This window comes from Copidosoma floridanum, unplaced genomic scaffold (assembly GCF_036245765.1).
Source record: "Copidosoma floridanum isolate Cflo_tuat_1 unplaced genomic scaffold, Cflo_Japanese_pri ptg000029l, whole genome shotgun sequence".
Taxonomy (NCBI): Eukaryota; Metazoa; Arthropoda; class Insecta; order Hymenoptera; family Encyrtidae; genus Copidosoma; species Copidosoma floridanum.
The window spans coordinates 7,356,613-7,497,378 of NW_028321906.1; the positions used below are offsets into that span (position 1 = coordinate 7,356,613).

Below are 140,766 nucleotides of genomic sequence, written 5' to 3' on the forward strand. Positions count from 1 at the left end.
TGCAAACAACGTTAACTTTTTATTTTATATTTATGAAATTAGTTGCGGCTGGTTTATAAATAATTAAATGGCTCTAGTATAAGCATAGTTAGTAATAATCATTTGGATCAGCGCCATCTAGCGGTAGTAATTTTTTTGGCCAAAAATTGCTTCTGAAATTCTGATGGAGAGCTTTAGGCAGCTTAGCCCTAGAGCCGTTTAATCACTTATAAACCAGCCGCAACTATTGAAATAGATACAAAATAAATAATTAACGATGTTTGTGCTGTTTGCGGCAAGTTTACAATTTATCTATTACCCGAAAGTGTAAATATAAGGGAGGTCAATATTGGTGTAAAACATACACTGCAAACTTGCCGCAAGTAGCACAAAGATCGTTAATTATTTATTTTGTATCTATTTCAAAAGTTGCGGCTGGTTTATAAGTGATTAAACGGCTCCAGCGCTAAGCTGCCTAAAGCTCTCCATCAGAATTTCAGAAGCAATTTTTGGCCAAAAAAATTACTACCGCTAGATGGCGCTGATCCAAATGATTATTACTAACTATGCTTATACTAGAGCCATTTAATTATTTATAAACCAGCCGCAACTAATTTCATAAATATAAAATAAAAAGTTAACGTTGTTTGCACTGTTTGCGTCAAGTTTACAATTCATCTATTACCCAAAAGTATAAATATATATGAGGTTGATATTCGTATAAAACATACATTGCAAACTTGCCGCAAGTAGCACAATTATCTTTAACTATTTATTTTGTATCTACGAAATTAGTTGCGGCTGGTTTATAATTGATTAAATGGCTCTACTATAAGTAGTTATAATCATTAGGATCAGCGCCATCTAGCGGTCGTGATTTTTTTGGCCAAAAATTGCTTCTGAAATTCTGAAGGAGAGCTTTAGGCAGCTTAGCCCTAGAGCCATTTAGTCACTTATAAACCAGCCGCAACTCTTGAAATAGATACAAAATAAATAATTAACGATGTTTGTGCTACTTGCGGCAAGTTTGCAGTGTATGTTTTATACGAACATTGACCTCCTATATATTTATACTTTCGAGTAATAGATAAATTGTAAACTTGCCGCAAACAGCACAGAAAATGTTGAATTTTCATTTTGTATCTGTCAAATAAGTTGCGGCTGGTTTATAATTGACAACATGGCTCTAGGGCCTAAAATATCTAAAGCTTTCCTTCAGAATTTTAGGGCCACTTTTTAGTTTAGAAATCTGAAACGCTAAAACCAGCCGCAACTAGTTGTGTAGATAGAAAATAAAAAGTTGACATTGGCTGTGCTGTTTACGGCAAGTTTACAAATAATCTTTTGCCTGAAAATCGACCTCCTATAAGAATATTAATACTTTTGTATGAATAATAATTTATCAATTGCATTGTAAAATTACGTGTGAAATGAAGAGTTAAAAGTAAAGTTTGAAATTATGTCATTGTTTACTGTCATTGAACATTTCGCATGTGTGCAATAAATTGATACAGGATTATACAGATACCTATTATTTTGCTGGGTGAGAAAGACGGATATTTGGTTTTGTTAGCATATTCCAGCGGTAATAATGCATATTTGGAATCTATGTTATATATTTATACAGCTTAAAATATTTAAATATTAATCATGTGTGCCTATATTTACCAACTTATTTGTATAAATTGAACTTTATACAAAAACTCATGATACAATCATTGATTGTCTCAATCATTATTCTAAACGTTAGTGAAAAAGGCGGTTAAGGACGTATACTTAGCCTGCGGACTATGGGTGTATTCCGCAAATGCTGCCAGCAGTTAAGTTACGTAGGTCGTGGTAACGCCGCATGGTCGGGCAGCGCTAGCGTCAACCTGTACTAACTGTCGGTGGGTTCCGCATGTCAACAAACTTTGATATTTTTTACTGTTTTCGCTCCCATGCCATCTGATATTTCGGAGTTTGTTGACATGCGGAACCCACCGACAGTTAGTACAGGTTGACGCTAGCGCTACCCGACCATGCGGCGTTACCACGACCTACGTAACTTAACCGCTGGCAGCATTTGCGGAATACACCCTATATACATAGTGAAAGTTGACAGCTCCTGCATTGAATTGATGGGACGATGTGCAACAACTGCTCCGCTTTTTGCTGCTACAACGCCTGAAGCACTGCCAGCACAATTGTATAGTACTTTTAAAAGCTATGCCTCGTGTCCAATCCCTAATCAATTTTAATTAAATAGCTCCACGTAAACGTATATCCAGTGATAAGAGTAGCTGTACAGTGTTGGCAGGCGATGTCGTGGAGGTACAACATAGGTACTATTTCTTGAGTGACGAACAGTTCAAGGTACATATTATTTAAATAAATTGTATTTATCATAATTATTTAAAACAAAAACTGTGCATACACACATTACTTTCTGTATTACGTGCTGCTGCAGCACCAGCCGCAAGTGAAAGTTTTCACGTGTTGGCTTTCTCTTTCCGATTTTCTCTTCATTGTCTTTTTTCTTTTTAAATCTTTGGTAGTTTCTCCTTTATTCAATCAATAAATTATTGGAAGAAAACCAATAGGTAACGTGATCAATTTAAATTTCTCCTCGTGTGTATGAGTTCACACCTCTCCCTCGTACTCTCCCGACACCCCCGTATTTCTGTGTACATTTTTTTTTCATACTCTGTTCACTAAGTAGTTACAATCGAGAGATTTTATTGATACTTGACTGCTCACATGACTTCTCTTCGCTCTAATTATTTTTGTTTTTTTTTTTTATCTCGTGTTATAAGTACCTAATTTAAACCCTTGACATTCGCTTCTTTTACGTAACCTATTGAACACCTTTTTTTTCAATAATGACAAGTATAACCATGTATAACCATTGTACTTATAAGTAATTATTAATGCGCTTGTTTTTTTTTTTTTTCTTTCTTTCTTTTGCGGGGGTGACAATTATGTTCCAAAATGTTTTGAGAACAACAAAAGTCAAAAACATAATTTTTTTCCGCCTTGTAATCTGATTTTCAAACGAAATTATTTTTTGTATGTATTAGTCACTTTAATCTTTTTTTTCCTTGTCTCGTGACAGATATAAGTGGTGTCGTAGTAAGTACATTTTTTTTTTTTTTATCACCAACAATATATGAATTTTGTTAAAAATTCTTTTTCATTATTATATTAAATTATCACTCAAGCTTGAATTTTTTTCAGTTCAAAATACCTACTCAATATCTAATGAAGTATTGATTGTTTTAAGTATTAAAAATAGCTAGTTTGTGTTAATTTATTGGATTATCGATTATCTTTTGTGGTTTGAAGGAGGCAGTTAAGCTTTCAAGAACAATTTTCTTGTACCTTTCTAAAAATAGAATGCTTTATTTCAGTTTATATTTAGTACACAAAAGCAATTTTTTTTTTCTCAGTGAAGTCGCACTTGCCTGAGACTTGGGTAGGGATATTCTTTGAGTCTAGGAGTATACGTTATAGTGTAATGCTTATTTCTATCTTAGTAAGCTATTTTTGAAAGTGTTGGACAAATACTTTATATCACTCTTGGCTATTTTGGTTATTCTTATTCCAAACTGATTGCACTCAATTTGGCTTTCTTTTGTTAGATGAGAAACGTACGTGCTAAGCTTAGTGTGTATTTTATTAGGTTTAATTAGTTTTGCATCTATATTATTTATTTTTTTCTTACTGGTACCAGTGTACTTTACTTGTTGAAACTTCTACTCTGATTTGGTTTGAAAATAGTTCTACACAGTTGACAGATTTTACAGATGTTGTATGAATATCATTGTAGTTTTCTTTCTTCAATGGTGAGGAAACGTGTTAAGCGAAAGGCAACTGCTGCAAGTGGTGCCAATGCTAGCGGAGCAACAAATAATACTGAGAAAAGCTCTACTCAAGTACACAACAAGAACTTGAGCAGTGTCAGAGCAGTGGCCTCTGACAAAGAAATGTCTCACAATGATCTTGACTTGTATTTAAAGGAATATATTCAACCCATCTCAAACGAACCTGCAAGTGATAAACATACAACGGTATTATTTCCCTATGCACTCAATTGTTATTCTTCACGCTTTGAATTTTTCTGTGTGATGTATTATGCTGTTCTTTTTCATTGTTTTCTTTGTCAACTCAAGAACGTGATATAATTAGTATTATTGTATTATTTTGTGTTATATCCACCTGTTTTATTTTGTTAATCTTTAAGTTGTTTGTAGTTGCACTTAATTGTATTTTTTATTCACATTGAATGTATTACTCTACACACTATCAAAAATAAGGTTCTTACTCTCAAATGACATAATATCTACTTACTCGAGATAATAAAAATATCTAAGTTCATGTTCACAGATAAGATTTAACATATGGTGATAAAAAGCAGTTCACTTCACTATGTTACATGGTTTATTTGTGACATTAATTAATGCATTGCATAATTTTGAACTGTACTTTATAATATTACTTTAAATAGAATTTTGATAGATTTTTTTTATTGAATTAATTATAACAATTTAAATGTTTAAAAAATATAACTGTATTTCCTTCGTGAGATTGACTTGAGAGTGCAATGAATTTCAACCAATGCCCTGCTTGGAAACCATTAGTCACTTATCAGTATCAGTATGTGTAGAGCAGCGTAGATACATAATATGATAATGGATTATAATTAGAAAAGACCCTTGATCTTAAGTGACCTGTTTTGTGTTTATGTTGCCTTACCAACTGTTTGAGTACAAAATACAAGTTCTGTTGATTTTTTGATCATTTAGTTGTGTTAATAGCATACTATATTGTAGTAAATATAAAAATTGTAGTGTCGAAAAACAATGATGAAACCAAATGGTTTCTCTGAAATTAAGATAAATCATTTTGTTATTGACATGGATTTTCTTGAGTCTGAAGTAAAGTTATAAAAAGATTCATGTTATAAAGAATGAAATATTTAAACAATTATTATTAGAACTGATCTCTAAATTACTTAGCAATGATTTAGTGGTTGTTAGCATTAATTACTGTTTTAAATCACCTTAGATGTTAATATTTACTGTTGTTTTGCAAGTTTGATTACTTAGTAATTTTTAAAACAATTTAATAAGTGTAATGATTAAAATTTCTTTTAATTTTTAGATAAACAAACAAGGAAACGCAATGATTGGGAGTACAAATGCTTTGCGCAGAGCCAAAGATGTGCCATCATCATCAACCAATGGTGCCAGACCAACCGCTATTGATCAGAGTGATCATGTCAAAAAGAACTGCAATGAAATTAATCCCGATCACTTGACGCTATGGCAGCATCCTATTACAACTCTCAATTATTTTATAAGAGAACTGCTCATTGACTGCCTTAGCTTTGCAAGAAAAACTTTGAGATACAGGAAGACCGTTTTTTGTACTGTCACTTTTATTACATTATTCTTTTTTTTGGGTAGGATTTCTGGACCACAGCAACTGGTAAATACTTTGTATTTTTATGTTTCTCATATTTCTTTTAACGTAATTTTCAAGCTCTACCAACTAAAATGTATATTGATTTTCAGGCGTTTAAAGCTTGGGAAGACCAAATCAGATGGTGGTTATATTGGGTAGGCTTAGGAGTGCTATCAAGTGTCGGTCTTGGTACAGGATTACACACATTTGTCTTGTATCTTGGACCCCACATAGCAGCGGTAACGATGGCTGCCTACGAGTGCGGTGCACTTAATTTCCCAGAACCACCATATCCCGACCAGATAATATGCCCTACGACTGTAGATACGAATTGGACTGTAGGTATATTAAATATAATGAAAAAAGTGCGCATTGAGGCAATGCTATGGGGAGCTGGTACTGCCCTTGGAGAGTTGCCACCGTATTTCATGGCCAGAGCCGCGCGTACTAGTGGACAAACCTCCAAAGATCAAGATTTTGATCAAGAGGAACTGAAGGAGTTGGAGGAGCTGGAAGAGCTTGAACGAGACAAGAAAAATATACCACTTACTACACGTGCCAAATTGGCGATGAAGCATTTCGTTCAAAAGGCTGGTTTCTTAGGAATTTTGGCTTGTGCATCGGTATGTTGCAAAATCGAATTAAAAAACAAATGTTACATCATTTTAACTATAAGGTTCTTTTTCTTATAAAAATTAAATTTGCAGATTCCTAATCCTCTGTTTGACCTTGCTGGCTTGACATGTGGTCATTATCTTATTCCATTTTGGACATTCTTTGGTGCCACATTGATTGGAAAGGCCATCATTAAAATGCATATACAGCAGCTAGCTGTGATAATTGCATTTAATGAAGAATTACTAGATAAAGCAATCAGTTTCTTGGTTTATGTGCCTGTGATTGGTGTTAAGTTCCAAGAACCTCTTAAAAAATATCTAGTTGAGCAAAAACGTAAACTGCACGATAAATCATCAGTTGTAAGTATTTTTATTCATTATACGTGCATTTTTTATGTATCAACAATTTAAAATCACTGTGATTTTACAGGAGGGTTCAACGACTATTTCCTGGCTATTTGATAAATTCGTTATGCTCATGGTTTGTTACTTTTTAGTAACGATTATTCATGCGCTTGCCCGTAATCATCATAGAAGGCGTACAAAGTCATCGACTGATTGACCGTTGTTCAAAATAGATTAATTATTCTTTTGACACTGAAACAAAAAACAAGAGGCATGAGTTACCATTCACTAAAATAACACTTGAAAAGAGTAGTTGTACGGAGTATTCTAATTCTTGCCTCAATGTAATATAAATATATTTAAATCAGGTCCTCCACACAAGCATTTATCAAAAATTCATAAACAATTGTTACACGATCCGCACTTTTGTTTGTTTGTTTTAATGTATTTCTGTGAGTGCTTCTTGTGTTTATAGATAATCACGTGCAGTAAAGTTTGTTATAGCAAAACATTAAGTTGTATCCCACGTTTTAGTCATGAGACTATTCGTTTTTAATTTTAGCGACATCTTATTTGTGAGTGAGTTACGCAAGCGCAAGCGTTTCTTTATCAACTACTTGGAATTGTCTATTCATTTCAAAATGCGACTTTTTTCGTCGTTTGTGCGAGTTTTTATCAGCCGTGTAATGAGTCTTAGCAAGTTTTGCTCAGATAAAGTCACGTGTTGCGCGGTAGTTAGTTGATTACATTCCAGAATATATATACATAAAAAAAAAAAAAAAAACGCGCGTTAATGTATGTATAAGATTTTTGTTTTGTTTGTGTTGGCTTGGGTAGTAAAAGTCGAAATGAATTGCCATCTTTAAATTTGGTTTTTGTGCAATTTCGTATGTTATTTTTATCATCACACCCTTTTAGGGTTGAATTTGCTGTGAGTGTTTGATAGTTAATTCAATATGGTTAACGATTGTGCGAGTTTGCCAAGTTTGATATTACGATAAAAACATCTGTTCCTTTAGAAAAATTTCTACATATTTGCAAGGATATTTTGTATAAACATTTGTGTAAAATATACCTTTTGTAATGAAATAATTGGTTCTTGATGTATATATTACAACATAAACAAATAATACAAATTTGAAAGATTTCCATGAAAAAGTGTAAAGTGAATAACACATGAAACAATAACTACATTTAAGGAAACCTGCAAAGATGAAGTTTCTATTGGTTCTATCTAAAGTTCTAGTCTTGTTTTATACTAAAATAAACTTAACAGGGTTTGAAATTCATGCTGTAGATAAGAAATAGTTTTCAAATGTAATAATTTTCTTTCAAAAGTAAAATATAATAGTGCAATGAACAGATTGGTCTGTGAGGAAAATAATTTTTTTATTTGATACGAATTGTGAATAATCTGTGTATTTGTACAAAATGATAATTATTGATGAGTTAGACTGATAACTAAAATGTTTTAGTAATGTATTAAATAAATACTATACGTTTATTCCAACTAAAAAACAATGCCGGTATAGCTATAACTTGTCACTAAAATTTAATCACACCTAATTATAACAGTGTAGTACAAGTAGTGTTTATATGATAATTTTTAAAACCAAGCCAATAAAAAATTATTGCGCTCAACAGCACAGCCTTAAAATGATTGTTACATCTGCTAATATTTTACTCTCAACAATCTCCACTTTTAATAATCATACATGTGCTTTACCATCTTTTTCCTTGGATTGTTGCTTAATCCTGTAATCTGATAATGCAGCCTTAATCGCATCTTCTGCAAGCACTTGAAGAAATAATTATTTTATTAACTTTTTTTTTCTGTACCTATTTTAATACTGCAATATTCAAACTTACTAGAACAGTGTAGCTTAACAGGTGGAAGACACAATTCTTTGGCAATATCAGTGTTTTTTAGTTGCAGCGCTTCATCAACCTTAAAAAATATTTATCAAAGTGAAATTTATTTAACGAACAAATTCAAAAATTAGATAGTTCAGTTCTCATTGTTTTATAAAGTAAATTAATTTTAATAGCTTAATCACAACTATTCACCGTTTTGCCTTTGACCCACTCGGTTGCAAGTGAGCTAGATGCAATAGCTGAACCGCATCCAAAAGTTTTGAACTTAGCATCTATGATTTTGCCATTGTCATCAACTTTAATCTGCAATTTCATGACATCACCACATGCAGGTGCTCCAACCAGACCTGTACCAACACTTTGGTCATTTTTGTCAAGACTGCCGACGTTTCTTGGGTTATCATAATGATCCAAAACCTAAAAATAACGTTTGGTTAACTGATATTAGTTAAATGCTTGGCAATATTAGCGTGTAAGCAAATCACACCTTACTATTGAGATGTGTGTAATAAATATATATGAGCAGAAAAAAATGATCAACAACTATTGTAGTTTCGCAAGACAAAAAATAAAATCTACAACTACTAAGGTATATGTATTTTAAATAAAATTGCTATTGCAAAACAATAAAACATCTGTACATATGAATTACGCATTTCATATTAATCACACGTTATTGCACAATGATCTGCAATTTTATTACAGATTATTATTAAATTGATTCTTATTGAATGTGAGAGATTCTTCGCAAGGGTTAAAAAAGTAATAATTTACACTGATTTTTAATTTGAAAAACCGAGTCAAACATGGTTAACTTCGTTCGTTTACTTATTAAATGCTAAGCAATCGGACTAAAGCTTGGTCAGAACACTCACTTTCGGATGATAGAAAAGACACGGCGTGCTCGAGAACACATTTTTCGACACGTCCAGGAGCTTGGGCGGTAGAACTTTCCACAAGGACATTGCAGCTGACTATACTGGATAACAAATCACAATAAATTTACCACAAACAATAACTTGAAATAAAAAACCACGGAGTACCAGATGCTACAAATATCTGTCATAACATTACTTACTTGGGGAACTGACAAGAAATTAATAACGCACGAGACGGGATTCACGGGATACGAATTGTCGTGTTACCAAATTCGATTAAGATGTTCGGCCGAACCGAACACTAAACTCACTACTCACTACTCACTCGCACACTATATTTTTACTTTTGAAGGTCGATTTTCGGGTATAAGATGAATTGTACACTTGCCGCAAATAGTACAAACATTGTTAACTTTTTATTTTATGTTTATAAGATTAGTTGCGGCTGGTTTATAACTAATTATATGGCTCTACTACAAGTTGTAATAATTTTTTGGATCAGCGCCATCTAGCGGTCTTTATTTTTTGGCCAAAAGTGGCTCCTAAAATTCTCAATCAGAGCATTCAGGATTAGAGCCATTCAGTCAGTTATAAACCAGCCGCAACTCATGATGAAGCTATAAAATGAAAAAATAACAATACATGTGTTTTTGGCGGCAAGTTAACAATCCGTCTTATGCTTGAAAATTTATCTTCAAAAGTACAAACACATAGGAGGTCGATTTTTTGGTAGAAAATAGATTGTTAACTTGCCGCCAAAAACACATGTACCGTTATTTTTTTATTTTATAGCTTCCTCATGAGTTGCGGCTGGTTTATAACTGACTAAATGGCTCTACGCGCTAAAGCTCTGGTTCAAAAGTTTAGGGCCACTTTTTAGTTCAGAAATTCGCAACGCTAGATGGCGCTGATCCAAATAATTATTACTTCTTATATTAGAGCCATTATATCAATTATAAACCAACCGCAACTAATAGTATAAATATAAAATAAAAAATTGACGTCGTGTGTGCTATTTGCGGCAAGTGTACTATTTATCTTGTACCCGAGAATTGGAATACAGCTATACTATTATGTACTGTCTACTGTGCGGACTGCGGACGTTTTTTTGCTTCGAGGCCGGGGGCGTGAATCGTGAATGGCAATGGCGTGATCGGACTTGGTGGCTTCGCTGATCGTTCGTCAAGATTTAACTGATTCAAGAGCGGCTCTTGGCTCTTGTCAGTCTTTTTTTTAGTTGAAAATAAGATGTTGTATTGGCTCCACAAATAAATGTACCTACAATCACAATCTTGTCAATCTTATTGTCGTGTGTTTTCAATCAACGCCATCTAGCGTGCAATTTTTCTCGTCCGCTCGTCGCTCCGAAATCCTACGCCGTACGGACATTTTTTTTGTTTTGGGCAAAGAAGAAAACTACAACTCATATTTCGTTATTTAAAATCATATGGAGCAATCTGAGTTGAGCTTTTCTTCGTCCACCGACAAACTTTGGCTATACTCCCGGACGAAAAAAAAGTCCGTAGGAGTTACATTTTTTGTATTTGTAAACAAACTTCGAAATACCTAGCGGTGATTAAGTCATACATCACCGAAATTTCAAAGTTTGTTTATAAATCAACTACCAACCAAGTAAGTACATGTTTATGTTGATCGAAGTACACCTTTTGGCTTACCAAATGAACTGAGGTGTGTAGTATTTTAGTTGAATCAATCAAAGATGACAAGTGTGTAAGTAGTAAATATGGCTTTTCAAATGCAATTGGAATCCTTGTTGGGCAATAATACCAAGTACTTGTCAGAGTTGAAACAATCTGTTGCCAGGCCTTTAATACAACGTAAGTAGGATAAGTATTTGTTTCCAAATCAAGAAAAATTTTTTGCTAAATGTTTATTCGATAGTTGCGGTGAAGTCGATTGATCAAGAATATATTGAAGAAGGAGCTCTAGAACTTGTGAGCAAGAATTTCAATGTAGCCCAATCAATGGTTGATGAATGGTATTCAGCTATTTTCAACATTATGAAATTGCATTTGCGTTCTCCTAGTGTAAACATTAAGCCACCTGAATTCAAGCAATGCTTACAGGAGTTTAAGTAATTAGTTTTTGAAAAGACTACTTTTTTCTAAAATAATATAAATTTGACGCTTGTTTGTATAAATAATTTTTAGATTCACGCCAGAATGTATTCAAGATATACTTGCAGTTCTTACAGGACCGAAGAGACCTAACTTGCTATTAAACTTTGCAAAAAGAGTCGAATTTTTTCCTCATTTGGTAGCGTGTAAATGGAGAATAGATGTTGTTATTTCTTCAAGGTAAAATTTTATATAAAATAACAAATGAAGGATCGTTGCTTCACAGGAATAACTGAATATAAATATGTCTAGCACCATGTCAAAGGTTGTACAGCCATACATTCTGATGGAGTGGATTTTGAGCAATGGACAAAGTTATGTTTTTGAATTATCTGTTCAACGATTTCATCAGTTAAAATACGCTATTGAAAAAATACTTCTTCATTTAGATAAGCTTGAAACTTATGCTGTAATTAAAAATGCTAATTCCTAGTCGTTTCTGTTAATCATTAATCTTTTGATAATGATTACTATTTGTACATGTCTACTTTCAAAGTAAAAATTTCTTATATTTTTAAACATTAGTCCCTTAATTTCCTGTGAACTATAAATTTTATATTTACTTTTTTAAAATCTTAGCTGAATCAAAATTTTTAAACGTAATGACAAAAAAAATCTGAGTAGCAAAAGTCTCATGGTACATTACACTATTGATAATTGGTATTGTAAGAATTCAAGTATTTTTTCATGTAATTTTATTTTGTTCAAACGTTTACATCGGTCTATACAATTTATGCTTAATAACGTTAAATATATCAAAACTTATTGTAAAATTATGTATATACAATTATGTTTCAATACTGTCTATTACTTTCTGAGTCTCAGAAGTCTTTCTATCAATATTTTTCACGTGTTATCTTTTTAATATATTTGTTTCCTTTTGACTTCTGTGAATTCTCATATGTAATGCTTTATTTTTTCGACAAGGCTTAGCACTTGTGCTTGGATCTGATTAAAGTAACGTTGTGTTGTTACTTATAATCAACTATTTTTTTTTTTTTTTTTTTAACAGCACGAATGAAAACACCCAAATCACACATTCCCTATTAAGCAAACGCGATCACACTGAAAACTGACCAATAAAAAAAAGTCCCTCTGATGGACTCTCTCGGCGTAAATTGAGCTAGAAAATTTGTTCGTAACTTCATAAGTAGCTCATCTTTTTTTTTTAAGAATGATAAATCGTGATACGGCCTTTGCAAAAATATGAATTGATTCATAAGTAGTAGTTCAAATAACGTCTATATGACGCCCAATTCAATTACATTGTATATTCGGCGTTGGGTACCATAAATTATATACTATAATTAGTAAAAATAAAAAAAATTGAAATTATACAAAATTACGGTCCCCGCGAATAGGACTGATATTAAAGTATACATAGGTAAGTAGGTATATATAAGTATAAAACACCGAACGGAACTTACGGAACCACCGCAACGCAGCCGCAGCCACGTCACATTGGTGTGCCGTGTTGCCGACGATACAGTCGGTTGCAGCAGCAGCCACCGAGTCCTTTTCCCTTAGTATCGTCCTCTGTTTTTTTTTCTTCATTCGCCTCTCTTCGTGCAAGGGTACATTTTGTTGTTATTGTGTTGTGTACTTACTTCCTGCCTTGCTCTCGTGTGTGCTCTATAAGTATACAAGTTCTTTTTCGCGTCGCGTTTTTTTGATATAATACACAAACACACACGTGGCGGCTCTGGTCATCTCTCTCTTACACTCCCTTGTCGAGGACAACGCATTCGCGGGGTTCGCAGGGTGCAAAAGCAAAGTGGAGGATTTGAGTTAGTTGACGAGAAAAAAAACTCTGGAGCCAATATGAACATCTTCCGACTGTTCGGCGATCTGTCGCACTTGCTCGCCATCATCATTCTGCTGCTCAAAATATGGAAAACGAGGAGCTGTGCCGGTAGGTTTCGTTGCTCGCCTGAGTTTCTTGTCCACCTATCCCCCTTTTCGGAGTCGTGTGCTGAAACTTTATCCTCCTTGGTTAATACCGATAAGTAAACGTCTGTTTTGGATGAATAGTATAGTTGCCAGCTTTTACATTTGCATGCTGGGAAAGATTCTGTGCTGAGCTTTTTTTTGTTGTCGTAGATCTGTGTTGTGATTGTCAACCATGGTCATTTTATATCATGCTATAATGATTTTAATGAAAATTTACTTGCATTTGAGTTAATAATGTACTCGTCGATATGCTCTATTTCAGGCATAAGTGGAAAATCTCAAATCCTGTTTACCATCGTTTACACAACACGATATCTAGATCTGGTGACCACTTATGTTTCTGCATACAACACTATTATGAAGCTAGTTTTCATAGCAGCTGCATATACCACTCTGTTCTTTATGTATATGAAATTCAAGGCCACATATGACCAAAATCATGATACCTTCAGGTATGAGTTTTTTTAATACATACTTTATGATATGAGCTTTTGTTTAATGTATGATTTAATTTTATGCATCATTTATTAAAAGTTTCAAACTCGTTTGTCAATGTTATCATTGTGCAAATACTAGATACCTTAAATAAAAAAGTCACGACTGATAAGACAAATTTTAATAATTGCAGTGTAGTTGCAACAATTTTTATTATAAAAAAAAAAAAAAATCAACTGTTCATAAAATTGATAAACAAATTTCATTGAAATAATGGTAGATCTGAATGTTCACAAATAATAAAAGTTAAAAAATGTACTTTTTTACAGGATTGAGTTTTTGATTATACCAGCCATAGTCTTGTCTCTGCTGATAAATCATGACTTTACAGTCTTGGAGGTTTTATGGACCTTTAGTATCTACTTGGAATCGGTCGCTATTCTACCTCAACTGTTTATGGTGTCAAAGACAGGTGAAGCTGAAAGTATAACCAGTCATTATTTATTTGCTTTAGGATCTTATAGAGGTCTGTACCTGTTGAACTGGGTGTACCGTTACTACGCGGAAAACCATTATGATTTCATTGCTATCATAGCTGGCCTCGTACAGACAGTTCTGTATTGTGATTTCTTTTATTTATACATCACCAAAGTACTAAAGGGCAAAAAGCTGTCGTTGCCAGCTTAAGACTCACGAGTATTATAGAAAATAACATCCAACAACTTCAAATTTTTGTCAAAATGAAGCTATTGCAGGTAATCGCTGTACGATTACTGCGTGAAATATTTTTTAAGAAAAAGATTCGAGCGAGTTTAAACACTGTGCGCACAAAATGTAATTTTGCCAAATCTGAAGCGCTCTAAGACCTCCGCTCATTAAAATCTTCTCGATATTCCTACTTTTATATGGCGAATATTGTAGATTTACTTATCGATACCTTAATTTTAATTATTATTCAGACAATTTTTTGTATGACTGTGCAATTTAGTTTACAATCGAAACTTTGAGAAAATTGAATTCTTTTTCAATTACGTTTTTAGATTATTGTTTACCACATAAGTATAACAAGTCATACTTTTTTAATGTAACTGATAGTTTCACATAGTTTTACTGTAAATGTTCGATTTTACCATTTTGTCAGTAACCCAAAAAAATTGAGGTATCAGTTGAATAATAATAAGAAAACTCCAGTAACATCATACTTAATAAGTAATCGCTCCTTGTGTATAATTTACAGTGTTTATTTTGTGTGAATGTATGTTGATGTAAAACACTTTGAAGTTTCAAAACTTGTGTATACTTAGAGATCGAATTGAAATATTGTCTGTTACTTTATGATTTTTATCAATCAAAATACAATTATAATAAAATAGATTCATGATTGCAGAAGTCACATTTATTCATTTTTGCCATTTAATTAGCTCATTCACAAAGGTGTGTAATAGTATTTTGCATGAGTATTAAATTTTTATTTATAGTACAAAATGCTACACAAATAAACGAGCTAAGAAACCTACTCGGTAACTTTACATGCCACACACAAATCGTACATACGTTTTGCCATGCTAGTTATGTGAACTATTTCCCCACACAATGTTCTTTGACACACTAGTTTGACAAGGCCACTCTTCAAACTCTCACTATCGACAGTTATTATGTATGCTACTTTAAAATGTTCAGGGTTTTTAATGTCATTTACATTCACTGATTCGACACCCTTTTCCCGCAGCAATTCAATAACATACGACGTTAAATAGTTTAAATCTTGTCGCGTTGATTCGTCATCTTCAGGTGCAATGATAGCCTTGCAGTAAGCCTTGTAAGCAACTAATTTTGGATGTATTTGAATTTCTTTTGAGCCTTTGATTTCTATGTATCCATCACACAAGAAAGCTAAACATCCCCAATCCAAGGACACAACCTGTTCAACAATTTTTAGACGTTCACCATTTTCTACCTATAAAAATAAAACAAAAAAATACGAGTCAGTAGAATTTCACAACATTACATAACTTTAGTATGTAGTTTAATATTTGAAACTCTTTCAACTGACATCCATTAACTTTTATCCTAATACTCAAAAATAAAATGTCAGATTAGAAGTCTGTTTTGACAGAATTCTCAAAAATACTGAAAAAAATGTAATAAAGATCCAAATAAAAAAATAAACTGTAGTACTTACACCCGGTAACAATTTTTTGGCACTATTTTTAAAATTAATAGTTTCAACAACAATATTTCCAAATGGAAATTGAGCTTGAATTTCGGCATACTCTTTTCCATTTTCTTTTTTCGTCTCGCTCATATAATAAATCGATGGATTTTCTGACATTTGACGCCACCATGATTTGCGTTCTCTTTGTTTAGTGTAAAATAAATCCTTCACACTTAAAATGTCACCCTTACTCTCATACACAGTAGTGATTTTAGCAATCCTGTGTTTACTTGGTTTTGATTTGAGTGGAAAAAAAGATGTATTCCAAGTGTTCGTGACCTCGTCTAACTCAGCAATGCCAAATGGTACTTGATCAGCTCCGATGTCAGTTAAGTCCTTCATGCAGGACCAAAGAGAAGTGGAAGGCATGTGGAAGACATTATACTTGGACATGGTAACGCATTCTTCGAACCACAATTTTTCTAAATTTCTGCGTACGAGCATCCCCTGGATTCCATAGATAAAGCCAAATTCTTTCAAAGTAAGAAAGGTAGGCCCCAGAAATTTCAGAATCTGCTCCATTAGGAATTTTTGGGAATATTGCCAGGCGGTGCAACAAAGTATTCGTCCTCCAGGACCTTGGCGTTCTTCAGTATCTCTTCACGACAATTACCTTCGGTCACCCTGTCTTCTCTAAGTTCCAGTTTTTCATTCTCAAGTACACTATACATTGGCCTGACCGACGGATCCAATCGCACTTCTCTTAGTTTTTGTGCAAAACGTATGGCAGCTTCCAATCTCTGTATACCCCCTTCATTATCGAAATCTACCAAAGAAATTCTTTCCAACTTGGCAATGGTTTTCTTGTCAATTTTAATGTCATCGGTATTTTTTTTAACGTCAAGCTCTTCCTTGGTTATAGGTCTTTTGGAATGGGCGAGAGAAGTTACGCCTCTCGCGTTTTTAAACAATATTTTAAGTAAACCAACACTTGTGCGACATCCAGACAAAATACCCATTTATAATGCTTATGTGCAAGAGATCTCCCGTGCTCAAAGTTTGATTTTTCAGTACCTTAAATTTTCAGAGTATCAATTCGGAGATCCTGGAGCACAAAACGTCACCCACGTGTGGCTTATTACAGGTGCTGTCCGCCACAACATGTCAATAAAAAACACATCCGAAACGAAATTGCTGTGTTTAAGTAAGTAAGTATAGAGTAGCAATTCAGCTCAGCCGAGAGCCACCTAAGCCACCTTATTAAGGTATTTTCACTTGTGACGACATTCCAAGATGGCGCGATCACTGGGTTTTTTTTCAAATTTGCACCAAATGTGCAAAACCAGCTGTGAAATTCACGAGGACGTCCCAACTAATGATAATGCGTTTAAAAACTTCAGGTTTTAATAAGCTATCGAATGAACACTAAATTTTTTACATCTTCACTTGGTAAGCAATGCAAAAAAATGAATGAAATTATCGCGGGCATAAAGTTGATTAGAAAAACATTTTATTTTTTGTGCTTACCATTTTGAAATACTTATAGTCAATAGCGATTCTTTTTGTCTTTTCTTAGATAAAGAAATGATTTCATTTCGTTCCTCTGCACTGATACTTTTGTATTTTTTATTGTCCCGAGAAATTACAGATGGAATACATGCAGATCTATAACTGTATAGTATTGTATATAAGGTGTGTGTATATGTGTGTACTATTGCAGTAACACACACGCACGCACACGTGTATATTAGTATAAATTATTGTTTACCTTTTGTCGATTGTATTATAGTAGAGGCACTACTACTGCAGACACTGCAGTCCTGCAGTAGAGGTCAATAAAATCGAACGCTTTGCGTAGGCGTTATCGTGTCGTGTACTACATATTTTTTGAAGAAACTAGCAACTTTTTCCACGTCATACTTTGTATTTAAGTATCATAAAGTTTGACTTTTAATTACAATTATAAATAATTTGAAACTAAAATTGTCATTATTTTCAAAGGATTAAATAACTAAAAATGCTAATAAATCACCAGCTAAGGATATTTTTCACCGAGAAATTTGCATGTGTTTTATTGTGAAATAAAAAATTAAGAGTAAATAATAAATAGAGACAGCACAAAATAAATATGTTTATTTTCGAGTTGATGTTCGTTAATATTACCTATGCGCGCTGCAATATTTAGTACACTAATAGTACAATATACCTACCACCTACGAACTTGCTTACATGAACATTTGGGCATTCGGTGTTTCGAAATCTGTGACGCTTATCGCTCGGGGTAATTAAATGTCAATAAACGTATACTTAACGATCGAAAAATCATGTTTCCCGGCTCCCTTGAGCCTGAAAGCTCGTATACCCACGAATTAACTGCAATCGTGTTAAATAAATTTCAAGCTGTAAATTGTGTCTATAAATTGTTAACCTAAATAATAATAGGTAAAGTTTTTTTAAAATTAAGGTGTGAGTGTAGAACGTTACTAAAAAATCATTACCGCATAAAAGATATTCGAGATCGCATCAACGTCACCGTTGTGTCAATCGTTTGGAAAAATAGTATGACCTGGAACAATTATTTACTTAACAAGTAGTTCATGCTGAGACAAGAGAGCTGTTATCGTCGACAAATAGTAGTTGTTATCTCTGACAGAAGGTGAAGAACAATCAAGCTTGACCATGGCCTTGAAGAGAGGTCGCAACAAAAATTTAAAGATCCAGGTGTCTGAAGAAGCACCTGCACCAGTGTATGTTCTTTTATCTCACTGTTATTGGAAATCTTTTGTTTTAAGTGGGTTTATTTATTGTATATTGACATGCATAAGTATACTGAGTAATTGAAAGTTTCTGGATGTAATGTGTTTTGCAGAATTCCTCCAAGAAACTTGGATAAAAGGACAACAATTACCATAGTAGATAAGACTTTTGAGGTTGATGCTGATGATCTGGAAATGCTGTGCAACCTTGGACGGGGAGCTTATGGGGTTGTCGACAAAATGAAACACAAACAAAGTGGCACTATTATGGCTGTCAAAGTAATTATTTTTATATAATCTTCTCATTAAAACCTAGCTACTTTCACACAGACTTTTTGTTGATAGTTATAAGCTTTTAATGATTTATAAATTGTGTTAACTTAGAGGATAACAGTCAGTGTAAATAGTCAAGAACAAAAAAGACTTTTGATGGACTTGGATATTTCGATGCGCAGTTCTGATTGTCCTTATACCGTACAGTTTTACGGTGCTCTTTTTAGAGAAGGCGATGTTTGGATTTGCATGGAAGTCATGGATATGAGTCTCGATAAATTTTATACAAAAGTATATAAACATGGTCGCTCTATTCCTGAAGATGTATTAGGAAAAATAGCTTTTAAAGTCAGTAATATTAAATAACATAATCTGTTAAATATGAGTTTCTAAGACAACTTTAATTTTAATCACGTTGAATTGTAATTTTACAGGTGGTTAGTGCTCTGCACTACTTGTACTCGCAATTAAGAGTCATACACAGAGATGTAAAGCCTAGTAATATATTAATTAATAGACAAGGAGAAGTAAAGATCTGTGATTTTGGAATATCTGGTTATTTAGTTGATTCTGTAGCTAAGACTATTGATGCCGGTTGCAAGCCATATATGGCGGTAATTTATAAATGCAAATACAATATATTAGCTTTAGTCAATTTTATGCTTTTCTTACAAGTTTTTTACTTTAGCCAGAAAGGATAGATCCAACAGGGAACCCTTCACAGTATGATATAAGGTCCGATGTTTGGTCTCTGGGAATATCACTTTTAGAATTGGCTACAGGAAAGTTTCCTTACGAGTCGTGGAGAACACCATTTGAACAGTTAAAGCAAGTGGTAAAAGATGACGCCCCAAAGTTACCACCGAATACATTTTCTGCTGAATTTGAGGAACTTATCACCAATTGGTGAGTTTTATGAAAATTAATAATTTCATCCCGTGTTTGTTTAATTCCATTTTATGATGTTTTCTAATGATTTTTACAGCTTGATGAAAGATTACACACGACGGCCTAATTACAATCAATTGCTGGAAGTGAATTTTATAACGAAGCACGCTAAAAAAGAAACGAATGTCGCAGCTTTCGTTGAAGAAATCATAGATTTACCGGACGCTGCGAAGTAAATTTTTTCTATCTTTAATTAATTTTTTGAACACTGCCGTAATTACACACCAAACATTTTTGAATCAACGGCCACATGTGAATATTTATGATAAACAAGCATAGCTTTATTAACAAATCCGACCACGTGAGAGATTTATTGATCCCATTAATGCCATACTATATTATACAAAGTCAAAAACCAGTTTTATGTCGTGTAGTACAGATAACACACACACACACAATCCAAGATTTATGTAAAAGCAATTTATATTTAATAAAGGAATGTATACATTTTTTATGCTGTTGGTTGTTATTAGGAAAATCACACTAAATGAGACAAAAAAATTAATATCTAAAAGAATCAGTTAAATATAACTTGGGAGGTTTTCCAAACGACACGGTTTGAGCTTTTGGACTTGATGACACAAATTTAAGGTTAAAACCTTGAGGGTGTCTACTTTCGTAAATTATTCGATGTTTTTTTTTCATTTCTGGAATGTGACTTTTGTCTTTAATATAGTTGTCAAAGAAAATTTTTTTTTCGTCATTCTTTTTGATTTGATTATTTTCGTTCGTTGTTGTTGGAATTTTTATTTTCGATTCCCTAATGTTTTGAACCTTAGAAATCAATAGCGAATCCCGTGGAGGTGCGTCATTGCATAGTTCAATTATTTCTTGCAAACACTTTAAAGATTTTCGAAATTCCTGGCTGGAATCTTTCGTGTTCAATATATTGTTCAAACGCATCGATGGATGCTTCGTCAATGTTTTAACTTTCGTTTTAATCTGTTCACTTTTTTTGCTACAATAATCCTCGATTTTCTTGGGATCATTTTGTGGAACCGATTCCGTTGCACCTAAATCCACTTGGGACTCTTGATCACGAGAAAAAAATTGATCCTCGCCAATGGCCACATCGTGCAAGTGACTGTTGGATCTTTTTTTCATGCTCTTTACTTTTTTCAAAAACTTACGCTCAATTTCTTTTAGAGTAAAAGGTTTTTTTCTTGTCAATTTCAGGGTAACGGGCTTGTTTGTATTTTTTTTTGCAAAACCGCCGCTCGAATTCACCGATAGAGAATCGATGGAATTCCGATCGAAAATATTATCAATCAGTTCTTCTTCACTGCAAATTTCGTCGTTTTCGTCTTCAATCAGCGACAAGTGCGAATTTCCCTGAATTTGTTGCGAGCGTATCAATTCGGTGGACGAATTCGATATCTCATTTGTTATGTCGCAGTAAAATTTAAAGGGCGACCTGTTATCGTTGAATTCTGGAAGTTCCAGGGCAACCAAAGATTTCTGCACGTTGTCTTGAAAGGAGTACCGTTTCCAGGTGGGTAAGTTCAAGGTTTCCAAAACTTTGTCGTAAATGTTCAACTCTTTGGCCTCGAAACCCTCAAAACTTGACGATTCAACCGCATTCGAGCGGAGACCAGTTTCGAGCAATTTCTGGTTCGCTGCCTCCGGGGACTCGTCCACCAATGCATCGCTACTCGCGCCCGAGGACCAATCGACTTTTATCGTTACGAATAAATTGTTATTGCTGAACAGCTCATTCAAACTTATGGAGCCAACGTTTATTTCCAACTGTTTCGATTCAACTCCTGGATCGTTTTCGCAGAACAAAACGTCAACCAACTTGCGAAACGTGTCAATTTCACATCTCTCGATGCAAGTATTTTTTACTGGAACTATCGCTTTCGATGGTAATTGTGAGTCACGATGATGATTTGCTTAAAAGAATAATCATAGTTTGTTATTCTTGTTCATTCAACAGATCTAACGTGAAATGTGTGTGTGTGTGTGTTACCTGCCACTAAAAATTGTACCCAGTCAATGCCTCCGAGAAGCTGTGGTTCTTTAAAAAACAATGTGGCACCCGCGGCCAAGGTTTCATCAATTTTGCATTTCGATTTGTTGTGATCATCATCCGTTGCTTGATATTCTTTTTCAATTATTTTCCGCAATGCGCAATTTTCCTCGCACAATTGCTCCAGTATTCCAATTGATTTCAAATTGATCAACAAGATTTTCCGCAATACCGAAAATTCTTCCCCGCCACCACTACCGATGCTGCTGGTTTTTCGAAAATTTTTAGTTTTTCCATTTTTTGAGTAGCTCCTTCGCCTGAGGGAGCTTAATTTTAATACTTTCAAAGTGAGTTTTTTCACACGCTCGTTGTGCTGTTTTATTTTCATCCGAAGCTCATCATCATCATCATCGTCCCAGAACAACAACGGACGACTTGAGCTCTGAAAAATCGTTATTAAGTACACACGGTAACATTAATATTATTTAAAACGAGCGTTTATCATATTGCTTCGGTTTTACCCTACGTTTGAAAGGTTACTTTCGAAATTCCCTGTCACCCCGTCATCTTGGCCGTTTGTTATTTGCTGGGCATCCATTGCACATACTTGGATCTTTCGCGTTTGATTGATGATTTAGCGATCGGTAACGGCGTTTGTGACTCGAGTGAATTCGTTCATCGTGGAAAAGTACAAGAAACTGCAAATTTACGCACTGAGAATTTTTCGATACCTATTTCTTTGTGAGAGCTGCACTGAAATTTTGCACTCTAAACGTACCTACTGGGAAAAAAAAAACAAACAAAAGCCATACAGACCACTATCACCCAGTGCATGTGTGTGTGTGTTTTGGTTACTAGTCGTTCAACGGCAAGCAAAAGGAAAATGATGGTAGGAAAATTGTTCAAGTAAAAAAAGAATAACATATTGAGGTTTCCCGAAAAAAACATGGTAAAAAAAGAAGCAGCAACGATGCCGGACACCCTAAAGTTCGACCCTCCGATAAAACCGCGCTACTTACCAGGCGAGGTATAACGACTGATGAAAAAAAAAAAAAAAAACCAATGTGTACGCATGTAAACGCAAATCCGAGCGATTTCCCACAAAGCCCGTCAACGCAGGTCCACGCGAAGGCTCGTCGGATGGACTTCAACAGCTACAGGGGACACCGCTTGCGCTGCGCCAACGCGAAGCCGAAGGTCGACGACAAACCACCGAAGCTCGACGTCGACGTTTACCACAGACAAGAGCTGATGAACGAGGACTTGAGGACGGCCAGGGTGCTCTGCAAGGCGAATCTGCAAGTAGTCAAGAAGATCAACGCGGTGTCTCGCTTGGGGGTACGTATATGTATATACATGTGACAGTTGGCCGCACAAACAACAACGTATATACACATTATTTTATAGTCCGTGGGGGTTATTGTGCGAGCAGGGAAAAGTCGATTGTTGGAACGTGAAGGACAGGGGCTACAGGACGGATCAGGACCTGCTGAAGCTGGAGTACGAGAAAATCGAACGCGAGAACCGGGCCCTCTGCCGCGCCTTGAATTCGCTGACCAGCCAGTTGGCCCCGCAAGTCATGGCCAAGGAGTGGAAGGAGCTGAAGGAGAGCATCAAGGAAAAATCGAGGTCCTACACGCATAAATATATATATTTTACCTCTTTGTGAGGAAAACATCTTACGATACCGATACCTGCGTGTGCACAGGTTTCCCTGGTTCAAGGAAGTCTCGAGGTACCCGTCGATATCGAGGTACGAGGTCGCGCCCAGCGCCAAGGAGGACGCGAGGCGTCCGAAGTGCTTCTTCGACCTCGAGCTCGCCTCGAGCAGTTTGCCCCTCGGCAGGATCGTCTTCGAGCTCTACGCCGATTTCGCGCCCTCGATATGCGCCAACTTCGAGTCCTTCTGCAGAGGCTTCAACGGCCTTTCGTACAAGTGAGCCACCGAATGATAAAAACTCGTCGCTATATACGTATCCCTCATTGTTTTTTTTTTTTTTTTATTTAATTTATTTACTCAGGGGGACTCCGTTTCACCGCATATTGTCCGGTTACTACTGCCAAGGGGGTGACGTGACAAAGTTCAACGGAATCGGCGGAGCCTCGATCTACGGGGAAGAGGAAGCTTATCCTTCGTTGGCCGATGAGAATCTTGCCCTTCGTCACGCGTGTCCGGGCGTTCTGTCGACTTTCGCCGGTGACAGGAGCACCGCACTGTTTGACTCCAAATTTCATTTGACCTTTCGGCCCCTCAAAACGATGGACGGGAAGAACGTCGTTTTCGGGAAAATCGTCAAGGGACTGCCGAATCTGTTGAAAGTACGCACAAAATCCGCGTTTTTGAGCTTCACATAGTGATTCAACGGCACATGGTTTTGATTTCAAACGAATAAAAATTGATGCTGCTTGCTTATTATTTGTTGTAGGTGAAGGCGTACGGTACAAAGTACGGAAAACCCCTACAGAGGGTGATCGTCGCCAACTGTGGTGTGTTGCCGTTGAAGAGCTGCAACGAGAGCACATAAATTTCCATTTCGCTCGTTTGGTTCTGAAAAAAGTACTACGAAGAAAAAATGTACGACCGTAGCAGCTTTTATTGTTGAAAATAAAAGTGTTTCGACGCTGAGAATTGACATTCAACGTGTACATAACGAGTTCTTTTGCCGTTACAAAAACCGCGAAAAGAAGTTTCTCGAAAATTACATAATACACTCGAGCGGGATCAAGTATAGTTCATAGTGTGAAGCAGTATGCAATAATGGCTGGACAATCATTAGATATGTATTTTTTTTTCATCAATGTATAAGAAGGCCACAATAATTATTGTGGTCTACCTGCACGTACGATAGAATAAATCGCAACCTCAATTGACTCATCAGTTTGTGTACGTGTCGTTTATTGGCTGCTTATTTAAAAAATATAAAATTAACTATGCTCACATCTTAAATAATAATTTACATTAGTAATAAAGTAAAAATATATAGGAAGTATAAATATGTAGGAAGTCGATATTCAGGTAGAAGATTTGTAAACTTGCCGCAAATAGCACAGACAATGTCAACTTTTTATCTTTTATCTTTAAAATTAGTTGCGACTGGTTTATATTTAATGACATGGCTCTACTACAAACTATAGTTTATATATAGTAATCATTATTTGAATCAGCGCTATCTATAGCGTTTCGGATTTCTGAACTAAAAAGTGGCCCTAAAATTCTGAAGGGGAGCTTTAGACATATATTTTAGCCATTTTAGGCCCCATATAGAGAGATTTAATCAATTTTATAAACCAGCCGCAACTTATGTTATAGATATTGGAGATTTATGGCAGAAGTAAATCACTAGGAATATATAGATATACTATAGTAGGTCAAAAATTGCAGAAGTGAAGGGTCTAATTGCGTGCTTTGAAATACGCAATGTACGGCCCGAGTGATAGTCACATGCATAATAAAAATACTAAAATTTGCCAAAATGTTATGTCTCGCGTTGGTTCTATTGCGTAAATCGAAGCCCGCAAAGACCCGAGACGGCCGAGACCCCCCAAAAAGCTCGTCGGTCGAATGTCGAAATTACACTTGGATCTAGCGCCATCTAGTGTTGCAAACCCTGCTGCACCGACGATCGACACGAGACAAGAGGGACACCTGCAGTTCGACCGAGTCAGCCAACCGTCGGTACAGCAACGATCACATCGGCCCTGCTGTATCGACAGTTGTCTAACGATACCGACAACGAGGTCTACTCGTCTACTGCATGATATATGCGGAGTATATTAACGTTCTACGTATAACTTTTAACTGTTGGCAGCATTTGCGAAGTACAGCCTCTGATTTTATCATTCTGGTAAAGAGAGCACGGTGTAAGATATACGTGCAGTTATGTGTAGCAATTATAGTAATCACTACTAAGTAGTGCCATATGGTCGATTTTGTTAAACTATATAAGTATCTATACTTTTGGAGGTGAATTTTTGGATAAAAGATAAATTGTAAACTTGCCGCAAAAGGTACAAAAAAAATCATCATTTTGTTTTATATCTACAAAATTAGTTGCGGCTGGTTTATAATTGATAAAATGGCTCTACTGTCTAAGTATATATTAACATACTAATAATTTATTTGATCAGCGCCATCTAGCGTTGCAGATTTCTGAACTAAAAAGTGGCCCTAAACTGAACCAGAGCTTTAGCGCTTAGAGCCACTTAATCAATTATAAACCAGCCGCAACTAATTTCGTAGATACAAAATAAATAGTTAAAGATAATTGTGCTACTTGCGGCAAGTTTGCAATATATGTTTTATACGAATATCAACCTCATATATATTTATACTTTTGGGTAATAGATGAATTGTAAACTTGACGCAAACAGTGCAAACAACGTTAACTTTTTATTTTGTATTTATCGAATTAGTTGCAGCTGGTTTATAAATAATTAAATGGCTCTAGTATAAGCATAGTAATAATCATTTGGATCAGCGCCATCTAGCGGTAGTGATTTTTTTGGCCAAAAATTGCTTCTGAAATTCTGAAAGAGAGCTTTAGGCAGCTTAGCCCTAGAGCCATTTAATTAATTATAAACCAGCCGCAACTAATTTCATAAATATAAAATAAAAAGTTAACGTTGTTTGCACTATTGGCGGCAAGTTTACAATTTATCTTTCACCCGAAAGTATAAATATATAGGAAGTCAATATTCGTGTAAAAAATGCATTGTAAACTTGCCGCAAACAGCACAAACAATGTTATCTTTTTATTTTGTATTTACTAAATTAGTTGCGGCTGGTTTATAATTGATCAAATGGCTCTACTACAAGTAGTAATAATCATTTGGATCAGCGCCATCTAGCGGTAGTGATTTTTTTGGCCAAAAATTGCTTCTGAAATTCTGAAGGAGAGCTTTAGGCAGCTTAGCCCTAGAGCCATTTAGTCACTTATAAACCAGCCGCAACTCTTGAAATAGATACAAAATAAAAAAATAACATTGTTTGTGCTACTTGCGGCAAGTTTGCAGTGTATGTTTTACACCAATATCGACCTCCCTTATATTTACACTTTCGGGTGATAGATAAATTGTAAACTTGCCGCCAATAGTGCGAACAATGTTATCTTTTTATTTTCTATTCATTAAATTAGTTGCGGCTGGTTTATAATTGATCAAATGGATCTACTACAAGTAGTAGTAACAATCATTTGGATCAGCGCCATCTAGCGGTAGTGATTTTTTTGGCCAAAAATTGCTTCTGAAATTCTGAAAGAGAGCTTTAGGCAGCTTAGCCCTAGAGCCATTTAATTACTTATAAACCAGCCGCAACTTATTTGACAGATACAAAATGAAAATTCAACATTTTCTGTGCTGTTTGCGTCAAGTTTACAATTCATCTATTACTCAAAAGTATAAATATATATGAGGTTGATATTCGTATAAAACATATACTGCAAACTTGCCGCAAGTAGCACAATTATCTTTAACTATTTATTTTGTATCTACGGAATTAGTTGCGGCTGGTTTATAATTGATTAAATGGCTCTACTACAAGTAGTAATAATCATTTGGATCAGCGCCATCTAGCGGTCGTGATTTTTTTGGCCAAAAATTGCTTCTGAAATTCTGAAGGAGAGCTTTAGGCAGCTTAGCCCTAGAGCCATTTAGTCACTTATAAACCAGCCGCAACTCTTGAAATAGATACAAAATAAATAATTAACGATGTTTGTGCTACTTGCGGCAAGTTTGCAGTGTATGTTTTATACGAATATTGACCTCCTATATATTCATACTTTCGAGTAATAGATAAATTGTAAACTTGCCGCAAACAGCACAGAAAATGTTGAATTTTCATTTTGTATCTGTCAAATAAGTTGCGACTGGTTTATAATTGACAACATGGCTCTAGGGCCTAAAATATCTAAAGCTTTCCTTCAGAATTTTAGGGCCACTTTTTAGTTTAGAAATCTGAAACGCTAAAACCAGCCGCAACTAGTTGTGTAGATAGAAAATAAAAAGTTGACATTGGCTGTGCTGTTTACGGCAAGTTTACAAATAATCTTTTGCCTGAAAATCGACCTCCTATAAGAATATTAATACTTTTGTGTGAATAATAATTTATCAATTGCATTGTAAAATTACGTGTGAAATGAAGAGTTAAAAGTAAAGTTTGAAATTATGTCATTGTTTACTGTCATTGAACATTTTGCATGTGTGCAATAAATTGATACAGGATTATACAGATACCTATTATTTTGCTGGGTGAGAAAGACGGATATTTGGTTTTGTTAGCATATTCCAGCGGTAATAATGCATATTTGGAATCTATGTTATATATTTATACAGCTTAAAATGTTTAAATATTAATCATGTGTGCCTATATTTACCAACTTATTTGTATAAATTGAACTTTATACAAAAACTCATGATACAATCATTGATTGTCTCTGCAATCACGTATACTTAGCCTGCGGACTATGGGTGTATTCCGCAAATGCTGCCAGCAGTTAAGTTACGTAGGTCGTGGTAACGCCGCATGGTCGGGCAGCGCTAGCGTCAACCTGTACTAACTGTCGGTGGGTTCCGCATGTCAACAAACTTTGATATTTTTTACTGTTTTCGCTCCCATGCCATCTGATATTTCGGAGTTTGTTGACATGCGGAACCCACCGACAGTTAGTACAGGTTGACGCTAGCGCTACCCGACCATGCGGCGTTACCACGACCTACGTAACTTAACTGCTGGCAGCATTTGCGGAATACACCCTTAGTCTGCTTCATTGGCTGCAGTCGTCTGCGAGCGTATAAAAATATACAAACAACGTCGAGTGTATATATATATTATGTCTTATTGAAAAGAAAAAAAAACAAAAAACACAAAAAATACAGAGAAGAGGAAACATGTCGGTTGCGGGGCTATGCCTCTTTTATCATTATCGGTGCAGAGCGAAGAGAGAGAGAGAGTTAAATAATGTGAAGAAGAGGACACTCTAGTTTGGAGCGATGACGCGATTGTTCCGTTCCTGCCACAGCTACATCACTTATACAACGCATATTTATACCTGTATTTTGATTTTCACAACGTCTTCGTCGTCGTTAAAGACGTCAGTTGTATATAAGCATGACAAGTAGTGTGGTTTAGTGATTTGCAGAAGAAGAAATCGCTATCTGACAACGTATATTTTTGATGCTCTCGATTCTGACGATAAAGTGTCATTAATCGTGTCTGCTGCGGTAGTCGTCTCCTGGGCCGGTAATCGGTAAACGTCCAACGGTTCCAGCAATAATGTCAGCCAGCAGCGATTCCGAGGAGTTCTTCGATGCCGAGGACGATACGGTCCAGCGCGCTCCTAGGTGTGTCCATTATATCGCCCAACTATTTTTCCCTTCTCCTCCTCCTTCTCCTCTTCGTGTTCTAATCTGTTGATCTTTGTGTGTGATGTGTGTCTGCTGACCAAGAGAGTGGTCGACCAAAGTTTTGTTTGCCTTAAGTATAATGCCTTCTTATTGATAATTGCTGTACTTTGCTGTAACTTGATCCATATCTGTGAGATGCCAAAAAGTTTCATTTATCATTGATGGTAATGATTTACTTATTGTTATCGTGCCAACATAATTTTATCAGAACCTCCAATCAATAGATGAATGTCGGTTGAAAAAGTAAAGTTATTTTTGGACCTTCTGATTGCAAAAAATACTGTTTCGCTGAAATTAAAGAAATCACCTATTGCTGCTATTTTTAACTTTTAGGAGAAACAGGCAGAGAGAATCGCAGAGTACAGAGTCGTTCTCAACTCCAACGGCGAAATTGGATGATCATGTCTTTATTAGGCCGGCTGATCCAAGTGAAAGGGTTCTCGGGGACGACATGGAACAGAAACTGGCTTCTGATAAAACCGTGAGTAATTGCTTGTGTTTTTCGATATATTACATATGTGTAGTAAACTAAAACTTGTATCGTTTTTCTTTTTCCTCAAAAAAATGAAGTAAAAAGTTTCGCTTGCACTTCATTGACCCACTAAAAAATAAAAAAAATAAAAAGTTTGCCATGATATTGAGAGTAAATCAAGAATACTATTGAAAAATTCGTAGGAAGAAGAAGCCAAAGGAGTTGGCTCAGATAAAGTAGTCGGCAGACGAAAATTCCGCGAGCTGCGACAGCGCATGCAGACAGAGGACGACGACATTCCCATAAATAGCTCGCCTCCGGACAGTCAAGCCTCGTCCATCGAAGGTGTTTTTCCAACACCCTCAAAAACTTCTCATCCCTTCAGAATCATCGAGCACGATACGCTGAGCTTGCAGAGCATGACTTCTCTAGGTAGGGTTGGACGTATCCTAGCTGGTTCTCAAGACAGTACGACGCAGGTCCTAGCCCCAGGTGTTCTGCCATCTGTCCCGTCAACCAGCGTTTTGCCAAAGGAAGTTCAGATGTCGGCGATACACAGTGTCTCGAGCAAAGACGAGGACACTGCTTCGGATAAACTATCCCAGTCGTCCAGTGTCATGACTCTGTCGGGTGAAGTTGTTCAGAGAGAACCGTCGTTGAACGGCAAGTCTGACCAATCATCTTCTTCTCAATGTGATAAGAACCCGAGTCTCCAAGAGCCAGACGTCATTGCCAGTACAAAGCCAAATGGCAAAACGAATGAAGCTCAAGCCGGCAAGCCCGTTGCGCCCCCTCGACGTAAGAAAAAGTCTAAAGCTCCAACACCAAACGACTTGGTTGTAAGTTGTTTCATTAGTTTTGTTGATTTTATGATTTTGGAACGTTTAAGACACAGATTTATTACGTTCTTACAGCCAATAAATAAAGAGGTTGCCAAGTCCACGTCGTCGTTACCTAGTCCAGCTAGTACCATTGAATCTATAACCAGAGAATTTGAGCATTCTCTTGACATAAGATCTGCGACTAAGGGGCAATATGTTGTTAAACCTCAGGTAAGACTTTATTCGTGTGAAAATTAATTTTAAGCTGGAAAACTTTATTTTCATAAAAGACATTTTTCGACAGGACGAAGACAAGGTAAAAGCTGAAGGTCCGTCATCGGAAGAACTTGAGAGGCTAGCAAAGATGAAAGCTGAATTGATGAGTGTGAACTCTAGCGAAAAATCTAGCAGTCCATTTAGCTCGATATCGAGTAACAGTATGGGTCGCCATTCCTTGGGACCTCAACACAAAATAGGATTCCATTTGCAGGGAACCAGAGAACGACGAAAATCTGCTGGTGATCAAGACTTGGTTCAACAATTGAATATGTTTGTCAGAACGAGGACGGATTCCGGCAAGCGGCTAACAGACATGGTGCTTATCATTGCACAAGCTAGAAATTGATTGATCATTTGTTTTCAAGTTCATTAACATTTGATTTTTCTGATCACAGGAAATTCTCGAACAAGTGACGGTTTTGAACTTGGACACGGGTGAGCGCGTGCCTCTGAGTATAGCCGAGGACAAACTTCCCCAGTGTATAAATCCTCTGTCTTTGCACATAATGCGATTGACGTCCGAGTACATAAGTAACTCAAGCCTTGATAAAGAAAAAGAGAGCGACGAGGAAAGCGTTGACAGTAAAATGTCGAGCATACCGCCCGACGGTGAAGTTGCGAGCGTCGGTCGCGTGCGAAAACGCACGCAAAAGCTTAAACGTTTCTTCGGCTCGACAGTCAAGAAAACCATGGACAAGGCAAAATCAATAGCTCAGGAGGTATCGCACGCACGCCATAAAGAGGACGTGGTGGACATCGTTGACGAGGTACTTGATCCGCAGCCAATATTATTTACTTACAAATTTAAGGTAAAGTATGGTTTCTAATGGGTTTTTTTATACAACCGCAGGTGTATCCGGGTGAGCAGCAGTGCATCAAACTGAAAGCCTCAAACAGCCACAAGGGCCCGTATGAATTTTACTGCCTGCAACACGTGCAGGATCTGAGCGGTGAGCACGTGGGTCCTGTCTGGTGTATGAAATTTTCGGCGTGTGGCCGACTACTCGCTACCGCTGGTCAAGATCGCGTTCTCAGGGTGTGGGTGTTGCGCGACGCCTATGCCTTCTTTCAAGACATGCGTACCAAATATAATGCGGAGAAAGTAAGCCCAACTCCGTCCCAAGAGTCTCTCGTGTCCCAGCAATCGATGGAAGATCCGCACGCCATGGCCAACGCGATGGGTGAGGCTGATATTAGCAAGGGTCCATTTATGCCTAAGCCTTTTTGCACGTATACTGGACACACATCTGATTTGCTAGACGTATCCTGGTCCAAGAATTATTTTGTACTGTCGTCATCTATGGATAAGACGGTAAATAACTCTTGAGTTTCTTCTGTACTTATGTAATAAATCAAATCTCATGATTCGTGATTTTTTTTTTTTCATCATCACAGGTAAGATTGTGGCATATCTCGCGGAAAGAGTGCCTGTGCTGTTTTCAGCACATCGATTTTGTCACAGCCATAGTTTTTCACCCAAAGGATGACCGCTATTTCCTCTCGGGTTCGCTAGATGGTAAACTTCGTTTGTGGAACATACCCGACAAAAAGGTAGCCGTGTGGACCGAGATTGACGGACAAACCAAACTCATCACGGCTGCAAATTTCTGTCAAAATGGTAAATTCGCAGTTGTTGGATCGTACGACGGTAGATGCATATTTTACAACACGGACCAGCTCAAGTACCACACGCAAATAGACGTGCGTTCCTCGAGGGGGAAAAATTCCACGGGACGCAAGATAAGCGGTATTGAGCCCATGCCAGGGGAAGACAAAATTCTCGTCACGTCGAACGACAGTCGTATCAGGTGAGTTGGAGGATAAAGTCATCAAGTTGGTCTAGTTCTTTTTTACTCGATGCGGCGTTTACACGAGGACCTTGTTAATTCCGTAGGTTGTACGATCTGAGAGACTTGAATCTCTCGTGTAAATACAAGGGTTACGTAAACGTGAGCAGTCAGATCAAGGCAAGCTTTAGCCCGGATGGCCAGTACATTGTGAGTGGCTCTGAGAACCAGTGCATCTACATCTGGAAGACGCACCACGACTACTCAAAGTTCTCGAGCGTTCGCCGTGACCGCAATGACTTTTGGGAGGGTATCAAGGCCCACAACGCTTTGGTTACCTGTGCGGTCTTTGCCCCCCATCCGGAGAGCATAATTCGACAGATCGAGGCGCGCGAGGTAGAACTCGAGGGCAAGAACGCAGAGGCGGGCAAAGAGCCGGACAGTGTGAGCACCGACGCTACCCCTGTCGATCCGGTCGTTGAACAGCGCACCAAGGGCTGTGGTGGACAGGTATTGGTCAGCGCCGACTTTAATGGCTGCATCAAGGTTTTCCTGAACAAGACTAAGCCGAAGCACAGTTCGTTGCCAGCCTCGGCACTCGCCTGAGCCGATCTTCAGTTGTCTCGTCGAGGCGAGGCTTCTGCAATCTGCCTGTTCAGAGACAAGAGGCGCGCGTTACTTGGATCTGAACATATTCGGGCTCACTGGATCAACGCGTTTTTAAGATTAAAAAAGCCGAGAAGCGACAACTGCTGAATGAGAAAAACGATTATCCGATGCTCAAATTCTATCGATTTTACGGTTCGTATTGCAACTACTTTATTTATTCGTCTTTCAAAATCAATCTCCGTTATTCCGTTTATCTTACAAAAATCATGTTCGTTGATAATACTGCATCAGCAAGAGTAAATAATGATTACATACTGTTAAGCGGCATTTTTTTCCCTCATTTTTTAAACCGCTTTAAGATCATTCATTGGGATAAATTTGACGTTTTTAAGGAATACAATGATTATGAATAATTTTGAACCCCGAAACAATTTTCTGAAAAACAATTGAAATTAGATATCTGGTTAAAAAATTGTAACATTTAAATAATGTGAATTAATTAAAAAATTAATTCACATTAGAAAAATATTTTTACATATAAAATATACATTGTATGATAAAAAAATTGAAACAAAAAAAAAAACATGTATGATCAGTTCTGAACATGCGATAATTTTTCATCCGAATTCATAAATGTTCGAAATCAAATGGAAAATTTCGGAAATTAAACGATGATTACTTTAAAATGAGATCTTGCTTGCATTTAATTATTATAACTGTTTAAACTTATAAAATATTTTTATTAAAGCTTCATTTTGAAATGCTTAAAAATATTAATAACTCCTTAGCTACGGAATCACTAATCGCGTCTACCAACTTGATAATATATTGCAAAATCAATTTTTCTAATAATTAACCTTTAAATCTATAGGCTCAGTAAGCAACTTTTTATGAAAGTATCTGAAATTGCAACAATTATTGAAGATGAATTGGCTTTGAATGATATGGAATTCAAAGTTGACATTCTTCTTCTACCTATTCATAAAATGAATATACTTCGTGAAAAATTAAATTTTTTATAAACTTTTACGTTTATTTTTTTTAGAATTCTTTAAACTGTATGAATTATATTAAGGTCATCGAATAATTTGATAAATATTACAAAATTTTAGAGTAGATAGTTATAAATATTTTTTTAAATGTTGAATCTTTCAACAAAAGTATTAATTTTTGTCCCTAAAATCAAATAAATTTTTATATAAATTTTTTATATCTTACAATTTGTTTATAAATATTATTTCTATGCTGAATTTTAGAAAATTTCATAAAATTTTGAACTGAAAGATACAAAAGAACTGAAAATATCTTGAAGAATCAATTATTTTGTGATTAATAACGAAAAATATGATAAGATACCTATAACGAAATTCCCCTGTATTATGATTGTAGAGATTGACGACGGCCCTCTTGTTACGAATAATGTACGATAACTTAAGGTTGCATAAAATGAACAAGAAAATTTGTATTTAATAGAATGCGCTAAATCTTGGTAGGCTAAATAAATACGAAAGAAAAATTAATTTCATTAAAACTAAATGCATCCTCGATAGTTTGAATTCTGAAGCTTTTTTTGAAAGATGATAAAAAAATATTGAAGATTATCTATCATACTTGAAAAAATACAGTCGAAATATACACGAAGCGTGTATCACAAGTATATATGTAAATATGCAAGAAATAAATGGATATAAATGCTAAGGAAAAAAAAAGCATAGAGTAAATGGAAAAAGAAACTATTGTACATATGATTCTTGACGGTAAATATTGCGACGAAAGTACGTTTTGGAGGGGTTCGTAAAATATTGCCATTGTGTGGCTGTCATGCACAAATCAATTTGTTTGTTGCCTCGTTTGTAAACCACTATTGTCTGTTATTATGTATAATTTTAAGTCATCCAAGGATTTCACGCGTTATTTTAATCAACCACAAAAGTTTTTATTGTTGGGTTTTATGTTATACATGTATAATCAATGCGATTTTGTAGAATACATTTTTTTCTAGAGTTTCATCTTTCCAGTATCCCGATGTAATTTCCAAGTTTATTTGTATAAAGGAAGGAGGGAAAAAATGAAAATAGTATTGAATTTGTTGAGAACTGAGAATGAAATTAAAATTAAGTATTAAGTATAAATAAAGAAGACGATGTATACTTTTAACAATGCCTATCTTCATTCATATTATATCCAGCGGATGATCATTTCCTTTTAATTTTACAGTCAACGTCCCGTGATTGTATGAATACGTAAAAATAATTATCAACAGGAGCCATTCAAAAAAACCACCCATAAAGCAATAAGAATCACTTGTTTTAAACTTAGTTACAAAACGAATGAAACGCCAAAGCAACATCATCGGGATCTCCTTGGATTCTCACTGTTTACGGCCACCGTACCAGGACCCTACACGTAAATGTCCTGCAACCCATGGTGTGGAAAAATTATTCTCCGACGTCCCATGTAAAAGCGCACTTTTGACGCACACGCACCTACACACACAGTGCAGATATTATATATACGTGCACAAGGGGGGGACAAAAAATCATTAAATTACACAGCTGCGTCAGCCCGCGCGTGTACATGCATGTGGGCTCTCCATCAGACAGTTGGTCGTCGCCCTCGACGTTTTCTCTCGACGGCATGTGCTGCCAGTATGTGCCAGACACACTTCCCCCTCGCGTCTTTTCATCCTTGCATTTACGTACATTTTTATCCTTAAATCGTTTTGTTGTAGCTTTTAAATGCTTCGTATTTTACACACAACGCTATACGTCTTGCATTTTGTTTGGTTTAATCGCTCGTGGGTTCGTTAATTTGGCCAATGGTGCGTTGTCCGATAAACATCACCGGTAACAATAATGACAGTGAGTTGTCAGTCAAGCCGACGAGCAGTGGCGAATCGATTGTGCAGTGGCAATTTTACTTTCGAGCCGTGGGCTCCGGCGAAATTTTAGGGCGATCACTTCATTGAGCTTCCCACGAGGTCCAGAGATACTTTATCACTCCAAACGAGAGGGATGTGTGTGGGTGTTTTTTTTTTTTTTTTTTTTTTTTTTTTTGTCTATTCGGATAAATTAATAGCTGATGGATCCATTGAACTTTTATCTCGCAGCGACATCTCACGCTGTGCATTTGCCTTGGTTGCGCAATCAAACGATGATTTGTATACCAGAGTCTTGCGTGACGTTGATCGAGAAAAATCGCATTGGAAATAAATCTATGTAACTGCGTTGGAAAAACCCCTCGTCTCCGCTCGTCAATAATGAACGAGCTCGCGACCGATGGTGCGCGTCGCGGTGAAAAATCTTCATGTCGCAACACACACCTGCCCAATAAAAAATATTCCTTATCAACGCGCCGATAACGCGGTAACAGCTCAACTTGTCCCTCGTATTTTTACATCAAGCTCTAATGGGCTTTAAGTATATCGCGCGTCATCGCTCGAGTGGCAATGAACGATAAACCCCCGCTTGCGGACGCATTATTCTCGTTCGCGCGCACCGCCGGGAAACACTTGTAATCTGCAGCTCAATTGCAAAGAACATACGCGCGTGTATAAGCTGTACCGATTCTGTGTCTGGTAGCTGTTAAATAAGTGCGCGAATCTCCAGGAAGTTCAGTCACAGTCAGCCGATCTCACGCAGCGTGTGTACGATCGGTAAGAAATCGGCACTTACCGGGGGACCGTTTGACTGTAGAAAAAAAAAAAAGATGGACGAGGTACTCAGTCGTGGACAGCAGATCAAAGCCACTCTCGAGATCCAGGAAGTGCTCGAGCTGTTGAAAACGCACTACGGTATCAACACCCAAACCGTCGTCGAGCTCGATGCCTACGACGATCGTAATTACCGGGTCGAGCTGACGTCCGTGTCGATGGCTGACAATCCGTACATCCTTGACAAGGTTCCCAAGCACGGCTACATCTTGAAGATCATCAACAGCCTGGACTCTAAGGACACCCAGTTTTACGAGGCCCAGACCGAGCTGCTCGTGTTTCTTGAGGAAAAGGGTATTGTCTGTCCCATACCGGTCAAGCAGAGGGATGGGGCTTACTTTTCGACCGTTACTCTCAAGAGTGGTAAGGATCGATTAATTTTCTTTTTTATTTACGTGTACATACAATAGTTTTCCTACGGAGATCGTTATGGTGTTTTTTGAGATCGCTGTGATTAGACCGATTTATTTACCGATCACTATCGCCGAGGTTCGATTGAAGCACGTTCTTTTCTTAGCAATCTGTTGCAATTAAATAATATGTTCTCATGTGCTGTGTGCATGAGAACATATATATATTATTTAGCTGTCGAGCAGTTGACTTTGTAATATTTACCTTTTTGACAACGTATAGGCAAACACAAAAACAACGCGTACATTTATACGTATATTTCTTGGAAAAAAAAACTTTAACATGAAATAAATGTAAATTTGTGAAATGATATAGCTCATGGACGTACGAAAGAAAAGAATATCTTGAGAATCGATATTATTTTCCTTTATATTATACTATTTGTATGTATCTATATGTATTGTTTTTGCGAAAACGTAATGCTTTTACGATGAAAAATCAAAATTTGCCCAGAAATCGGAAAAACGTAAACGGCCTCGAGACCGTAACTTCAATACGAACAAAGAAACAATTTTATCAAGTAAAGGCGTGCGATAAAATTTCAATGTCACCGATCGATGCTATAAAAGACCAATTGCTCCGCAGGCAAGAGTCACCTGTTGCGGCTGCTCGTCTTCCAGCCGGGCGAGATCCTGGGCAAGGTGGCCCACGTGTCGGCAGCTCTACTGTTCAACCTTGGGAGTTTCGCGGCCACCCTGAACCTCACCCTGCAAGGCTTCTCGCACCCAGGCTACGCCAACCGCACCTCGCTCTGGATCCTGCAGGCGGTGTCGAGGCTCCGGCGGTTCGTCTTCGCCCTGAACAGCGACTCGGAGCGCGAGCTCGTCGAGAGCATCGTCCGGGAGTTCGAGGCCCGAGTGCTGCCCGTCCACGAGAGCCTCGACCGAGGCATCATTCACGGTGACCTCAACGAGAGCAACGTCCTCGTCGGGGACTCCAAGGCGGAGATCTTCGGGGTGATAGACTTTGGCGACTCGCACGTCAACTGTTACGTGTTCGAGTTGGCGGTATGTCTCTGCTACATGATCACCAAGGCCAACGACCTCGGGATGGCCAGGCACGTCATCGACGGGTACAAGAGCGTACGGCCGCTCACGGCCGGCGAGCGGAAGATCCTCAAGGTGTGCGTGTGCGCGAGGTTCGCCCAGAGCTTGACCCTGGGCGCGTACACGCACTCGCGGGAGCCGGGCAACCTCTACCTGATGCGGGACGCCGATGACAAGTGGGCGCTGCTCAGGAAACTCTGGAAGACGAGGGAGTCCAGGATCAGGAGCCTTTGGGGGATCGATGGCGACGAGTGATCGGTGCTACGCAGTGCCTTACTGATTTCTCGGTGAGAGAATCTCGGTACACATTATTGCAAGTGCATACAGCCGTGTTGATTCAACCGCGGATCCTGAATGTGTACAAAGCGTTGAACGGTGCTTTGATTGTTGGTGTTGTTGTTGTTGTTGTTGTTATACCTGGGCAAACACTTCTTCGTACCTTATCTACATGGTTGTGTACAAAAATACAATTTGCGTAGAGCGCACCATTGATGCCCCATTTTTTCGAATAAAATAGAAGATCTTATTATCATTTTTTTCTTCTCCATTAATCGTCCTGAAAATCATAAATATTTTATGTATAAAAGGAGTTTTGGTTGGTGAATGAACAATGAGTGACAAGTATTGTAATTTCAAGTTAATATTTTTATATATATATATATTTTTTTTTGTTCGATAACACACATATATACATTTCACCGGTATATATATGCACAAAAACCAGGCAGTCCCGTATTTACATAAATTGTGATAAAACAGTAATAAGGATCGGTTCTTTTTTTTTTAGCTCTCAATTACTTTATAGGTTGATGAGTAGGAGTCATATGTACAAAAGAACTTTGTGAACTACCTTGCAATTAAATTATAAAAGTAGAACAAATCGTACCATTTCACAAATTTTATACTATATTTCTTTCGGATGATAACCGCTTTATTTATTTATTTCGTACATATATTGATGCTTTACTTTGATTTTTTATTTCTTATTTAACAACTCGAGAATAAATAACGCAGTCAAAATAAAATATTCTACTTATATTAAATTCGAGGGTATTAAATTAAAAAAGATCTATCTATTTTTTTTTTTTTTTTTTTTTTTTTTTTTTTTTTTTTTTTTTTTTTTTAATGACTACATACTTTCCTTTTATAAATATTATAAAGTTTTAAATATATTAATACGATTGATGTTACATAACGTACGTCGCAAGTTAGTAATAAAAGTAAAAGTTGGGTATTCAAATCAATTACGAAATTCAACATTACAGTATTTAAGTATAGTTAACTGGTGGTGAGAAATTTTATTTACAACAAGTTCCTTTTTTTTTCAAGTTGTGAATCCATACAAGTATCGATGAAATACGACACGTTTTTATTACATTAAAATTTTATCATTTATTACTACCGTCGTATTTCTTGTTCACGAAAGTCGACGTGTTATTTTGAAAATTAGTAACGCATAAAAAATAATTTATCATAAATAATACAAACGCAAGATAGATTGTTTTTCTAAAAATTGTAAACATCATATAAAGTAACACCTCGAATGATGTACTGCACCATTAAAACCGTTTCATACCAATGCTGTGTATCGTAGTTAATGAAACACAATCGTAACGCAACATTTAACAATAGTTTTCGTGAGGTATGAATAACACTTAGCAATTTTTTTTATTTTTTTTTTTTTTACGTATTATCGATGCAACAATGATTCTTTAAAATTACATCCCTTTCCTTTATTAGAAAAGGCGGGGAGAAAAAAGCTCCAAGGGGCAAAAGTTGGCCACTCGAAAAACGTAATCCGAAGAACGAGAGTTATTACAGATATCGGTCTTACCTTTTTCGTGTCTCTCGAATCATAACTATTTTTTGTTAATATTCGCATTGTAATTATTTTCGATAATTTACGAAGCTCGTGTTACATAGCTTTACTTTTATCCGGAGGATATATTATATTAGTTTACTTATTTTATTTATTTCCTTTTTTTTTTTTTTTTTTTTAATTTTTCGTTTACATTGTTTTTCTACAAACCCATCATCGCTTAGCCATCGTCTCCTTGAGGCAAATTGTATGTTGACGACAGCAGTTCAACAAATAAATCATCAACTTGTTTGATCGATCGATCCTTTTTCTTTCATTCTCTCGAACAACTTACAGCGGAGTGACGACGAATTTTCGTCAGACGTTTGACTTTTCGTTTCATTTTCTTTTTTTAACAAAATATCATCCTCGATATCATCTTAGAATGTCACCTATTTCTATATATATAATGTTTTTTTTTTTTCGTTTATTGCTTAAAATCTATTGGCTTACATTCGACCCGCGAGGGTATTCTCATTTTTTGTTTGTTTGTTTGTCCTTATGATAATAGGCATATGCTTAAACATTTTTATTTATATATTTATATTACTTTGCGTAGCCCACGTCGCTCGAGTGGTACTATTTTTCGTTCTCTTAATCTTAATTTCGCTCCTTCATGATTTTCCTCGCTTTGCTGTATAGTTTAAAAAGAAAGCAGTGAGTAGGGAGTAAGTATTATAAGTTTATATTCGTATGGTAGCTAGATGCTTATATAGCGTATAGTCAGTAGGAGTAGGAGTAGGAGTAGGAGAAAGGAAACATCGGAAAATTTGTCTTTGGATACATCGAGCGATTATTCATTTGCAATTTGCGCGGTCGACTGTGTCATAACTATTGAATATTTTTTTGTTGATGCTTTTGGTATTTTAAATTTTTCATCTCTCGATGGGATGTGTGGTATTTTATTAAATGAAGTACGGCAAAGTTTCAGTCTTGAACGGTTAGTTGTTTTATTTTTTCTTCGCAACAATAGTGGGAAACGTATTTATGTCCTCAACAAAACGAGCCGAAATTTCGATAAACTCTCAAACACGTTGATCCAAAAGAGCAATATAGGTACGGAAAATCCAAGTAGGCATTTATTTCACCCGATGTATTGAAAAATGAAACGCAACGCAACATGGTAACAGTTACAAATCGCTCATAGCTTTTTCCACTCATTGACTTTGACGATACAATTATATCATGATATATTGTATATTATTTAAAATTGGGGTCAATCAACGAAATTTTCTCGGGGATTAGACGCGAACAACTTTCAATTCATCATCCTCATGGGCTAGTTAAGAGGGTGGGGAGAGTAAACGACGCGCTTCCCGCCCGGATGATGTACTCAATAAGCCTCGTTGATCTGTTTAAAACGTAGTAAGTATAGGTATATTGGTGCATCTCGCAAGCTCTTGTAACATACATCCTATAATAATAATAATAATAATACATGTTTATGTTGACCTCGACAGTTGTGGTGGTTTTCGACTGTTTGGATCGAGTTACGTGCGCCGCAGGTGCTTAAAGTACGCGAGTCTCGTGGCGTGCCTCCTACTTCTGTTGTGAGCCGCGAGCTTGCAAGTTTCGCAGCACTGCTTTCCATAGAACGGCATGCGGCAGATGCTCATCTGCTTAACTCGTCTGCACAGCGGCGAGTGGTCCTTGCAATCTTCTAAAAGGAATATTTTCGCAAACGCATGAAAACAAAAGAAATCGAAGGATCCTCGCGATCGGTAGTCGAGGGTCGAGCTTACCCGAAGTCTTGTGGCAGGGCGGTCCTCGGCAGGTCTTCATGACCGGCGGTCGGGGTATGTCCCTGCAGGCGTTACCGGCCGGCTTCTTCGTGCCGTACCAGACGCACTGTATCATGCGATATTTGATCCCGTCCTTTTCGCAAGGAGCGTCGCACTACGTGACACACAGATCGTATTTATGCATTATGTCCCAAACGATTGCCGCACAAACCCAAACAAGCGCGTATAATGTATATACTCACGTCTGACCATTCGTTGACCCTCCAGACCCCTTTGCAGGCGTCGTTGTAGCACTCTCGCCTCTGGGGTGGCCTCACCGCCTCGTCGCACTTGCTCGGGTCGGTCACCGTCACGTTCTCCGACTTGTCCTCCGACTCCTCGACCAACCGGCAGCTGATCTCTCTCCTCTGCATCGCTGAAACGGCACAATAAATTTTCATGTATTTTATTCATCGTCATCATCATCATCAACGGTGATTACCCGTCTTCCAAGTGAAGCATCTCGAGGACTCGCAGGACGACCACTCGCCGGCGTTCCACTGTGGGCATCTCCCGCCACCGCAGGGCCGCACCTTCTCTGGCATCGGGTAGCCCGCGTCCTCGCACAGGGACGCTCCTATGACGGTCCTAGGCGCAACCTTTGTCTCGCTCGAGTCGTTCTTCGCCGAACGCACCGTGCACTGGGCACCTCGCATCTGCTCGACAGTAATAGTACAACGGGTTAAACACGCCGCACAATTTTTTTTCTTTTTTTTTTTTTTTTTTAACACGTGGTAAATTGAACATCGAAAATCACCTGGAAGCCGCCGCCTCCGCAGGTCTGGGAGCACCTCGACCAGTCCGTCGTCACCCACTCGAACACCAAATCGTCCTTTGCTGTAAGAGAAATTAATATTGAAATTACATCACTGATTTTTCAAAGCGATGAATCAATTATACCTTTGCCGTAAGCACCGACCGAGCCGATAGTGGGCTCGTGATTCTCGTTCTCGTTGCTTAAAACGAGCGGAGCCACGGTGCTCTTGCCAGGCTCCGTGTGAGCCGGGGTCGTCGTACTCGTCGTGGATTCAGCCTCGGTGACGGCGACGTTCCTCATCATTTCCCTGCCCAACTTGCCCCCAGGTGCCTCGGTCTCCTCCTCTTCCTCCCCCTCCTCCTCCGTGGACTCGGAAACCTGGGCCTCGAGTGCCGCAGTTGTCGTCATTGCGACCGACACCGTCTCGCTAGCGACGTCGCCGATCGAGGTGCCATTGGCCTCGAGTTTTTGCAGCTCGTCCTCTGCCATCGACTCCGAAGACACGTACGGGGACTGCGAGGGGTCGGTGGCCACCTCGTCGTCCCGGCTCGTTCCGCGCTGGTTCCTGCCCTGCGCGTGGCGCGACGATGACTCGGTGCTGCCGTGGTGGTGGCGCGTGCGGGTCGGCTGGCTGGGGCCGTCGAAGCTCACCATCGTCACTGTGGGAGCGTCGTGGTGGCCTCGCTCCTCCTTCTCCTCCCTGTGCTCAATCTCGAAGACCGTCTCGTCCGCATCGAAGCTGTCGTCGTCTATGAAGATCCGCTCCTCGTCCGGGCCGAAGGTGTTGTCCGGGATGACCGTGTTGCCCCGGAGGAAGCCAAACTGACCCCCCGACTCGCCGTTGTTCTCGGGTATCGTGGCCGGCAGCGTCGCTCGGCTCTCGTGGTAGCCACCAGTGGCTGCGTGCTGGTAACTCGGACTCGGCTGATCTCGGGGCGACCAGTAACTCTGCGGATCATCACGGGATTTTCATACACATTTACAGGTATTTTCGTACATTTTTTCGGCGATTGGCAGAGGCAATAAGAGTTAGATATGGGCAAAGAGCCGCACCTTGATGGTCGTCACGAGCTGGCTGAGGTGAGGCACGAGGGTGGACGCGCCGGACGGGACGGAAGACTCGACGGGCTTTGTTATCCCGCGCCCCGGTTAATCCACCACCACGGGGCATTGTTAGTCGGTTAGCGCAAGTGTCGAGGGATTGGGAGCGAGATGAAGAAAGAAGAAAGAAAGCACAGTTAGTCTAGCTATTAATATTTGCGTACATATACTTTTTTTAGAGAAAATTCAGAGACAGTAGCCGGGGAAAAAAAAGGGAGGTGATTGCGTTGGGTGGCGTACCTGGTGCAGGGGCGTCACAGAGTAGTCGTATTTGCCGGTCGAGTCCGAGGGCGACGGGCTAGCCGTTTGCTTTTGCTTCTTGCGCTTCTGCGGCTTTTCCGTCGTGCTTGCCCATACGTTCGACCTCTGCTGGTTCTCTTGGCTCGACTCCTCGCCGTAGATGCCGTAGTACGGCTCTGCGGTTGTTTGATTAATGGTTTTTTTTTTTTTTTTTTAATCCGTAAGTATTATTATTATTATTTTCTTTCACGGACTGAAAATTGTGTTATTGAGTGGGGCATCTACAATCGGTTACTGATTGTTCAGTCATTCGATTCACCGCACGGACGAGCAAGTATAGCCGATTGTAGCCGATCGACAACTTTAAAACCAACCGTAGAGATGATTTACGTTGTTTTTAAATAATTTTGCAAAAGTTGGAACGAGCCGTTGGAAAAACTTTTGCAGACTTGGCTGTTAAACCCAACGTTTTTGTTGTCGCTTACCTGCGAGCCTGCGCTCAAGAAATTTAACGCCGTAAAAACCTGGTGACGCGTGGCACTCGCGTACACTGAAATATCGATTCAACAGCGGTACATATATATACTCGGACTCTCCTGAATTTACAATGAAAATTTAAATCAGCGCTTATCCGCTCCTCGGGTCAGCAGAAAAGGTACAGTTTATACCGTTAGAGCATTAGAGCTAAGTATGCAGGATGGTATAGAGCAACGACAAGTACTTAATCGCCTAATCGATGTAAGCCACCTATATATATATACCGAAAGAGGAAAAGAAGACGCGCTCATCTGCGTTGGCTTAATTGTAACTACTTGTAACAGCAACAACGACAACAACGACAACAATAACAAAGGTATAACCAAAGGGTTGAGGACAATGACTGTACATAATAATAATAATAATAATAATAATAATAATAATAATAATAATAATAATAATAATAATAATGATGAGGAAACACGCGTGGTAAGCGTATATAAATATAATCGTGTTCTTACCCGAGTTGACCGGGGCGGAACTGAGCTGGGCCCCCTGGCGTTGGTGCACCGCGTTGCCCGAGCGCAAAACTTCCTCGTTGCTCATCAAGTCGCGGGACTTTGGCTTCACCGTCAGGTACAGAGCAGCGCTCGTCTGCCCGGCTGTGAATTGGGCCAAGTTAGATAGATCATCCCCATGTTGTACATTTTCTTTTTTTTTTTTTTTTTATTATTTTACTTTCACAAATGTTTAACAATTCACAATTGAACAGTGATGTTGCCAAGGATTATTTAGTTGAGAAGAGCGTCCCGTGAAGTAAATACTCGACGATGTGCATGCTATACACCAATAGAAAGAGATGCTTCGTACGTTTTTCGTAAATTAATCATACAATGGAGCGCAAAACTAGATCGCTCAAAAAGCGCTGAGCTCACGAGAATTACGGAAACGCGACCGCAAAACGTGTAAATAAATAAGAAAAGCCCCTAGGGTGAAAAGCATCAAAAACACATACACACAGTGACGAAGCGAATGTGTCGTGGAAGGTGACCCATTTTCTCCGCGTCCGACAATGACCGGCTTTTCCCGTCCACGCTTGGCAACGTTTATTGTAAACAGAGTTGAAAAGGGGGGAAAAAAACAGTGCAACTTACCCCAGCAGGAGTATATGCCGCTGTCGGCCATGCCTATGTCCACGATTTTTAGAGCTCCCTTTTTGTTGATTTTGTGCTTCCGCGATTTGCGTAGCTCCTCGTGGTCCTTGCGCCAAACGATGTGAGCTCTGCGTGAAAGAGGAAAAAGAAAAAGCTTGCGTTAAACCAGCAGTACACAAAGCTGTGTGTATGTTTGACCGCCTCGCCCCGGGAGTCAATATGTGGCCGGTCAAACGAGCGTGAATTTTTTTTTTGCCATTTTCCCTTTCAAATTAAAGTGGTTTTGGTACTGTGGAGCTTCAACCACGTGGTTAACGTGAAACCGATGGAAAAACGCCAAGTGTAAGATAAAAAGAAGCCAGCCTCACTTGTCGAATTTCTTGACGGGGCAGCGTATCTTGATGACGGGCGTGCCTTGAAAAATCGTCGCCCGGCCGCCAATGTCGAGATTGACCTTTTTGTTCGGATCGTCCTGGACGTAGGTCGCGTTTTTGGTGACAATGACCGGTTGGGCCCCGGGCGCGAGTTGCTCGCAGGCCCGGCTGTTGCACTCCTTCTCAGCGCGGGGCTTGGATGCGGAACACACGCCGTCCGTGTGGGCGATCTTGCGGCCCTGGGCCATTGTCTGCTCGCACACGACTTTGCGCCGCTTGACCCCACCGCCACACGTTTTCGAGCACTACGCACATTCACACCCCCGTATTATCCTCCGTTTTTGGAGTTTTTACACATTTATTCCTTTTTTTTTTTTTTTTTTTTTTTTTTTTTTTTTTTTCTTGAGTTTGCTATCAATTGAAAATAAGAACTCACCTTGCCCCATTCACCGGCTTGCCACTCGGGCGGGCAGTCGAAGACGTTGCAGTACTGTCGGTCGACCGGGGGTGGCTGGGGGCACATCTGACTGGGCACCGTGACCGTGTTTCCGGGGCCCCGCGTCACCTCGTGTAAGCACGTCACCTCGCGCGTCTGGATCCCAAGGCCGCACGGACTCGAGCAGTCGCTGAACTCGCTCGTGTTCCATCTGCACGGGTATAGGCAAAACAATTGAATTGTGTTTCGTAATGATGCATTTTATGTATTGTGTTTTTTATTGTTTCTGTAATTTCAATTGATGCTGTAAAAATATTTCTTTTTGCTGTACTTTTGAAATAGTAATAATAATAATAATCATTACCTCGGAGGACAGGGGTGGTCGTTGCATATTCTCGTCCTCAGTTCTGGCTTCGTTTCGGCCGTGCACAGCAGAGGCATCACCGCCTTCTTCGTGTCATCTCGGACGCAAGTTATTATCAGTTCCTGAACACCTGTATTTTTTATTCAATCAAGGAAAAAAAAAATTGTAGAAATCAAATTAATTCTTTGGAAAAACAAAAGACAATTCATAGACAGTTGACCCAAGAGATTTTGGTCTTAAAAAATGTTGGCAAAAGAAAAGAAAAAAAAACCCGTCACACTCACCGCCCAAGCAAGTGGCACTGCAGTCGGTGTACCCGGCCTCCTGCCACGAGTAGGTGGTCTTGACGGAGCTACCGGAGGCAACCTTGACGTTGCCCTCGTAGCCCCCACCCGAGCCACCGCCACCCGTGTAGCTACTGACCGCGGATGCTAGGGCCGAGGAGGACGACCTGAAGCCGTCGCTGGACTCGGCGTAGCTGCTGTCGCCCGCTGGGTCGATCCTGTAGGCCAAGCTGTTCTCCAGCAGGTGGCACGGCTCCAGAGCGCACTTCTCCTCCTGGGGCGGTTTGGGCCCCGTGCACTGGTGGTCCGGCAGCTTGGCTATCGTGCGGCTGAACTCGAGGTAGATCTTGCAGTGAACCTGCCGGTGACGGACGCCCTCGCCGCAGCTCGCGCTGCACGCCGACCACTCGTCCGCCACGAATCTACGGAGTCAGGGGTGTGTTGGTACATTTGTTCGTATAAACCACTGTTTTTTTCTTTATTTTTTTTCGTTCCAAGCCTATCAGGTAAAAAAACTATTCCATGCCCCCTCAATCGTGTACACAGAAATGATGGAAAAAAAGGCAAAACCCTGGAAACATTAGCAGCATCACTCGGTAATACAAGTACATGCGTTAACGAGAGCCCAAAAGATACACCGATTTCGATCTACATACTCGTCCAACCGACGGGCTTTTTTAAATTACCAACGCGCATCCCTTGGCTCGTGCCCTCGCTACGTATGGCAAAAATACATCAAATTAGCGTCCGGGGGTGTATATACTTGCCAGCCTCCCCCTTTCCTCTCCACTTTAAACTTCTCGAGCAGAAACTTCCGAGAGCTTCTAGCCCGTAACAACGAAACCGATCTAGTTTCGACCTCTCTCCTCGAAACTTATTTTCCCGCCCCCACCCGCGTAAAAAAAATCAAGTTCAAAAAACTTAAAAAAAAGTTTTTTTGTTCATGTTCAGAAAAAGTTTTTTTAAAATTCTTTCTTGAGACAGAGCGAAACTTGGTCAGAACTTTAAACGCAATAATTAAAATAAAATAAATTTAATTAATTTAATTAAAATAATCTAAAAAGAAAAAATGCAGATGAATACGCGCAGTTAAATTCGTTGAATATATGTAATTTATAATCCTTAAAGTTAAAATTCACATTTTGCACAATAATTATTGTATACTGTATTAATGAAATATATCACATACAATAAATATATTGTTTATTTCATAAGTTTGAGTATTAACTTTGAATAAATTTATAAATGAATTTTTTAAAACTTTTTTTTAAGTAACGTTATAGTATGAGTTTTAATATGTTCCATTTGAACTTTATAAAAAATTTGTTTAACTTTTTTTAGATACATTTACTTATAATTTAGACAAAGTCAATTGACGAAAAGCCAAAAAGAATTTATTAAATTGAGTAAAAAACTTTTTACAAAGTACAGAGAAACTTTTTTTAAACTTGCGTTTAAAGTTCTGACCAAGTTTCGCTCTGTCTCAAGAAAAAACTTTTAAAAAACTTTATCTGAACAAGAACAAAAAACTTTTTTTAAAGTTTTTTAAACTTGATTTTTTTTACGCGGGCACCCCCCCTCTTTGTCTTGTTCTCCACCCACTTTCGTGCGTTACCTTCACCTTTTGTTTCTCCTTCTTTCTCACACACACACACACCCGTATATCCTTCTATTTAATTTTTCGTTCGCCCCCCCCCCCCCAGCACGTCCTTCTCGTCGTTTTAATTTGCCCGGTATACCCACACTGCGTCTCTTACACCATACTTTTCTCCAAGGGAGCTTTGCACGTTCTCTCGCGCACACGTGCTCAAAGAGAGAGAGAGAGAGAGCCGTAACTTGCAATTGAATTAGAACCCAAGCCGAGACAATTGTTTCCAATTGATTCGCGGTACGTTACATACGCGGATTTATTTTCGATTCGCATCGAGAGACGCGTAGTCCGATATACGTCAATGACATATGATGCAGAATGATCGACGTGCAGACATGTACCTATATAGTCCGTTAGTTGTCTTAATCAACAATTTTGCAAACAAATTGAAAGGGGGTGGTTCAAAAGCTCTCGTTTGCCGCAAGTAAGTAGTCACATCCTGATATGGTCAGACGGCAGTTTATTTGCGTGAAAAAAAAAAAAAAAAAATTGTATTTGTGGTCGGTTCGCTCTGCGTTTCTTTTACAGTGGTTTGATATCTTGGCTTTGTTTTATCAATTGGCCTTTTGTACGCCCACGCAATAAGGTACGTTAAAAAAAAAGTCGAAAGCTCTACAACAGCCCTTGGAACCCCAACTGTCCCTCCACCCATGCGATATCTATGTGCGTTCACACGGGTACTAAGGATGTATCAGACGGTACAAGGTGCTTGCCATTGGACAAGTGTAACATGGGAATTCCAAAAGCTCCTTTGGTTTTGCATGTAAGGCTCTACATGTATCCGTCTTATCCTAGACAATATACACCGCGGTGAGCACTATTGGATCGCGGGTCTTATTGTTGGCTTACTGATTGCAGTCAAGCAGGCGCACCCGCAATTCCTTGGCTGCTCCGATTCGCCGATTATGGATATCATAGCTGTGTCTCCATGCACCCATTTCTTGGGATTAATTGTTGCGCGATCCATTCGATCAAGGGGGTGGGGCGATTAGTAAAGTGTACCGGATAATTGTGAGAAAATATAGGTATACACTGTTAGTTTACGAGGCGGACAGCCCGGTGTTATCTGAGGTAAAATACACGTAAACGTAAAGAAGAAGTTGTTGATCGGCAAGTGGGCTCCTTTCGATCTCTTCTTCATCCCTTTCCTTTTTATTATCAGCGAGCACGCGACGTCGCTTTTTTTTTTGTTTTCGTTATTCAATAGCCATTTTCTGGAAAATATATATACCGATACACGTGTAGTTGCAGGATAGTTTGCGGTAGCAACAAATAAACAGACCAGCTGCACGGCACGTGAATGCGGAATTTCATCGAGGGCTGCATGAACGTCACATGTATATGTATATACGTATACTCACGTTGATTGCGAGGGCACCGGCTGGTCTATCAGCTTCTCCGGCACCGGGGCTAGCGGATACGCCTGCATCATTTCGTCGGCGTCTGCAAAATAATGTCATTTTTGTTTCTTTTTTTCCCTCTTTCTTCCTCCATCGAGTTTCTCGTGAAAATGCTTCACTATAATCATGTTATTGGCAGCAGACTCGGGCACAGTTCATGGATTTTTGACAATTATTTTGTTCCGAATTAAGTACTTACTTTTTACTGTAATCTATACACTTTTTTCTTACTCTTTATGCTTCTTAATTATTGTTAAGCACCCGAAAAAAAAAAGTTTTTTTTTTCGTTCATCACAAACAATGCATGACTCTTTTGTCAAAAAATGATATTGCAAAGCAAGATATACCCGAGCCTGGGTACATTGTACATAATATGCGTAAAAAAGAAGCAGAGACTCACAGGTGGAACAGTCGGCGTTTGCCGGGGCGCGGCACTCCTGCTGGCTCTTGGGACGCTGGGCTGGGTCGCAGTCCGAGGAGACGCGCCCGTTGCCGTCGCGGCACTCGACCTTGCGGGTCCTCGTGCCAGTACCACCGCAGCTCGCCGAGCACTACACCCGAGGACCAATTGTTACCATTACTCGCGGGTTCTCCATTTATTACCATGTATGCTCCTGTACTCGAGTTTCCCCAGTTTTTTCCTTAAAGTCACGGTAGATCGCCACGAATGTATATATACTTTGAAAGCTCATCCCGAGTCGGCTAGATGAGCAAATAGGAGGGGGGGGAGGAAAGAAAATTTGCGTACAAACTTTGTGTGAGACAAAAACTGAAAGGCGAGGAGAGCTCGGAGAAAAAAAGAAGATGAGCCCGAAACTAACGACTCGTTAGCCGCGTTTTCCAAAGGATCTTCCCGTTAAGCGCGGAGTTTTTCGTTTGGGCATACTTTGAGATCGGCTGGGAAAAGTTCCCCTTGGCCGTGTTAATGTAACGTTTGTCGTGTTTTCACGCGCGTGAACTTCCCGTCACTCGAGATGGAAGGACTCCCTGGCTGGTCTAGGGTGAAACTGTAGAGGGAGAAAACTTGAGCCACGTGCTATAACTACTCCGTTGGGTAACCGAGTCGAGACTGGAAAATCGAAACCGCAAGTACTGATTTCTGCGTGCATGTGGCGGTGTTACCTTTTTTTCTCTGGAAACATAATGTAACTTTTCGTGTCGTGTTGGAAAAAAAAAAAAAAAAACATTTCCACGCACAAGGTTGTTTCCAACGCGTTGGCTCCGTAATTAAATTTTCGAGCATATGTGCCACTCTCGAAGAACTTACAATACAGGATGGGCCGTGCTTCTGAATTTACACGGATCAGCGAATCAAAAATAAGTATAGCTCGCTGTCACTGAAATATGTAACTCCGGGTCGATTTTGAATAACCAAATGGCCGATCTCAATCTATACATAGCTCCTTGCTTTGCTGTGCCACCCGCCTTTTTTTGACGATCGCACAGGTACAGCTGTTTATTGACAGATCCGATAAAACTTTCTGGTTAATTCACAGAGTCTCGAATGAGGGAAACTACATTTAAAATATGCATTCGTCCAACTTCCCCCGAGGGTTTGTCTGCACTTTGTATCGTTTTACATTTAGCTCAAGAACCAATTGGTTTTTTCTTCATGTTTGATGTACAATATCCGAAAGATGTGCAAGAATAGCAAAGCTCATGTATAGGTACATCGGTGCACTCGAGATCGAAGGCTAGTAGATAAAAGAATACAATACCAACGTAAAAAGGGAGCGCGTATGTGTAGCGTGTATGGAGTGGCTTCGAGTGGCTTTCCGAGGAGAGGAAAAGGAAGGATGGGTCGCCGAGTCCATCAATTCCCGTCCCTCGCGAGCCCGTACAGCCTTTCAATCTAGTACATGTGTATATACCCACCCTCCCCCCAACAGCGATGAAAATTATTAAGCTGTTTTTCACATGTACTCTATCTTCCGGACGTAGCTTCCCTTTCATAAGAGAGAGTCACGTGATGACCATTGTGCCCCTCCGTGTGCCGATGACTTTGCGCAAACTCGTACCACGAGTGATTCATCGAAATGAGCTAATTCACCTTGTTTTTTTTGCACGATATGTAAATATATGAAACAGTACTTGGTTATTTTCAGATAAAGAGATAGAGAGAGTTCAGCCCGTGCTTGAGGAATTTATCGGAGTTGTCAAATTGTTGCGCCAGTAGGGGGGCACGTGCGTAACGGGGGAAGGGGGCGTATCTTCATGAATAAAGCAGTGGCCATAAGCGGTGATTTTGCATTTTTTTTATTTTATTTTTTTTTTATTTCGCTCAGTTGTACCCACTGCCGCGGAACTTTGCCGTCGAACTCTCGGATGTATCCCTCCTCCACCGTGTTTATTGCGAAAAAAAAGTTTGATAGTCAAAGTCTCGCCGGTGCATGGCCCCTTCCCTCCCCCCTGATATCCAGCGCCATTGAGATTTTAATCCCCCCGTGCTCGTATTCATCCACACGCTTTTGCGGCCCACGATACTCCTTAATCCTCGTTCGCAAACTTTGCTTCTTTGCATGAACTAGATTTTTTTTTATTTTAGGAGAACTGTGTGACGGAAATGGAGTTTCGAGTGGATGTGTTTTTTCATTTGGGTCAGATTGAAAATTTGGTGATTTCAGAAGGGTGTACAAATCATCGTTTCAGCTCGTGGAAATACGTTTCTTCAATTATTTCAACAATCACCCCCTCTGTAGCTTTACCAACGACCCAACACTAAACATAAAGTAGTGGTTGAAATAAAAAAAAAAAAAAAAAAAAAAATAAACCACAAGTATCAAAGTTATTTCGTTCCTTCCAGTCTCGAAGCCATGATCCGTACGTCCCGGAGTCTCGAGAATCGGAGTAAAAAACAAAAAAAAAGGTAAATCGCGAGCTCGGGGCTTACTTCGGTTAAACGAGCGCGCGTAAAAGTAGAGAGTTCACGCGGGCGTTTTGCGTGCCTTGAATTTTTAAACGCGCGTGTTTTTTTCCCCCGTACTCGAGAGCAAAGACACTTGGTGATTTTTTTTTTTTTCTTTTCTTTTCACTGCTCACGAAATAAAATTCAAGGAGAAATCGCCTCTTACCTCACTCCACTCGCCCGGCTCCCACATTGGGCACGAGAACGCGTTGCAGATCTCCTGGTACTTGGGCTTACGGCTGGCGTTGCACTTGTAGTCCGGAAGCTGTAACGTGACAATTTTCTGCCTAAGCAGTGCTTTTTGGTTTTTCAACTGCGTCGAGCTCCCTCGAGTGTTGCACACGTGTGGTATCAACATGCCTGGGCCGAAAGTTCGAGGGCTCCTTAAATCAAAGTTTCCCTCATCTCCTCCCCCCCTGTGACGCTGATTTATACACGCGGCGTCTGCGAGTCATCGCGGAAGTTTGCCATTTCTCTCTCGCTTGATCGAAACGACTGATTAATAGTAGCCTTTTTCTTAAATACATATTTTTTGTATGCAATCTCGAGTAAGATCTTTTAAACGCGAAATTTTACGTGAGATTGTCCTTATTGCGATGAAAAAAAGCCGCGTTTGAGTGACAACTAGTGCTCCATTCGGTCATTTTGCCCTCATCCCTCGTGCTAAAAACTCACGATCGCCTCACACATGTATATAGAAATGCAGAACTCTTCTCTAATTGAAGACGCTCCCACCCCGAAGTTTCCATAACCCTCGAACTTTCCTCGCCAAGAAAAAATACATTTATTCGTTGACGAATGTTGTACAACTACTTTATTCATTATTCATTATGATCATTGAAAAAAAAAAGGTTTTAGGTATATATTGAACAAAAAAAAATTTGGCTTACCTTACTGGTGGCGTTGCCGTTCTCCTCGATGCAGAAAACCGGCCGACTCCTCGAGCCTCCGCCACACGGGACGCTGCATATGCTCCACTCGCCGCTGAGCCATCTGAAATCACCGTCAGCCCGACAAATTAGGGACGCGATGATTAAAACCCGCCCTCTCTGCCACACGTCTGCGTCTACATATACCTTTTTCTTTTTAATCACAGTTTGAAAAGCAAGAGCATCATCTTCGCGGTGAAATTAATTTCCCGAGTCTACTCTAAATCCCGAGACGATGGTAAAACCATCTATACGATGTAGGCCAGTCGAGAAAAACTCCGATGGCTAATCGTTGTCGTTTTACAAACTATGCCTCCGCGGAATTATCGTCCCAAGGGACTCGACTCGCCTGACAAACATTATCACCCACGCGACCGCACTACGGGTCATTAGGAAGGAAATAACGAGGACACCTGCGAATTTCTAGTTTATCCTTGCGAGGAAAAATCCACCCTCACCTAGTGTATATATATACCCGGTGTACAATTATTTGCCAACGATAGCGATTTCGACACTTTAATCCTGATTTTTTCCACCTAGAGTCACGCTGATTTGACAATAAGTAAAAAAAAGGCTTGCAGGTTCACGCGATCAAGAAAATTTTCGTCTCAACGAGCACGTGCGGATTAAATGAAAAATCAGATCGAGAGGGCGAAATATGTCCACCGAGGGGATTCCCAAAGGCGAGCGTTATTGCGGCTGACAGTTCCAATTATACGGCACTCGTGTGGCAATTCCAATTGTATATACGGCACTTGCCGTCTACCGGCGAGTGACGCTATGCGCTCGAGTTGTCGTGTTTATTTGCAATGAAAACCATTGAGCACTCGTATAATATATAATATGGCACTTGGAGAGATAATAACCTTTGGCACCTACATGAACGTCGATCTGTGGAAAAATACACTCAAACAATCGAACTCAAAAAGCCGGGCTCCTGCATACACATGTACACTTGGACAAGTCTTTTTTCACCAACCCTCTCGCGTTTGTCCCGTTATTCAATCGTACAGGCGTGTTACGTTAAATTTAACTTTCCTACACTCCCTCGATGAAAAGTCCACTTGGAAACACCACGCAATTGTGCTCCGCTAAATGAAAAAGAGAAAGAGAACGTCTCCCATCCATCTCTTACACGAGTAAAACAATCCACCGAAACGCCATCCCCTATACTGCAAAGGCTCTGTAGCTTACACCCCGCAGAGAGACACGTGGAGCAGGGGTGGTGGGGAAAGAAAAAAATCTCAATAACCCAAACAGAGCTTGATTAAAATATTGAATTGTTTTTTTTTTTTAAATCTCTTTCCAGCACCCCTAGACCGTAATAAAGAGCCAAGTTCGCCTCTCGATCAATCAGCCATGTATGCTCCTTCGGCCTCGCTTGTCCAGCGTCAAATTTCACGTACGCGTAATGTACCCCACACGGCTTGCTGTCATACATCGCCTAGCGAACGAAAGAGAAAAAAGTGAAGGACGAGTAGCTCGAGTACACCCTCCCTTCTCTTCTTTATTCTCTCTAGTCGCCTTTCTGTTCGTCCCTCCTTGCTACAACGGGGTGCACGTGTAGGTTTTTGTCCTCCTCTACTCTCCCATTCCTCCCGCACGGTCTTGTATACAAGCGGCCGGAGAAAAAAAAAAAAAAAAGAAGAGAAAAGGTCGAGAGTCGGCGCTCTGAAAGCGATCCAAGTGGTCTATGTGCGTGTACGGGACACGAAGAAGTACGCGTACGGAGGGAGAGATAAAGCGAGCACTCGAGATTCAAAGCGAATAATGGCTTTTCATCCGTTGACGCGAGACGCCCGCCGTCACGTACCTATGGACTTTTTTTGTTTCTCATTCTTTTTGGCGCACTTGGGCTAATTGAAACGCACGCGCCCCACGGATCACGAGGGTTTCGTGTAAAAGGGTCCTTCTTCATCCTCGGGCCATTGGCTCCTTCTTTTTGGGCAAGGGAGGACTTGCCAAAGTATCCCCCAAAAAGACAAAAATAAACACCCCCGAGCATAGACGGCCGAGAGACGTCAAGTGGCTCCCTTGGCGACGACGCGTCAACCGCGCCTCCTTTGAAAACCCGACCGCGACACGTTGTAGCTGTATCGAAAAGTCACCTCGTCGCAGCCTCGGCTCATTAGTCGAGTTGAGCTCCAAGCAGGTGCAAAGCGCGAGAGTCGGACAGAGCACGGCACGTATATACTTAGTTTGGAAAATGCACCTCCTGGGACGCACGATCTTCGAGGGGCTCTGCGGCAGCTCGACCGAATTAAACTAAACTCGCGGCTTCGGAGCAATTAGAGCCATTTGACGGGGCGTCGAGCATCGGGAACTTATGATTATGCGCACACCTGATTTATCAACTACGTGGCGCAGTGCTCCTTCCCACCCTTTGCGTCTCCTATAGGTGCGGCCCAACTGCAGTGCGCGTAATTATATCGTATCCCGGCTGCTGTCGCCTGAGAATTCACGCGCATACATATACATCGGGACAATTGGACCGAGACTGCGTGCACCCGGGTGTCGTTTGGTGTGTATAATCTTCTCTCCCTCCCCAATACACCCCGCCACTGTCAGTTGTTGCTCCTGGTGCTGGTTATTATTAGCAAGCGCGCGTGATGTGCAGAGCGTGTACGTGATTTCCGACTCGATACGTGAGTCTAATTAGCTCCGTTTGCGGGGGGTGCATCGTTCGCGTGTATATCCGTTGCGTGCGAAGCAAACTTGCTCCCAACAATGAGGCCAAGCTACGTCCAAGCTTGGTTTTTTAGAGGAAAAAGTCGTACACCCCCCTTATTCCTTCGTTACATATGCAAAAGTATTTTTATCGCGTGTTCAAAAAAAAAAAAATTAATAAATAGATTTACAGGTCATGGTCCTCGCCGATGAATGAAGAAAACGACCATAAACCGCGTGTACACACAGAGAAGAGCCGAAATGGAGAATGTAAAAAAAAAATTTGTTTTTAAACTGTATAATTGCGAGAGTCGAGACGAAAACGAGCTCTTCCCTCACCCATGCATGGGTACATATCACTCGTGCGCCCATTAAGCTAAATTGGGCCATATATGTATTTCGGGGGCGATAGCGTCGACGTGTATATAGGCAAACTTACTTTGTCGGGCACGGATGGGAGTTGCAGGGTAGTAGCATCTCGTCCGGCTTCGACTTGGTGTCGCACTTGCTGCTGTCCACGACCGTCTCCTCGGGCCCAGTCGTCTTGCACACCGAGGTCGCCGTCTTGAATCCTGTCGTTCAACACACGATTAAATTAATGTCGCAACAACAGCAATGACAAATCGAGTATATAATATACATATGTACAAATACCCACCGCCTCCGCAGGATTCCGAGCAGGCGGAGGTGGACTCCAGGGTCCAGGCGTACTTGACGTTGCAGGTCGAGCTGTCGCCTCCGCAGACGCCGCACACGTCCCGGCTCTTGCTGCCCCCGACCCTCAAGTCGCAGCCAACCCCCTTAAACAGGCGTCAAACCCCCTCCGTGTTAATCACCACGTGCACCACATTTTCACGCACCTGCCATTCATTCTGAACTAAGGGGGGGATGGGAGATTATTAAAAATTCGCGTCACCTCGGGTGCAGGGGCCGACTCCCCCAGACGAGGGCACACCGGGAATTCGTAGGAGCGGCAGTTCTTTACCCCTCACATATATCGGCTCTTCGGCTCCGCGAAATCACACGCTCGGCGAAGGGGTCCCAGGCACTCCTGATTTGTCATTCAGGGCCACGCTCGGGCTCCCGCCTACATTATTCATCCCTTATCCGCGCCACGGCGGCGCCGGTGGAAGAAGCCCTCCGCGGGATCCGATATTGCATAACCACGCTGTATACATACATATATACATGTGTGTGGGTTACGCGGTGATGGGAAAGGGTAAAGGGTAAGATACGATCTTTTGCGGTGTATAACAGGCAGTCTCGGGTACAGAGGATTTGTCTGCCCATTAGAGGGAAAGAGAGGGCATGGGTACCTCCTTACTATACAGGCTCCTTCCACCCCCTCGTTGGGAAATTCCAGCCAGAAATCATTTCTCCGGAGGTAAGACGAGGTGTAATTGTTCTCGATTTAATTTCACCTTCGGTTTGACGCGATAAATTCACGAGGAGTTATGAGTGAGGGGTTGCGCAACGCGTTTCAAGGATTTCGGAGTAATTTAAAAACAATTGGCGGCGAAAATGCAAAGTACACCAGGATCGAGGAGTAATTTATTTAAAGAAAATCATTCGTTAAATAACTGATCGATGTAACGAGGAGTCACGCAATTCCTCCAAACAGCCACTCGACGAACACGTATACCTGTGTACGTTCATTTCGAGACGCACAAGCCGTAGCTCATTTACCGTTTTGCCGCTGTTGCTGCTAACCGAGACGCCTCAGCTCGTTACCGACTTGTTCCACGTTACTCGGAACTTGCGAGTTACTTTCTTCGCGCGCCCTCTTGTACCTCCTACTACACGCATAACTACATATATATACACACACGTAAAGGCACAACGTCGAAACGCGAAATTGATCAAGTGGTAATTGCGACCGTACAACAACTACTACCGCCAACTTTGCAGCACGTAATATGCACAATCTTTGCCGGGCTTCGTTTGCTCCCTTCCGCGTTGTATTTTACGTAAGTTCGACCTGTCTGCATTGGGGGTTTCATCGCGAAATTCGTGATTTAGTAAGGTTTTGGGTGCATTGCCGATTTTTCGGCACTATATATTTGCGTTTGTTGTTATAATACGAATAACACATTTTTTGTCCTTCGATATTTACCAAATGCAATATATATATATATACCCACCATGCACTTGCCGTTGATACAAACATCCTGGGCATCGGGGAAGCAGCGCGTGCCGTCCTGAACCTTTTCGGCCAACTGCACAACGATCGATTCGTCCGAATCGTACTCCTCATCCTTTGCGACGCGCTGGCCCTTGTTGTTGCCTGCGACTGCCAGGTTCGCCCCGTTGTTGTTATCGTTTGCGTTGGCAATGCCGAGCTGCTCCCCGCGGCAGATCAGGGCACAAGGACGAGACGGGTCGTAGTAGGGGTACCACATGAGCAGCTGGTCGCTGTACGGTACGCTGTTGAAGGCTGAGCACTGCTCCGAGCGCGGGTCGGCTCCGTTGGCGCACGGCTGAAAGACATAGATGGCCGATTAAGGGTGTTTTTTTTTCTCTCGTTTGTGTTTCGTATGGTGTTTGGTGTACTTTGAGCCCCCATATATAGTCAAGCGAGATATGGTGATTGTTAATCATAAAGCGGTATTTTCGCGTGATTCGGGGTATCGTGATCTGTGCTTGAAATAACATGTTTGAAAGATCATCGATACTGAAAGTTAAGCACAAAGAAGCGTCAACGCGAGCCCAATGAATGTTATCCATTGTAACGTATTCCTGTAACGGCTAACAATTCGCAGAACAAAGTTTCATTTCATTAAAAATGGCATTGCCTTTAATGGCATGAAACGCATATTAATTAATTAGTACTTTGATCATTTGTACATTGAAAAATAAATAATCCTTTTGCTACAAATTCCCGAAACTGCAGTCGAAAATTCGCAGAACAAAAATGTATATTCCATTAAAAATGATATCCCTCTGCAGGGTGCATTAAAATAATTCTCGAGTTTCGCTCTCAAAGCTGAAGCTCATATTTTCCAAATTGTATGTGTAACGAGGTTTTGTTTATTAACAATTATTCGAGGGCAGCTACTATGTGCAAGTCACAGGCGTTTATTTATTTCATCAAACCATACGAGAGATAGAGAGAAACTCGCTCGCGAAATTCAACGCGTGTTTGGTCTGGCCCGGGGCAATGCACAGCACCGGACCACCCCCACAAGCAAACTGGTTCTTGTTTCCTTTGCTGTTCAGCCTGTCGAGTTCGTTTGCTCTCTCCCACACGCGACGACGCGTACAATGCGTACAAGCAGAGGTTATTCGAATAATGTCTGGGACCACTGCCACACTTACCCCCTTGGCTTATTGTTTTGTGCTCGTAGTATCATAGATTTTGATGGATCATTTCGATAAACTTTCGTTGGTTGGTCCTCGAGTCTACTTTCATATGCACCTATTGGAGCTTTCTTTTCGATAACGCTATCGACAGCTCCCTCGTTCGGAAGGATGGTAAATACCGTACGCAGATTAAAGACTTTCAATAGTGTCGGTGTGAAATGTATCGTAGAGAAGAACATCAGTTTTGCCTCCCTTTTTTTACCCTATAATGGAAGCACAGATGCGAAAGGGCCTCTGGGCGGTGTTTTAACGGAGTTGGGCCGCAAAAATGCGCTCCATAAATACCCCTCCGATAGTGCCGTCCTATCGGAAAGGCATGATTTCGCGTTACGGGTCTACGTTAACTGTACACGGAAGGTTGGCCGATATTCCATTAGTGCTGCTTTTGCTTTTTGCACTTTGGCTCCACTCTATCCAGACGTGTTTTTTTAGGATTTATTTTAAGGGTGTGGCTTAAAGAAGGGATTGCAAATAGCACAGGTACGTCGAGGCATAAGATTCTTATAAAAGAGCGACGGCGTAATCAAGTACATCTCGCAAATAAAACCGAGTTGTGGCTGCTTGGCCATAATTATGATTGGCTTGCTTCGTTTGAACGGTGGATTTAATAATTCGATCGATTAATCAGTTTGAAACGCCATAAAACCGAGGCAAGGAGTTCCTCCTGTGAGATTGATATTGCTCATTGTACGCAGAGTTTAATTAATTATCGTGGTACACTGATTCATCTCTTTCGGATTCTTTAGCTGGATTCGGGGTATTAATCACAATGATGAATCGATAACAGTAGCGTGAATAATTGGTACACCAGTATTTCATTACAAAACAACATGAATGATAATTTCATCAATTTAGTAGTGGAGAAACTCGTTGGATGAACGTTGTACCAGCAAGATTTCAGTAAACTCGTGAAACATTCACCGCAGTAATCATGCAAAGTAACTATCAACTGCACCTTAGATTACATTAAAGGAGTTTACACGTAACAGAGCTGTAGCGCATGCAGCCCATCGTATTTGCATTTTACCAACATACTAATATTTAAGACGTAAGGCATACTCTCAAAGGAGCCACGTATTAAATTTTATGTAACCAATAAGTACAGTAGAGTAAAGTGATCAATTTAACAGCGGTAAGGCCACAATAATCATGTGGCTGACCAAACTCGGTGTTTACTACTTAAGAAGTAAAATGACTTAGGTTCTCACGAGATTAAATAAAAATTACTTTTGAAGATTTTCTTTAAAGTAGAGTTTCAAATACGTAATTAACAACACGGTTTAAAAGAAACATTTTAAGCACCTGTTACTTGATTTTCAGATTTCTTTAGTCGTTGACGAATTAGTCCACGTTTCTTTTTAAACATTCCTTTTAATAAGCGGCCATATACGGTGATTCTAATTAAATTTTAAGTCACTAGTTTATCAATAATTATCACATAATTAAGTATCTGATTTGGAACGCAAAAATCTCAAAACAACCCAATGGCTGACAAAACTTGACTTTTACTACTTAAAATAGGAAAAATTTTATTTATTATCATAACAAAAATAAATATCAAACTTTTTTTTTATCATCAGTAGTCTTTTTAGAAAACGGTTTTAAGCCGTGGTTAAAAGAAAAATTTTAAAAGAGCCTACTCGATTTTTAGGATTTGCAGAATAATGGTTTTTCGATAATTACTTGATTAGATAGCAAATAGTTGCAAATATTTTTCTTTAACGTAGCACATTTAATAGACAACTATTAATAGTAATTTTAGAAAAAGCCACAATTATATGATTGCATTAAACTTTCACACGCAATAATCTTGAATCAAATGAAGGTCTGACCAAATTCAAACTTTACTACTTACACTGGATAAGAGTTTATTTTATAATCCACAAATAAATATCAAATATTTGTATATCAAAAGAGATCTTGTCAGATGATGGTTTCAAGCAGTGGCTAAGATAAAAATGGTAAAAGTATCTACTCGATCTTTAGGGCTTGCAGAATAATGTATTTTCATACAAATACAGACGGTAATTTCAGAACCATTGAAAGCCACTAGTACATGAACGAAAACTCAAAAAGCTCGAACTCACCAGATGTCTAAAAAAACTCGATTTTTACTACTTTAATACAGTGGTTACAAAAAAAATGTGAAAAGTATTTCTCGATTTTAGTACTTGCAAAACAATGGTTTTCTGGTAATTACGCAATCAGACGGCAAATAGTTCTAAATATTTTTCTTTGAAGTAGTTAGTACATCAAATAGACGAACACAGAAGGTCATTTGAGAAAAATCTAGAAATACATGAGGATACATAGCTGATTCGAGTGCAATAAGAATGAATCAACCAGATGTCTGACCAAACTCGAATTTTACTACTTAAAAGGGGGTTAGGTTTAATTTAATATCACACAAATAAATATTTAATATTTTATTTAAAAGTAGTCCATTTAGCTAATAATTTTAAGCAGTGATTATGAGAAAAATTTTAAATCAAGTACCTACTCGATTTTTAGCACTTTTGGAATAATGATATTTGATTAATACGTGAGTAGACGGCAAATAATTTAAAATATTTTTATTTTAAGTAGCTCATATAAAAGATATATACAGACAATTATTTAAGAAAAAGTTTCAAGTCTTTGAGTGTACATGGTTGATTTGAATGCAGTAAGATTGAATCAACCGAATGTCTGACCAAACTCGATTTTACTACTTAAAATGGGGAAGAGTTGATTAAATTATTACACAATAAAATATCAAACTTTCTTTGCTCAAAAAAAAAATACTTTAGTAGACAATTTTTAGTGGTAGAAAAAAAATTGATTTGATTGTTAGTATTTGCAGTATAATAGTTTTATAGTAATTATGTGACTGAATACGAAACAGATTGATTTATTATTCTTTGAAGTAGTACACCTAATAGACCTACACAGACAATTATACAAGAAAAAGCCACAAGTATAATATATGTGTGAACATAGTTGAGTTTAAAGGTAATAAGCTTGAATCAACTGTATTTCTGACCAAACTTGAATCATACTACTTATTAGATTGTACAGTTGGTTTAATCATCATGCCATAAAATAAAATTTTTTTTTATAAAGTAGTCCTTCTAGTAGGTAATGTCAAGCAGTAGTTGTAGGAAAAAATTTTCCAACCCCATTTTTAGCACGCGTAAAACAGTGAGTTTTCGATAAGTACGTGATTAGATGGTAAATAGTTAGAAATATTTTTTCTTAACTCATGCAATAGATATACTTAGATAACTATTAAAGCAAAAGCTATAAGTCTTTGAGTGCACACAGCTGAATTTGAATGTAATAAGCTTTAATCAATGGGATGTCTGACAAAACTCGACTTTTACTACTTAAAATAGGGAATCGTTTATTTTATTGTCACACAATAAAATAGAATTTTTTTTAAAAGTAGTTCTTTTAGTAGATAATTTCAAGCAGTAGTTGAAAGAAATATTGTGAAAGTACCAACTTTGATTTTTTAATACTTGCATAATAAAGGGTTTTCGGTAATTATGTGATTAGATAGCAAGTAGTTTAAAATATTTTTTTTTAAGTAGTACATCTTATAGACATATACATACAACTTAAGAAAAAATTTCAAGTCTATAAGGGCATATAGCTAAATTTGAATGCAATAAGCTTTAATTGATGGGATGTCTGACAAAACTCGATTTTTACTACTGAAAATGAAGAAGAGTTAATTCAATTACCACACAATAAAATAAAAAATTTTCTTTACTCAAAAAAGTCTTTTTAGTAGCCAATTTTAAGCAGTGGTAAAAAAAACTTTTACAGTACCGATTTGATTATTAGTACTTGTTGCATAATAGTTTTTGGTAATTACGTGATTCGATACAAAATAGTTGGAAATATTTTTCATTTAAGTAGTACATTCAACAGATTAACACAGACACTTGTTTGAGAAAAAGCCACGAAAAAGCAAAAATCTCGAGTCCATCTAATGTCTGACCTAACTTGACCTTTACTACTTAAATAAACGAGTTTCTTCGATTATCTCGCAACCAAACGTCAATTGATTTCGTCAATAGTAGTATTTTCAGCAGATGATTACAAACAGTAATTAAATTAAAAAATTTGAAGCCGTAAACGTAAAAAAAATTCCCGCAGCATTCACGGTACACAACCGAGCACCAAGCCGGGGTTGAATACGTGGTGGGGTTGGAAAGTCGTTTCATAGAGTGGCGGAAAAAGTAAGGGAGAATGTAGTACTCTCGGGAAAGGCAAAACATTCCGAGTTTATGAACACGAGTTAGAGGCCAAGCTCTTTCACTTCGCGTACAGGTATACGTGAGGTTCAGAACATCGATGGGTGCAGTACGTTGTTGTGTATATAGTATACACAGCAACCGCGGTCGGGCCATTCAGAGGGTCTTCATTTTCGCGAGACCGCTCATATTACGGGTATACGAGCAACTTTCACTTGTAATCCTCCTCCCTTTCCTCCCGGCTTCTGCGGGTACAACGGATCAATTTCATTTTGGAGCTTCGCCGAGCCAAAGCGGGGCTTCCTTTTTTCTTTAGCTCCAATAATTACGCAACGCCAGCTCCTATGGTCAATTAGCAATTGGAAACTCGTTTTTTGAATTTTTTTTGTTCCGATCGTTGATATCATTTCTCTCTCTCTCTCTCTCTCTCTCTTTCTCTCTCTCTCGTTGAGTTGCATTTTCCTGGAACGTAGGCTTAAACATCTCCATAGAGTTATCTCTCGATAAAACATACAATAATTAACGAACGAGAATAACGAGATAAAACAACAAGTCAGGGAGCATTTATTTTTTCGTGAAACACCTTGCAACGAGCAAATTATCGTTATTATCCTGAAACGTCGAAACAACACTCGAGCTGAGGTAAAACAAGCATCAGCTCGGAACGTGTCCGCAACGCAAAGCTCGAAAGACCGTATACTCTGAAGCAGCTGGTTCTTTTTATAAGCTTCGGGTGAGGTACTGTATAAACCGCAAAAAAAAAAAAAAAAAAAAAAAACCGACAAACCAGCCGAGGAAGACGTATTCTCCCACTTTACGGCACCTTTTAGCCGGCTTATAAACACACACGTATACGTACAACTAGTCACGTGCCGGTGTTTCCTCGCTCCTGTTTCTCTCGAGCAGCACAAGTGCTCCAGCAGTTCGTGCGTCCGTATCGAGGGGTCGGCTGCTTATGCTTTATTTCCCTCGAAAAAGCGAAGCGCACGTTGACGTGAGCTTTTAGCTTGAACGTTTCAATCTTGAGGGGCCACTGTTTACGCAACGTATGAGCTTGAAAGGCTCCAGAGAGTTGAAAGCTCACGCGAGAGGGTTGTTTCACCACCGCTCGCTAAGGTGCTAAGGTTACTGGGATTTTAATTAAAACTGCGGAATAATGGGTATGCTTTTTTTCTTGTCGACAGCCTCAATGAGTGCTACAACGATTCGAGGGTGCGTTCCATAATGTGTTGAATTTTATGATTAAAGCGTTTTTCGAAGGATAATCAGCTCCTGTCTGATTTCGAGCGACTTTTTGCGCAAGTTGGGATCCATCATTCGTTGCGGCACTTTGGACGAGAGCCCCGAAAACAGCCCTAATTTCGCGAAGTAGTAAAATACTCGGGCGGTGGCCGTAAAAACTTTCGGAACCTCATTCGCCGGAATCGGCAAACCGAGTTAAAGGAAAAAGAAAAAAAAAAAAAAAAGACGAAACGGCCGAGAAATCCTGATGAAATATTTTCGACACGCAGCAGCAACTGTAGCCCGTGAACTTTTTTTTCCCTCCCCCACGACCTCCCATCGTCAAAAGCAGAGCAAGAAAACGAGCGAGCTCGAAACCCTTTATCGCCGTCGTCGTCGTCTCGGAAAAACTTTTTCTTTCGCGAAAATGAAGAAAAGAGGCAAAAGGGAGGCGACGAAAATAGAGAGCGCCTCCTCCGCCCACTCATACGTCGAGGCAAATTCAGCTCACGCGCGTACAAAGGAATCGGGCGCACACTCGTGAGGAGCTGTAAAACGAAGAAAACCGGTAAGTACAAAGAGGTGCGGGAAGTGTATAAGGAAAAACATGAAAAAAAATCGGCAGGTGCGCTGTGTGTTTACGCCAAGTGGGTTTCACGGCTGTGTAGCCGTTTACGCCAGGAGCGGCTTTGTATAAACACCATGTGAGTTTTCCTCTCGAGATTGCGCCGGGGCGTCCACTTTTATTCGACGCCGGGCTTCGAACCCGCTTCGCTTGCTCGCGGCTTTTGACGGGCTCGCGTTTCATGTCGTTCACAGATTTTCGATGCGTGAATAATTTACGCGCTTTTTTCTCCCCCTTTTTAAATTATTTTTTCAATGAAACCGTCCAACCATATGTGCGTTTTAGGTGAGGATTAATGCGAATAATATTTTACATTGTGTTACGGTCACGTTGTTAGTTCCGAGTAGTTTCATTAAATTTACACTAACCGTATTAACTGAACTCGGTTTCAATTACTTAAAAACGCCACGCCTCTGTAAATATAAGACGTAAACACAACTTTCCATTTGTTTGACAAAGTTCAAAAGTAGTACAAACTCCAACCGATCAACCATCACCGCGAGCTGAACGATCCAGTTTATAAGAGTCCTCGTCAAACCGATCATCAAAAAGTTCAAGTAGTTCAATACTTGACTCCAAAGTGTTGGGCGAACGAAATACGGAACTGATTCATGATATTAAACGATACCAATTCAACGTGATTGAAAATCACACCACTGATTGGTATAAGAAAAAACGCAGATAACATTACACTGATGAAAAAAACACGCCATCACTCTAGATCGCCTATCGGTCCACGTAAATGAATAGCCATGCTTTTACCGTAGAACATCAACACACGGCCACTCCACCAATCGACCGGCCAACCAGCAGGGTTTTACCACTCATATATATACAGGTATACCATATACAGGTATACACAGGGGCAGGAATCTGGGGAGCATACCATCATCATCATCATCATCGTCGTCATCATCATTATCATCAACATGTCTGCTGGCTCGTGCTCAGCAAATTTGACCTCGTTTCCCTTCGCTTCCAGGGTATAGGGGAGAGCCACCACGGTGGTAATACCTGTATGTACACGCAGTGGCAATCTACCTGCAGGAAAGTCGCTATTCATCGGCTAAAATAACCATAGACTGACCCTTGGCAAAGCAATCCCCCTCCACCCTCCCTTGCACGTGTTTCTGTTGTCGAGACGTGTATTGTTTTTATATTGTTCTCTGTTCTTTTGCTTTCTCGTTTTTGTTGTTTTTTTTTCTTGCGAGCTGTTCCGGAAAGCGTTCCGCTACACGGATCTTGGACGCAAAATTGTCAGCGGATTTCTACAGTTGTCGCAGTGTTCTTACGAGTAAAAGTTTTCTCCCTTTTTTTCCCCCTTTAAGCTGATTGAAGAATCAATCAACACTAAATGCTTTTACATAGCCATAAGATTTATAATAATTAAACCTTTCAACTTTCCAATAAAACGTCTTTTCTTTCACTAGAGGTACAACTAAAGTTACAACCTCGTAAGTCTCCGTGTCCATCATTCGCACACCGAACTTTTTCATCTCTTCGAAAAGTTTTTACACTTTTTACCTTTCGCGCTTCATTAGCTCACAATTACGTAGAGAAATTCCAACAGGATTTTCCAAATAAAGCCACCCAATGGAATAACGTCCGTAAAGGAAATTCACTTCACTAAGCTTTCCGGGAGAGCACAGGCAAAGCGTTGCATAGAGCTCCACCGCGAGACGGGCAAGATTTTCTCGTGGGTGAGTAGCCATGCATCCGCGAATTGAATCCGTGCATTTAAAGAATCTTTGCGGTATAAACATACGCCCTCGGGTAGGTGTAACAACATCGCTACATCCGTGTTTATACGCTACGCTAGAAAGGGAACTGCTTAGGGGGAATGGAAAAATTATCCGTAAACCCTTTCCGGTTGGATTTTCTCCTTATGTGGAATCGTTGCTGCGTCGAATGAATTACTATCCATATGTAAGACCAAGTATCCTTTGACTATTTTTTTTTTTCGCGCCAATAGTATCCTCAAAAAGGACACCCGTAAAAGAAACTCCGAGCGGAAGTAGTACACCCGGGTCGTAAATAGTCCATCCAACAGGACGTCGTCACTTGCAACGATACATACACAAGTCCGGCTTTTGACTTTGCCGTCGCCACTGTGGCGACGTAGACGCCAATACGAAACGTCGCTACGAAGCCCTACAAACACTCTTTCCTATCCTTTATCCATTGGTATCGAAGTTCCTATGCGTCGCCCTGGTAAAATGGCAAAACAAACGACGGTAGGTTACAATAGGTTAGCGGTTCGCTTAGAAAAAGCCACTCATGTAAGCAATAAGTTAGTGATTACGTATTCCGAACCTCCGCTCATTAGGACGACAAAGAAAAGGAAAAAAAAAAAAAAAAAAAAAAAAAATGAGAGGGAAATGCCGTAGCCTTCTACAAAATCGCACACACGCTTACACGTATATACACATGTATCCTCGTATGTACCTCGAAATCTGTGGCAACAGCAGCCTCCGTTCGTATTATAGGGTTGTGGGTCAACAACGTTCAAACACAGACGTATTACGTATGTAGGCCTCGAATGAAGGCAGGGGGTGTGGAATTTTCGTCCTGGATCCAAAGGATACAGTCTATACGGAGTATACCCACACGTACGCCAGGGGCTAGCATTTTGCAGTAGCAAAGGGAGGCGTGGGTAAGGGGAGGGTGGATGGAATAATGTGGGTCGAGTCATCCGCCACGGGCTTGCTCCCCTTTTCACAGTGATATATATATCTGTATCCCAGGCTCAGTTGTTACGTTTGCGTGGGTAATGCGCGTACAGGCCGGGCATAGCGAGCCGTGAATCTGCGAATGCATTACCCACATACGTGTACGTACCAGATGGTCTCTGTAGAAAAAGAAAGAGAGAGAGAGAGAGAGAGGCGTTCGGAGGATCATTTTGTATTTTGGCGCTTTCGCCACACGAGCGCCTTACGTTTGGGCATTCAACCGCGAGGAAGAATGCCAACTTGGCAAGTAAACTAATTTGCAATAATTAACTACATCCCGACTTGTCTTGCGCTGTAGGTGCGATGACACAAGGCGGGCAAACTTTGGGTACGGATAATTATCAGCTCGAAATAAGTATATGTATACAAGTTGACTCTCGTTGTTTATGCTATAGGCGCCCATGTAAAGTACACTAAGGTGGAGAGGGGGGGGGGGTTCAATTGATGCACCAGAGCGTTATTTTAATTAACTCGAAATACGCGCGTTCAATTATAAAGTTCAAAAGTTCAAAGGGACACGCTCTGGCGTGTAGAGTCGTGTTTGTTGTGAAGATGAAAATCCGAGTGGAGGACGAGAAACGCATTGTCTTGCGCGATTGCTCATTTTAGCAGCACAAGCATCAACTCGAAGATAAACGAGCGAGGGACAAAATCGAGCAACGGCACACGGGACTTGTGTACCATTACACAAGAGACAGAACAAACAACGGAGCGAGAGACGCGTCGGCAATTTTCGGAAATTATCTCACCCCCCCGAAAATCACCTGTTCGCAGGAGTTGGTAGGTGGGTAGGAGAAGAGCATCACCGCTCGAGTTATATATTATCGCCAACTCCCAGAGAGTTTACAGCTAGTTTGTATGTACGCGTGTACACGTGGTGTATACGTGTAGCGGCAAAGCCGCGAGAACTTGAGTTTAATTTGTTCGGCTGCCCACTCTACGGGGAGAAACCGAGAGCAAGAGAAATGGGAAGCCCAAGTGTGTACCTATATCTTCCCAGCGCAGTGGTAACAGCCGCTTATAGTAACAACAATAATGATGATCATGTAGTAATTATCGCGTGGGGAAAAAAAAAACTCGTGGAGTGTACATGTAAGGGTTATAATGTGATATTAGTAATAATAACAACAACAATAATAACTGTAATAATAAAACACACGTACCTGCACGTTGCAAACTTTGTATTTGATGTTCCGGCTCTTGCACGGCTTCCGCCGGCATCGCTGCTTTTGCTGCTTCGACAGACCGCCCCCGCAGCTCCTGCACATAATAAAGTTTTTGTTTTTGTTTTTTCGTTATTGCCAATGATGATGATTTTAGTTGTTTATGATATTACTTTGGTTTTTTTTCTCCGGTTTTATCGGGACACAATGGAAAAGATTATAGTTATTATCTATTCATCATGGAAAACTCGTGCTTTTTTCAACTGTACGAACAAAAGGAGCACCAATTCGAGCGGAGTATAAGGGGTAAGTCGCGCGATGTATAACGTTTGACCCTGAAACCCATCTTTTTGTCGAGGGGCGACCCACATTTTTTTTTTTCGCCAACAATGACTTATAACCCCTGCGCTCTGGGCTCTCGAGCTGCCTTTTTGCCAAACTTCCCCCCTCCCCCAACTGATGATTCAGGGTACTTTTTCCGATCTTCCGTTCTAGCGTGGAGTTTCTTTTTTCCTCCTTTCCTCGAATTCACCCGACCTAGGTCACCGGAAAACAATGTAGTGGTGGAGCTCTTTTTTTGATAATAATGTTTCAGTTGGCAAATGAAAAAAAGGAATTGTTAATTGTTTTTTTTTTTTTTTCAACCCACCAAGTAGCCACATTATGTACCGATTGCCGCGATATTTTGGACACGCAAAGGTCCTTGTAAGAGATACCGAGAGGAAGGGGGAGAAAACGGAGGGAAGCCCTGTAAAAGCCTTGCGGTGATTCGGTCACCCAAACATATGCGCACGAGATATACGTATACCCGCGGTGTTCGGCCCCGAAGCGAAGCTAAAAACTCTGGTGGAAAACAGAGCTGGCACCCAACGGAGGACGTGGGGGGGGGGAGGAGAGAGATCGATGGAGATGTAAGGAGACGGGCGCAGCGCGGGCTCGTAAAATAGGCGTTTCCGAGGGCGACCCGCTCGAGTCCGAGGGAACTTATAAAACTCATAAATTACCCGTCCCGGCCCCGCAGCCAGGACCTCCTTTTCTTCTCCGTGAAACGCGAGCGAGCAAAGTTATCGCCAAGAATCCGCGCGCGCCGGGAAAGCTAAAGAGGCCCTTCTGGGATGTATATACCTACGCGTGTAAGCCGAGGAGAAGGGGGTGAAAAAACAACACAAGCCGAAACGTTTAGCGGAAAGAGAGAGAGAGAGAGCTCATTGTAATGGGTGTACAGCGAGCGAGACAACCGAGAAATTGATTGAGACACAATGGGGGCCGAGTGCACCGTCGAGATGGCGAAGGGGGGGAGGAGACCTGAGGTGGTAATTTCGCTTTCGTTGAATAAGCAAGACTTTTGTGCTCCCCTCCCCCCCTTCGCCATCTCGATACAGCGACTCTCAGAGCTCACTCCTCTCCACCTTTCTTTTTTTTTTTTTTTGCTGTCTTGTTCTTCTTGCTTTTTCTTCTTTGGGTGGAAAGGAGGAAGTTACTCGTTTTTTCTCTCGCCAGTGCGGAACTGCGGATCTTCGAGGCAATGAATAATAATGACAGGAGTACGGGTGGTGCCGCAGTCTGAGGTTTCGCGAGTTTTTTTTTTTTTTTTTTTTATATATAATCGCGAGAGAATCAAATGGCCTTTTTTTCTCAACACTGCATTGTAGGGCTGTCATAATTATGCCAAACATCATTTTCCGATCATTGTTATTTTTTTCTCCATCATCCGGACGAGCCAAGCATCAGGGCTACACGATACTTTACAAGCACATAGGTACTCACCTCGAGCAGGGCGTCCATTCTCCCGACGAGCTTCCCTGTAACAAAAAATACAATGCCTCGTTAGTTCAGTAGCAAGGTATACAGTCATCGTTGAAGGATCAACATTTCGTCAAACAAAAACAAAAAAACATGCCATTATTTCTCAGAGGACACCTTTGCATAATGAATCGGCGTATCCATTAGCGCGCTTGTGTGTGAGCAACCCCTTGCCAAACTACCGAAATCTCGGCAAAACACGAGAGAGTGGGTGTATCCTCGACTCGAGCGACTCTGACTGTCAATAAGTGATTCGTCTGCCGTGAAATTTCTCTTTCCCGTGCTTCTCTTCTGTCCCCCCTCCCTCGTCGGATGCATTTTTCATCGGGGCTTCCTATACCTCTATTGTGTATCGACACGAGTTTTTTTCGGCCCACGTGCTCTGTACCCTTACTCGCCTTGGATATTTTATACGGAAGCCTAGTCGAGGCTCTTCCTTTGCCCCCCTCCCCTGTTTTTTTTTTTTTTTTTTTTTTTTTTTTTTTTTTTTTTTCTCGTATAGTATATACGATACTCTTTCGTATGATGTATGTGTATACACAGAGTCTGTATGTGATGTGGTAAGATGGATACGGCAGTGCAAGGGGCTGTACGGTGTACACGATGATTCGCTGATTTTCCAAAGGAATCATAATGAAGCGAAGGGATGTTGTTAATCTGTGCACGGGATGATTAAGGGTTGTTTGGGTTAACAAAAGTTTGGATTTTCTTCAACTTCTTACGTCGGAGAGGATTTCTAGAAAAAAAAAAAAAAAAAAATGAATTTGCGCTTGTACAATATATATCGCGTGGAAAGGAATAAATAATAAAGTTTGTTTTGTCCAAAGAGACGTGTATCGATCGATGACATTGTTACTCAAGTGAGGCAATATAAGGAAACGATTGGTGTTTACCGAAGAATATCCTCATTTCGACTAAATCGACGTGTTGTTAGATATCATAGTGGACAACACAATATATACAGTGTCATCTGTAATAAAGGGTTGATATGTATGCAAGACGCGGTTGATGGTTATTACCCGAGCAAACGACAAACGTGCGTTGTTGAAAGTACACAAGTTTGATCGCGGGATCGACAAGCCAAACTTTGACAAGCAATAATGTCGCACCGTAACGTACGCAATACACGCAAAGTAGTTCTTGGGCGACAAACAGTCCCAATGGTAACTTACGATGGCTAAGAATATCGAACTCTGTCAGCCACTGATCAAACATCACGATCGAACACGTGCAGCCGCGCACCCCCGATCCTCTCCATTACAAATGCAAACTCGATCGCGCGATCTGCTGTAATTACCACCTGTAGTGGGTGTACGTGTGCAAATACGCGAGGACCGATGTAAATGCAAGGTGTCGGTTGGCGTTTTTTTTTTTTTGTTTCCTCGCTCGCAAGTGTGCCGATTCCCGTGAAAAATGCATACGTCTGAAAGCTTTTTCCGTGGAGTGGGCTTTTCTCGCTTGACCAAGAGAGATATATATGTTTGACGAAACAAGACTCCCTACGAGTAAAAAGGTCAAAAGTATTTTTTTTTTTTTTTTTTTTTTTTTTTAGATCGTTTTGAAGGAACGACAAGTGTTGGGTAGAGATTCATGAGGATTTCTACAGGCTAGATGGTGGTACCTATACTTGGTCGAAATCGGCCGATCTTCGTACCGCTGTTATAAAAGATGGGTATACACAGATGATGGGATTATTGTTATCGTGTCGAGTTTTATTTTAGTCGTGTCACGTATGTGATGCACAATGCGGTGTTGTTATTTCCTCCGTCTGGGGTATTTTTTTTTTTCAACAGAAACATCTATCGTTTTGTTGGCTGTACCCTACTCGGTTTGACACTCGACACGATTGAACATTCTGCCAAATGAACACACGCTGGAGAGTAGCGAAGAATCGCGTTTATTTCAGACCCTACTTTATGCACGAGAAAATAAACACTCTGCAGCACATATAGGTCGCTAAAAAAAATAAGGTTTTCGCTTCTCAAACAATTCAATCACACCTCGATCAAATATTTTGACAGCGGCGGATATTTCGCGGTCGTATTTTTCGGAAAAATCTTTTTTTTTTCCTCTTTTTTTTCCGCCCATCAACCGACAAACATTGATCATCAAAACGCGAGAGGTTTTCCCAATAGTGGCAGAAAAACAAACAACAGCCAGTTCAACTTCTCTGAGCATATATAATTTACTCCCGTGGAAAAAAAAGGTACCGATAGCGCCAATACCAGAGATACAACAATCGCAACACTTTTGCCCTCCCCCCCCCTCGTTACTCGAGTATACGACTCCTTCTCCAAAAAGATCCCACCTCAATGGAAAACAGCATGTATAGTCAGCTTTTCAAAGGGGCAGCATTCCAAAGTACGCGAGGCCTCGGGGGGAGAGAAGAACGGCATTTCCAATTCCCGGGGCCCAATCTAAAATCAATCTTGGTCCACTCTTCCATCTTATACGCGTGTACAAACCCTTCAGCCAAAAAGTCGAAGGATTGCATTATTCAAGCATCCTCGGCCCTTTTTTCCCCACCCACTAAAGTTCCGAGCGATGATCCCTCTTTTCCAGCCATTTGGCTGATGCATTTCCTCGTGCCATCGCAGAGAGGGGCCTTTTGCGACAAAGCTATACCCGGGGAAATTCATTCCGCATTAACCTCGACAGAGTGGCAAGCCGTGTCTTCCCCCCCCCCCCACGTGCTCTTTGCTCCTCCTTTGAGGGTATGGATATATATACATTGTGCGTGAAAGAGACAGGAATCGTCTGACGAAGGCTCGCGTGTCGCTGGATTTATTGATGGGACGGGGAGCGTCGACGCGCGACACCAGAAAGAGAATCAGGACCGAGGATGGTTCTTTTTTTAAGGTTTTTCCCCGCTCGTACACGACTTTCTCGGTCGTGTGTTAATGTTTGATCGCGCTACACCCGGCCTGGATCTCGTCGAGTCGGCTGCGAGTGCCGATGGGAAATTAATCTTCGGAGCCGCCAAATCGATCCGACCTCGTATCAATTTTTCATCCCCCTTCCCCGTTCTTTGCTCATCTGGGCATTTATTTTCAAGACAGCGGATTTGATGCAACGCGCAGAAACGAATTCCTTGTCGCGGTATCAACCAAACGAGACCGATGTCCTTCGCAGGGCGCAGGTATTTTCTTTTAATGGGTGGAATATACACAAGATCCTGCGCTTGTAATCTCTTGAAATATATTGCAAGCGGGGGAGGGGAGAGTCCTTTGGACATTTTTCTTCGCTGCTCGCGAGAGTGGGCGCATCAATCAACGCGATCGCGTGTCCCGAGCGTCGTTTAGCGGCGAATTATAAATACCACCACGAGTATTTATACTTATTATGTATCGCGGACGCAGAATTTAAGTGGTGCACTGATCTTGTACGAACTCTCTGTCTCTTCTGTATCGCGGGTGTTACTCAAATGGATGACTTGTATAAATCGAGAGAGTGAAAAACTGCCAAGGTGAAACGAGTGGCTCTTTGGGACAATCCTCGCCTCTTGACGCGAGTTTCATCGTACGTACTTTTGTATATCCTCGAGGTGTCCTCTAACTCTTGCGACCCAGTGACCGTGAAGTTCTCTTTGTGCACAAAAATAGGGAGCTCGAGTTATCCGGCGTGTGGCAAGGTTTTCGTGATGATCAATTCCACCGGACCCGTTCGAGAGTAGACTTTGATTTGTCAGTGTCGAGCTCCGGGTGTGACTGACGAGAAAAAAAAAAAAAAAAATTGCTTCTTTTTTTCCCCAGCCGCGCACCTCGATGCGATTCATTTATTCCAAGGGGGCACCGGAGAAGAGCAATCCCAACTCGCGCATAGGCCCGAAAAATCCAAAAGGCTCCGCCGCGGCAAAACTTTCCTCATTTCCCTCCCGATTTTCCGGGCCCCCTGCTCCACAATCAGCCGCTCCCTTTCATTTCCATCGCCTACATCGCGGCGAAAGCTCGAGCCACCCCCCTTTCATCAAAAGGCTCGGCTGTGTCTATCAAATGGTTGCCGAGGAGCGGAGATGGACGGAGGGAGGGCCTGCATTATTCAACCCCGAGTCCTTTTCGTCCCAAAGAAAAGACAATGGCGCCCGTGTAGCCGCGGAGAGAAATTCACGCGCGAGAGGCTAAGCGCGTCTTTGGCTGTCGATTCGTCCTGCCTATCTCGAGGAAAACCATTTCTTCCCCATTGGACTCACAAATTATCGAAACGTAGCGAGGGTGTTTTTAGAGACGCTCATTTTTGTAATCCAGGCGCGCTCGGCCGCGTCCAGAGACGGATCTCTTTCCGGACAACGCGACGATTACTTGGGGGGGGGGGCTCCAGTTGGGAGTATATCGGGTGTCGAGATTTCTTTTTTTTCATTTCCCATCTTGGGCTTGTCTCCGGGTACCTTCGATCCGCAGAGTTAACGATTGACGTCGCAATCAAGAGCGGAGTGACAGGAAGAATGTCTCTTCCCTCGACGCATTCGTGGCATAGCCGTTTTAATCCGTTTTGTAGCGCACGGCAGTCCAACAGCCGGGAGGAGTGTTTTCATTTGGATTAGAGAGCAGCCGAGCTGACGGCAACTCCCGACGTTGACGTGGAAAAGGAAGACGCTTTTATCACCGGCGGGAGATCTCGTTTTGACGCAACTGAGGATACATTCATTTGTATAAGTACGTCGTAATCAAAGTCTTGGATCTACCGTATCTTTGAGCTTTTTTTTTTCAACGGCGCACGCGTTCGAAGGAACATCACGTAGCTCAGCGACGGGGGACCAACTTTTCCGAACGGCGTCTTATTGAGAGGGAAATTGTAAATCTCAAAGCCACCCACGCGTCAACCGCAGCATGTAAATTCACTGGAAAATCCCCGCGTTGACATACGCACGCACACCACTACTTTCCAAAGTAAAAAAAAAAAAAAATAGTCTCACTGCGAGTAGTTTTCACGGTGCTCTACTTTTCGTGAAGAGAGTACAAGGATGACGAAACACGTTCATCTTGCACCAAGATTTTCTCGATGAATTGTCTGATGTGTAGAAACAAAAAAGGATTGTACACCAAGCAAAGCGTCGTGATTACACATCGGCGCACGGGGAGAGGAGGAGGAGGAGTAATCGCCGCACGCGCGTGGTGCACGCAAATTCAATGACAGAGCCATCGCAAACGAATTAATGCACTCGGGCGCGCGAGTATTATTAATATTTATCAGGCCCCGGGCTGCATCGGCGCCCATGTAGGTATACCCCCTGGTCACGTGCACACGTAACGCGTTTAGCGGGTGTACATTGTTATTGTTAAGGAGGGGCTCTCGGCGCAAAGGAACACAATCGCTCGTCTGGAGGGCGCCCACGTGGCGGAGTGCCTACGCGATATTTATTGGGCTCGCACGTGCGAGAGCGCTCATTTGCACTCGTGGGATTGGAATATTAAAACGTGAGAGGAGAGGAAGGCAGAGAACCATCGCGCGCAGCGTTGGTGTAATGGAGCAGTGCTTGTCGAGTTATTAGGGCGCGATGTGTGAGGATCGAGTTATGCAAATTTTGGTTGCTCGTTGCCATCCGGATGGGAGATAATGCCGAGTTGAGTGTATCGTCGCCACGAGTAATTGGTGTACGACGCCAATGTGGATTGTTTTGGTAATAATTGTTCCTGTGGGGGTTTTTTTTTTCGTGAAAACAAACTTTTCCGAGGAAACAATGGTGCCCGATAATTCGATCTTCGTAACGGGAAAGAATTTTTTTCCTTCATAGCTAAAAGCCAGACGACCTTCGAAACGTCCAAGCGGCAAAATAGGGTTTTTTTTGCGAGTTATAAAAGGGACGAGCATCAGGATTCAAAACATCTCGGGCCAAGAATAAGGGGAAAATGAGGACACTCGGGGCGTGAATAGGTGTCGTAAATTTTTTACGCGCCTGCGATCGCCCGTAAATACGAGATGAGACAGTGAGGAGGAGAAGGAGGGGGAAAGGTTATTTTGGGCTCGTAAAGCGCGTCCGGGGCATATAACACAATGGAAGGAGGGACAGGTCGGAAGAATTGACCTACGAGGATAAAAAAAAGACCCCAAGTAGGCGTCGATTAAGTGCCGTACAATTGTGCTGGGGAACGATATTACACTCTTGTACGGTCGCCCTAACGTGTGCGGGGACGCGAAAATCGGTATCCCATGGTTGGGAAAAAATATACTCTTGCTCTTGGCTTGGTATCGACTTTCCGTTTGCTGCTTTTCTCGCGCCCACGTATGTGTGGAGTCCTCTTGTGTACTTGACGTAACACGCACAGGGTGGGTTTTGGGGAGAAAAAAGTGCAACTCCGAACTAGACGGTATAATGTACAAGTATAAGGGGTCGAGTGGGTGCTGCGGAAAGAATAAAGCGTGTATCACAGTCGGTGCAGTAGCCCAGGGGCAAAGGTGTACCTTATTTTGCACTTATTTCAAGCATCGTGTAGTCGAGAGAGCGTGGCTTTCGAGAGGAAGTCTTTTTTTTTCCCTTGATATAGATGTTGCTGGGAAAATATACTTTCGGTCGATTTTACGTTTGGCCCTCGGCTATTTTCACACTCGTGCTCCGTGCCTTTTTGTCGTCGCCTTTCACTGGAGTTGAAGGACTAATTGACTGTTTCGAAGGTAGGGGTTGGGCTCTCGTACCGACCGATATCCAAAAACTTTCGCAATGTTAATCATTTTACCGTCCCATGTAGATCATCGTTAAACCTTTTCGTAGTCCATCTTGTGTTGCTCCACCCGTTTCTGATACTTTGCATTCATTTCCCTTCAAAAAACAGGGAAAATGAACAAACAAACCTTGGAGGAAAAAAAAAAAAAATTGGCAAGCTCGCATTCGGAAAAACACATCGCTCGTTGTGATACCCAAAGAAAGTTTTTCACCCCCGAAAACTGTGCATCAGATTCACGCAGGGTGCAAAAAAGTTATCCCATCAAAAACGTGAACGGCCTCCTATACATACAGAGAGATTTTACGTAATTCGAGTGCAGGCAGTGGAAAATAGAACAAGGGAGAAAAGAAGCAATTCGAAAGATAGTAAACCTTTTATGTGCAGGGCCGTTGACGAAGAGGGAGCAGCGATGATTCATAAACCGCTGGTAGATTGAAAAAAAGAAACATAAGAAAACAACCATTTAAACACCCATGACTTATAATCACCCTTGACTCTAAAATAGCGCTCATGTACACGTTCTCCCTATCTTTTTCTTTTTCGTTCTTTCTAATCCCCGTCTCTCCCTCGTTAAGTATCGTATGGCCCCGGGCATATCTTAAAGAGGACTGACGACGGAGTCTCGGCATAATCTACCCTGTTGTATACGAGGTCCCGGGCGCGCGCGTGGGAGTCACAAAGGATTAATCTCGTCGGGGCGGGCGTCTCGTAAAAAATTCAATTCCAGCTGGCCGCCCCCGAGAGCAATCTCCGCGAGGCTAAATCAGTGCTTCGTTTAAATCTCCGCGAGGATGACCAGGGGGGGGGGGCAGGGGAAGAGCGTTGCTTTTACGCGCCAATCGGAGATGTGCCGCTGTACATGGGCTCTGTGAAGATGCCCCGAATTTCAAACCTTTGTCGATTTTAGATTTTATCGAGGAGTGAGCTTTGCACATATCATACTACTATGGTAATTAACCCTAGGAAGTTTACAAATTAAGCAAAAGAGCGTACCACCTGGATACTTGAAAAAGAAACAAAAAAATCACATATTTCATGGATTGATTATGTATCGAGTAACGCCAAGTCAATCCTGTACACGGTCCAAGCATAGCCTGGGCATTTTTTTTTTCCGCGGTGCCGTGTAATCAGAAATCGATAAAATTTTACGAAACGCTAGAAAATCGAGTTGACCCATCTCTATGGAAGAACATTTCAAATTCACTCCGAGAGCAATTTGCAATTTTTCCTCCCTCACCCCCGCTCTTAGCGCGCGATAGAGCTCTTTTATCGACCGTGAGATTATAACGTTCTATGGTAGAAACGGAGGGTACACTAATTGGCGGAATATCGTTACGCCACTTCAGGAATCAAGAATCGATTTGTAATGCCGGAAAAATCCCACAGAGGCGACAAATGAGAAAAGTATGGTTGCGACTTGTCACCACGGAGTGCAACACCTATAATAAATAAAGTTGCCAATATTCCCGAGTAAAAAAAACACCTCGTCTAAAGCCAAAATAAAAGCATCGTTTGAAATCACAGAGCTTATCATCCATGTCGATGAAACAATAAAAAAAAAAATAGCCATTACCTTCGTGATGTTTCACAGCGCGAATTGGGTATAAAGCCCTGTTGGATTGGCAGCTGAGCCGCACATCGTGCCAAATAAATAATCGAGTGGATCATTAGCGCCCAGGTCGGCCGAGTAGACGTGCCTGGCGCGGGTAATCACTCGTAAATTGTACAGGTAATGACATGTGTACACAGATCAAATTTGCTCGCCTGCGTACTTACACTCGTGGGCATGTATATACATACACGTGCCACTTATGGAATTTTCAATAAATACCCGAGTTATACGTACACCGAGAAATCGTGTGTACAGATCCACGTGGATGGCGATAGAGAGTGAAGGGGGGGCGCGTATATAAGTCTACCGAGGGGGATTTTGACTCCGTGGGTTTATACATCTATATACATGGGCAGGGGTGGAGGGTTAAACGAGCAGGGTAGAGCTGTTTGTCGTGCGTATAATTGCCCCTCTCTAATGGCACTTACGCCCGCTGCCTGCGTATCCTCCTTGTTTTTCCTTTTTTTTTTCCCCTCTACGGAAATAGAGCTTTCGAAGCTTTGCGGTGAGTATAATGTGTACCCATTTTAGTTTCTAACCCGAAAAATTGCTAACCAAAGTCACTTTGCCCGAAAAATCCCAAAGCCAAAAATGTGATAACTCGTCCGAGAACGAAGGGAGCAAAGGCCGCGTTTAATTACCCAAAGTCCAAGCGTTCGCTGCTGCACCCGCGTTGAGTATGAGGGACGCGAGGCATTTACGATACAACCACAGCCGACTCGGAAAATTTGTACCCACAGGGATGTTGTAGCAGCAGCATAAAGCAGAGCATAATTTGAGTCGTAATACGCGGAGAGAAATGAAACCGAGAAATATGTGTAATAACGGGCTCGTGGATCTCTCTGCTCATGAATTATTAACGAGGGGTGCGCCAGCCACGGTCCCTCCCTGTACGTGTGAGTATATCATATCGACTCTTCCTTATGTACATCCACACGCCGGTGCGTGCAGCTTCCGTCGAACGAACGAAGGAGACACGAAGGCAGGGGTTAAAACTACACGTGTAATATTTCGTAATCAAGTCAAACGACTACAATGTATGTCTGAAATGTTGGCCCTTTCGAATGAAATACACGGGTACGGTCCATATAAGGACGGTGTTCAAACAAGACCATGCACCCTAGGGACATTTTATGCGAGTTAATTATTGCACGTACATCCGATATTTTAAAAATATTAGTAAGCGCTAGTATACCTCCGTTGCACCCCACTGATCTGCGCAATTTCTCGACATCGAGCACAACTGTCCTTCTGATGCACGCGTAAAGTGCTCGGTGCACCTATTCCCATCCGTAATCGTTTTAACCGGTAATCGTATAGTTCTCTCTCTTGAACGGTAAAGCTCTAGGCCGTGTGTACATACAAGTTACACGTACTACAACTACCACTTTACTCGTCGCCCGTAACCTTTCCCTAATGGAATTAGTCCGGCAAACTTGGAACTGCGCGCACACACACGCACCAAAGTGCACGTCTACGTATGCGTACCTACATCCCCGAGTCGCATACCTATTTTCCCCAACTCCGACACTCGTTTTTTCTTCTTTTAGTTCACGGGAGGGTTTTTTATTTTTTTATTTTATCGGTGATAAAGTGCTCTGTTAATATTTATGGCGAGCCGTTTGGAACTTGATGAGGCATGAGCGGTGCTTTAGTACATCAGCAGAATAAGATCTCGATTTTAACGCAATGGGCTTTCATATACGTACCCTCCGTTTTGAACAAAAGGTCTATCCATCCCCCGATTGAAAGCGTATACATTAGCAACAAAAATCACCACCACGTCTAAACGATTCGTTTAAGCTTCCGAGCTCAATCGAGTCACATACGACAGACACACACCCAAGCATACAGAAAGAGAGAGAAGCTTGAATCCATAAACCAAGCTGCCCTCTAGCCTCCGTACCTACCAAGGTACACAGCTTACAGCACCCGAGCGCTCCCTCGAAGCCGCTTAGTCGACAATTTTCGCTCCCTTGATGTAGTCGAGGACGTCGACGGCTTGACTAGACGAAGAAGGGAAAAGAGGAGGATGGCTCATCTAATGCTGGTCTGGCGAAAAAGTCGAAGGAGACAACGATGCCGGCGCTCATTGTGTAAAGACACGCGCAATAACCGAGGGTAAGCCAGAGGTATTGGTTTTTTTTTTTTTTTTTTTTTTTTTGTTTTTTTTCATGACAGACTGACGTTTTTCGGAGGGACAGTGTGATAGTACAGGCTTACGATTGATCGTGGCTCCGTTTTTCGGGATTCCGTTCGGGGAGATGATGCAGGAGTAAGAGCGCGATGGAGAGTACAATAAGCTTGGTGTTTTCGTTTCTTGATGTACCTATCCATACAATACTTTTATAGGTAGTTTTTATGGAAACTGTAGAAACAGAGCACGAAAATGTACGTCTCGGTACTCGCCACTGTGAGAAAACAAAGTGGGAGGCAAGAGTAAGTGAGCGATTGCACGGTACGCCCGACGTTTGCAGCTCAAGTAGTTCGAGTCAGCGTTTGGTCGGCCAATGCTCGTCGGAGGGTTTAATGGACCGCGTGAACAATTTTCTCGACTCGTGGTCGATCGCTCTCTCTCTCCTCCTCGTGGGATGTCCCCTCGCCGCAAGAGTTCAACGACAACGTTTACGCGCAAGATTGCCGGGGGATCGGATGATTGAACTTGTCTTCCATGTTTTGCGGACTTTGGTTTCTGGACAAATTTACTTTTTTCGGGAAAAAAAAAGAAAGAGGTTTTTTTTGCTGTCAAGTAATTTACGTTACCTTCTCATAAATATTGTTGGTCCACAGTGTTTGTCTATTTTTCATAGGGGTTGAAAAAAAAAAAAAAAAAATGATTTCGCAATGTTTGCGAGCTATGCTTCTCCGAGATTGACAATGGACTGCTGGGATAATGAATTCCGCGAATATGCAGGACTCTTTTCCAGCTTGGTAGTTCCTGGATGTAGATATGGTCACGATTGGGTTATTGTAAAATCCGATTTGAACGAGAGAACTTAAATAAAACTATATTTCGCAAGAGATTTGGATGGAAACACAACTTTTCCTCGCACACACCCTGCCATTGACAACCCCTCGCAATCGATAAAGATATTACAGTTCAATGATGTAGAAAAACTTTCTTCTCGGTGTAATCCGGGAAATAGGTACGCGGTCGGGTCAATGCGCCGCTAGAATCTTAGCGTCCCGAGTCTCGGGGTAAAATATGGATCCGGTGGTGCGGCGCGGTGATGGAAAATTGTCGTGCCAACAATGTACGGATCTCGTTGACTGCATTGCGACTTTATATATATATATATACATACGCGTAAGTGTATACTTACACGTAGGTACAACGAAATGTACGAACGAGCGTCAAATGTGGGATAACGAAAATGCGAAAAGTAAATTTGCTACGGTTCGACGACATGTAATCGCGAGAGGAAAGGGGTGATGTAGAAGAGGAAAAAGCTTTGCTTTTACGAAAGCACGTAGATTTGTTTTATATTCTGCGCGAAAGTTTTAAGCGGCGCATCAACCGGGACTGTAAAAAGCGCGTCTTGCCGGCGTCTTTTGTCCTTGCGACAGAGGGTGTATTCATCCGTTGTTTCTTGCATGCACTTTGTCGGGGATTTATTCGGAGTTTACAAGGTGTTGGTAAATAGAAACGAAAAAAATTGATTCCACAGAGAAGACTGGGGTTATTCGGCAAAGACAGAAGGCCACACATCAACCTCGGCCAAACAAAAATTCAATTCTTACAATAGTGGTTACAGAGGCCTTTTACTGGCCATTTGCACGTACCTAACGTTTCCAACCGAACTATGTCAACCAGCTGTATAACACACGCTCCAAAGTAACGAGAAGAATTCCACTTTACAAAACTCTCCGTGCAGCGCAGTTCTCCTCTCTTTCCTTCTCGCATTTTTTTTTTCTTCACCCACAAACTCATTAGCACAGCGCAAAAAATGGACATTATACCTCCATGGTACAGACGTGCACGTGCACGTAGGGTCATACTCAAGGACGTCGCTATGTTGGAACCCTCGGGGGCGAGAGTGTGTACACAAACGTAACTCGTGCGTACAATACGTGTTATCCAACCACTAATTGCGAGTACAAAAACGCCCGTATGAGGTGTAAGGGCAAGTTTGAGGACAAATATAGACAAGCGTAAGTCGAGAATATAAATGACGTTGGTGAGACGTGTGGCACTCGTGGGTAAAACTATGACAAATCAATGGTTGACAAGTAGTAAAAAAAAAAAAAGGGTGGTACGAGTAACGGGACAGAGAGTCTTCCCATCCTCTGGGCAAACCTTCGACAAGGGACGCAAGGCTGAGTGCGAATGCAGACGGGCGTGTGGGTATGTACGTGCAAAGTGGAATAAGAGATGAGGATCCGAGAGAGAGAGGGAGGGTGAAAAAGTGAAAATGCGCCGGATGGGCGAAAATGAAAAGTTAGGCTCATGAATTTTGAGAGCCTCTCCACCCCCTCCTCTCGCCCGTCACCCCCTAAGAGGTCTCCGCGCCCTTCCAAAGGTTCGTCGAACCTCGTCTTGTTCTACTGCGGATGGGCGCCTCTGGTAAGCTGGAATTTTGTCCCTCTGCCGAATATACATCCTCGATCAAAATTTGTGAGTCCATCATCTGGCCTAAAGTCAAAGATTTCCTTCCCAAGCAGAGTCATAAAGGTCCACATTTTTACACTCAGCGGAGCTTCGGCTCGTCAAGCATCGTTTGTTCCCCCAACGCATCGGCAAATAACGAAATTAAGGACGTTTTATAGGTTTCCCCATAAGCGACCGTGTTAAAATGACTGAACTTTGAAATTCAATATCTCGGAAACGAAACAGACGAACCTCTTGAAATTTTAACAGCTTCATTGTAACAACAATAAAAACATCTGGTTGAAATTTCAAAAAGATTCATCACAGGGTTCTGTCTTTACCGAACGTCCTTAAACCTTGTGTGTATTATACACCCCCGTGCACTCATCAGCCGTGTACGGTTTCTTTTTCCTTACGTAGGGTGTACTCTCGAGTCCGTGCACGTACGCCAACCGGTGTACAATAGTGCAGGGGTAGACCGAGAAAGAGGACGGGTATATCAGACGAAGGGGAAAAAAAAGTCTCGCGCTTGCAGGGGGAGTCAAAAGAAATGCGATCGCGGGGGGGGGGGGTGGAAAAAAAAGAGAGACGTTGCACGCGACCCATTTCCGACTGGCCGGGCTTTCAGATTTTTTTTTTATTTTTTTTTTTTCGATTTTCACGCGCGTGAGATGTAGGTTGACGTTTGGCAACGCGCGTGCACGAGCGCGCCGAGCCGTTGAACCGCACCGGGGCTCTTTTATTTATCCCCGCGCGTTCGCGTGGGTGGCTGCGAGCGCGGGACCTGGAGTGCCGAAAAAGATGCGGGAGGACTGATTGCGGGGGGTTTTACTTGCGATTTGTCTTTCGGAGCAAAGGCGACGACGTCGAATGTACGACTTATCGTGCGTTTCGATGGTTATGCGTGAATCCGGATGTGAAATGCGCGAATGTCGCTGGCTTGCCTTTTTTTTTAAACCCAGGGAAAATCCTTTGGCGTGAAAAGCACCATATTGGGTTTCAATCTGCCATACTTCGATGACTCGACTTGAATCAATGAGGTACGTGGGTCGATCACAAGAGAAGATTTGCACTGATGCCTTAAAATGACCAATTTATACAAAAACAATCGATAATATTGACTCGTCCTTTGGTGTTGGTTTTTAATATCAACTCTAAAAAAAACCCCAATTTTTGTTTTACTCTTTGCAGTACCAAGGCAATGATAACTTATTTCATGCCAAGTTTCAATTTTGCCCCACATATCATTATTGATCCCGGGTTACTGCAACAGCTCACCTGGTCAGTTTCGTAGCTGCCCACTGCGTTCGCAACCTCCAGGCTGCCCTCGACAGTGCTGTTGTCGCTGGCGACGATGCCCACCAGCAAGAGTACCTGCAACAGAGCGAGATCGAAATTAAAAAAAAAAAACAAAGAAAATCTCTCTTATCCTAAGCATCTACTTTTTGTCCAAAATGTTTCCCAATACGCCATCCGGGAAAACATTTGACGCGAAACCGAGCTGCCCTCGAAAAAACGCTCCCTCCGAGAGTAAGGGAGGGGGAAAAAAGTTTTGGCAACGACAGCACTGATTTTTGGGCCGTCTGTTTGCCAGCGCATATATACATACAGACTCGCTTTGGGACAGAAACAAAACTCCAGCGGGGGAGCCAAAGCGGGTTTTTTTTCCGAGCTCCGGGGACGTGTTTATGCGTTCAAACACAGCCGAGCAAACTGGGTTAATTGGCCCACGGGCCGATGGGAGGCCGAATTAAAGTTCGTCCGCTGTGTGACGTTATGGTAATAATCGAGGTTTTACGTGACCAAGCGTTAATTCAAACGGGGGGTCTTTCCGTGCAAACAAAAAGTATCGCGCGGGACATCCTGCATGGAAAACAGCCTCGTGCGAAAAAAATCCTTTATTGAAAATAAACACAGTGTATGGTCCTCTGCTCTAAAAAAAAGCCCAAAATTAAATCGCGCGAAAGGGCCCAACAGGACCGTATTTTTTTACAACCGAGCGTTGCAGGAAAAACATGGACGTATCCGATCTCCCGCGCATACATGGACGGAGTAGTAAAAAAAAAATAAAAAATTTGCAAATACTCCACTGCCGCTGGTGTTTCGAGCGCAATGGTCCTTTGGGGAATACCTTAATTGACAGCGACTGTTTCTGCAGTTGGACGGAGGGAGTGACACACCCACGCGTTTAATTACGCATACGCGCGAGATGGGGAGACGAAGGGAGGTGCCAGCCATTTACATCCGATACGTATAGATATAAAAAACATCCACACGGGCAATAAAAAAAAAAAAACAGCGTAGCTTGGTGGGCACGTATGTGTACGCGTGTCGCTGCTTTGGGATGCCAATTAGAGTGTCACGGGCGACGTAAATCACTCGCTCGCCTACATCTTAATTCGATCTCCCGAAGTGACTGCTCCGGGCCTCCGTGTGGCTATACCCTCGATGTCTTCGTTTTTTGTCCTTTCGCGCATCCCCAGCCGGGGATTTGAAATGTTGCACGGTCCACTATTATATAGACTTCCTCTTCAGGTCAGTGGGAACAGCCAACTACGTGATGATGCTCGTATAGATGGAGAGGCTCCCTTCCCTCGTCTTTTATCAGATGCTTATTATCGCTCTTGCGGGGGAACGTTTCTTCGAATTTTCGCCTCGAAAGCAACACATGTGCTGCTATTCAGCCTTGAATACATACAATCAACCGACCTTGTACGGGCTCGTTGTTATTGTCTTTTGTAATGGTAATCGAAATTTCGGGGATATCCCCGTGTTCAAAGTGCGCATAATCTACGGTGGAGCAGTTGGTATATACGTATAGATCGAAGATCTGGTGGCACCGTTGACATAAATACTTAAGTATATATTTTGCACTGTTATATACCAGATTTTTTTACATCGTCTCGTACAATCAACAGAAACACGTGGCCAAATTTCGGAGGTCCATTACGGACGTGTATCTCCCTGAGCGAAAAAAGGGCTACCCCCTCGCATAAATACTCCGGAAAATTACAAAACTTATCTGACGAAGAAAAAAAAAAAAAAAAAAAGGAAAAAAAGGAAAAAAAAGACCGCGCATTAATTAGATCGGAAAATAGTCGTAAACTCGAAATACGGCGAATGACGCGGGGAATAGAGGGACGCCGTTACATCTATTAGGACGATAAAAGTCCCTCGTTTTTATGGCACAGAGACCCAAGAATTTCGTAATATATCCGTGTACACACACAGACGCACCATAACATGTATATGTATCGAGTAGCGATAAAAGTCGAGGTCTGTTATTTACAAGACGCGCATCTTTTGCCCCGAATCGCTCGTACACACCCAAGTACATATATATATATATAATACGGCTCTCGCGCGTACCTACTTTTGCGAAAGCATAAACCAATCCATACGTATACTATTTGCACACCCACACTGATACTTTACACACGCGTATACATGTATAGATTCTACGAGATATTACGGCTCGACCCATCATGGATTTTTACGCACGCACTTATATGCCTTTCCTTGCCTATATATATTTATAATGGACGCATCGATGCTACCCTCGATCGATCGCAAACATAACGAGCGTTTATGGCAGATGTTTTTTTTAGTACCTACAATAACCAGGTCATTTATGTACGTATATAAAGTAAAAAAAAAAAAAAAAAAAAGAAAATATAAAAGAGGAAAACACCCACTTTATACATACTTTACCGTGATGGCACTTGTGTCGTTCCCCCCTACATCTACATGTATATATAAACTCGGGATCAGTTTTGCACTAAAGGTAGTATAGGGGGAGTCGAGGAAGCAGAGACCTTCGGTTTCCGATAAGCTTTAATTAACGAGGGCACGCTAAAAATGTGTCGTTGATGCAAACGACCGAGAGGCCCCGAGTGCAGCGTACACGAGCACCAACGGCGGCCAAGGTCCGGGTGTGTGGAGGATATTTACAGTAGAGCGGGAATTTCGATATTTGCGGCAAAAGTACTTCCTGAGATGTTTTTTTTTTTTTTTTTATTTTTTTTTTTGTGGTCAAAGTTTCTGGAAGGGAAATTTCTTCCATCGGGTAAGTAAGTATCGATCGCCTCGGGGTATATCCCGTCCGCCGTGTTATGCTATTTCTGCAATTAGGTTGAACCGAAAGTTTTGCGGCCAGTGGGATTTTTGTTTTAACGAGCCAAACTACTTTTTTTCCTTCCCCCCTTCCTTCCTTACTCCTCGTTACTCTCGTGTATGTGTAATTATGTACCATACGCATGAATAATGAAAAAGTGTGAAAAATGTGTCGCGTAGGAGTTTCCTTATTGCTCTGTGAATAATTAAGGGGGCGAAACAAGCGTTGATGGGTATCACTGTCTCAATGCCAGCGATAACAACTTTGCATCGATCGGTAAGGAAAAAAAAAAAAAAAAAAAAAAAAAAAAAATCGGTTGAAAATCGGCAAGTATACATATCGACGAGTGGGTACAGCCGTTCACCGGCCCGCGGCGTCGATGGTGTCCTTGAGACGTCATCGCCTTGAATTAAAGTTTAAGGAACCCGCAGCGTCACTGCGGCCGCGAACTTTGAAAAAATACTCGAGAGAGGTGGGGGGGTTACGACAATTGAGACACGCCGTACGAGTGCGTGCGGAGCCCGAGCGAATCCTTCTGCCTCTCTTTGACTAGTCTCTGCAGAGATGATTGTACGAGCCGAGGCTCCCTCCCTCTGTCTCTCTTTTCTGTTTGAACGGGAGTGGGATTGTTGGGACAAGACAATTTGAGGACGAGAGCCAACATTTGACGACCGGCTCTCGCACCGGAGTGGGGCATCTTTTGTCGTCACTCTCACTCTCGCGCCTTTGATCCCTTTGTTTATTCTCTCTTTTATTTTTTCGCTCGAGATTGTGCGTACAGAACCTATTACGAAACAAGGATTGCGTCACAAGTGATTTTTTTTTCTTTCTTTCCTTGTTTTTGCTTATGCAAATAAAGTAAAGTCTTTTTCGTAACCAGATTACTTGAAATTTTTTGGTCCAGTGCCTCATTATCAGCCCGTCAAGAGGCGCTCAAACTGAAAGCCACCAGTTGTCTTGGCTTCGCCAAAATTAGTACCGTCTTCAGTCCAATTGCGCAACCATGACCCGCAGGCTTGGTATTAATTAGACATTTCGACAAATCTCTCCCACAGCAATCCCCTCCTTTATAGCTTGCACACCTGCTGCCCGTAAATAACAAAAACCACCTTACCAAAGTGTATAGTTATTGTAGTAAAATTCTTCAATTAGAAAAAACCGCGTGTACTTATGGGGGCGATGATTTATCGCAGCCTCGCGCGTAAAAACACCGACAAAACCGACCGCGAGAGCCCCTGAAAAACCGAGGCGTCCGTCATCTTTAAGAGGCCCCCATAAGCACTTCTTCGTGGTGTGCGAGAGAGAAAAAGGTACGTCCAAATGATTTACGAAGGAGGCCCGTACGTGTCAGTGGAAGAAAAAAAAAAAAAAAAAAAAAAAAAAAAAAAAAAAAAAAAAAAAGAAGGAACTGAGGTAGCTGCAGGTAACAACAACACGGTTTCGTACTTTTCGCGTGACGGCGGTATAATGATATGAAATTAATTCGACGAGTCGCGCGTGGGCTGCAGACGTATACTACGTACCGCGCATCGTTTGCCTTTTTATTGTCCCAACGGCAGCTGCTGCAGCGCGTGAGAAAGCAGTAGCGAGGCAAGGAGAGTCACTTTTTTTTTCTTTCAGTCGGAGGGTCTCTCGTGCGAGCAGGTATATCGAATGATATCGACAATGGGCCCTTGCGAGAGGAAGGAAGGAAGGAAGGAAGGGATCATACGCGTTGCTGTTGTTGCTGCAAAAGTCGTCGTTGGCTCGGGTTTCTCGCGCGTGCACGCTCGAAACGCTGATGGTAATATTGAGTTTCAGATTGGCCCCTCGCTCGGAAGGGGAAAAAAAAAGAATCACCGCAATGTCCCTCTTCTGGTCTCCTTGAATCGTCAGTCGAACACTTACAGCTTTTCTCGCACTTGATAAATTACATCGTCAATTCCTCAGGTATTTTTATGATATTGGACATTTTTGTCACTCCTACGGCAGCGGCGAATATTTCATTGGACGAATGCACATTCCTTTCCTCGACACTCCCATTGCATGTAAGTGCGGTAGCCTCAACAATCCAAACAAAAGGCAACCATCGTATAAGTATATGCGGTACAGTGCAGTAACAGCAGCAACAAGAGCGCGCGTGTACAGTTACGCAACTTCATCTAAACAGCGTACCATTTCTAAAGGCTATCGTAATAAAAGGCGCAAGAGTCGTGGCCTTTTTGTTGCGTCGCGATAGCAATAACCAGATGGGTGTGGGCGCTGGTATTATTATATCCATACGTATAAATATATACATATGTACATGGGAAACGAAAGCGTGTAGCGTATTTGTTATCTGTGTCTTCGTTATCTCTTCCATACACGAGTACGAGAGGCACGCGTGTCTCTTTTTTTTTTTTTTTTTTTTCCTCTCTATTGAGATTTCTACGGCTGGGCGCGGAGAGTAGATACTACAAGTGAGCTTCAGCGTCCGGTTCTGCGTCGGCAGTCGACTCGTGCGAGAGTCAATTTTCTCTCCACTCTTTTTTTTTTCTTCCTTTTTTTCCTAATAGACTAGTGTTGGTGTTGTACATCACCGGCTAAATTTGTTTTGGCCGAGGCGCGTGTCTTTGGTTTATGTTACAGGGTACGAGATTAGATTGGTGGTTTTTTTCGGTCCTTCCTGTACGGCCAGGTCGTAATTGCTGTGTATGATTCCGTTTTATGGGTGTAGTTTTTTTTTTTTTTTTTTTTTTTTTTTTTTCATTGGTGGATAAGAGAAACGAAACTTACGATTTTTGTACCTTTTTTTGTCAAGGTATTGTCACGAGAAAAAAAAAGTTATTTATAAATTTGGATTATGAAATCGGATTAGTGATCGAAAGCCTCAAGGAATCTTGTTTTTAATGTACTGGTTGAGGAAACAAAAAAAGCTACGAAATGAAATATTTTTCAAATGTACATTGGATGGCGAACGAAAATGGCACTTTCGCCATATCATCGGCCCTATGTAACCTTCACTTTAAAACGCAACACTATAGGCACACGCAAACAAGCCCATAACCACAAACAATCCAAAAGTTGTATAGTCGTAAATTTGACCGAAAAATCAAGAAAAAAAAGGAGCGGGGGAAACGAGGCACGGGAGAAGAAGATAGTACAGTAAAAAATATACATGGAAGCGTGGCTCACGCAATCGTCGAAAAAAATCTAAACGATCGCAAACACCCGATTTTCCCGTACTTACAGCATCAACACGAGTATCAAATGTACAAGCGATAGACGCGCCTCTTTATTGGTGGGTACACCCAAACGTCATCGGTATATACCGCAGGAATCGGGAGCTTATTTCCTCGTTATAAACACTCGGGCGTTTCCCTAGGATTTTCCCCGGACGCCGTAAATACTCATGTCCGAGAATTTTATCGCCTCCTCCTTTTTTGAGTCGTGCACCCTGCCCTTTTGGACTAAAGAAAAGAATCGAGAATAGATTCGGCTTGAGTTGGTAACCCCAACGTAAAAGAGATGTAAAATTTGGAGCACCTGAAATGGTACAATCGCTTGCACGTGTTCCCTCCTTAATTCTTTTTTTTCTTGTTTATTAACCATTCGAACCTCCTTTTCAGTTTTTTTTTATTGATTCGTTCAAAGCCCGACTCTATTACCACCGAAAGGATGAGCCAAAGTCCGGGTAGCGAGAAAGAGCGTCCGCGCGTGTGCGTCTCCGAGGAGGAGGGGGAGGCCCGCCCAGTAGAGCAGATAGGATCTGTCTCTCTTTCTCTCTGCCCATGGTATAGACCTCCCGGCAGGTCAAAGGTGCTGTTTGTGCTGACTTTGTCCTTCGTGTGAGCGCCAGAAAGAGACCTGAAACACAGCCTCACGTGTGTTTGTACGAGCTGGCAAAGACGAAGGAGGAGGAGAAGAAGACCTTATCTCGACTGCAGCATCTTTTACCGTGCATGGGTATTGGTACGAGAGAGAGTGAGAGATAGCGAGAGGGAGGGGGATAAGGAGGTTCGAGTGAAACGGACGGAGGAGGCGAGCTGGTGTCGGGAGGGCATTTTCAATTACTTTGGGGGAAAAACCTCGGCTCCATGGTGTACGTGTGTGTGTGTGTGTGTGTGTATGCTCTTCTTTTTTTTTTTTCTTTTCTTTCCCTTTTCCCTCCCCTTTTTCGGTGTCTCTACCTACTTACCGAAGGAAAACACTGAGTGTGTATGCGTATACCTATACCACGTGTGATCTTGTAGGTAAGCCTTCGTGTCCGACTATATATGCATAGGGAAAGATGAGATTGCATTGATCGAGGGTAAGGACCGAGGAGCTGCTTTGTATGGGTATTTTATGCATGCCCGAATGAAGATTTTATCTTTTTCATTTTCACATTGTTTTTTTAATTGGGGACTATGGGCACGACAATTGGGGGTTACTGGTTTCTAAGGGATTTTGTGTCACCAAAATTATTATTTTTATAAAGTTATGGATAGTCTAGGATACGCTAAGAACAGTTGTCGTCCAAACGTCTACACGATTTCTTAAGAAAAAAAAAACAAAACAAAAGTCACGATGGGGTAAGTATACCCTGGTTTATTCCATTCGGGCGTACATGCATGATTCGTTATCTATAGTCCATAAATTCAAGCATCGGTTTATTGAAAACAAATAAAAGTAATGGGCGCACACAGGAATCAGGAAAGGGGGAAAAAAGAGAGAAAACAGAGCCCCGAACGGGAGGAGGGAAAAAAAAAGAGAGGTGATGGTTATAAATTAGAGGATCGTCCTGGAGGAGAAGAGGCGAGAAAGAGGGAGGAAAGGGGGAGATCCACCGCGTCGTCCTTCTGTTTTTTTCGAGCTGCTTGGTGGTGCACATACATATACATACAAGATATACGTAAGATGGAGAGGAGGAGAAGAAAAAGAGCACAAGAGGATTACGAAAACGTGGCGCCGAACGGCTCCAAAGAGGAGCAGGGAGGGATGAGTCTGTCCATCCATGATAGTGATCCTCACGCACTTTCGATTTATTACGTTATTGTGGGAAAGTGACGGCAGCCGTTGATGGACGTCACGGGACGAGAAGCAAAAAGTCGACTTTAATTCACACTGGCTTCTTCTTTATCTTCTTTGACAACAATCTCGTCATGTACGTATATGTATATGTATTTACAGGCTTGTTGATTACGTATTTCTTTTTCCAAAGAGCGCGACGAAGGATTTTTGCACAGTGAAAAAATAAACCAGTAGGTACTGATGGTATTTTTTTTTTTTTTTTTTTTCTGAAAGGGGAGAAAACCATACGCAAGAGAGGTTTTTTTTTTCATCGCACGCTCTGATCTTGTTTGCGCGATCGAGGTGCTTTTTTATTTATGGCTGTTTACGGTGTGTCGAGATGTTTGTTTCTTTAATGCATGCGCTCCTTTTTCCGATACCCACTAATGTTTCTTGGAGATACAATTTTTTTTTCTTTCTTATATCTTCAGTTTTACAATTATAATTGTCGTATCAGCATATAAACATAAACTTGAAAAAACAATGTTAGAAATCACGTGAGAGTTAATTTTTAACATCGAGAGACAGTGCGAAATTCAATTGCGTAAAAAAAAAAAAAAAAAAAACAGATACATAACACTCTCGCACGTGACGTAGAAACGAGGATATTTGTTTCGCGACAGTTACATGCTGGTTACGTGCTCGTTGCATCACATCGTCTCAAAAAGAAGAAATGAGACGATGCCAGATTAAACTTGTTCTTTAGTGGGTCATTTCTCCTTTCGGCGACTCGATTACCGTCTCGGAGAAATTTTAACGTTTGATGCATGCAATAATGCAAGTTCGTTGACTCAATGTCGTAAATTTCAATTACTCACGGGTGGTACTGTATGGTCGTTAAACCGTTTTCTTTTTTTTTTTTTTTTTTTTTTTTTTTTTTTTTATTTACTTTTACGATTCCTCACATTGATGCCAAAGGCAAAACATTTATTATTCACACATTATGTACAACATATGCAAATACAGACTTGATGCACATAGTATATGTGGTAAACAAAAAATTATCCTAATTATTCAGTCCCGGAGAAAGTATATACAGCCTCGCGCAAGGTTTTTTCGTTCAGGTGGCAAGGTCTGCTTGATCTTGACTCGATGCTCGGATCTAATGTATCCGGACAAGCTTTGAATTTTAATTTGGAGAGATCCATCAGCTCGTTTCAAACTGTTTTTCGACTGCTTCGTGGGTTTGTGATCATATCGTCGTCTATGCAAATCAGTCGTATTTCCATTTTAAAATTTACTGTTTTCGTTTTCTGTTTGTTTGTTTTTTTGTTCTTTTCTTCACTCAATGCCGTTGGTTTTTATGATTAATGGAAGCTTGGAAGGACACATTTATGCTTTTGATGAATCTCTCGATTGGCGCGAATTCATGATTAAAGACCTACTTCGAAATACTGAATTGGCACAGCGATGCATTGATATATTTTTTTCTGTATTTTAAATTCAAGAAATACACGCTTGTCTTACAATTTAGTCAAATTGAGAAATTCATGCAATTACAATTAAACCTTTTTGTTTTTTTTTTATTTCAAAGAGTGACATTTTACTGCTACCGACACTCGTTAAATCATATCAATTAAGCTCATGCCAGTTAGCATATTTAGCTGCCCTTAAAAGATTTTCCAACAATTAAGTAACACATTTAACGATGCCGTAAATATACACATCTGGGCAGTCAATTACCATTTTATTCGACTCGATGTATATATAAACTCGTCCTTGGCTGCCATAAATACCTGCATACAAATTCCACCCGAGTAATATTATGTCAGTTTCGTTACAAATCACTTAAACGACTTTATATTGGATCTCGATGCAATGAAACACAGAGTAATGGGTCGTTTATTTTAATTGATCAAATTTAGACGGCTCAATTATTGTGACAAATTCTATAATTTGATTTCGAATTATTTACAACTCTTGCTGAAATTTTAGATATCACCATCACTGATTACACAGTTCAGTTGTATATTAATTAAGAACTAATACATCTTTTTTGTTGACAAGAGAAAAAATTTCTTCTATTCTTTATTTCTCGTATTTGTAACATAAAATATTTTTGATTAAAAATTACAAAGGAAGTACGAAAGCCAACTTTTTTATTTTTTACGAAATTTAAATGTAACCTTAGGAGACGAAGACAATTTATCGCGACCTACCCCAGGACTTTTAAATTTGATATGGAGTATGTTATAAATACACGATAACTTGTATGAATTTTAAATTTTAATAAATTTACAACGACATCTTTGGCTTGAAATTACAATTTCCTACAACCCTGATTCCAAGGTGCTCGTAATTCAATAAATTGGGTAAAAAAAACATCGACCGACCTCTGAAAATCGGTAAGATTAAAACGGAAACCCCTTGAAAAATTACCTACGACCACGCACAGCCACTCGGATGATTCCATTGTATACCCTCCCATTACGTATTCTCACTTTTTCACCTTGCTACACCTCAACAGACAAAAAAAAAACTCAACCAAAGGTATATAGCTCATTATTTCGTGCAGCATCCAAGGCTAGCTCGCTCGAATATACGCGCCCACACGAACGAGAGAGATTGACAGACGTAGGTCATCAGAGGGAGAGCCTTTTTTTTCATCTCTCCTCTTCATCTCGGGGAGCTCCCGCAGTACTTCAGAGGAGCGTATTTGCGCACGAGAGAGAGAGAGAGAGAGAGAAAGTGAGCAGGAGGCAAAGGAGGAGAGGTGTCTCGTTACGCGGCTATGCACACTTGTGTACGCGAGTCTGCACGCATTATTACGAGGTCAAAGATTTTCGGGCTCGCAGGACTTGTATATAAGCCGGGGGACCTCCTCGATACATCATCATTCGCTTCACAGGCTCTTGCAAGTCGTGACTTCTCTTTCAAAGGTAGGCACCTTTTGCCGTCTTGTGAGCGTGTTGGTTTTTTTTTTCTTCGTGGCTTTTAAAATTTTTACCAACGAGAAATTTACTTGCTGAGTAATTTTTTTCGTAACGAGTGTGCGCTCTTCAAGTTTTTTGAGAAGTTTGAAATTTTTTTTTTTTTTTTCCTTCAACAAGTCGTTTGAAGTCACACAAGACATTTTTTTAAAAGTCTTTTAAGGACTACCAAACTCTCTAAACGACTTTAAAGTTATTTGACCCTCCATACAATCTTTAAGAGTGTCTCAAAGTTTACGGGAAACTTTGAAAGTCTTTGAAATATTTCAGTCATCCAAGACTTTTGACGATATTGAAGTCTCTAAAATTCTTTTAAACTCTGTAAAAGTATCTTTCTTTCTGACTTTTTTATCGAGTCTTTCAAGTGCGCAGCTCCTCGCTAGTGTTTGAATATTGACTTTACCATTTTAATTTTGCGAATCTTCAAAATTGTTTGTTTATTATAACGAATAATAAAAAAATCATTTAAATATATTGGATGAAAAATCTTTTCCCTCTATAGGAAAATAATACCGATTTTTTTAATTTTTCAGCCCTCGACAATCCCCTACAAAACCATCACGATGTACAAGCTCTTCGTGCTCGCCTGCGTGATCGCTTGCGCCTACGGTGCGCCCGGCTTGGCAGTGCCATCAGCCGTAGCAGTGGCCCCGGTCGCCCACGCGGTCAGCTACCAAAACACCTACCGTGCCCCGGTGGTCAAACATGCCCCGCTCGTCGCCGTCCATCCTGCCCCCGTAGCCATCCACGCCGCTCCAGTAGCTGTCCACGCCGCTCCCGTAGCTGTCCACGCCGCCCCCGTCGTCCACCACGCTCCCGTGGCTGTTCACGCGCTGCCTGTCGCTCACCACGTAGCCGTCGTCAAGAGCGGCCCTACCCTTCTCGTCCATTAAACGTGGTGCCCGTAGGTGACTTTTATAAATTTTTATTTTTATAACAGATGGAGAGACCATCAAGTATCGTCATACGTAAAAAACTCCACATTTTATGACTTTCACTCCGAAGAAGACGAATGCGTCCACTTGTTGAACGCTGTACATTTACTTGTTGATGATTGCAATTGTAATAGAGTTCTCTCTATGGATAATATCTTACATCATGTGTTTAGGTTGAAATAAATTTGATTTTCCACTTTCATTACAATTTTTTGACTTTTCTTTCAACACTACACATCTCCTTCTATCCTCAACTTTGAAGACGAGTTCTTACACTCTTTGGATCCTATCGTTATATTAACTGCTGAATCCACAGTGAGTTTTGATAGTGAAATAATAAATCAAGGTATTTTTTGGGTATTTATGAATTTCGAAAACATGAATACTGTCGAAATTATCACATAAACGATATAAAATTATCGATGGTCAAGATTAATTGCTAAACTTTTAAAAATAAAGGTAATGATATTGTAAAATTATTGTACTCACGTGGCTTTGTAAAACAATAATCATCATCAGCACAAGAATAAATTTTCAAAGTTTTTCATATCGATCGACGAAAAAAAGGGTGCAAATGACAAAAGAACAAAAAAATGCGCAAGTTATTGGGAAAAATAAAACTTTTATTTAGGAAAATGTATGTTGAAAGGAAAATTAAGCAAAAAAGAGGGCGCACGCACACTCGATCTTCTTCATCGCAGTGCCGATGGTAAACAAAAAACATCGGTAACCATAAACGTAAGAGAAAAAACGAAAGGACGAAGCAGAAGAAACCGGACGGTGCAATCGGCAGACATATCCAGCAGCAGTCAAGTAGCACAGGAGCGATCCATCTCTCTCCTCTTTACACGTCGTTAAACCCACCCGGATAATCTCGGTCTAACGAGCCGAAGCGACTCGCGGTCCAGATAACAACCGGCTGCAAAGCGAAAAAAGTCCCCTCTTCCCAGAGCCGCGTGCGCACCGGCCGACATACCGATCATCCGCTAAACGAGATAGGAGAGCTCAGTCGGTGCCGGTCTGTAGTAGGCCGTCGAGTAGGCGTAGGGCGAGGCCAGCACCGGAGCCGTGTAAGCCAAGGGATGACCGACCCCGGTGGTGTAGGCGACCGGCGAGCCGTAAGTCGCGGCCGAGTAGTACAGCGGCCCGGCCGAGCCGATCGCCAGCAGAGAGGCCAGAACGACGAGCAACAGTTTCACCATGACGACGAAGATATCCTGCGCTCTTTGCTTCGAAAAATCGTAGATGCTCCAAGAGACGAAGCGTACTGATTTTCGGAGCCCACAGCCGAGGCTTTTATACCGATTTTTCGCAGATTAATCGTTGTTTTTAGAAAAAAAAAAAACAATACTTGGTGACGTATACTCGGGGTTTTTTTGCTCGTCCAAGCCGAATGGGATTAGTTGTTTTTATGTATTTTTCTACAAATGCTAACGAGCGTGGAGCCAGAGGACGAGGCGCAGTGCGCATCGGTAATGCGGATCTTTGTGTGTATTGGCTGTTTTTGCGCGACGGGGGCAAGAGGACTAATTAGAGATTCGGCCGATACTCGATCGGTCTTCCGGGTCCCCCGTGGCTTCATCGTTGTTTTTTTTTGTTTTGTTTTTTTTTTTCCCACCCATTGTTGTCATTCACGCGTGCACTCGGTCCGTTGTCCGAGCCAAAAAAAAAAAAAAAAAAAATAGGAGCCTTGTGTTCTTTGTTCTGGCTGGTTGGTTCAGGTAAAATATCTGCTCAGTAGCGATTCCGAGGGTATTTATAAGTGTATCGAGCTGTACGCGTGATGGGGTCTCGGTCAGTTCGGAGTCGTGGTGCGTAGAGCTCACACCTATCTTCTTTTCGACGGCGATGGGCAGGAATTTGCAGGTTTGATGGGTTCATCGATGGCGTGGTTTGTATATTTGTACATACGCGTTGTCGTGGTTAGGGATGTATGCAGGTTGACAAATTAATCAATCAAGTAAGTATAGTCGAAAGATATTAATTCGTTTTCAAGTTGCCATATTACAAGTGTCTATTTTTCGAAGTATGCTGATGATTTTTTCAACGATGGCTTAAACATTTATAAACATTTTTTGTGTTTTATAATGTTGTTTGTTGAATCGTGACGTTGCTGTGAGTGACTATTTTTATTAATTGTAATACAATTCTTGAAAATTAAAGTAATTGGATCAAGGATTCTTTTAATGACTTCAACACGTTGATTCTATCATTTTCTCTCTAGCTTACAGCAAAAATAAAGCATTGTTTTGTGAAAGAAAAAGTCATAAAAAAAAAAAAAAAATAGTTAAAATATTTGAAAGAGCATTTAAATGTTTCGTATTAAACACTTTACAATAAACATTAACAACATAAACGTATTATATTATTCTGTCGAAATAAAATCTTAATTGTATTGTGAACAGTGATGAATAAAAAAATTTTTACTGCCAAAAAGAAAGCACTTTATTTACAGGAGAAAATTTGTTTTTCGAAGTGTTAAAAAATTCATTAAACAAATAAGGTAAATGTATTTAAACTGTGACGTAAGAAACAATACGAGGCACTCGAGTAAATTGATTGAATCAAAGTGTAAACAAACGTAAAAAAACGTGTAAGCCGAAGGAAAAATCGTTCAAACCCAAGAGCACCTCTCGAAACAACCAACAAAAAGAGGTCCACTTCCATCCTCATCCAGCATCAGACTGATGACGGCCACTCGCCAAACCAACTCAGCCTCCCCCCCTCCATACATCGAAATCAAAACAACAAGATCAGACATATCGACTCCATAATGCGTACGTACTTTCACTTTTTTTCGGTACCCAAATTGGCGGGCTAAATTAGTTTCTTTTTCCCTCTTTCGTTTCACAAGCCCAAAACATTTGAATGCCACTTGCACAACCCGCGTCCCACTTGATGTATCACAAAATTGCAAATTGCTCGAAGCATAGTTGCACAGCTTCGAAGCACATACGACAAAGCCAATCGCTCAAACTTGCCGTGACAGCTCCCATCAACGCGTCTCTATTCTGCAGCGCACCTCGTGCGTCCTTTCACAAAGTGTATTACCTCTACGCTATGACCTTACAAGCCGTGTCCTCCACAATAATACAATCGACCTACACTATGCGAACAAGACAAATACACCCAAAGCTGTCCTCGACCTCTTGCCTAAACACTTTGTTTCCCCGTGTCGGGAGGGGGTGACTTTCATCCCGGTTCGCTGGTCCAAAAACTTTGTATAAAAAGGCTCCTCGAAGCCCAGCTTGGACACAGTTCTCCTCAATTCTCGAGTCAGCACAGCAATTTCAGCCACCAGCACCATGTACAAGTACGCCGTTCTCGTAGCCAGCCTTTTGGTCGCGGTCAACGCGGGACTCCTCACCAACGGTCCGGCTCTCGCCACGTACGCCGCGTCACCCGTGGCCTACGCCAGCTACGCCCCGGTGCTCAAGGCTGCCCCAGCTCTGGCCTACACCAGCTACGCCCCGGCCGCCCCTGTTCTCAAGGCCGCCCCAGCTCTGGCCTACACCAGCTACGCCCCGGCCGCCCCTGTGCTCAAGGCTGCCCCAGCTCTGGCCTACACCAGCTACGCCCCGGCTGCCCCGGTGCTTAAGGCTGCCCCAGCTCTGGCCTACACCAGCTACGCCGCGCCCGTCCACCACGTCAAGGCTTACGGTGTCCATCCTGCCCCTCTCGCCTACGCTGCTGCCCCCGTCGTCAAGGCTTGGTAAAGGCGTCTCTCTGTAGATAGATCACAATTTTCCAAGTGACGAGTCTCGATATCGCTGGACATCGGCGATCGGAGCTCGTACATATAGTATAAATAATAGTATCGATTATGTAGCCACATTGTTTCCGAGATTTTTCCTTTGTTCACCGTCATGATTATTGTATTTTATCAGCCACTGTTGTTTTTTTCCCTCCAATAAACTGTTACGATTATTTCATGAAAATTGCTTAATTTTGTTTTACTGCTCCTATTGAAAATTACCCATCCCAAGGGTTGGTTTTGAAAAAGTGTACAACAGCCACGTAGACAGAAAAGAGGTGGTGTGTGTACAAGAGGTATTTTTTTTTTCTTTTATACGTGTAATGTCATCTCCGTCGTGCGCACCGATGGGTATTTACACCACCTTAAGTTGTCTCCCTTCGATTCTCCCGTGTCGGTTTTTCTCCGCACGAGGCGCGAAAGCGAGAAACACCCAACCACCTTGCGCTGTCAAATAGAATTTGCCGCAAGCGAATTTCCGAGACAGAGAGGAAAACAGAGTCGGAAAATGGAAGAAAAAAGAAAAATCAAAGAGAGAAAGAAACTGCATCCCCCTCTCCCATGCCGCGGAGAATATTTGTCCCAGGTGTATACGCGTGCCATGTGCGAGCGTTGCTTGCACATACTTGTAAGTATACATGAAAACTCGACGCTTTTTTTTTCGTTAACTGGATCTTTTCTCTATTCTTCTTTGGTATTTTTCTATTTTCTTTCCCATCACCTGTTTTATTCAATTTTCCTCAAAATATGTCAACTCTCGTACCTTTACTTTCTACCGATGATTGTATAATTGACGAGAGGAGTGGTCAGTAAAACTAAGACACACGTATTTAGGTATACAAACGATATAGGACTACCGGAGTTTGTTGAATTTCAGGCACGTATTTTGGCCAAACGTCTCGGGAATATATTCTCGAAAGTTAATCGCCTTTTTTCCCTCTCTCTCTTTCTCTCTTGGCAATTAGAAGCTGCGAAAAAAGCCGAGCTGCCAGGCGGGAAGGAAGACCGATAGGAAAAACAAGGAACAGTCGGACAGAGAAAAAGGAGAAACATACAGAGAGTTACACGGAGTTCAGCCCATGTATACGTATGTGTCCCGAATCTATTTGGTACGAAAGTGGAGTGCCCGAGTGAAGGATTTATATCAACTCCATTGAGAAAAGTTATCGCGGTTTGATGAAGTGTTTTTTTCTATACTTGACGCGTGTGGCTCACATACGTGGCGAGTCGTTGTTAAATTCATAACGAGAGACATCAAACCCCGCAAGCCAATGAAAAAAAAAAAATAAATAAAAAAAAAGAGCTGTGATGTTTTGTTTAGCCGAAGAAAGAGAAACATTGAGTTTGCATATACGCACGTCTTCGACTTGCAAGATGTACATTTTATACTTGCGAGTCGAAGAAAGAGGGAAGGGACAGAAAAGAAGAAGGCAACTGCAGCCGGTGGGAGGAGGGAGAGAAAAAACAAAAGGAGAGCCGAGAGCAGCCGAAAACACGGCGTCCGAAATAAAATAAAAGTCAGGGGGTCATAAATTCCCCCGAGGGGAGTTAGCGCGTCCGTCGCTCTTTCTCCTTCTTACTCGCGTAAAAAAGCAGTAGGGGGGGAGGGGGGGCAGGACTGCTGGAATCCACGAGGCTTTAAAAGAATTTTACAGCCTCTCTGTAGCCCTCGGGCTCTCTCCCTCTGCATTACCGGAAAAGTCTATGACTTACACGCGTTGTATGTGTATAACGAGCAGCTGCCCGCATATTTGCCCCCTTGGCGCATGAGGATGTAGCTCGGTTTTTATCGAGATGATTTCACGCGGTGGGCGCTCTTATCCTTGCTGTCAATCGATTTTTCTCTTTTCGATTTCAAGACGACGACGGGAAAAACGAGTTGTGTCCGAGGAAATGGAGCTCTTGAGCTGAGAAACATTGAAATTTATTTCCAGCTCGTTTGTCACCTGCATCTGCCGGAAAAAAAAAAGCCGATAGAAAAGGGGAGACGCTCCGGATGAAGCGATGTGTTTTTAGGGACGCAAGGAATGCGAAAGATGACGATCGCAGTGGCTCGGAATTTTTCGATTTCTGTTTGGTATTCATCACCTGTAGCCTCGAGATTGTAATCGCGATTATGGTGATTAAATGGATGAGGGTTTCACGGAACTTGGGAAAAAAATAAACACAATCCATCAGCGTCTGTTTACTTTGGCTTTTTAATGACGAATAATGTTAAACAATTACAGTGAACCTACGTACGACATTGGGCCAATCTATAAGTGTAAGATTCAATGAAAGGTATACACGTCACGTAAATATAAATTCCTTGGTCAAAGAACGAGTTGTGTACACAGTAATTTCATCCAAAAGGTCAAGTATCGCTTTGCAAAATTGTCGCTCGTGGAAATAAATAATATTTGCATCATACTTGATTGCTCGTCTATGAAGACTTGTGAAAAAGTAGTAATCATCCGAATTAGTTCTTGTTAATTTTTTTTGTCTCAAGTCATGCTTTTTAGACACTCGCACGTTTATCATTGCAGCAATCGCAACACAATAAGCAACCCATCAACTATATTCCAGAAGCACCTACTCTAGCATCTAAAGCAGCTCTGAAACTCCAAAGGAACCAACAAACAAACAAACAATCGCCGGAGAGGCCGAGCCTCACTCGAAAAGCCAAGATCCTTTCGAGAGCCCGACCGACGCTTGGGAGCTGCAGGGGTGCAATTAAATAGGATCCCCGCCAATAGTTTTGTTTGCCGAGGGCGTGTGGAATCCAAAGAGAAGGAGGAGGAGCACCGAGATCGCTTCATTACTCCTCGGCGTGAATGTGAGAGCGATTTATTTTCCCTTTCTCTCACCCCGATGGGGGTGTCGGATGGATGAAAAAAAAAAAAAAGAAGAGGGAGATTGGCCGATCAGCCGTCGCGATTTTAAAGCAATTCGCCCCCTCGAGTGCAGTGGTGGATCTTACTTTCTCACGCGAGCTATCGCGTTTTTTTTTTTTTTTTTTTTGTTTGTCTTCATTCCGCGTGGCACTATGTACGTTTAGATCGATTCGCGCGACTCAGGCGAGAGCACTTTAAGAGTTGGCACGAGGCTCCTTTATTTTTAGGGCGAAACTGCGCTGTATAACGTAGAGACGATTGCACCGCATGCCCAATATATAGTATACACGTAGGAGGAGACACGCGAGAAGGAGGGTTGGCACGTGTATATTTGTAAGGGGTTTCTTTTTATTCGGTGTCGTGCAGTGCTTCCTTTTTACGACACCAGGATTATTTGCGTTTCGTTCCGAGGGCAAATTTCTCCCGAGTCCGGGCTGAGTAATTTTTCCGAGACAATTTTACCATTATTGGGGTATCGTGTGCTAAAATAAAAAAAAGAAAAAAAAAAAATAGGATTAATATAACACACTGTTGAGCTTAGCGCGCAAGAAAGCCAGGTCGAAATTCAGGAGCGGGCTGAAAGATTCATGCCTGGCGGAAAAAGAGGGCTTACTCCCCGCACGTTTTTTGGGGGAGGGGGAACACTTCATTTTATTATTCCCTGATTTATTTTAACGGTACTTTTCAGAAAAAATAATATCTATCCCCCATCCAAGTGCCGAGCCCAGTAAAGTGGGCGTTTGTACCTATATGTATACATGCTCTACGCGAAGGAGCCTTTTGTAAAAAATTTTTCCCCGGCAATCATATATTTTCTCGTAATTTATGAAACGAGGTACATATAGTATCACGTAATACACGAGCCCGCGAGTAATCCTCAGATGGGAAAAAAGAAGCTCCATCCACGACGACGAGTCACCTCTTCTGGTGCGTACAAAAAAAAAAGAATGAAATCGAAATAGTCTCCAGAGCGAGGAAAAGAGCTCATACGCGCGCGCGCACTCGTAAATTAAAATCTCGCATATGTATATATATATATATATATATATATATATATATATATATATATACGTATACATGTATATGCGGACACCCGCGCGCGCGAGCTAATCTCTCCTGAGCTTCATTACTCCGAGCGCACTTATTCTTACGCTTTTTCTCCGCATCGACCCTCTTTTTTTTTTTTTTTTTTTATCCTTTCCTGCTCTGGCCTTTTTCCGTCCTCCCCCTCCCCCGCCTCACCCTTACTCGGCTTTTTACCTCTTCCGCGGGCTCTTCGAGGGCTTAGTTTTAATTAACAGCCCAGGAAACGCTCGCGGAACGAGCGATTAGGGTCGTCGGGCTTATTTCGGAATTGAGATTCGGAGGATGGAGTTGCCTCTTTCGTACTTTCTTTCGGATTTCACCTCCCCACCGTCTACTCTCGCTTGAGGAGTAGGTGCAGCTTGTCAACTTATTCCTAAAATTTTGCACTTTGTGGCGCTTTCATTAAAAATCATCTTAGAGGGGCATCGGTCGAATTGGAAAAACCTTACCCCGAGCAGTTTAATATCATTTGAGCATGATACAAGTATATTTTTCTACGGAGCCCCTAAATTGTCCTTGTATCTTTGATTGCGACTGCGAAAACCCAACCGAATCAATTTTCAATCGACCAACTATATATTATACTTGTGTTGCACCCATCCGATTTGTCGTCAAGCACTCGTAAAACCAAAAATCGTTGGCCCGAGGAATAACCAACCAGAAATACGTACGCGTATAAATCCTCCGATAATGACATTGCCGTGACAAATGCAATCAGCGAACGGCTTCAAAGAAGAAAAAAGAACCCAAGGAAAAGCCGTAGGGGATCGGGGAACAATGGGACATGGGGGTAACAGTTGAGCCAGCGATCGGGTCTTAATTAAGATGCCACGCGTTCGGTATGAAAAAAAAAAAAAAAAAGAACAAGCACGCGGGGGAGTTTTATTCAAGACCCCATACGCGCGCGTGTATATATATACTTGGATCGCGGATAAAAATCCTTCCTTTCGCGACGCTACGTTCGCCCGCCGCGCCTTGGGTGGTCCGTGACTTCGCGGAAACGTATTGCAACGCCGGCCCATCCGTGCACACCGTAACGATGCACGTATGGGATATCAATTGTATTACATATACGTATACGTGCGCCTGTAATTGCGATCGATCGAGCGAGTGAGATATAATACACACGTATAGTGCAAGTACATTATACCCTCTTTTATCGTGCGATGACGTGCCGGTAGTGTTATATAGGCGCGTGGGCTATTGCTCGTGTAATCGACGAGTTGTATTTAAGGCGCGAGAGAGCAAGGGTTGCGTAATGAGTTTCGAGGGGGAATCTCTTTATGCATTGTGCCTCTCTTGACACGGGCGTCGGGTCATCGTTTCAAGATTGGATTTTTGCACCACGAGGCCGCACAAAAGAGTGGAATGCGACTACAGCTGATGTGTGTGCGAGAGGAAAAATTGATGCGGGTAAGATCGATAATTTGATCCTCCGAAAAAACTAAAACCACAACCATATAATAGGGTATACATACCGGTGCAGGATTAATCCAAAAGTAGATGTGCTCGTCTCGAGTGTATCAAAGTGCACTTACCTCCCACCGATAACCCTTATCCGTTCGAGTGAACAGTGACGGGGTCGGCGCAGCCATCTGCTCGTATTTTTCGACGAATTTGCCTCGAGGAAAGAAAATAAAAAACACTCGGCAAATTATTTCCGCCAGCCATTTCGATTTCCCCATCGAACGATTCAACGGAAAAAAGATCCGATTAGACGCTCATCCTCCCCCCCCCCCTACCTTCACCGGTCTCTTTAGGGGTAATTTCAAATCATCGAATCCCATCTTCCAAATCGTCGTCCTGCGCACACACACAGCCACGCGTTTTCGCGCCCACCTTAATCTCACGCTCCCCTTCGTCTAATCAGCGAATCCCGCGAAATTCGCGCGAAAACGTTTTGGTTCATTTGCAACGCCCCACACGACCCCTTCGATGTGAGCCCCGGGGGTGAAAAACACAAATGGATGGCTGAACCCGGGGGAAAACGCTTCTGCGAGTCTTGCTCGTTGGGCATTTAATAATCCGCAAAGTCGATTCCCCGCTCGATTTTAGTTAACCGGTTCCATTGGTGACGTCGTCTTTCGCTTTTCTTTATTTTTACGAGCCACTGGCTCGGAAATACCTTTACGTTTCGATTACTCTCATCGTTGATTCTTACGTCATGCCGATCCTGTACAATACTCTTTTAACGATTGCGCCAAACGGTACAAACGCGTTCGGCCGATTTCAAATGCGTGCAATTTACACGGGTCTTACGGTGACGAGTCTTCTGGAAATGTGAAATACCGTTTTTCTGCTCGTGATTTTCATTACTTATCGGAGAAGATGTTGAAAGAAAGAAACCTGGGTAAAATGACTTGGTTTTTTGTTTGTTACTAAGACAATCGCTACCGCGTTGCCATAGAGTAGTACAGATTTTTTAAATGATTCTCATCAGCGTTTCTACCTGAGAGTAAAACAAAAACTCATCATATCGTATACATTCCTATTTAGTATCGCAAACATAGTCACCATTGCCATTACATTCGCGTAGTAATGGAAAATTCATCCAAAGTCTGTCGACAATAACAACTTCATGTATACGGATATACTGCGCGATCGAGATAATAGAGAACAACCGGGAGAAATGAAACTTTGTGCATTTACTACGTGGATGTAGGTCGCAAACATCTATTTATAAAACGCAGCACATCTTCGAACAAACGATTGATACCTACACGAAACGAGGACGGATGAGCGAAACGAGAGGTTGGAAATATTTCATTAGCCGCCGCTTGTACGTGCATGTACATTGGCTCTTTCTTTCATTTCAACACCTCTTTTATTTACATCGATATTAAGTACTGTACGAGCGTGTAATACACTTTCGCACATGGTTAGCATCGAGTAACGAGCGAAACGACGCGTGTAAAATGGAGAGGACCCAAACGCACGTGTCACTTTTATTCCGTCAAAATATGTAGAAACAACTCGTGAACTGAATATCAAACGAGTAAGTATCCCCCTCCCCTCCCCACGATTTTACTGTATTCATCATTCCAGTCCAGCACGCGCGTGTAATTAGCTTCCATACAAAAGTACATAGCCGCGCTTGAAATATCGATTGATTGGCCATTTTGTGTCGATCCAATTCGTTCCTTTTGCTCTTTGACCTTCATTTCGGAGCTTTCATTCGATTTTTTCGATCATACGGACGAAAAGTGATTTCAATGACCTCTATTTGTGTCTTTTCTGCACGCCGATGACCGTCGTTACGTCCACCTACAGGTATATATTATGTTCATATACACCGTGCGAGTAGGTGATCTATAGAAAAACGCAAGCACATATATATTCATGACAGGGTTCTATGGTTCTCGGGTCAACAACCCAGAGAGGCAACGTATACGTAGATATTTCTAGGCCTCCGTGCAACATTTATACTCGTCAAGTCTATAGAACGGACGGCTATAGGGGCTATACCGACACGGAGTGGCATCAGGACGCCGCTATCATAGCCCGTCACGTAAGAACTGCTGGTACATATAAGTTGTGGCGCACCATGTATCGCATAATGTAACTCCATAAGAGGGTGGCATGCGTCACCTACTCGGACGTCGATTTACCCGTGATTTCGAACTTTGTTTGCCTACTTTATTGCAGGGCCTCTTGATTGGATATTTCTCTTGAATATGAAGGTATTTTTCTCTCCCTCGTTTGTGTGATAAGTCTGCGATGGGGAGGTTGAAGGACCGACACGAGGTGCCGTTGCTCTTTTATTTCGAGGGGGAGTAATACATGGCATATACGTGTATGTGTACAAAGGTGGGAAAAAAGCTTTCTCTCTCTCTCTCTCTCTCGATGATTGAGTTTTGTTTTTACACGTAGAGCTGTCGTTCCTTGTTGTTTCACGCTGCTTACGTAGGTATATCCTACGTTTTGTTATTCATGTATACGATACATCCGTGTGTTGGGATGTTTGTCGTGTCTGAATTATGGGGATACGGGTCGTGGGATTGTGCTCGTTTGTTACAAACGCGTATGATGTATGTGCCTCCTCCAAATGTTTCTATACTTGCTATCATTTGATTTCTTTTTTTTTTTTTTTTTTTTTTTTTTTTTTTTTTTTTTTTTTTTTTTTTTTTGAATTTCTAAGATGAATTTTGGACTCACGTGATTAAAGATGTTCATGGACGTATGGATACTCACCTGTAACAGAAAACAAAAGCATACACGTTTCATCCAGTAGAGCAACGGAGTTTCATTACAATTTACAATTTTTCTCGCATTTTTTAATGGATCCACGGTTTGATCATGTTCTACATTAAAGCTGCAGCCTATGTACAATTTGAGAGAATTTATCGAAATGTTTGTCGATATACTGGTTAAATCGACATGTAAACCGTTATCTCGACCCGTCACGTGCGTACGTTTGGTATACAGCATGTCAAAATGCACGTGAATGAATTTTTTCATCCTCTCGCTGACGAAAGGCATTATCTTATCAATTACCTTTGGATGAAAATTTTATTGTGTAACAAACTCGATGGGAGCCCGAAATTATGCGTTTCACCGAAACGGCTCCTTTTTGCAAATATACCTGCAGGGAGCAATTGTACATAGGAGTCGCATCGATGATCTCCAGAACCCTTAGTTTTTTTTTCGATAGGCCGTATTTCGTAGTCTTAGAACACACAAGCAAACAAAATTTTTGTTCACGAAAAAGTCGGTCAATGCCCACTTTTCCTGTATCCCTCTTTACCACCCTATTCATGTGTGGTTTTCAACGAAAAAGCCCCCACAAAGGGAGGAAAAAAAATTGAATGTAATAATAGTAATAGTAAGTATACACAAGTGAAAAAATCGACAAAAGACACGGCAAAGAAGCGCATGAGTAACGTACAGACCGACCGAAATGAAAAACAAAAAAAGGAGAGTAAGACATTAGGGAAATCTCGCGGAATGAGTTGGCACGGACTATCGAACGAATGTTTTTTTTTTTTTTTTTTTTTTTTCATCCCTCGAGCGAAGCTCTTATTCTTGGCTCGCTGGATGGGTCGCGCGCATTTACTTGAAATCATTTCGTTTGATCACTGCTCTACGCTTACGCGTCACACTTTTTTTTTTCAGCACACGTCCAAAGGGGAGTGTATACTGTTTTGTTACTCTTTTGCATGATTAATGCCTTTTTATCCTTATTATAGCACGCTCGATAGAGTACCTGCTTTGGAACCCATACATAAATTTGTCTCGATTCCACGCGTCTTTCAATCTGAAAATACAGGTGGACGTTTCGTACTTTGTATAAAATATTCGTGGGTCATCGTTGGCAGGACTATACTCCGCGTATCGATTGGTAATCAATATTACCCCAAGATTGTCTCGTACACAGATGTACTTCCCTTAATAGACATTATTGACGTATCTGCATCGTCGAAGGTATATACAGCGCAGACTCGCAACGAAGGTATATGTAGAGGTAACTCGAGCAAGCCGCACGACTCTCGAGTTACACTTATACTTAGCAGCGAAGAAGCCGAGCCGCGGAAGAAAAATGAGGAGCCACGCGCTGTACTCGATTTCTTTCTCTTCCAAGTACTTCTCCTCGGGCTTTCTTAATTGAACCCCGCCAACCCCTTCAGGGCGACTTTGGTTACCGCAAGCTCCCTTCTAAGCTTTTTTTTTTTTTTTTTTTTTTTTTCCTTACACACATTAGCTGCTGTCAGTGAGTGAAAGGCAGACGTCGTCCTTAGAAAATCACGAAAAATATTCGACCGTACCGGCTGTTTGCACTAAATACTCCTCATTTTCATTCGCTCAACGATCCATCGGCGGGCGTATTTTCGCGAAAGGAACCCTGTTGTCTCTGTAAACAAAATTTTTTCTCTCCCCTCCCTGCACCAAGGACCCCTTTCTCGAGAGCCCAGACATCGATTTCACGGAAAACAAGCCCGTGTTTTTTCCTCCCCCCCGAGAAATTCCCCTTTTCCGCCATAATATTGGTGTAGCCCGTTCTTTTGAAAGTTTCGCATAGAAGTAGACGAACGCCAGGGAATTAAATTGACGCGACGACGGGCAGAACTTGTTCGAGGGAAGGGTTTACAAAGGCGCCGAGGAAATAGCGTGTATATACCAGCTACACGTGCCCCGGCGCCTGTTTTTTTCCTCTCCGAGAAAATTCCAGGGCTCGCGTTTTCACGTTGTTACACGCGTACATACATACATACATACATACATATATGTTAAAACGAAACTTGGTTGCCGGCTCAGGTACAGGTATGTAAGTATATACTCGAGAGCGTGGTATAATCTCAATAAACAATTCAATGAAGCGCCAGCCGGGTGTGTTTGTACACGTACATGGGCGAATGTATAGAAGGAAAAAAGCAGGGCAACATTCAGGGGGGCCAGGAGTGTAAGGACGTGTTCTCATTTTGGCCGCACAGTCAGCAAAGAGTCGGGAGGTAACGGTAATCCCTCTCATCCGGCTGGGCTCGGAAAACGGCTAAGCGAAAATAACTCGCTTAAGAATTCTCATCATACCCCGCGGGGGTGGGCGCGCGTGTCTGCACGTGGAACGAAATGGAAAACAAAGAAGGAGAAAAAAAAAAAAAAATAGCTAGAGGACGAGCCGCGTTGGTACAAGGCTATTACGCTTTATGCCCGTACTTTTCTCGCGTCGTGTGGGGTGTGCACCGACGGTTTCTCCGTGTGTACTGTACGTAGCGAGTGGAGCATCGGAGAATGAGCTTTTTGAGGAATCCCATGCATGGAGATGCCTCCCGTGCTCTGGTTCCCTCCGAGAGGTGTACCTAACAAAAGTGGACCCCCCCTTCCCTCGCTATATGCGCTCTCGTGAGCGCGTTCATGCTGAACAGATATGAAGAACAAAAAGGTGGAGGTGGCAATACGGAGCTGACGTTCCTCGAGAATGGAAGACGACACGACCTGGAGCACCGGAAAGTTGGCAGATTTTTTCTGCGCTAGGGAGGGCTTTTTTCCGAAATGACGACGTTTGCATGCCGGTCCCGAAAAACTGGTTATAATCTCGTTACGTGCAAAAAAAGGGGGGAACTTGCTCGCACGGGGTTCACGTCACCCTGGAAAAGGGGTACGATGGGCTACTTTTTTGAGCGTGGGGTCCGAAGGAGTCGCGTTACCTATTCGCTATGGAGGTATTGGGAGTTTCGTAAAATATCGCTTTTTCGAGTGTTTCTTCTTTATACTTTGGAAAATGTTGTCAATTTTATACTTAATTTATTTCCAATCAAACAAAACTCTCTGCCGTCGCACGAATGTTTATATTTATGGCATACATGCCCTACTCCGAATGTAGCCACAAAAGAAGAGACAAAGAAACCAGAGAAAGATCGGGATTTCCAGCCAGACTTTTGCAGATGCCTATACAGCTGGAAAGGTATCTCTCGAGCGCCCCGGAGAATAGAATTTAGCGAAAATCGCGAACAGTACCGGTAGGAGTCCCCGTTTCCCCTGCGCTGCAGCCGAACGAGACAATGAGAGCTGTGCCGCTGGCTGTGGTCCAAGGCCCTCCGGGTATCCCTCCTCTTCTTTGGCTCACCCTCCGTTTCTCCCTCCCCCCCTTCTCTCTTTCTGGGCCATGACAAAGGTTACGAGATAACGCGTTACTCTTTCGGATTTAGACCCATCCTCGTTCATTCGCAATAAGCCCCTTCGTTCGTTTCTCTGATTCGACGGCGCGCGACACTCACTTTTGTCCAAGAGTTTTTGCAGTGCACGAGCCTCTTTTAATTTCATACATCCAATTATAATCATTTTCAATTGCAGGTCGTCAATCGAATCAAAAGGATACAAGCAATAATTCGCCGTCGACGCTTCATTCGAAAGAATCGAAAGGGTCAAAATAATGGCCCCAAGGTAATTGCTCGTAGGAAAGAAAACAATGGAATATACTTTCAATACTCCCATTTATGTTATTGTCCCCCGAATATTTTATTATTACCCCCCCCCTTAAACGCCCGAGCTTTTAATTGGTTGACATATTTTACGATCCATTCAAAATTACTTGTTTTCTTTTTCCCTTCCTCCTGACCCCTGTTTTATGACAGCATATTATGCAACAACACACAACTGCAGAGTCATAAAAGTTTTAGCACGCTGGGCGGCGTGTTTGGCTCTAATGAATCGCGGGGCATCCGCAAGCGAGGGGAGTTGCGTTTGCACGTGACGTAAAAAAAAAATGCCACAGTAAAGCTAACCCGAACGAGGGGAGGCGTTTCGGCTTCAGGAGTGTGATTTACGCTTGGCGTGCCGTCCGAGTTCATTACCATGGCTATCATTGTCGCGGATCGAATTCCCTCTCTCTCTTTTTTTTTTTTTGGCTATACTATCAAAGAAGCGAGGGTCACGGATATAAGAGAGATTTTCACGTTAGAGAAGAAAAGTGTTTCTTTTTTTTTTTTTTTTTTTTTCCATTCATTAGGGTCAAAAATTTTTTAACGAAAAGGGCACTTTTTTGCCCCTTGGTCGTTCTCTGGATGCTAACTTTTTAATTAATTTAACGCCGAGGGCGCGAGTCAGGCGAGAGCTTGCAAGATTTTTAAAATTAAATTTTTTCCTTTTTACACCACAAAGAAAAGCTTTTAACAAATAATGGGAGAAAAAGAGAAAGTAGTGCCCATCAGAATCAAAGGATCCCCTTGAATGAGTTATGGAAATATATATACGGTATACAGTTTAGACACCAGAGCGCAAGCTCGCGCACCTCATTTGAGTTACTCCCTTGTACAAATCGTTCAAATTTGTGTGGATATAATGCGTCCAAAACTCGGCAAAAAAAAAAAAAAAAAGAACCCCATGCATATACCACGCAAAGTATTAGCCTTCCTCTCTGCGCGACTCATGAATATATATCAAGCAAACTTACCGGGTTTAAAGCTCGCGGTCGGCGAGGACTTTTCAAAGTTCATCGTGCACTCTCTCGCCTCCAGCCCGCAATTTCTCGGCACATTGTCAGTCCGCCTCTATACCCGGCTAATGAGCTGAAAATTACAACACAGCCGCGTGCCCTCGTATAATTGAAAACGTCACTTGTGGATCTCGAAGAGAAAAAAAAAAAAAAAAAAAAAAAATCGAGTCACCAAAGAATGTTAATCCACTCGGGAGTTGAGAAAAAGGATTTCTCTTACTCTCTCTGTAATTTATGCACTGCCCATCGGATTCGAGATCGACGTTTGGACATGAAAAGATTTTCCAGTCATTTTCCTCGACAACCCGTCACATTACGATCCAAAGTAACTTATTGGGCTGGGTAAGACGTGTACCACACGCGTATACGTGTGTATACCCATACACGCGCGCGTCTCGCGGAAGCCGTCGAGAAGCCTTCCGCGGATTATCCGAAATCTCGCGCGGCTTTTCTGAGATTCCGACTCCCTCCTGGCAAGGATTCCCCTCGGCACGTACATGTGTGCCGGAGTTTTCAATGTAACCGGAGTATTTCGTGACGCGTGCAGAGATATTAGTGCTCGTATATTATTTTCGTTCCTCTCCTCGTGTGGTGGTTTATTTTTATCTATCGTAACCTTTGAGAGGTAAAAAAATGGTAATGGCTCTTGTATGGTTACAAGAGGTATGGTGTATGGACAAATACAACTGTCCTAATCATACGTACAACTTTTTGATGAAATATAGGCTAAACCATCCTAGCATCCTTAAATGCGCAAAACTGCGGAGATATACCCGGAGCTCCGTAATTGGAGCGACGAGAGATTGGCTCTGAGCAATACACGTAAGCGAGCACTCTAGGGAGCGCCAGAGACAGACGGACGCTTTTAGCACGAGCTGCAGCCCGAATGGGGCGATATCTCCGGGAGGCGTGTATATACACGTCCATCGGCCTCGGTAAGGAGGCTAATGACCGGCTCTATATTATGCTCCTAGGCGTATAAGTTGTACCTCGAGTGTCGGGCGAAGCGAAAATTTTGCATCCTAGCCAGATGCCCGCGTAATGCTCGTATACACGCAGCGGTGTACATTACACGCACACAATGGTCTTGGATCATTGAAAAGGGAGAAAGAGAGCCGTGGAGTGTGTTAGTGTGTACGCGAGAGGCGCCAAGCCGGCGTCCGAGTTTCCTCGCCACGGCGACGACTGCGCGGATGTGTGTGTACGTGGATAAACGAAGGGATGCTGCGGGCAAAAAGAGAGCCAAGCTCGCTTGGCCGAGTCAGAAAGGTGCATTAAGCTTGGCAACCGCTCCGATGTGCTGTATATACACCTCCTGTCCGGTTCTCTCTGTCCGCGTCCCTGTTGTTTGTCTTGATTTCCCGTGTTCCCTATTTTCGGACTCGTTCGCTATCTTTATTTTTTTTTTTCCCTTTTCACGAATAAATAACCACCGAGGACGTTATTGACGAAAGTTATTTTCGAGAGAGCCTGGATTGATCGGGCTCTAGATGGAAAAGTTAACTTTGGGCTCGTATTTATTTAAATTTTTTTTTTTTTCCCCATGAAACCAGGTCGCAAATTGCCAAACTTTTGCCACCTGCAGCTAAAACTAGGGTCGTTTGTCGCGTTTATCTAATTTTACGCTTCGCCATGCGCTCTGGAGTAATTGAAATGGCGAAAATACACTCGCACACTTGCACGCGCAGTAGTTTGAATTTGGAAGTACTTGCCTCTCAAAAGTTGTTTTCGCTTACTTCGGGCAGCATCCCCAAGGTCTCTCCCTTAAAACAAGTTTGTCGCGCTTTTCGTACTAGTGAAAAGGGATACTCTCCGCGAAATCCACCACTTTCCCCTTGGCCAAATTTACCAAAAATACCCCGCAAATCGACTCTTTCCTCTCTCGCATTTATTTACAATGACATGATTTTCCAATCAAAGCAGCAACCACCAATTAGCGCTCCAAAGCGATCCCCACGAGTCAGCCGACGATGCACTTTCTCCCTCTCCCTGCAACCTCGAGAGATCGGAAGACACGCATACACGTGTACGGAGCACTTCCCGATCCTCCTCTCTCGGCTGGGACGCATATCAAGAAGCCTCTTAATTTCCAGCCACTCGAGCACCGCGCAATCTGCTTCCTTTCTCTACCTCTCGCCAGTATAAAAAACGTATATACATACACGTATGTATCGGGGGTAACAAGCACGGGGCATCAAGTATATACACACTCCAACGGTGGCGCCTCGGGTTCGGGGAACTCGCGAGGGCCCTCTCGCCAGCTGCGCATCACCGTGGCAGGATTAAAGACTCGAAAATCGGCTCCCCCCCGTGCCCACCGCACCAGAGCTAGATTAGAAAACTTTATTATCTCCCCACCCCCTGATCGAGGGACGGAAATAACCGGCACTTGGATTTTTTTTTTTTTTCTTCCTAACCGAGCTGGCGTCGATGATGACCGGGTGGCGTAATTGAATTTAACGAGACGGCTCGCGAGCTTCATAATTCTTTTTACGGGTGCCAGTGTGGGATGCCGAGGGGGATACACATGTATATGTATACCTACCGCTGCCTCTGCGGTCCCATTATCGGTTTTATTTCGGCGATCCTGATATTATGGCTTTTGTGGAGTAGGTATCGCGCTCACACCACGGAGGGAGGGATTAGGGACGCGCGCGATCTCGGATGATTTATGGGGCGGGGGGAGGATCTCTTTGTCGGTGGAGGTTTTTGCGCTCCTCGGGGTGCAGACCTCACAGGGGTTTTTTTTTTTGTTTTGGGTGTGATTAACGCGCTTTGGCTTGTTTTTGCGCCGAAAGGAGCTCATTAAGGAGTTGCTTGGGTGTGGTTTCGGTGTGACGATTATTCTGATTCTTTCGAGAGTTTCACGCTTACGCGGAGCTTTTTGAGTTTCCTCGGGCATGAACTTCTTATTCGATACAGCACCGTGTTTTTTTAGGGGGTAAAAACCTGTCTCCTGGTGAGAAAGGACTCGAAGCACACGTTTTGCTCTCGGATCATCCCACGTGCGGTTCGGAGATGAGGCGCTGGTTGTTTTTACGCTGCTTATTGACACTCGGATTAACATTTGCGTCCACAATCATTAGATATAGTACTCGCTAACCGAGTGAGGTTGACGATAAACATTTGGCCGCAATTTAGGTACGTATAGTGTAAATTTATCACTTCTTGCGATGACCAAAGAAAAAAAAGAACAGCAATCATGACAATTGCAACGGCTAACGTGAAAAAATGGTACCCCTCGCGCGAGCTTTATTAGCTAAATCAAAAACACAACGCGATAATTTACGGGCCCGTCCATATATTTGCCAAAGTGGAGCAGAGCGATAAATCACGAGTGATTATTTTTTTTCGGAGCTAGGACCTCGGGTAGTCAAATTTCGGGGGGGTGCCAAAACAGGCCCGCGTGCTTTTACAACAGTCGTAAAAAGGAGGCTGCAAGTGCCACACCATCACTATACTAATCATGTACACATACCGGCTAGGAAGATTCACGCGGCGCCAGGACTTACATGCCGAAAAGCTCGGCGTCTCCTCTCTTCCCGGCCAAGCAGTTGTGAGGCCGTAAATTTTCCTGGCCGTTCCAGTAGCGTGTACATTCGTGAACGCACCCGAAACTCCGCTTAATCCGAGCCTTAAGACCGAGATGGACTGCCCTCCCCCCCTTCCTTTAATGCCTCTCGTCCTTTTCGTTTTTCGCTGTTCGTATGATAAGACACGCACTTGAATGTGTTTTTGTTACTTTCGGCGTGTAATGTCACGATGCGCAATGGGCATTAATATTCAGTGCAGGGGCCGACTTTGGAGCCGGAACGTCAAAAGTTTTTTGTCGGTGGAATATACATATTTTATGACCCTTAAAGCGTGTCACTCGAGTCGAGGTGAGGATCTGAGGTTCTCAATTCTCCCGTAACTGCTGACTAATAGGGCGACCAAGGATTTATTGGGCCCCTAATTAAGATCCTTTGGAAGCCATTGTGAAACATTTTTCACCAATCGGATATTTATCGGTTCATCGAGACTTAGTTTTATTACAAAAATCGGATAAGTGACTTTTTTAGTATTAGTTTATTACAATTATTATTAATATCATTATTATCATTATTAAGTATAATAAGATCTTACCCCTCTTTATGAATAAATGGAATTATGTTTATTGATAATGATGTTGTTCATGTGATATTCAATAGATAAAATGGTACCAAACAGAACTGCAAGAAAACGTTTGTTTTTGAAAAATCGTTGGATTTTAGCGATGATCTCTTACATAAAAAAAAATAAAGTAGTAATAAATAAATAAAATAAAATAAAAATCAACAAAAAACACTCAAGAGTTTCATCCGTAAGAGTAAAACAAGTTGCATACCGATGTATCTCTGATATGCGCGTTAACGTTAATTCTTTCTGCAAAGCTTTGTTTCGGTGGCCAAACAAATCAATCCTATGTGTAGTGCTTTGGCATCAGAAAAACAATGAAAATCACTCGCGAACTACTAGCCCGTAATAAGCTGTTGTGCACATACGATTTTTTTATCTCTATACCCACGTGCGCCGTCGACAACAATGAAAAAAATCGCCTACACTCGTTGGTCACGCGGATGGCCGACTCCTCTTTATTCGTTCGTTTAAAAACCCGATTATTTGCGGATGGTACGCCGTATGTGAATGTACACGCACGCGTGCGTAAAAAAGTGGGTCGTATTTACAATGGCTGAGTTTTCCCTTTTTCTATAATTGAGCCGTGGATTTTATCGGTACATGTAAAAGCAGAGGGAAACGGGATCGGGTGAAAGGAAAGTCGGTATAAACAACTTACTCTGGATCTTATGATTATACGTAGATAATAACAGAGGGTTATTCCTTCACAGGATTGTGATTGTGGACTTTTGGTAGAGTCGGAAGGATAAATTGCTGTTTGAACTGGTGGCAAGGCCAAGTTATCTATTTTTTTTTGTATGATGCACAAATGTAAGTGTACAATTGAACAAAGTGCACATCATTGTATCCTTCCTACTGTCTTGGATAACACCTGTAGGGATAGTTCCTGCACGTATACAATTTTTCGGGATAACTGGTTCCCCTTCAGGGTAAACGACGCACCTAATGGTTGGTCAACCAAGGGTTGCAAGTACTTTTCACAAGAGATGGGCTTAAATTTAATCAAAACAAAGCCGATTTACTGCGGTACTATATCAACCACCATAAAGTTCTATCGTGCCGAGCACTTATGAGAAATAAAATGCCGTACAGAAAAGCACAGCGGTAAGTGCGGGCATTAGAGTCATCAAACAAATTCATCGGAGCACGTGCATGTCAGAGAGTGTACGTTTAGGTATATTTATACGCATGGACGCAAAGCGGGTAATAATGTAACACCCTACCCAGGCGAAATTATAAACACGAAGCCTCCGTTCCTAGGCACCTACAACTCCGTATAGGCATGATATAGAGAACTGAGCCTCCCTTCCTTCCTTCCTTTCTCTCTATGTGTACACGAATATACACTTAGTTCGTGCACGGCTTCCCCGCTAATTCGTATACCAACTATAAAAAATAACCCTCTGCTGCACATTGCACCCACATACGGTACCTACAGGGTATAGATTCCATACAGTCCGTGAAAAGGCTACGCCAGTGCAATAATCACTCTTTAGCCACGCATACATCCTATACGTGTGCAAGTTTAAGCCTCGTCCCTCTGCTCATCCACGTATCCGAACTTGGAACAACTAACCGTTAGTTCCCGTGCATAGCTGTATAGGTGTGCATTACCGATACCCCAAAACAAAGTTTGCCGCCTTTACTCAGCTGTATACGTATACATTATGTACTGATGTCTGTCTGTCTGCCGTTTGGTTGGCCTTTTAACGCGAAAAAAAAAACAAAGAAAAAAAAAAAACTACATCAACTAAAAACCAGGCAAGGGTGGGATAAAAGGATGTAGAGAGAGTTGCAAAAAAGGGAAACGAAAGAGGGATACCTTGGCGCGCACATTATACGCGAGGTATAGGTAATCGAGTGCGCTGGTAATTGATTAATTTCGTCAGAGAGGAGGAGGGTACATTATAACACTGGCGAGCTTCTCCCCCCCCCTTTCTCGTGTGTACCCGTACTCGATGGGATTTTGGATTATCGAAAGTTATTACGTATAGATACACACCCATATACGCGCAGCCCCGCGAGCTAGTCGATCCATCGTGTGTTCTCTCGTCTCTCCGGCAAAACGAAATTATACGCTGCACCACCTATTTTCAGGGGAGGAGGAGGAGGAGGAGGAGAATCGCTTAAGAGCCCATAATCGTCAGCACGCGTTTTCCATCGGCAGCTTCTTCTTTTTTTCTTCTTCTCTTCTATATAGGTATGCTGTACCACACGCACTCCCGTACTTGTTCCGTGCATCGGCTTCTCAGACGTTTCATCCGATGTACACATTTCCACATCCCGTCTCGGCACTTGGACGTACTACTTTGCTCCGTCAAACGTGGGCCTGCCTTACCTTTCACGCTCCCACGACCGAGGCTGTACTCTTATGTTCCTTACAAGTCTTTATCTCACGTGGTCCGCTTTCATCTATAGGCTTCTGTTTTGATCTTCGGAGCGGCTCGCGACGCGAGAGCTTGCACTTTTTTTTCTCATTGGGGCTTTTGTCTGGCAGCATTGGCTTTGCATCTTTACATGTTTGTGCGAGAGATAACAATAGAGAAGAAACTGTAGCTTTGTAGATACGCTCTTGGATTCAAGAATTTTTCGTATTGACTTCGTATTGATACAGAACACAAGTCAGCCGCCTGGCCGTGCAAACTTCAGCAACGAGAGACAAGGCGTGCTGGCGTATTTTCCAACGGATATCAAATCATCGGGGACACAGGTACATACACACGGAAGCTTTTTGTATCCGTCTCTATACATTTTTTTTTTCTCTGCCCCGCCGATAAATGCCACGTATATGTACGTATTCTTTTATTTCCATCCCCTGTACTCTACTGGCAGCTGAAAGGAAGTGGTGGGATGCCAAAGCGGGGCCACAGTCGTTTGGACGCCATGGAAGAGTACACCCCACCAAAAATGTCGAGCTTACGAGACTCTTGAAATGGGGGTGCGTATTTGGAGAAAAACAGTTATATGATGATTCGTTTGATGTCATGTCTTTTCAATCATCATATCAGCAGTTTTTACGTTCAGTGGTATTTTTTCATTATGCTTGTTGTAAAAACTTGACAAAATTCAGTAAAAGTATGTCACACTTGTTCTTTTCAGGTTTTCCCTTGTATTACGTATGCGACGAGGCGTCTAAAAAAATGAAACATGAAAAAATTATATTATATGTCGCAAAGAAAGTAAGACCCCAGGGGTCAGACGTCACTTACGTAATTGAAGTTCAAAAAAGCTCATCAAGTCAATGAAAAAACAGCATGGACAGAAAAAAGCCTTTTGAAAAAAAAATCTGGTTTATTTGAGTAAAAGGAATTATATTATGATTATAAAAAATAAAATAAAGAAGATCTCTAAATGTACGTTATGCAGAAAAGTGTGTGAAAAGATGCGTAAGCTAGTAAAATTACCTTTCGTTTGGGCTGTAGACCAAACTCTTACCCTAGAGCTTCTAAAGAAAAAATGAGTGAGAAGCATGCACATAAATTTAAAAATTTTTTTTTAAGACTGAACATGGCTTTAGCCAAAATCAACGTGTCTGACATACTCGACTGTTTCTACTGATCCACGTAACATTGTTCTTAGAGTCGTGTTGTGTAAAGGAAAAATCCGTGTCCCGTGGGAGCACGTTGAAAAAGTTTTTTTCGTTCTTCACGAGCTCCTATAACCATATTTTTGTCAGATTTTGTTCCTTTAAACAGGATCCACACACGTAAATAAGCTGGTGGGTGTAAAAAAAGTACCGAAGAGAGAAAAACCCGTACCCGCAATCGCTGGGCTGTTCACATTTAGGCGTACGTGTGTAAAATGTTGAAATGAAATAAAATAAAAGAAAGAAAAAATCAAAAAAAGGGGACCGAGTTAAACGACGCCGAGGACTAAGCTGTTTCGGTGGTACCAGACCATATCAGCCACGATTGTCACATGTAAAGCATTGTCTGTCCTTGCGAGCGTACAACGTGTGCTCAACCACGAATTCCTGCGGTGCGCATGAACCTGCCTGGATTAACCTCTCGTTCTGACCTCGATTCCACTTTTTTGCACACCCTTCGTCCTTCCCTACCCGCACACACTGTACACTTTTCGTCTAGCCGGTTTGAAAATATTGAGCATCGAGGTCTGCTCATTTTTATTATTTTCCCTGGCTTTTTCATACGCTTACTCCCTTTTTTTTCCAGCTGGATGATGAAAAGTCCCTTTTTTCTCTCCCCGTTCTATTGTTAACAATGTGGGGAAAAGACGAGGAGGAGGCAGCAGCGAGGACGGATTGTTTGCCGAAAGAAAGGCCTATCCCGAGCAGCAGCGGCGGTAATTAAGAGACAGCTTTTGATGAATTTCTCCACACGGGCTCATATCTCAGCTGCGGATATCAATCTCGTCGCACATGGTATACAAATATTCTCCCTGTCGTGGATGCGCCAATTGTATATGTTTGCTCGTGGAAACTTGGAGCGTCTTTTCACTTAAGTCGTGCCTCAAAGGGGTGCGAGCCACTATGCAACAATGATAGCTATAATTTACTTGGCGCGACAAATAACAAGCTCGTCAACTGCAGTAAGTGGATTTTGCCCTATTAATCCTCCGAAACCAATCTACAGCTGAAAAATTCAATTCACCGATCGTTTACGTACATCCGTAAATCATCCCGACAAACGACCATCGACACGCACATACACAGAGTGAAAAAGAAAAGAGCTGCACCAACCACCTCGAAGAAATTTACCAAAGCCTTTCGGGACCCCGGTCGCGTATACGGCATCATCGAGAAATAAAGAAAGGGGACGATAAATCGTTGAAACGTGATACCGTACACCTTCTCTCTCTGCGTAAATTAGCGCGCTCTCTGGTGTACAATGTACTTTTCTCCGCAGGATCGTCGAACACCATCTGCACCGCGAGCCTTTCCCCACCCCATGCCCAATATGTGCTCACTCTTGGTAATGAGGCAGCTCTTTGTGCCCCCGCCGCGCTATTTATGAAGACTAATAGACGCCGGCAAAGTTTGTCAGGCTGTACTTAGCCGAGCACGGCCGTGGCAACACCGTGATTTTCGGTGTACGGGTATATATACATTCACGTTCGCGCATGCTGTATGGGGGTAAAATTGAACGCCCCGGTGGGGCTGCTCATTTGAATGTAAGATGCAACTCGCTCGCGTATATTTATACACTTGTACCTGTGTTGTTGTGGTGTATAGCGAGAGGAAGCTGTGGAATTTGCGTCTCCGGGTTACTTTGCGGGTTCATATACCGTTCCTAACAAATGGTTACAAATGGCCCCGCGTTCACTCGCGGAAAGCGAGATGTTGCTGCTTCCGTTTCTACCTTTAGCCCCATCCTTTTTTTTTTTTTTGGTTTTTTTGGTTTTTTTCCTTTTGTGGCTTTTCTAGCGAAGCTACTGTTCTTTCGAGCGAGTGCCATGTGTCTTTTTTCCCCCGCATTGTTTTTCTCTTTGCGGTTCTTTTTGCGGGTGCTGTTTATTGACCCGTCTCGTGTGCAGCGATTTATCTGGCTCCGTGATTGCAGTGTACCTACTTGTAGGGGTGAAAAAAAATCCGAGTCCTTATTTTCCACCGGCAAAAATCTGAATTTCGCCCTCAAAGGCATCGGGGCCGTTCCGGTGATGGTACTCGCTCAAAATTAAAAAAAAAAACAAAAAAAAAAAAAAAAAAAAAAACACCAACCAGGTTGCTACGATGACGAGGTGCAGGAGCAAGATGTAAACCATAGGTATATATTCTCTTTTAGGGGGGCACTTTGATCATCAGCACTCGAAATTTCATACGCCCCATATAGTACAGTTCACAACGGCCGGGCCACGAGCTCTTTCCCTCTTACATAAGTATAAGTATATCTGGCCTCTGCTCCGTGTACGTGTAGCACTGAATTTTCGGCAGCTAGGGCGCGTTTATCGACCCCGCGTGCGGACCGACTCTCTCGCGCTGCGGCTTCGGGACGAGCAGCTGGCGCCGGGGAGGCGCGCGCGTGCTGCTGTTACTGTGTGGTTTATCGCTGAGCGAATGCGATGGAATAAAAGTCGATGGCACGAGTCGGGGCTTCTTTGGATATATAAACGCATGATCGATGATCTAGCTTTTAGTTGAGAATTTTATTTTTTCTTTTTCTTTAGGTCTCGCACAGAAGGGCGAGATGGTGATGACATCAAAGTGATGATTAAAAGAAAAAAACTGCACGAGAATATTTCAAAAATCGTTAAATCTGTGTATCGTTCCAATTAGTGCACTTTATCCGTTACTCCGACAGTCATGAAATTTCAATGTCATTAATCGATTTTGGAGTTCATTATGCACGTGTACACGAAAGCTCACAATTGTTGACGCAAGATTAATTTTCGTGTACGGGCAGGTTGTAACGATAATTGCACCAACGATTTCACGATTGAACGCTCAATAACCCGAGAAAAAATGGCAATTAAACGCGTTACCTCGAAAATGAAAATTCTCTCCGTATGTATACGGCTCGCGGGCAATTACCCGTGCCCAAATATTTCCAACCAACTTCACAGGGCTCCAACTCTCTCGTGGCAATATCCTCCGCAAAATTTGACAAATCAAACGCCCCCAAGAGCACGTAAGTGTATAAACACACACATTCGCTGATTAAAACCCCCACCCTTAATCCCGTACCTATACAAAATTGCAAATCTGCTCCATCCCTTTTTTTTTTTTTTTTTTTTTTTTTTTTCATCATTTTGCTGAACGAAAAGGAAAAGCGGAGGCTTAAAAACTTTGTTTTCCCCCTGACGCAACACAGGAAGGGACGTGCCCTTATCTCCCGGTGATTAATCAATAACGAGTTATTAATTGATCGGCGAGGCTGCGCGGGCCCGTTGTATAGTATAGGGCGGTGCAGTCGGGCGACGCATAATGGATTTAGAGGGGCTATTGCGCGAAAGAATGCCCGATGATGGATTTTGCCGGCTGAGCGTGAAAATCTGGCGCTGTGCAGTGTTCAAGGGGTTGATCCAGTCTCGTTGATGGCTTGGGGATGAATTTTCTTTTACTTTAGGCGGATTTTTTTTTTTTACATTTGCTGCCTGGAGCTTTTTTTGGTTTAATAGGTTTTTAGGCTCGTAGGAACTGCGGGAGTAACATTGGATTGTACGAGGGAACTTTGCTTTCGAAAACTCAGTTAATTCCTTAAAAATTCCATTGTTATCGGATACGGACACAAATATTTTGTGGATTTCTAAAAACGTTTAGATAAAGTTTTTTACCCAAATTACGTTCAATTTTTTTTTACTAATCACTGTTTGTAAGCCAATTAAAGAAAAATTTTTCTTCTGCTGGATTAGTGTCAAGACATTCAAATAATTTTTAAAGTATGCGTAATCAATTATTTAAAAACTTTGACTTTTTTTCTAAATTGTTTTTTGTTTGTATTGCAAAACTTTTGTAAAGTAAAAATTCTTAAAAAACACTGTGTTGTCAGTAGTAGTTACAAATTTTTATTTATTTTTAGCAAAAATAATACATTACAATTTTATTTAAAAACGTATCCAAGTTTGAATATTACATACTTAACATTTTACACAAAAAAGAGGGAAAGGTTTCCTCACCCCGTATATGAATGGAAGCAGTGATATTTTATAATTCTCTCCAAACAGAAGCTTCCAAATGATTAATTCACTTTGTAAATTTAAATTTCATTAGGGTTAATTTTTCAAATTACTCAAAAACCTCCGCTGATGAAAATGTAGAGTTACGGGATTTAAAAGGATTCTCATAAAAGTTCCTTTGTAATCACGCGGTAAATTAAAGTCGTCGGATAGGTTAATCAGTGGAAATCGATAATAAAGTACTTTTGGAAAGGGATTAAATGAATTTCACCGAGAAAAACAGTCCAGCGTACCAGATACGCTTTGCCCCCCGAAAGTTTTTTTTACTTACTTTTGGTTACCGTAAGTTTTAATCACAGTACCTGATTCATTATTCTTTTAAATCTTTATGGAAAAAATGTACATTAAAACTGAATATGTACATTAATAATAATAATAGTTTCAAAGAATGGGCATTAGCCGTGCATGGAAATGAATTATTTTATAAAATAAAAGTAAATGTTCCTTACCACAAGTAGAAGGCAACGCATGTTGACGTCAGGCAACATTTCAGGAAGGTTCCAAGTCCACGGTTAGAGACGTCTCATGTCTGAAATCACGAACAAATAAATAAAATTAACAAACGGCACTTGCAGCTATTTGGCATTTAAAAATTTCGATGTCAATATGTCCCACAAAATAGAATATTAAAAATCTTTTGGTATCTGACAGAACCCACCCTCAATTTTCATTAATTTGTGTAAATTGATTTATATTTTTGGAAGGGAAAAAAATAATCACCGCGTCCGTTCAACCAAATTGTTTTCCCATCTACAAGCGATGCTTTGCTCTCTTTACACGCAATTGCGTTCGTGTACACTCGAGCGTTTTCACATAAAATCCATTTCGGAACGGCCAGGTGTACAAAAGCGTTCACCTGCGCGCGGATATTACACTCATTGTGCATCAAAATTAAATTCTTTGAAACAACAGCTTTGACCCTACACACGTTGCAACCTACGTATACGTGCCTAAGGGATGAAAAAAAGAGGAGTTTCCGATGTCGTTCGGTGCAGATGAAAGCCTCTAGTGCAAAGTTATTACGCGTCCCATCAACTCGAGTGTAAGCTCCTGTCTAGCGAGCTGTCGATGCAATTAACGTTTGTTTTTTTGTTTCACTTTTTTTTTTTATTCAACATGTCACCTCATACATGTGGTGTGAGATTTTGTGCGCTTGGCATCTTTGTCGAGTGAATGATGGACGCGATGACATCTTTACTGTTCGCTTTTTACGGGCACGTGCGAGCGGTTACGTATTTACGCTATTTGTCACATGCACAGTTGCTCGTTTGAAAGTAGGTGCGTGGATTTAAAACGATTTTCATGAAAAAAAAAAAAAAATTACTCAGCTACAAAGAGAATGACCCAGTTTCTTTGGAAAAATCAATCGAGAGGTGTATATTTTTACATGGATTCAAACTTTTATTTCGTCATTTGAAAATGCAAATTAATTCCAACGCTCGCTCCCCGCTTTTGAAATATTGTATTCAGGCGTCGACCCAATTTTCAATTTTTCGCGGCTCCCTCTCTTGGTTTTCCCGAATCAAAAAACACTTTCCGTGATCCAAAATAAATCAACGCCATACCGTGAGGTCGTCAAAAATCGCATCCAACCCGTGGGAGTGCAACGAAACGCCTGGGCGCCGATCCGTAAATTACGCAACAAAAACCAGCCCATGCACTTATGGCAAGGGGCACAGCGGGTATTAGCACCCGTTCCAACTTATTTGCGAACTCGAAGTTGTTTAATTAGCCCGAGTCTGCCCCGTTTCGCGTCCTCTTGGCGGCGGCAGCTCCAACTTTCCCCCAAGATCCTATATGTATACCTGCACGCCGAAATTGTCAGCGAAAATGAATGCAGCCGGGAAAACGCAAGGGTCCCAGTGAATACATTCCGAATTTCGACGCGCTCGCGATGATATTTTTGAGCGCACTCCAAATTTGATGATTAAAAGTTTTGCGAATTGGGGTCGCTCATTGGACTTGTGCGTGCATCACTTACGCAAAACGACACGCTGAGCTCATAGTTAATTTTTCACTACAAAACATGTAGTGTATATACACATTGCCCGAAGTAAAAAAAACTTTACTACCAAAACGACGAGTTATAATGACCCACGGAATCGTTAAAAGGTAATTGAGACAAGTTAAAACCGAAGCTCCCCAAACGAGATTCCAATTAACGTTTGGAAGACTCGTCGAGCTCATCGTTCGTTGTTCCATTATCGTGAGGCAACGCATCGATTGTACGCGCGCGTGCGATGACGAAAGATCGACACGGGGCGAACGAGAGTCTGCGCGTGGTGACGTGGATCAGTGACCCCCGAGATAAATCGGCAATTATAAAACACTCACCGGGCACCGTGTACATATAGTTAGTCCGGACGAATTTTTCCCAGGGAGGGGGTAAGAACGCACGTGTTAATTTGACAGCGAGGCGTGTACCCGCATCCAAGATCCCCTTCCTCCGATTGTCGCGAAAATTAATCAGCCCAAGGGTGCAAACGGCGCTTGGGTGCGTGTGCTCTGCAATTACGCTCTCGGTGCTTGCGTGGGCTCCCCGATAAGGAGGACTGTTTACACACAGCAGGGGGGTGCGCTGTTTGTGGTGTAATAAGCGAAAGACGCGATTCGTACTGGGTTGGGGGGCGACAGTAGGTCGTTGGGGTTCTTGGGGCTGAGTGGAGATTCCTTGGGACGGGATTGTTGTTGCAAAGCCTTTATACGGCGGCGATAAGGGGGAGCCCCTTACCGAGACGAGATCGCGCGCTACTCGCTTTGGTATGTACCTTGTGGGTGTGTCTGTTTGCCGTGACTGTGGTGGGTATACTTTTGAGGAGGAGGATGGGCCGTAGGAACGCTTGTTTCTCTCCTGTCCTCTTCCCCCCTACCCCCAGGTTTTTCCTCCACTGTTTTATCGCATGCCTAGCTTTAGTATTGCTGAATTGGTGATTACCCTCGTGGACCCTTGTAGCGTTGGAGTGATTTTTGTATTTGCATTGAGGACCATAATGAGGTGTCACATGAAATGTAAAACGAATCAATTTTTTTTCTGCTGACTAATGAGGGAAACTTTAATAAAAAAAAAATAAACAAATAAAATAAAAAAAATTGGTTAGTACACAGTGTTTTTTAATAATCATTGAGACATAAGACTTGAGTATATTGTAGGTTTGTTTAAAATCAAAGACTGCTTTGTTCATTTTGTCTAATGATTTTAAAATATCTATAAATATTTGAACTAAAATTTTTTTCGAGATAAAATTTCATAAATGTGTTTTCTTCGGTTTTTCACAGTCGGAATCGTGCTTTAGTAAAAATGTATGTACGAGTGTGAGTATGTGTGTGTTTGTGAGTACATTTGGTAGAAAGATTTGGTCGATTGTGATAACACTATTTCACAACGTACATTTCTGTATAAACTGTGATTATTATTTTTAAATTAATTCAAATACTACGACTCTATACACGTTTATAAAGCTTTTTTTTTTTTAACTGCGTCATTAGTTAGTAATGAGTTAGTTTCAAGTAAAGAAATCATAAATTATTTTTACCATTGTTTTTTCATAAACTTTAAGAATGAGGAAGCTTTTTAGACCTTTATTTGACGAACAATCATTTACAAGCTCGTCGATGAACTTGAACTTGAACATTAATTTGTTTTCCTTCGTCTATTAACATTTTCATCCTAACTATTTGCATATTTCTTTAAAAGGAGTGAGATTTACAACTTTAAATAAAAACTTATAACGTTGGTACCTAAATTGAGTTTTTACTCGGATTCTCTTCGTTTTAGTACTACTTATACAAATTTAATTTTTATCGCGACTGAAATTATAGTTAATAACTGTAACTTTATCCTTTATGCTTTAGGCATAAAAAAGTTTATTATACTATATTCTATATGCTAAACTATTATATAGTATCTCGCTTTATGATTTTATGACAATAGAAGTAAAACAGATTATCCAATTCCGATTAATTTGAGGAAAATCTAAAAGTTTTTTTGTCTCTGATCGCATACACTTGCCTTTGGCTGTCCGTTAAAAAAATCAACACAAGTATATTGTGTGTACACATGTGAGTGTAAAAGATTAACGTTTGGTATGCGATAAAGATATGTGCGTGCTTTCATTAGTTGGGTATAAATAAACGATTTGAGTTTCGTGTCGATTTTAGTGAAGAAAGCACAGACCAACAAGCTACTCAAGACGTTGAAAGTCTTTTATAATTTATTTCAACGACAAAGTAGTTGTTTAACAAGTTACTCGTAAGGAAGCTAGTAGTGATAAAATGTTTAAAAAAAATTTTTCTCGTACGAAAGTGATGATGGGAAACGAAGATCGATCCACGAAAAACTCTTCTGCAAGCGTGATTGAAGTTTCTCCAGAAATTCCGAACGAAAGCGAAGCACAGGCGGATCCCGTTGAAATTAAAGTGTACAAAAAGAGATGGTTCATTTTGCTACAATTCACGTTACTTGCAACCGGAAATAAGTTCCAGTACCTCCAGTATACCATTATTCAAAGCATCGTAACAAGGTAGGAGGAATAAATTACATTACCCAACCAATGCGTCTCGCAAACAATATATCAAATAAATTTTTGTAATTCATTGAACAATCAGATACTACGACGTATCATCACTAGCAGTGCAGAGCACAGTCATTGTGTTCAATCTATCGGTGCCGATTATGATATACCCCTGCACTTTGATCATGAACCGCTGGGGCCTGCGATTCACCATGATACTAGTGTCATTGTCCACTTGTCTCGGCACGTGGATAAAATACATAGCAACGTCACCTGACACCTTTGTTTTGGCAGTTCTCGGCCAGACACTCGTCGGAGCCTGGCAAGGGGTAGTGATATCCCTGCCCGGAATACTTGCGGCGCGATGGTTCGGGCCCAACGAAGTTGCCACGGCTACGGGTATGGGCTTCGCTGGTCAGAAGGTGGGCATGGCGGCAATGTCCTTTCTTGTGCCTGCCGTCGTTACAACGGAAGGTAAAGATATCGGGGACGGCTTGAAGAGTCTCCTACTTCCCCAAGCGGTTTATTGTACCTGTACTATGCTCCTCATTTTCATTTGTGAGTATACGCATTTTTCTTGTTTTTCCGAAAAATCGTGGATTTTAAGGGATTTTCCTTGCTCCCGCGGGGAGTTGAAGGGGGGCACGTTCATGTGCATAAGGCGCCGTGACAAAGTCTGCTGTACTAACTTGCCCCAAAAATACCCGCTCTCTCGATTACGGTAAATGCATTTGTGCACTGTAAATCAAAGTGTTTTAAGTTACACATATACAGCGTGTATTTTAACACACATAGGCGAGTTATATTTTCAAAGCACTTCAAATGTGTTAAAGTAACACGCGTAAGTCTGTTTTATAATATAATAATGCGTTTCTAGCATATAATTTTACACGCGTTATCCGTGTACATTATTAAATTCGTTTCTTGTATGTTATAAAACACACGTAATGCGCGTTTAAAGATTACACGCTTCAAATGTGTTGATTTAACACACTTGTACCGTATTTAAAAAAAAAAAACGCACCTAAACCGTTTATTTATTATCTCAGTATTCATTCGTAAGTCCAAGAGTGAACATCGTGAGCAACCAGTTAAAGTATACATCTTTCCTCATTTGGGCATTTAATGCTGTCTGAAGGGATATCAACCAATAACTGCTTTTTTGAGATTTACGTGCAAGAAATTTATAGTGAAAGCTTCCTGGGAGATGTTTGACCTAAAAGATGCGTGTCGTGCATCGCAAAGGTAGTTTGCTGTGTCGTGAGTCAGTGATAGTGAGTCCGATAGGTGTATAATATTTAACTAAATATTTGATTTTAATTAAAGAAAAGTGATAGTTTGTGTATGTGCATTTTTTCTTTTCTACGAAAAAAAAAGAAATTATTTTAGCATTAAAAAGTTTAAGTGACATTCAATCCAAGAATTTTTCAAAATAACTTTCAGTACTGGTACTTGAATCAGCTTGTTTTATTACTTTTTCTAAGTAATATACTTAAAAAAAATTACACAATATTCTTCAAGGTATCTAATTTCTTATAGTGTAAATCAAACAGCATAAATACTTTTTGTATGGGAGATAAAAAATAAGGAATAAATGGCATAGTCAATCTGATCTTCTTTTTAAAAACATGGCGACAACATCCATGCAATGTTTTGTTACAACATATACATTTTTTTTGAAGTTTTCATCGTTAAGTGCGCCCCAGCTCCCTAAGTCATGCATTTATTTGTACAGTTTTTAAAAGGGAGCCAAAACTACCGCCAAGCAAATCCAGAGCACTGCAAAAGCTCAAAGAAATCGACAGTGACGGATTTTGGAGGTCCCTCTGTCAGCTTTTGAAAAACAAAAATTATTGTTTGCTCTTTTTGGCTCAAAGTTTACTGATGGGCCAACTCACAGCCATGAGTTCTTTACTCAACCCGCTTTATACGACTCATTTCAAGGTTTATTCCGCTTATGACTGAAAAGTCCATAATTATAGGGCTCCAATCCCATTACATGTTTTATATTTTTACACTTTTAGAATGAAGAAAAAAATGCTGGTATCGTTAGTTTGATTATCATTGTGAGTGGCCTCGTAGGGGCCATAATTTTCAGCAAAATTTTAGATGCAACTAAAAAATTCAAGTGAGTCATGTGTTTTTATCTACTTAACTTTGACGTGCCCTACGATTTTAATAATTTTTATTTTTAGAGCCTTGGCTGTTTCTCTGTATGCAGGATTCGTCTTAAGTTTGGTGGCATTTCCGATTTGTTTCTACATAATCAAAGTTAAATGGACTATTTTCATAGTGGCTGGTATATACGGGTAAGAATTTTATTTTAATTAAACAAAGCGTTTATCAATGAACTATACTTAATATTTTAAAAACATATCCGGAAAAAAAAATTCTATATCATGCATTTACATATGATACGATACGATTTTTATCGATGAGCCCGATCTTGTAGCATGTATTTCTGGAAATATTTTCACAACACGCGTTACGCACACCCTTATCTTGAAACTATCATAAAAATATTGTCATTTTCAGATTGTTTGGATATGGCTATCAACCAATTAGCTGTGAGTTGTGCGTCGAAATATCGTATCCAGTATCAGAAACCTATAGCATTTTAGTTTTACAATTGGGAAGTCAAATCATCACTGCAATTATGATAGCGATTTGCGACCAAATACTTTCATATCATGCCGATATAGTAGTGTATGTATTTTTCTTCGTGATGTTACTCATAGGTCTAATTTTAACTGTTTTAACACAAGTGGGGAATAAAAGAGAAATTGCAGGTAAAGATACCTCATTACAGACCAATGAGAAGTACTAAACAACTTTTTTTCGGGCTCGAGCAAAGGGTGTCTGTCTGTGTCCAGTTATAATTCAACATTACTTTTACTAATCTTGATCAAGCTAGAAGTGAGTGTTTTTTTTTACTGATACTAAAATTGAACTTTTTTTTTTTTTCATTATTTTTTTTTTTAAATCAACTTTTCTAAAAATTTCCAACAACCTTGTGTAGTTGCTAGTGATATACAAGGCACAGTTTGTAAAAGCAGTTAGCTCCGATACGTCCATGCATTGAAAATAAAACTGATGCGAGCATGATAATTCACAAACTTGACATTTATTTCGACCGTCAATTTTCTTAATCACATATTTTCCATGAATCCGTCCAATAATCAAAAAGTTCGGACCGAAAGAGTATCGAAAAGAAATATGACACATACAACCGTACTACTACCCTCCATCCTCTCGATCAACTGCACAAAAAAATAAAGTACTCGCGACGAACCCGCGTAACGCGATTCAATCATTGCTCATACCCCACGTGTGGGTATACTGTACGTACACCCAACCCCAGAAGCGCGCAATTTCGTAATTACAGAAAACGGCCGTCATGCCCCAACTCACACGCCACTGCTCCACGGAATACGAAATAGCCGAGTAGGGGGACGGGGGTGCGAAAAACTTCCGTAACGAAGTGTACCGTGCCTCTGGTATTTACCAACAGGAGCACGCGCGAGCCACCCCCCGCCTCTTGTACACACGTTCGCGTGACGCTGAACATCGCAGGGGCTTTGGCGAAACAAATGCTCCTTTGCCCACCTATACCCAAGTCACTTTGAGCGGTATACAGGTTGGGCACGGGTGCTATAATAAACGTCGGAGGCCATTTGTAAACTGCGGTCGGGCTGCTCGTCGCGAGCTTTGCTGCCGAGGAGAAGAAGAGGAAGCGCCGCATTTGCAAGTGGCTTCCGCGTGCACTTTGTCCCCGGTGCCTCTTCCCCCCTTGATGATGTTAATGAAGTTATAACACCTGTCGTCCCCCTGCCACTTGCAGAAAGACCTTGGCTCTTTTTCTCCCTCCCTCTTTCTCTCTCTCTCTCTCTCTCTCTCTGTCACGCTGTGGGGGTGCGAGCTGGTGAGATTCATCCGAGCGTTGTGGCGCTCAATCGGGTTAGCCGGTGGTGAATTTATACACTGTTAGCGTCGCGCGGGAGGGAACGCGAGAGTTGGCGAGGGTACGGTTTCGAGGAGCCGGATGGGTGTAGTTTGGAAATTTCGTTTGTCTACCCAATCGTATTATCATGCCGGGGTGCGCGCGTTATTGTTTTGCAAATTGGCTTTTGTTGGCTTTCGCTAAATGGTTACGCACGTAACACGTATACGAGAATAATAACACTCAATGTTTTTTCAAGCTTCGAAAAAATGTCGGGCTTTGGAGAAGTGATGATCAGCTTGAAGAAGTAGAGATCTTGGTCTTAGATCACGCAAAAACTTACTATTTAGTCAGGGCTGAAAAAAAATGAAATAAACAATTGCAAATGGCACATAACCATGCACTCCACCAGTAGGTACAGGCGCATCTACGTACGACTTCCTTTCAGCATATCCGCGTTATAAGAGAGAGCATGGAGTCACATCCCTGCACCTTGCACCCTTTTCCTCTGATGCATCCTCCTATACACAGAGACACACAAAACTGCCACCATCGGCAGGAGAAGGGGGTCGCAGTTACTCGAGCGCTAAGCCAGAAACCGGCCGGAATACTAAGCGCCATTTGGCACACACTGGAAGCTCTCTTCGATCCCCCCCGTCACTGGCTCCAAGCGGATATTTTATTCGCGCCTTGGGTGGTGACTGGAGCGCGAGCTGAGCACACTCGAGAGAGAGATCGAGGACGCCCAGCAGCTCCCTTTTTTTCCTCCCCTTCCCCTTCCCCATATGTGCCGGTGCATTTCGCAAACCCAGAAGAGAATATAAAGATCGAGAAGGGACGCCACGGGTGGGACAGGGAGGGAGGGGCTGTGGCGAGAGAGTTACGGGGGAAGAAAAGAGACCGGGCAGGAAGTGTCGTCTGGTCTGCTCTCATCTACCCCCCTCGGCCCTTTTCCTCGGGGGCGCGGCGACATGTACGTGGTGCAAGCTCATCGATTGTCATGCGGCTCCATGGGGGTTGAGCTTTTTTTTTATTTTGGCGCGTTTCTTGGGCTGCCCAAGCTGCTGGTCTCCTTTTCTTACTGGCCCAAAGTTTTTTTTAATATCGCTAAAAAATATAACAACTCGGATAAACGCCACAATAAAGGCCATGAAGCAGATTGAAGCCAATTGATATATTTCTTTTTTCAAAAGATGATGTTTTTGATACGTGTATGGGGCATTACTGTCATTACTACAAATTCGGACCGGAGACGCAGTTGGTATGCTCACCTTCGCACTTGACGCGTTTCATAAATGATAAACAGCCTATCACGTGTCCAACAAACGGTACTCACTATAAATCCATCATGTTAAACCGAGAAACAAATAATATTGTCCATCACTGTGCATTCATACACACACACGTATATTATACCTCTCCTCGTGGGCAATAAAAGTTCAAGGGGGCGACTTAACACAGACGCGTGTAACTGCGGAAAAAAAAGGGACCGAAAACTTTGATCCCCTGGATGTAAAAGTTCCTCCCTCCTCCGCCCCGCAAGCACGCATATATATATATATATATACCTATACTTCGGGACAATATCCCCCAATGTGTGTGTATACACACCCACGGCCAAAGTCTTGCAGCAAACTCCGGGAGGAATTCGGCCGAGCGATAATCGCGGATTAGCACCACGGGATAAAAGTACATTTATACATATATCCTGCACCCCGAAAGCGTCACCAAACTCGCCGGGGATTTTAAGTACACGTTATACAGTTGGCTTGTTTGTTTATCCTGCCCTTGTTTGCTATGGATTTCGTTTGTTTTTCCACACTGGCACTGGGTCATGTCGTACATTTCGATTGGTTTGAGGCATTAATGGGAAACCCCATATTCGAAGAAAAGGCCAATCCACGCAATAGGACGACCAAAGGAGTCTCTTTCTCATTACCGTTAAAAGCTCTTTAGTTTAAGGGCCAATTTCCGCTCTCGGCTTAAAATTGCGTTAGAAAAAAAAGAGGGTAATTTTCATCGCGAATCCGCGCACCCCCAAGGGAAAATATTCGCACTTGTCTCGCAATTAACGAGCGTTTACCATTTTTTCCTCTCCACCGAGAAAAATAAATCGACCTCCTTTGTCCACCGCGATCTGGACACCCCCACCGCGTGAAAAGTTCTTTCCCTCCCGTTATTACTTTTTAACAGCGTTGGAGCGAGTCCGAAACAGCTCGTCGTTCGTTAAAATTACACACGAAAAGAGGAGAAGAAGAAGAAGAAGAAGACGAGAATAACCTGATCAACCGGCAAAAGTCCGGCCGAGCGAGGGCGAGTCAAACGTTGAGTACACCTCCACCGGCGCGTTCGGCTTTGATACTCCAAACTTTTCTCTCGTGCCTATACGCGCGCCCCTTGTTCTTCCTCTTCGGGCAAAAGTTATAATTAAACGGCGGCGCGGTGCCATCGAGGCGGAGCAGCTCCTCGCGAGTGACGTCAAACGCGAGCACGGGCCGGAGGGATGGAACCGACAGGCTGTATCAAAACGAGGTCTGTCCATTTGAGGCCATGTACACACGTACACTCGATGATGTTGTGCTCTCCTGCCGAGCCATTGTTTCGAGTCTACATCGGCAGCTTAATGAAATTTCGCGAATGAAAAGGAGAGCATCATATCCCCGGCCTCCTCATTTACGTCACAGGGCATTGTGCCCTCTGCTTTTCAGTCTGTACAGGTCTCGTTGCGCGTGACGGGAAATTGATTAATTTTCACGGCTGGCTCGTTTATAGTGGCACGTGTCAAACGCGGATGACTACACGTAACGACAAAGGCACTCTTTTCATTTATTTTTTTTTCTTTTTTTTGTTTTTTAATTCTCCTATACGTGATTATTCCCAGTATCGGAAATTACTCGCTCCGTCGTCGACCGCGCATCCTTGGCCTGCTTCTTACCCCAGCTTGTTTTCCACCAGACCGAGCTTGCAACCCCCCTACTGCCGCCGTTGCTTCGTATAGGCAAAAAAAGCTCTGCTGTTTGTACGGCAAATTACCCTACTCAAAGTCACGTGTGTAACTTGTTTTTCAGCTCCATGTGTGTTTCCAAGGAGTGAGGTCGTAGGTAAACAAAATAATAGCCCACGGCGAAGGATTGATCGGTAGTAGGGGTCGGTAGTAGATTGGGGGCAAACAGATGGTGTGTGCATGGCTTTTCTGGGAAATCGCGGGGCTGGAATTCAGATGGGGGTAAAAAGTGTTTGGGGAGGACAATCCGATCGTGGAAATGGATTTCTAAAGTCGATTCACTTTCCATTGCAGCTGGAAGAAAAAATCGACTTCGCATTGCTTGTAGGTACAAATATTTCCAAAAAAAAGGAAGAAAAGGAAGGGATGAAAAAAAGGATCCGCAAAGTGGATCATGTAGAAAAAAAAAAAAAAAAAAAAAAAAACTACTCAAACTTGCACAGTTTTGGGTTACATGCACATAATACGTGAGCGTAAAAAACGAGGAAAAAAGGCGACCCAAGAAGCCACGCGCGTGATGTGCTCGGGAAGTAGAGCTCAACTCTGTCGCCAAAGTTCGCAGCCGCGCTGAGTCTTGAGAAAAGTTTGCTCCAGCGGTAGCAGCTGTTCGACGATCGTTTCCCCGTTAATGGGAGCTCCTAGGATGGGTACGTACATGCAGATGCACGACCGCGACGGCGACGTGGATTTTTTTTTCTTTTTATTCGTCGGATCTCCGTGCGGGGCGCGAGCTATTGCTCGATCAAGTGTTGAATAAATTGGGCGTTAAGTATTTTGACGCCACAACGTCATTTTGATGATGCTCACGCGAAATCCTCACCAAAGCCAATTACTTGCGACTTTGATGAACGCGAGGTATCAAGAAGTAACGACTTCCCGGATGAGAGAACGCATGATGGACTGCTTATATCTCGATAAAAAAACATTATTCCTCGATTATACATACATCGACATTTAATCACAATTGCGATTGACGAGCGAGCTGGCATATCACGAGATTGAAAAAAAAGCAAGATGAGCGAATAAATTTGCATGAGAAAGCACAATATCATATCTTTTCTCTCAGTTAAACGTGCTAATTAAACTCTTCTCCCGACGCGGATGAAAACTGGGTCGATTCGCACGCCCTTTCCGTGCATTGCGCAGCGCCATCAATAAAATATTCCAACATCCAACGATTTTCAATTCCGTTTCTCGGCAATGCGATGGAAATCAAAGCACCGACGGAAACCTCTCGAAACTCGGGTGGGGGACTTTTGCCGGGAGAGCCCCAAAGGAAAAGTTAATTGGCCCTTCTTCCTCCGCCCCCTAGACGACAAGAGATATATCCAGGATCAAACATCTCGAAATCTTCGCGAATGAAACTCCGTCAACATAGCACCAATTAGCGGAGATAAAGAAGGCCCTCGGCGCTTTGACGCGACTGCAGACAGACGTCCTATTTACGGTTTTTTTTTCTTTCTGAAAATTTTACGCGTGGGGGGTAAAAAGCGAGGTAGAAACGATTGAAAAACCAAAGGGACGACGGCGCGTCGAAATCCGATTTATCTCGGCGAAGAGAGGACCGCTTTCGCTTTCCGTCTGTCAATAACGATCCGTCTCCACGTAAACTTCTTTCCCAAGCTTTTCCCGCTCACGAGCAAAAAAAAAAGGAATCTTTTCATCCCAGCTGAGGTGAGGGTGGGGGAGAGCAACCCGCGACTGAGTGGAAAAACTGCTCGAAGGCGAGGCTTCGTATGCTGTGTTCCGGAAGTGCTGCTTTTGTACCCTAATATCCCACACGGCTGGTGTTCCATTAAAAATTTTCTTGCTTTTAGATTTGAACGAAATCTTGTTTCACGCGCTTATAGGATTTTTTAAATCTCCAGTGTGATGCTCTCGTTGGGACAATTATCCGGGACGGAAAACTTACCACAAAGTTTCGACGCTGTTTGTTTTAAATATCACCGCAGTCACAACAGAGTAGTTGACCGTCGCTCGTACGTTTAGTCAGTGTAGCTATTCGGCCGCGAAAACCAAAGCGTATATGGGGCGTTTCTTTTTTTACCAAAAACAAAATCCAAACATACACCATCGGAACGAGCACGTTTTCGACGTTTGCCCTCGGCCGGTGAAAAAAAATCAACTCACCCTGGCCCGTCACGCCAGGAAAAACAGTGGAAAAACGATTCATCCGCGGCGGAGTTTGATAATCAAATGATCTGAATTTTTCCATGCAGAGCGAGTGAAAAAAACTACCGAAACGAAGCAACGGTAACAAAGTCAAACCTATTGCATTGTACATGCACGCGATTCCCTTGGAAAAACAGCACCACGCGAGTAAACACGGATGACCGATGGAAGAAACAAACCCGAGCTTTTCTTGCGACCACACGTGAGTGAAATAATTATACGGCGTGCCTGTAAGACGCAATCGACAGAAGCAAAGCTCGGGGACGAGCTTTTTCCTCGTAAACTGAAAAAAAGTCAGCGTGAAACAACGATTTCCTTACCCTTAAAGCTTCAAGCTCTCTCTCTCTCTCTCTCTTTGCACGGATATATCGTAAGAATGGAAAAAAAGAAAGAGGGTGGTCGAACGAAATGTAGGGAAGCCGGCGCCGAAACGTCGCTCTGGAGGGTTATAGCCACGTGTACGCTGCATGCGCGAGCGCGAGTAAAGGAGGCAATGGACCGAGAACTGCACGAGGGAGAGAGAGAGAAGGGGTTTGAAAGGCCCGGTGGAATATTTTAGTTGGCCGGGTAACGAATTTTGTTTGGCCAGCTTGTGCGCCGAGAGGGGGAGAAAGCTCTGTTGGCTCACTCCCCCCCTACTCTTGTAACTGGGCCAGCCGCTACTATACTATTATATACGCGTCGCAAGCATTTTTACTCCGTAGTCCTGTTTTTTTATTTTTTATTTTCCTTTCCTCAACGGCTCTGCGTCGGGGTACATTATCTGGTTAAGCTCGTGAAATTTATCATCCAAAGCTATACAGCCACTGCAGCGAGGGGGCTTCTAATTTATGGACGCGATCCTCGAGCTTTTAAACAACGAGCCCTGTATAGATGTGCCACGAGTTTTTTTTTTCCTTTTTCCCGCAATCATGGATCATTGGCCCATACACGGATAAACTTACACCGTGCAAATTAAACACTTCCCAATCTATACACAATCAGTTGTGATAGTACCCATTCCCCAGCCACAAAAGCATCTCGTAGACACTTGCTCGT

General features: G+C 41.6%; 12 protein-coding genes across 24 annotated transcripts; 8 read left to right on the top strand and 4 right to left on the bottom strand.

Moving 5' to 3' along the window:
• Positions 1–2,059: 2,059 nt before the first annotated feature.
• LOC106637165 (vacuole membrane protein 1) lies at positions 2,060–8,029 on the top strand. 3 transcript variants are annotated; one of them, XM_014349853.3, is made up of 6 exons: positions 2,060–2,334; positions 3,788–4,028; positions 5,122–5,448; positions 5,535–6,047; positions 6,132–6,401; positions 6,472–8,029. In XM_014349853.3, the coding sequence occupies exons 2-6, from the start codon at positions 3,801–3,803 to the stop codon at positions 6,601–6,603; spliced, it is 1,470 nt and encodes a 489-aa protein (XP_014205339.2). In that variant the 5' UTR covers positions 2,060–2,334; positions 3,788–3,800; the 3' UTR covers positions 6,604–8,029. The 3 variants fall into 3 exon arrangements, with proteins under 3 accessions (XP_014205339.2, XP_089452106.1, XP_089452104.1); XM_089595978.1 differs by lacking the exon at positions 2,060–2,334 and adding an exon at positions 2,979–3,090; XM_089595980.1 differs by lacking the exon at positions 3,788–4,028 and having other exon boundaries at positions 2,065–2,334.
• IscU (Iron-sulfur cluster assembly enzyme) lies at positions 6,396–9,428 on the bottom strand. 4 transcript variants are annotated; one of them, XM_089595982.1, is made up of 5 exons: positions 9,137–9,332; positions 8,454–8,678; positions 8,256–8,334; positions 8,113–8,184; positions 6,396–6,638 (listed from the first exon to the last, which is right to left on the bottom strand). In XM_089595982.1, the coding sequence occupies exons 1-5, from the start codon at positions 9,224–9,226 to the stop codon at positions 6,625–6,627; spliced, it is 480 nt and encodes a 159-aa protein (XP_089452108.1). In that variant the 5' UTR covers positions 9,227–9,332; the 3' UTR covers positions 6,396–6,624. The 4 variants fall into 4 exon arrangements, with proteins under 4 accessions (XP_089452108.1, XP_014205348.2, XP_023245589.2 ...); XM_014349862.2 differs by lacking the exon at positions 6,396–6,638 and adding an exon at positions 9,340–9,428 and having other exon boundaries at positions 7,869–8,184; positions 9,137–9,235; XM_023389821.2 differs by lacking the exon at positions 6,396–6,638 and adding an exon at positions 9,340–9,422 and having other exon boundaries at positions 7,869–8,184; positions 9,137–9,240.
• Positions 9,429–10,255: 827 nt separating this feature from the next.
• On the top strand, positions 10,256–11,796 carry LOC106637168 (COMM domain-containing protein 5). Of its 3 annotated transcripts, none has more exons than XM_014349860.2 (5): positions 10,256–10,771; positions 10,837–10,977; positions 11,042–11,234; positions 11,311–11,457; positions 11,530–11,796. In XM_014349860.2, the coding sequence occupies exons 2-5, from the start codon at positions 10,884–10,886 to the stop codon at positions 11,708–11,710; spliced, it is 615 nt and encodes a 204-aa protein (XP_014205346.2). In that variant the 5' UTR covers positions 10,256–10,771; positions 10,837–10,883; the 3' UTR covers positions 11,711–11,796. The 3 variants fall into 3 exon arrangements, with proteins under 3 accessions (XP_014205346.2, XP_014205347.2, XP_089452087.1); XM_014349861.2 differs by having other exon boundaries at positions 10,845–10,977; XM_089595961.1 differs by having other exon boundaries at positions 10,635–10,657; positions 10,845–10,977.
• A 925-nt stretch (positions 11,797–12,721) lies between these two features.
• KdelR (ER lumen protein-retaining receptor) lies at positions 12,722–14,987 on the top strand. The gene is made up of 3 exons (XM_014349858.2): positions 12,722–13,189; positions 13,490–13,679; positions 13,992–14,987. Exons 1-3 carry the CDS (start codon positions 13,099–13,101, stop codon positions 14,347–14,349), a joined length of 639 nt encoding a protein of 212 aa, XP_014205344.2. The 5' UTR covers positions 12,722–13,098; the 3' UTR covers positions 14,350–14,987.
• Positions 14,988–15,051: 64 nt separating this feature from the next.
• On the bottom strand, positions 15,052–16,399 carry DNApol-gamma35 (DNA polymerase subunit gamma-2, mitochondrial). Its single transcript, XM_014349856.2, has 2 exons — positions 15,845–16,399; positions 15,052–15,619 (listed from the first exon to the last, which is right to left on the bottom strand). The coding sequence occupies exons 1-2, from the start codon at positions 16,397–16,399 to the stop codon at positions 15,176–15,178; spliced, it is 999 nt and encodes a 332-aa protein (XP_014205342.2). The 3' UTR covers positions 15,052–15,175.
• Positions 16,399–17,288, bottom strand: GatC (glutamyl-tRNA(Gln) amidotransferase subunit C, mitochondrial). The gene has a single exon (XM_014349864.2). The coding sequence runs from the start codon at positions 16,834–16,836 to the stop codon at positions 16,399–16,401; it is 438 nt and encodes a 145-aa protein (XP_014205350.2). The 5' UTR covers positions 16,837–17,288.
• A 293-nt stretch (positions 17,289–17,581) lies between these two features.
• lic (dual specificity mitogen-activated protein kinase kinase lic) lies at positions 17,582–20,248 on the top strand. 2 transcript variants are annotated; one of them, XM_089595855.1, is made up of 7 exons: positions 17,582–18,259; positions 18,326–18,564; positions 18,687–18,852; positions 18,958–19,194; positions 19,281–19,460; positions 19,535–19,752; positions 19,832–20,248. In XM_089595855.1, exons 2-7 carry the CDS (start codon positions 18,497–18,499, stop codon positions 19,968–19,970), a joined length of 1,008 nt encoding a protein of 335 aa, XP_089451981.1. In that variant the 5' UTR covers positions 17,582–18,259; positions 18,326–18,496; the 3' UTR covers positions 19,971–20,248. The 2 variants fall into 2 exon arrangements, with proteins under 2 accessions (XP_089451981.1, XP_014205263.2); XM_014349777.2 differs by lacking the exon at positions 17,582–18,259 and having other exon boundaries at positions 18,526–18,608.
• A 2,461-nt stretch (positions 20,249–22,709) lies between these two features.
• LOC106637053 (uncharacterized) lies at positions 22,710–24,613 on the top strand. Its single transcript, XM_014349683.2, has 6 exons — positions 22,710–22,790; positions 22,883–23,101; positions 23,196–23,392; positions 23,472–23,699; positions 23,785–24,082; positions 24,190–24,613. Exons 1-6 carry the CDS (start codon positions 22,710–22,712, stop codon positions 24,286–24,288), a joined length of 1,122 nt encoding a protein of 373 aa, XP_014205169.2. The 3' UTR covers positions 24,289–24,613.
• A 3,924-nt stretch (positions 24,614–28,537) lies between these two features.
• On the top strand, positions 28,538–35,266 carry LOC106637109 (WD repeat-containing protein 44). 5 transcript variants are annotated; one of them, XM_089595882.1, is made up of 9 exons: positions 28,538–29,101; positions 29,498–29,649; positions 29,844–30,475; positions 30,551–30,688; positions 30,762–31,052; positions 31,132–31,503; positions 31,587–32,048; positions 32,132–32,544; positions 32,631–35,266. In XM_089595882.1, the coding sequence occupies exons 1-9, from the start codon at positions 29,034–29,036 to the stop codon at positions 33,127–33,129; spliced, it is 3,027 nt and encodes a 1,008-aa protein (XP_089452008.1). In that variant the 5' UTR covers positions 28,538–29,033; the 3' UTR covers positions 33,130–35,266. The 5 variants fall into 5 exon arrangements, with proteins under 5 accessions (XP_089452008.1, XP_089452006.1, XP_014205245.2 ...); XM_089595880.1 differs by having other exon boundaries at positions 29,498–29,645; positions 29,840–30,475; positions 30,551–30,704; positions 30,748–31,052; XM_014349759.2 differs by having other exon boundaries at positions 29,498–29,645; positions 29,840–30,475.
• A 915-nt stretch (positions 35,267–36,181) lies between these two features.
• On the top strand, positions 36,182–38,833 carry LOC106637187 (hydroxylysine kinase). Its single transcript, XM_014349893.2, has 2 exons — positions 36,182–37,207; positions 37,841–38,833. The coding sequence occupies exons 1-2, from the start codon at positions 36,841–36,843 to the stop codon at positions 38,554–38,556; spliced, it is 1,083 nt and encodes a 360-aa protein (XP_014205379.2). The 5' UTR covers positions 36,182–36,840; the 3' UTR covers positions 38,557–38,833.
• Positions 38,834–39,441: 608 nt separating this feature from the next.
• nolo (ADAMTS-like no long nerve cord) lies at positions 39,442–97,624 on the bottom strand. The gene is made up of 25 exons (XM_089596095.1): positions 97,421–97,624; positions 85,959–86,102; positions 71,786–71,841; positions 70,019–70,115; positions 58,821–59,156; positions 57,338–57,479; positions 57,119–57,251; positions 53,974–54,076; positions 53,250–53,348; positions 50,579–50,729; positions 50,140–50,221; positions 47,128–47,549; positions 46,844–46,973; positions 46,480–46,690; positions 46,038–46,348; positions 45,670–45,797; positions 45,037–45,177; positions 44,039–44,214; positions 43,751–43,825; positions 42,841–43,645; positions 42,698–42,777; positions 42,383–42,596; positions 42,144–42,316; positions 41,902–42,055; positions 39,442–41,819 (listed from the first exon to the last, which is right to left on the bottom strand). The coding sequence occupies exons 1-25, from the start codon at positions 97,622–97,624 to the stop codon at positions 41,650–41,652; spliced, it is 4,737 nt and encodes a 1,578-aa protein (XP_089452221.1). The 3' UTR covers positions 39,442–41,649.
• A 32,785-nt stretch (positions 97,625–130,409) lies between these two features.
• LOC106637055 (putative MFS-type transporter C09D4.1) lies at positions 130,410–133,233 on the top strand. The gene is made up of 6 exons (XM_089596096.1): positions 130,410–130,621; positions 130,707–131,086; positions 132,348–132,556; positions 132,637–132,740; positions 132,808–132,911; positions 133,148–133,233. The coding sequence occupies exons 1-6, from the start codon at positions 130,410–130,412 to the stop codon at positions 133,231–133,233; spliced, it is 1,095 nt and encodes a 364-aa protein (XP_089452222.1).
• The last annotated feature ends 7,533 nt before the right edge of the window (positions 133,234–140,766 follow it).

Bases quoted from the DNA above. Each gene is read 5' to 3' on its own strand.
- LOC106637165 (XM_014349853.3), top strand. From the start codon at position 3,801: ATGGTGAGGAAACGTGTTAAGCGAAAGGCAACTGCTGCAAGTGGTGCC. The intron at 5,449-5,534 runs GTAAATACTTTG...ATTGATTTTCAG, and splicing joins TTTCTGGACCACAGCAACTG to GCGTTTAAAGCTTGGGAAGA. The intron at 6,402-6,471 runs GTAAGTATTTTT...GTGATTTTACAG, and splicing joins TGCACGATAAATCATCAGTT to GAGGGTTCAACGACTATTTC.
- IscU (XM_014349862.2), bottom strand. From the start codon at position 9,226: ATGTCCTTGTGGAAAGTTCTACCGCCCAAGCTCCTGGACGTGTCGAAA. The intron at 8,679-9,136 runs GTGAGTGTTCTG...CGTTATTTTTAG, and splicing joins GTCTTTTCTATCATCCGAAA to GTTTTGGATCATTATGATAA. The intron at 8,335-8,453 runs GTGAATAGTTGT...ATATTTTTTAAG, and splicing joins AGTGGGTCAAAGGCAAAACG to GTTGATGAAGCGCTGCAACT.
- LOC106637168 (XM_014349860.2), top strand. From the start codon at position 10,884: ATGGCTTTTCAAATGCAATTGGAATCCTTGTTGGGCAATAATACCAAG. The intron at 10,978-11,041 runs GTAAGTAGGATA...TTTATTCGATAG, and splicing joins TGCCAGGCCTTTAATACAAC to TTGCGGTGAAGTCGATTGAT. The intron at 11,458-11,529 runs GTAAAATTTTAT...AAATATGTCTAG, and splicing joins GATGTTGTTATTTCTTCAAG to CACCATGTCAAAGGTTGTAC.
- KdelR (XM_014349858.2), top strand. From the start codon at position 13,099: ATGAACATCTTCCGACTGTTCGGCGATCTGTCGCACTTGCTCGCCATC. The intron at 13,190-13,489 runs GTAGGTTTCGTT...GCTCTATTTCAG, and splicing joins GAAAACGAGGAGCTGTGCCG to GCATAAGTGGAAAATCTCAA. The intron at 13,680-13,991 runs GTATGAGTTTTT...ACTTTTTTACAG, and splicing joins CAAAATCATGATACCTTCAG to GATTGAGTTTTTGATTATAC.
- DNApol-gamma35 (XM_014349856.2), bottom strand. From the start codon at position 16,399: ATGGAGCAGATTCTGAAATTTCTGGGGCCTACCTTTCTTACTTTGAAA. The intron at 15,620-15,844 runs GTAAGTACTACA...TTATTTTTATAG, and splicing joins CCAAAAAATTGTTACCGGGT to GTAGAAAATGGTGAACGTCT.
- GatC (XM_014349864.2), bottom strand. From the start codon at position 16,836: ATGGGTATTTTGTCTGGATGTCGCACAAGTGTTGGTTTACTTAAAATA.
- lic (XM_089595855.1), top strand. From the start codon at position 18,497: ATGGCCTTGAAGAGAGGTCGCAACAAAAATTTAAAGATCCAGGTGTCT. The intron at 18,853-18,957 runs GTAATTATTTTT...GTGTTAACTTAG, and splicing joins GCACTATTATGGCTGTCAAA to AGGATAACAGTCAGTGTAAA. The intron at 19,461-19,534 runs GTAATTTATAAA...TTTTTACTTTAG, and splicing joins GTTGCAAGCCATATATGGCG to CCAGAAAGGATAGATCCAAC.
- LOC106637053 (XM_014349683.2), top strand. From the start codon at position 22,710: ATGGTAAAAAAAGAAGCAGCAACGATGCCGGACACCCTAAAGTTCGAC. The intron at 23,102-23,195 runs GTACGTATATGT...TTGTGCGAGCAG, and splicing joins ACGCGGTGTCTCGCTTGGGG to GGAAAAGTCGATTGTTGGAA. The intron at 24,083-24,189 runs GTACGCACAAAA...TATTTGTTGTAG, and splicing joins GACTGCCGAATCTGTTGAAA to GTGAAGGCGTACGGTACAAA.
- LOC106637109 (XM_089595880.1), top strand. From the start codon at position 29,034: ATGTCAGCCAGCAGCGATTCCGAGGAGTTCTTCGATGCCGAGGACGAT. The intron at 29,102-29,497 runs GTGTGTCCATTA...TTTAACTTTTAG, and splicing joins ACGGTCCAGCGCGCTCCTAG to GAGAAACAGGCAGAGAGAAT. The intron at 30,705-30,747 runs GTGAAAATTAAT...TTTTCATAAAAG, and splicing joins TCAGGTAAGACTTTATTCGT to ACATTTTTCGACAGGACGAA.
- LOC106637187 (XM_014349893.2), top strand. From the start codon at position 36,841: ATGGACGAGGTACTCAGTCGTGGACAGCAGATCAAAGCCACTCTCGAG. The intron at 37,208-37,840 runs GTAAGGATCGAT...ATTGCTCCGCAG, and splicing joins GACCGTTACTCTCAAGAGTG to GCAAGAGTCACCTGTTGCGG.
- nolo (XM_089596095.1), bottom strand. From the start codon at position 97,624: ATGGACGAGAAGGGTAGGGCCGCTCTTGACGACGGCTACGTGGTGAGC. The intron at 47,550-50,139 runs GTGAGTATACGT...CTGACTCCGTAG, and splicing joins CCGGTGCCCTCGCAATCAAC to ATTCGTGGCGGACGAGTGGT. The intron at 46,974-47,127 runs GTGAGTGTGACG...TAAAAAATACAG, and splicing joins CAGTGCCACTTGCTTGGGCG to GTGTTCAGGAACTGATAATA.
- LOC106637055 (XM_089596096.1), top strand. From the start codon at position 130,410: ATGGGAAACGAAGATCGATCCACGAAAAACTCTTCTGCAAGCGTGATT. The intron at 130,622-130,706 runs GTAGGAGGAATA...TTGAACAATCAG, and splicing joins ATTCAAAGCATCGTAACAAG to ATACTACGACGTATCATCAC. The intron at 132,741-132,807 runs GTGAGTCATGTG...TTTTATTTTTAG, and splicing joins GATGCAACTAAAAAATTCAA to AGCCTTGGCTGTTTCTCTGT.